The sequence below is a fragment of the Macrosteles quadrilineatus genome, unplaced genomic scaffold, assembly GCF_028750875.1.
Source record: "Macrosteles quadrilineatus isolate MER2022 unplaced genomic scaffold, UCM_ALF_1.0 Scaffold_7__1_contigs__length_78375512, whole genome shotgun sequence".
NCBI classification, from domain to species: Eukaryota; Metazoa; Arthropoda; class Insecta; order Hemiptera; family Cicadellidae; genus Macrosteles; species Macrosteles quadrilineatus.
The window spans coordinates 60,806,833-60,951,011 of record NW_026542600.1 but is presented as its reverse complement, the minus strand read 5'-3'; the positions used below and the strand labels follow the sequence as shown (position 1 = coordinate 60,951,011).

The window sequence follows — 144,179 nt, the reverse complement described above, 5'->3', positions numbered from 1 at the left end:
TCTTTTTACAGATTTCCTTGAATGACGAACTACTATAACTATAACTGTAATAGATACAACTTCCGAATCGGAGAGGTGTGGAGGGGTAGCGAGCAGTGGGGAGACTGCTGTTGCGGTGTTGCCGCGTTGTTAGTCGCAGTGAGCGGGAACTGCCACTTCCTCACAGAATATGCGCGCCAGCACCAGCTTACAACGCACGCAACGTTACACTGTGTGCTGTGCTGTAATTTCGTGTTATCTGTTGATAGTTAGAGAACATCTGCTGATAGGGGAGTGTTGTAAACAGAACAGCGTAGAAGTACAGAAAATTTTGTTCCAAAATAAATGATTCCCCATGTTTGGAACACTCTTTGATATTTACTGACTTCTGAAACAACATTTCTGTTGTAAACCCAAAATATACTGTGAAATACACATGTGATGACTATTCCAACATCAAAACTTTTTTTAGCTTAGGGGACTTCTAAACTCTCGCGGACAGTATACTGTACTCGAAGTAGTCACTGTCATAACACTGGAAGAACTGCACATGTGCGTGCGGGCGTGGAGATGCAGTGCGATATGGCAACAGCGCCTGTTGCTATGGAAACCGCGTCAGGCTCTCCTTGCTCTTATTGGTCAGGTAGTCAACCTGGCAGTTCTCCCTCTTACTCGAACGTCAGATCGCCCCACTACGCCGATACGGAAGTTGTATCTATTCAAGTATAACTGCTTTAGCTTTAAAACAATACGTTTTAGAATGTAGTCTATATGAATATTTTATTACATGCCATCTGTTTGTGCAAGTATACATTAGGTTTTAGTTGTATAGATTTATGCCAATCTGTTTTAGTTTAATTTAATATTGTGATAATGCCTATGTTTCAAGATACAAGATACAAGAACTTAATCGTCAGTAAAATACATAATGTTTTACATTTATTTTTTTTTTTTTTTGGAGAGGAGGGTAAATGCTCTTACGCACACAGGTAGCCAGCCTGTAGTGTGAGACTCCTGAATTTATCAGACCACACACTAAAAAACCCCCTCTTCTCTGTTGGACACAGACCTGGAATTGTTTGTCACATTACTTCAAGTCACATTATGTGACATAAGCCTTCAGGGCTCGCACCGTATCTGGCATTTAAGATTCTTTATGACTATGACCTACACCGCATCCCAGTCAAGGTTGAGCTTCTTGGCTCTTGGCGCGTAGGATACCCTGGATGTAATGTGACACACAGTTCTTGCTTCGGTCGGGCCCCTTGCAGTTCCGAGAGGAATGGCCTAAACCGAGACACTTCCCACATAGCACCGAATATTTATTTGATATCAAATAGCTATCAAATTTTTGACATTTGAATATCAAATTGATATTCACGAACATTCGTTTGATATCAAATAAACGTTCAATTTAGGTTCAAACGTCACTCAATTTTACATCAAATAAATATTCAAATTGAATATAAAATAAATATCAAATTTGACATTCATAAATTTATTGGTAAAATATAATAAAGAGAATATGATTGAATTTACATTCACATTTTAAATATGATGGTGATAAATATTGATATAACATTTTTGACATTTGAATATTAAATTAATATTCGCCAACATTCATTTGATATCAAATAAATGGTCAATTTAGGTTCAACCTCACTTAATTTGACATTAAATAAATACTAAATTGAATATCAAATAAATGTCTCATACATTTATTGGTAAAATATGTTTAGAAGAATTAGGTTGCATTTTTTTCACATTTCAAATTTCATGGCGATCAAAATAATATCAGTTCAGACTTCTTTACTGTTCTTACCTTGATTTGACTTATTATTCTGAAGTTATAGGTAGTTTGTTAAAGTTCTTGGGTGACCCAAAAATGTAAATATATATATATATTTCTTATTTGACAAAACATTAACAAAAGTATCACAAAACATATTTGTTTAAAACAAAATTGCATTCAAGGAAAACATTTTAAAGAAAAAAGTTTGTTTGTATGATAAAATAAGTTTAATTAAAAATTGTTTAAACACAAAATATAAAAAAGATATGTACAATTTACAAACAAAATAATTCTGGTCTTCTTCATCTCCCAAATGGCCTTCTTGGGTTTTCTATTGTTCCTGTAAAAGAGGTTCAACAGAGTTATTTTCTAAGACAGCTATAGATAAAATATAATATGTTAGACAAGGGGTCTCCAACCCTTTTTCCTCGGTGAGCACTTTTTTGTCTAAAAACGCCACCGATTTAGCGACTAACGTTAATTGTTCGCTACTCTATCGAATCACAACATCATCTACTATCGATGCGATTGTAGTTGTCGTTTGTCACAAGGTAAAGGCTTTTTGTGATACGGACGAAATGAGAGCATTCTATTATAAAATTAAAATGTCGTAACCTAACCAAATTAACCAAACTTGCTGATTGTGAAAAAATTGAATTAAGGTTTACTACGGACAAAATGAGAGCATTCTATTATAAAATTAAACTGTCATAAGCTAACCTAACTTGCTGATAATATAAAAAAATATACAAGATAAAAATTGAATGAAGATTAGATTTAACAAGGTTAGGTTTGCAGCCATGGAGAAGGTAAAAAGTTTTTTTGAGCATACGTCAATAGTATAGGATAAAGTAAATAAGTTTGCCAAATTTTATCAAAATCTATCCATAAACAAATAAACTACATAGTTTCCTTTTTTAATAATCTAAAATATAGTTCTGTTCATAAAATAAAATTATAAATGCCTCTAATTCTAACGAAAGATGTGCAATTAAGAAGTAATCACATTCTAAGCTAAATCTTTGACAAAATGTTCAATGATTTTTTAGTGAGAATAGGCTATAAAATTTGACACTTAAAATGTCAGCTAGTTTAAGATTTCAATTTGTAGTTCTGCCAATTAGGATCAATTAAAAATATATATATTTAAATTAATCTGCCGCTACTTGACTACTACTAATATTCCCCTAGGCCTATTGAGAAAAAATTAGCAAGTGAGAGACATTTACTATGTTCCTATTTAAATACGTTAACCTGCCAACTTGGAGACAGGGTATTGTACACAAATTTTGTTGAATGGGGAAGAGACAGTTAATTGCTCTTAATTATGGTATGAGCCGCGAGGTAAATAAATATCCCATGGCTGAGCCTGCATTCATTGACAAAGTTCTCTTTTTACACCTCAAGGAAATCACGGTCAACAATGAAGGGTGTTGCTGGGATTGCAAAAGACAATCACGGTACCGTCGAGACTGCAGTATAATATGCTCGTGAGTCTTGGCGAGATCACGGGAGATGATCACGATATAGCTGAGACCACCTGACCACACGTGTTTACGCAATCGTGGGAGAATATAATTGGTGTTTGCTATAAAAATAATAATTTTCAAAAACGTATGCTGGCTTTCTGCTGGCTGGAATAAAACTGCACAAGGGCCGGATGTAGCCCACAGGCTGTAGGTTGGAGACCCCTTCGTTAGGCATTTTTAAGACCTATTTTTTTACTATACCTGTACTTTATAATTAAATTTGTCGATAAGGCATTGAGTTCTTAACAATAAAGAAAAAAGAGATGGATAAAACCGCAGATTAAGTTTTGCTCATTTGCATAGCCTGTCACTGAAAATTCACAATTTGAAAAGAAAACATCACAGTAGTTAGATGTCGGCCTAATCTGTTAATTATAATAAAATTTAAGTTCTATATTAGGTAATTAGATAAGCAATCTTTTCTTTAACCTAAATTATAAATAACACAATAAATTTACCTTGCATCAATCATTCCTAAACTTTGCTGGGCGAAGCCAATTCTTGATTATAGTTTTAGCAACAACATATATTTCCATTACACCACGATCCTAGTGTTCTTGCGTACCGGTTCTGCCTCTGTATAAAAGAGATTAGTATTAGCACTAGAATTTGTATATATTTTAATTTTCCTGATCAACACCCAGGATAGCCTACAACTAGGTACACATATTAAATTGTTAGTGAAATCTATTTTATATTTTGATGGCATTTGCTTCTTTTGAGTAGCCTTGTTAAAGCTAAATCTAAATCTGAAAATTGAAAATTTTGACCTAGGTAGTGGTAAAAGTAATCCTCAGTCACTTAAACAGACAAATATTGGGGTGAGCACTGACTGAAATGAGTGCAACGGTCGGATGTAGTTTGGTGTGTGTATAGGCCTATGTGTGCGTTTAAAAAAATTCAACTAATACAGTTTTCTTTTACACAAGTTAGCACTGCAGGAATATTTATATAGGCTAGTGTAAATCAAAGACTTCCTATATAAGTGGGTCACAAAAAAGAGAAACTCTCTTAACTGTGTGATGAACCTTAGGCTACGTTATTACCCAATAGGTACCTATCATGAATTAGGTTGTGTTTTGGTGGTAGAGCCTAACTTATCTACAGTTCCTAAGAGAACCTGCGATATATTATCGGACGGTATATATATCTGATTTGATATTAATATTGCAAAACCAATTCACCAAATCTGCAAATCATAACTCAATTTGATGTTTACATAGTGAAAAAACATAGGGAACGATGTATTGAAACGGATAATTATTGATATATAATGTTATTCATCCGATAATATATCGCAGGTTCTCTGCGGAACTGTACCCGTTATGGCAAAAAAGACATACACAGTCATGGCGAATCAAACAGAAAAATTGAAATAAAAACACCTAAGATTGAAACTTTATTTTAACTTATTTTAACTTTGAGAAAACCTAATTGAAATATATGTATGTCTACCTATTATTAATGTCTGATTGTAAATAAAAAAAAAACTTACGCAAGATAGCTGGCTTCAGATGCAGATTGCAAAAGAAAAATTTATTCCTCCTTCCCAGCCTACAGGCTGCTAGACAGCCACTTTGTCACTCGGGAGAATTGGTACCGTAGGCAAATTATTCACTGCTACCAAATAATAACTTCCACCAAAGCTGCAGAGTTATCAACTGAAACAATGGAGAGAAAACTACTTTTAGTTAAATTCATGCATACCTTTCTCTGGCCTAAATATGTATCAAGATTAGTTAGGCCTAATCATTGGTTGGTAAAGGAAGCAGACAACAACTAAAATACAAAAGACTAAGGACAATACAGGGGTAGACTTTCGTATCTGTTGTCAAAAACAACCGAATGAAAATATCGATCGTTATAGCCTATGTTCATTCAGTTGTTTTTGACAACAGATACGGAAGTGTACCCCAATTCAGTTTAAAAGGAACATGGATTTCAAATAGGCTAGGCTATTTCTTTTATAATACCGGTAAATTGTAACCTGGTTGAGGTAGAATATGTTAGGCCTAGGCTAGCCTAAATTAAGTTAACTTATTCTTGATGGTGAATTTACATAAACTTAAGTTAGTGACTGACGTAAAATATAACCCACATAACTTAGTTTTCAAAATTAGCCTAACAAGGTATTACAACACAGTATGGTATTCCATTTGCCTTGTAAACCAGTAAGTTAGTCCTACTTACTAGCCTATATATTGAACACTATTTTCATCCGGAAGTTGCCCTTTGAAGCTAAATAAACTACTGGTTCAGTAAGAACTAAGCAAGCCGCCTAACTTAGTAGCATACGCCTAGGCCTAATTAGTATGCAGAAAAATACTTCCTCTAAAACAGATTGCCTATTTTGAGGTTTCAGATTTATCTATTTATACTTAAGTTAAGGCATTAGGAATGATAAGTTGGCCAATTTAATTTGTACAGTAGCTTAACTTAGGTCTAGGTAAGGCCAAGGCCTAAAATACGTCTATGTTACTAGGTATAGTGACTTACTTACATACTCCAAGGATCAAAACGTGAAAAGATGTTCGGTGTAGGTTATGCCAATACCCAGTCACAAAAATAACAACTCTAAACTAACAGTGACACACACCACACACTAAACAAAATATCAGCACACTTAAGTTAACTGATTTGAGGTTATGTCTTGTTCTTGAATCTTGATACTCTTGTTGCTTCCATAGTTTATTTTCACTACTTGTGTAGCCTACTCTACAGTTGTCATAGGTACATTTTACATAAATCGTGTACTTTCCCTCAAAATGGGCAATTTGTTGGTTAATAAATAAATAAATCCACACCGTGAGTAAACTGGCCACCACTGGTCGCGCGACGGATTTTGTAATTTGTTTTGTTTGTATTGTAATGTTTTGTTTTGTTTGCTGAGTTAGGTTAGAATTAAGTTGGTGTTTTGTCTTCAGTCTTCCTCTCTTCCTTTCATACGAATGGGCCAAGTCAAGCTCAAACTAGATACTTAACATATTTTTAGAGTTATATTACACTTAAAAAAAATTAAATTTACGTTTGGTTTAATTTACTAGTAAAAATAAAATGATAAGGCCAATCGTTAAGAGTTTGACTTTTTTATTAATAAACAAAACTTTTAAAAAAGCTGTGTTTCCTATTCACTCTTCTTGAAATGTGTAGTAAGCCTAGATTCAGAAAAATATCAGATGTTCCAACAACTCCCCCCCCCCCCGCGAAAAGTCAAAATCCATCATCAATTAATTAAAAATTACAGTGTTCAGTGTTCCTTCCTATTATTAATTATTTTGAGATAATTGACCTCCGACCTCCATGTTACAAACTGGGGCCCATTTCATAATAAAGTACAAACTAATATTATTAGTAAATCAGCTGATTGCCCAATGCAAATCTAATGGAAATAACAAGTTACAAGTTGTAACTTGTAACTTGTAGTTTATTATGAAATGGGCCCCTGTAGGCTGGGGACTAATTCTTTACTCTACAAAATTTAAAAAGTTAAATCTAAAATTTTTTAAAACTAGTATATTTGGAAATTTTCAAAGAGAAAATCAAATTTTTAACATTAAGAATATTTAGATAATATTCTAAATTTGATGTTATTTGACTTTGATATTTTGAAGATACAATAAATATTCAAAGTTTGACATTGTTTGACTTTGACATTTTGAACATTAAATGAATATCAAATAAATATCAAATTTTTGATTTGACATAGTTTGATATATTGAACGTTTATTTGATATCAAATAAATATTCTGTGCTATGTGGGTTAAAACACCTCTTCACTTCCACCCTCCGTCTGAGCCTGCAGTTGACCCAGTCGACTCTCAGATGCTGGAGTCCCAACACCTTACTGGCATGTGCGTCAGCCATTTCGGCGACCGCCATCCGCTGCTGACTCCTATTCGGTTTTGTGAGCCAGACCTTAAGAATAGCCATTTGCACGGCAAGTTCGGGGACAGCTTTCTTCAGGGCACAAACAATCAATGTCTCGAGCCTCGACTACTGTCTTAGGCTCAAGTGCACAGACGGTGCCTTGGCCTTCAACAGCTGCCTTCAGATTGGCAGTAAAAGCGGCTTTGTCCCTTTGTCTTTCGATTTAACCCAGTTCAAGGAGAACGTCCCCGTCCCGGGTTTGTCTAATACTGTACAACCGTATCGGTCTGCTTCGGCTTAGCTATGGCCTTAATTACACCCTGGCAAAAGATCTCCCCCCTGAGGGTTTTACCAGGATTATCCGAAAAATATCTGGGCACAGCAGACGAGAGGTCCCTCTGAGTAACTTTGGCCTTTACCGTAGTCTTTTTGGTCTGGACACCTTCTTCTCTTTTTGGAGGACTCTCCAATGTGGGAGGCCTCCTGCGTTTCTTAGAAGGAAGTGCTCTTTCATCGGGCAGGGTCACTACCTTCTCGGCAATCTTTTCCATGGCCGCCTTGCTCACCAGCCGGCAGGCAAAAACGAAGCCAAGGTTATCCTCTAGTTTGGCCATGCCGTTTTGTGACCACTTGATTTACAGGTTTCTGGGTCCAGAAGGTGTCCAGCATAGCCTTAATCGTCTCTTCCATTTCTCAGAGCCGGGTTTCGATGCTACTCTCTGCGTCAGGATATTACTGACAATGTGTTACATTAGTGTCACCTAACTCGCAATTACTCCTAAACCTAAACATAATTTAACTTCTTCATATAAATGATCAACAGCAAATAAACAATTTAATTTCATTTAATTTATATCTTGAAATAAATATACTCTTTAAAATATGACTAGTACTATCATAAAGAAATCATCTAAAATGTGTTCAAGAGAAATGTATTGGTTTTTGGGAACCTAAAAATGGTTGTAAAGGCAAAACATGATGAAAAATTAAACATTAGAGCCAACCATAGTTTCTTAGAATTTAATTGTGAAAAAGATTTTTTGTCAAGGATATTAAAATATTTGGTTAGGTAAAATTCTAAAATTAAATAAACTATGTCTAGCCAAAATAAAATAAATTAAATTTTAATATTATACATAAAAGCAACTAAAAATATAATGATAAATATTTGTATAGAACACTTACAAAAATAATTGTGTTATAACGTATGCATATGTTTGGATACTGTTAAAATGTGCTGATCAAACAACAAATCCCATCAAATTTTTGTTGTTGTTGGCAAATGAGGTTCTACATAAGTTTTTATTAAATAGGTAATTTGTTATTGCAGCTTACTTGCCCTTCACCATAGTTGTGGCAACAGTGGTCACACTCTTGGTTATTCTCCTCTTAAAAGGATTCAAGTTGTGCTTCAAATGTTGTTGTCGGTGTTTCTACCGAGCTAGAAACTGTGCACGTGCAGAGCCAAATGATGATGAAGCCTCAATTCCCCTTCAAGAATTGTACAACCCACTTCTCAACTTAATTTCAAGACATGAGATCTTAGCACCTCGACCCGTCATCAACCAACAGGAGCAGGCCGACTTTCATAGTTTACGTCAACCCAGAAGCTTTAATCGTCCTTTTTATGTTGTCCCCATTCACGGCATATCGTCACAATGTCCAGAAGAGCTGTTTGAATAATTGATGGAGTTTTTCCCTCTTCCACAAAATATTGTAATGGTGGGTGAGGGCAGAAATATTTTTGTCAACTACCTTATAAATAGATTTGAGTTAGTATTAACTGTCTAGTACATTATGTGATTGTTATAAAATGTTGTCAACTAACAAATTTAATCTGAACCAACACTCTGATAGAAAGCTGTGTCACTTTTAGAGCGGTGATTTGTAATTTTAATCCATTGTTTCAGAAATTTTATTCATTTATCAATAATGACTTTTTGTATTACGTTCTACTAAGATTGTTCAGGAATAAGATAAATGTATACTCACTCATATAACAGATCTGCGATTCTCATCAATGACTGAAACTACTGAATCTTTAATTCCTGAGAGTAAGCCATCGCCATCAGGTCCCATCATTTGGTCATTGGTTTTGTTTAAAATTACTGTACAAAATTCAAATATTCATAAATGTTAAGTCTTTAATATATTTTTTTGATATGTGAATGCTAAATGATGATATTCTTGATCAATGAATAACAAAATCCATTATTGCTATTAAAAACCGACCATCTCTCAAGTGAGTGATAGAATATTGCATTAGATGATGAATCAACACAATCTGTCCTTTTTTAATATACCTTGTAAAAACAGGTAAAATTTGTATAATAGAGATTTGCCTCTTTGAGATGTAATATGAGAATTCAAAAATGGTTAATTGTACTGATCCTACCTTTATATGTGATGTTCTGGCTTTTCTTCGTGTACAGCTATGTTTATGTTCTGTGAAAGTAAAGCAAATTAATAAGTATGAGTTGTTGAGTATTGTTTCAAACACCTGTAAAGTCAAAATCATATTTATCCTTTGGGAGGTTTAAATTATTGTTTGAGAAATGATTCATATTTCAAAATATGGCTGTTGGACAGTGTTTATAAAAAAACTGTTGAAAACACTATACCGATGATAAAGCTTTATGTGAATTTAAACATTGTATTTTTTCAAATGATACCAATTAATGAGACGGATGCATTGTTGTAGAGAGATATTGGAATAACTGATATTTAATATAAGGGGTTAAACTGAAAGCCTTTAGAAGGTGTCAAAAGTAGTTAGAACAAAGTCGATGCAGACATGTAGGAAATATAACAGTCAGGTAAAACACGAGAGACCGAACCAAAATAGCCTGATAAACTAAAGTATCAACATTGATATCCATATTGGCTCTGAAAGTAAAAGTAAGAAGTTGGTTAATTTTTTTAAGATGTTGTGATTGTTATCTGAAATTTCCATTATGCTATGGCTACAGCTTAATGGTATGGAATTGTTAGAAACTTTAGTAAAATAAAAGAAAAATAAAGAGTATCATAGCCACAATCATATAAAAGGCCATTCTAAGTTTAGTTCATTGAAACCTAAACTATTTAAGTAGGCCTACTACTATTTTATATATAGGTTTTTATAGATGATTTTAATTCATCAAGTTACACAAATTTGTCCAATGTTAACCAAAGTATATATTTAATCAAAATCAAAATATAACTAAGATAGTCAGATCTAATTATACATCGGTGACTTCATGTTCTTAGTGAGGATAAATTTTGGGGTTCCTCTTTGGGAATAGGAAGGAGAATTTTATCTGATATTTTTAAAAATATCTGAAACCACTACACATTTTATTGATTTATTTGTTTGGAATCATAAAGTAGTTTGATACTTATTTCTTTGTTATTTGATAAATAAAAGTATGTGATTTTAAAAAAGTTTTAATTTTTTTTCATTAATTTGTGTATTTAATGGCATTTTGTGTGTTTTGAAAGGGGATGGTCCGAAACTGGTCTTGTTACTATCTAACCTCGACACTTTATTTAGATATGATTCATAGTCCAATGCAGTAAATGTAGGCATAACATTAGGATTTGTTTGTTGGTTCCAATTCCAACGGAAGAGAGCGTAAGGCCCGGTTCACACGAGCCGACGAGCGACTTATCTAGCTGTGATTAGGCAAGCCTGACTGAGTAGTGGACTACAGAGGATACACTGGTTCACACGAGCAACATGTCCACGGACTAGATGAAAATATCAATATCAAAACCACTTGGATCCATCACTGGTGCACAATGAGAACAAAGGGAAGAATGCGAGCTGCAGCGCAACTATCCGATCGCTTGTGTGAATGCTCCCATAAGGCTACGTGTCCTGCTACGCCGCTTGAGCGGGTGACTGGGTAGCTGCCATGAGTGACTGGGAAGCGGGACCCGACTATGTTTTGGGACACCAAGCTCAAACGCGGCTAGCTAGTCGTCACCCTACGCTCATGTGAACGGCTCCATTTGATCCTGTGGTCCGCTACCCAAACCCAGTGGGGCTTACCTAGTCACAGCCTAGTCGGCTAGATAAGTCGCTTGTGAGAACCGGGCCTAAGCCATGCCACAAGCTGCATAGAATTCACCCAAGAGAAGATAATAGCATATGAGTTTGTAAAGAAAGACAGAGCAGGACTAATTGACTAATTTGCTTTATAAGTTTTTACACCTAAAGTGATCACCATTTCTATTTCTAGCCCACTGGCAATAAGGGTCAGGGGATTTGTAATGATTCTTACTGCCTTTCCTAATATTGATCTTGTAGTCAATCTGGCAATGAGATGGGCAGTGTTGAGGTTTGGAAGGGTATGTTAGTTGTTTTTTCAGTTTCTCTAGGGCAAGACAGCAAGTTAGTTTTCAAACTTAGCTGTGGCTGTGAGAAGTTCTCTAAAAAAAGACTCAAGTTTTTCTACAACAGTGAGTTGAGGTTTTCTATAGATGATTCAGAAATTGATCAGCTTATAGTAGTCATTGTCAACTCCTTATACACAGGTCTACCTACACTCCATCCTATATTCTATTTTTCAATTTAAAATGCATGTTGGAAGATTGGTTTATCAGTAAAAAGGGTTAACCATAGAAAATGAGGAATTATTAATGATATATTTTCACTGTGTAGACAAAATTAATTTTACCTACAACCACTTTTTAAGCTAGTAATTTCTATCAGTTCTGTGTTATAGAATTTGAAAGATTCACTTAAAAGCATTGTTTACTTAACAGCATTGTTTTTTTACTTGAAAATACAAGTAACAGACCAATGACGTTCAAGGATTGAAAGAAAACAAGATTGTAATACTTTGAAAGTCAACTTATCAGCGGTTAAGACTAAATAGTGTAGCTATGTCATTGTTTATTATGCATTTTATTTCAAAATTGGGACGCAAACCATGCATGTATATATGTTAACTGGCAATAAAGGAATATTTGATTTGATTTGATTTAATTGATTAAACATAATGAATTGCATCACAATCAGTGGCTATGACTGAGAGGTTATAAACGAAAACATAATAAACCTCTCTTGAAATTGGAAGTTATGAGAAGTGATTTTTAGTCAAACGAGTGTACCATACGCAACTCGTAGCGGATTTAAAGACACTCGCCAAGGCTCGTACAGTACCTTAAATTTTTACTGGTGTCTTTAAAACTATCCGTACGTGATTGTTGCATAAACTACTACAATACCACTGTCCAGCTTAGCATAACCCTTTGATGCACAGGAAAATTTTTTTATTTCAATTTTTACTGAATTGATGTTTTTTGGTAACCTTAACCGTGTCAGAGCTCAGGAAAAATAATTTAAAAAATTTAATTTTGTTTTTATAATTTTTATTAATAAAAAACGAGGTGGTATTCTATATATACCACTGTGTATCAGTGCGTAGTCTAATGTGCATATAAAATATTAAAAACCTTCCTTGAAACGTAAAACCTACCAATATGTTACAGATAAGAAACAATTATTTACCTGTTCATGTATTGTAATAAAAAGATTACTTATCTAATCTATGTGAAAAATAGTGAATTAGCTCAAAATATTAGTACTCGTAAATACATTTGTATGACAATACTGAATACATTTGAAGGTCTGTTATAAAATAACAAGTTTCCAGAGAATCATTGTACAACATCGTATTCTCCAATCTTAAGATTCAAGATTCATCTTTATCTTAGTTCAGTTGTGAAACTCATAAAAACCATTTTTTGTCTGTCTAGCATAAGCACACTTTGCGCTCGTTACATTCCCAGTGTGAGCGAATCTTTTTCTCTTTTGTTCTGCATAAGTTGCATCTCGTCCATGTTGATATTATGGGCATGTGAACGTTCTCCTTGAGCCTCTTTTCTACTGGCATTTTAAATTTATGTTTGATCAAATTTAATTTAGCCTTTCCTTTGCCTTTTCGTAGATTTTGAGTGTAAGCCATTCGTGACGGAGATGCGGAATTGCTTCACCTGGGTTATGATTCCAAACGCAATAGGTGATTTATAATGATAAAAATAAATTATGTATTTTCATCAATGAAGATGAGTATATTTGCTGAAGAGAGACTACTGTCATCTGGTCAATTATCTGATAAACCTATTTAATCTTAGCAACCGTCATTTAGAATTTCTGTTAGTAAGATGTCTTCAGTCATGTCTTTTGGATATCTGAGAATAAAAAAATAAATATTTAAAATATAGTAAGTAAAATTTATATGATTGAGTTACCTAAAAAAATAACAAAAGTTTTTACAAAATATGCTTGAAATTATATTTTAGCTTAGTAAGGCAACAACAAAATATGTCTAGTGTTAGTAGCATAGTGGTATTGTAGGTATACCACCTATATTTGGCAAAATAAACTTTCAGTTTGAACAAAAACAGTGTTTTTGACGCAATATAACAATTACATAGTGTCTAATTCAACATAAAAACATATATCTTACTTTGTTATATGTAATAGAAGGGTATACGAGACAGTCAAAACCTCTGCATAACAGCCTGTAGCCTGTAGCATGCAACGACGCTTTGAAACTTCAACTTTAATACTAAATTAATCTAGAAGCTACTAGTTCCTCCAAAATACGCTAGGTTACAGCACTGACTAGGCCCCTGGTATGGTATTTCCACAATACCAGTATGCATCAATGCAGTAAAAATTATTTTACAAGTGGTATCCTGATAATACCACTGTGAATCAAAGGGATAAGGAACTTCCTAGTCAGCTTACATAAGTTTCACGAAGTCCTCAAAAGAATTTTACATGTGGAACATGTATCCACATGTAATGTATTTGTTATATGTGGACTTGTATTAAGGAAGGGATCAAAATTCCTTCTGAGACAACATTGTTTGGTTGATAACAAAATATGGAGCACAAGTGGTGAGGACACAAACTGCTAAAGGCTGGGAGTTTTGAGTATTCAATGTAATGTAAAAATAAAATAATGTTGTTTTCAGACCAGTTTCAGACCAAGTTGATTATTATCATCAGACTAATAGGCCTACAGGCTGTTTCCTAAATGAATATGAGGATTATAAGCTGTATTATTGGCTTTTCATTACTTTCACAAAAGAATGATGTGATACATTAAATAAACTATTAATTAAAATAGTTTTGTTTATAAGCCCACAAGTGTAGATGAAGTGGAGGACTTAGCGCTGGTCATATTTGAACTAGAGCTCACTTGGCTGTGACAGGATGAGCTCGATAAAAACCTGGATTTTTGAACAACCCTCATAATTTCTTCTAAAAAGAAACCTAGGAACGAATGTTGCTGGAAAGGCCTGTCTACTGCAAGTGTACAGTATACTAGTTACTACAGTAACAGGGTACACATAATTATATTTCTATAAATTATTACTAATTAGTTTAAGTTTATAATTAAACTCCATGAGTTTATAAAGTAATCACAATTTCTAGCCCATTAGATTGGATTTCTAGCCATATGATCCATTGTATACTAGCAAGCTATTTTAGTCTATTTGTCTATATGACACTTACCTTTCCTGGGGTAATGGTTTCATCATGGTATGCTCGACCAAGGTAGAAGTCATCTCCCGAGGGTGTTTGGCCAATCACCACAGCATGGGAGGTGTCTCCGTTAGAAGAAAGTTTCCAAGCAATGTCGTCGCTCACCAACACCTGATAAAAATACGTTGTTATTAACACTAATCATTAACATTTTCTCTGCTTTTGAGCTTTTTCATTCCATAAGTATTACTGCTCATATGATGATTGCCTTAGGTTTTTATGTTTTGTATAGAATGTCAAATTTATTACGAGGGCGGTTTTATAACCCATGTAGCACAGATGGTTGGGCCAACGTTGGCCAACTGTGGGACAGTTGGTCGATGGTTGGTTGGAGCTTCCACAACCAACCAACCGTTGTCCAACTGTATATCTCGTAGTTGGGCCAACCAATATTTACAACTGTGGACCAACATTGGTTCATTGTTTGTTAATGAAATACATTAATATGCATTGCTGGGTATCATACATCAAGCCAACCGTTGTCCAACCGTTTTTCACTCCGTTGGACCAACAAAAGATACTTTTGTTGGACCAACAATGGTCCATAGTTGAGTTTACACGACTTTCATTCTCTGGGTCTAGCTTTCACAACATAATTATAATAAAATATCTGGTTTTACAATACCTTTATCAGTTCCAAAAGTTTCCAAAAGTTTTTGGAACTGATAAAGGTATTGTAAAACCAGATATTTTATATATTACAGTTCCGGCGCTACAACAATGAATTTTAATAATTTTAATAATGCAAATATTTTTTAAATTAATATTCTTTAACTTATTTGCAACAATTTAAGGGGAAAGAGTAATTAATCATATAACAGGCAATTATAATAGCATTAACAATCTAACGGTAATTAATTAATCATTCAAATACCAGTATCCTCTCTAACTCCAAAAAAAAAAACTACTTATGATGCCTTAACAGATTAACAGAATCATATTATACTGTGTAGTATCAAAAATGTTTGAAGTATTGCGACCATTGCAACTGTCGGCTACTCTTTCACCACTTGAATGAAAACTCTCTTTATCAGCAATCACAGATAGCTCAGTGGTAAAGTAAGAGGCTCATAAGTCGAAGGACCCGGGTTCGAGACCCGTCTGGGCCAAAAAAATTTTGTTCTAGTTTTTTTTTTCAAAATTTGTTTTTATGAACTATTTAATCAATTTACTCAACTAATAATTATGCTTTTCGTACTAAATCTTTATTATTTTGTGTGAAATAAAACGGTTGGACAATGGTTGGCTGGAAAACAGTTTAAAGAGGTGACATTTCTACCGTTGGCCAACTGTGTGGCTCCACAATTTACCAACGTTGGCCCAACCATCTGTGCTACATGGGAAGTAAGGGCTAGTTTTGCATATAAATCTGTAGTTCCCTTGTGCGCCACAACAAGGTTCATCACCCTTTACTGGCAACTGGCATCATTTGTGAAGAGGATGACACAAATTTCAGCTCTGTAGCTGTCATGTACGCTTCGCAGTGTGTTTTTAAAATTTGTTAAACAATCAAATCTCCTGCCACGTCCATGTCGTCCAAGGCAGGGGATGTTTTAGTTGTCTGTATGATAAGTTTTTTGATTACAAGAAACATATCCAATATGAGATTCATTGCCAGATGACTGGAGATTATGACCCTGATGCAAAATATATGGCAGGTGTAGAAATAGGCTAGGGATTTTAAAGTCGGCTGTAAAAAAGCTAGTTTCGGAAAGAATTTTGCTTTTGGTGGGTTCCCCAGACTTCTCATTGAAGACTACTAAGAAAAAAAGAATTTCACAGCCATTTTTACACTCCATGACCAATTTACCTCATTCATTGCATTAGGAACATCAACTTCAGTCATTTGGCAATGAGCGTCAGCATCGTATTTGTTTCTTATAATCAAAAAAGTATCACTGAACTTACTTCGAAAGATTTGATTGCTTAACAAATTTTAAAAACACACAGCCAAGCGTGCATAAGCTTTTACAAATCTTACATAGGTACTCAACATATTGGAATAAAATTTTGGAATAACATATTAAAATATAAATTGGTCTGACTCATATATTTATAACAGAAGACATTATGTTTAGTATTTATCAGAAACATAGTCAAATGTTAAACACAACTCAAGAATAATAAACATCAAACAAGAATGAGTTTCTCTATTGCCTATTCTGGATCATTGTAATTCTTATGGTCTCTACAAGGGATACCTTCTATATCATTAAAATTTTCAATTGTACCAACTGCAGGCTACTTATGTAAACTGACGATTCAAATCTAATACATACGACAAAAATATCTGGATATAGCGTGATTATTTTTAATGATAATTTTAAATGCTTAAAAACCAACATCATTTTCACTTCAACCTTTTTCAGAAGCTTCTGAAGAAAGAAAACCTAGAAATGTCCAAATCAATAGAGCAAACTCAAAATGGACCAATAAAAGTCATAGCATTCTTAGATTTTATAGTTGATCGTCTAAATTGAGGTCTGGGGGTGTTCAAAATATAGCAAGCAAAGATCCTATATGTTCATAATTTTTTAACAAAACAGAAATAAGTTATGAAATTGAAATAGCCACAAATGCAGGACCAGGTAGGCCTATTTACTATGGGTCTAGAGAAAATGGAATTGTGCCTTTGTGCTCTCTCTGAGTCTCTGAAACTGGAGTCTTCTGCCCGCAATCATCGAATCATAACAATCCATGATCCCAGCCCTATCGAGATCATCGTAGTAAAATTGAAGGCATCTCCAAGACTTCCACAACCGAGAAGAACCATCATCTTTGTCTCCCGTGATTGCAGCAATATCAGTCTTGACATTCCTGTGCGGTTCAAAAAAGTCATTATTGCCTCTAGTGATCATGGTGAGGACGTTGTGTTATCGCAACAAACAGGTGTTAACTATGAACAGCCAAAACTGTGTTACAAAGAGAAAAGAATTTACAAATTTAACAAAAAACTTGTTAGGGATGCTTATAAAAATTGTACATCACCTACATCCCCACACACACATGTTATTACATGTTGTACTAGACATGTTTTTGTCTAGTACATTTCCTATCTCCTAAAGTGTGTGCATAATAACAAACCAAAACATTTTGAAAATATTAAATGTGTTAGGTACTGATCCAAAAACTTTCAAAATCATATCCAATGTTATGCTACTTTAGCGATCAATAGCTTATATACCATAAAAGGGTCTGTCAGATGTCATTTTTGTTTGTAGAGGTTTTAGAGCTAAACAAAGTATATAGAGTCTTTAAACTTTGATTTAAGATCTCTGACCATAAAATAAATCACTTATTTGAGTCAGGGGTCTGTTGAACTTTGTAGCTTAAATGTTGATTTATTAACTAACTTTATCAGTTGTGATAACATGAAACATGAGAGAAAATAAAGCTCCCGAAGGCCGTGATCAAGTCAGGCAAAAATTTAAGTTGTATTGGGAGAGTTTATAGAAATTTCAGTTATAATGGTGATGAACACACTAGGGCTGTATACTACCCTTTTCCCATCAGCCTCTGACTATACCGTGTAATGAGACCTGGTTTTAACGTTTTGGTGGGTGATGAACACACTAGGTCTGTATACTACCCTGTCCTCTTCAGCATCTGACTACTATGTGATGGGACCTGCTTGTGACGTTTTAGTGGGTGATGAACACACTAGGTCTGTATACTACCCTGACCCCTTCAGCTTCTGACTATACCGTGTGATATGTTCTTATTGTAACGTTTAAGTTGGTGATGAACACACTAGGGCTTTTATACTATCATGTCCCCTTACAACCTACAACTACTGTGTGGGACCTGATGGTGGTTTTCCAGAGGGTGATGAACCCTTTTGGTCGTGGTTGTTTGTGTACATCAAATAAATTACGACCAAATAAGTAAAAGAAAAGTAGTTTAATAAGAGAGTTAAATTTTGTGTACAATCCTGTAGAAAAACCAAAACCAGACTAAATCATAATGCGTTGCTATACCAACGTCATCAGCTGATGCTACACCAGCCCCCCACGGAGAAAAGGAATCTATACATCATTCTGAAAAGTAACCCGTGGTCGGATTTGTCTTCCAGAACGAATTGTATAAGACTTCGTAGATGGAGTTTGACAAGATGGTGGTAGTTTTGAGGTTTCCTCTGCTTGTCCTGTCGGCACCAAACGTTTCGTGTGCTCAGGAATAGGATTTTCATCTGCAACAATATAGGCTGGCTTGACCCTGTCCAAAGATACCTTAGTTTCTTGGCCTCTTACAATGATGGTAATTGTCTTTTCGTCACGACATATGACCTTGTAAGGACCAGAATTTGGAGCCTGTAAAGATATTCTTAAGCTGTCTTGTCGGAGGAATACAAAGTCACAAGTGCTTAGGTTCTTGATCACAAACGACCCTGGTTTAATGTGGTGTGATGCAAGTGTAGGTCTTAGTCGATTCATATGCTTACGCAGCCCTGATACCAATCCTTGTGGCTCGTTGCTCTCGTGGGAAGGTACTACGAAAAACTCTCCCGGAAGACGCAGTGGTTCTCCGTACACCAGTTCAGCCGATGAAGCAGTGATGTCCTCCTTGAAAGCAGATCTTGTTTGTGTACATCAAATAAATTACGACCAAATAAGTAAATGAAAAGTAGTTTAATAAGAGAGTTAAATTTTGTGTACAATCCTGTAGAAAAACCAAAACCAGACTAAATCATAATGTGTTGCTATGACAACGTCATCAGCTGACGCTACACCCTCTAGGGTTGTAATACTACCCTGACTACTGTGTAATGGGACCATATTTTGTCATTTTAGATAGTCATGGGCTTTTCCTGTCCCCTTCAGCATCTGACTACTGTGTGATGGGACTATTATAATTATTGTTATGTTTTAGTGATTGATGAACCCACATGGGCTGTTATACAACTGTGTCCCCTTCAGCATCTGACTACTGTGTGATAGAACCTGATTTTAAGGTTCTAGTGGGTGATAAGCCAACTTTGTCCCCTTGGCCTCCTACTACTGTGTGATGGGACTTTATTGTAAAGGATTATGGGGTGATGAGCACTCTAGGGTTGTTATACTACCCAGTCCACTTCAACCTCCGCCTCCTTCGTGGTGGAACCTGATTAGCCTCTGACTACTATGTGATGGGACCTTATCGTAACGTTTTTGTGGATGATGAACCCTTTAGGGTCGGTATACCATCCTGATTCCATCAGTCTCCAACTACGATGTGATGGGACCTTATTGTAACGTTTTTGTGGATGATGAACTCTTTAGGGTTGTAATACTATGATGAATCCAGACTCCAACTACGATGTGATGGGACCTTATTGTAACGTTTTTGTGGATGATGAACCCTTTAGGGTTGTAATACTATGATGAATCCTTTAGACTCCAACTACTATGTGATGGGACCTTATTGTAACGTTTTTGTGGATGATGAACTCTTTAGGGTTGCAATACTATGATGAATCCTTTAGACTCCAACTACTATGTGATGGGACCTTATTGTAACGTTTTTGTGGATGATGAACCCTTTAGGGTCGGTATACCATCCTGATTCCATCAGTCTCCAACTACGATGTGATGGGACCTTATTGTAACGTTTTTGTGGATGATGAACCCTTTAGGGTTGTAATACTATGATGAATCCTTTAGACTCCAACTACTATGTGATGGGACCTTATTGTAATGTTTTAGTGGGTGATGAACGCTCTAGGGTTGTTATACTACCCGGTCCCCTTCAGCCTCCGCCTCCTTCGTGGTAGAACTTCATCGTGATGTTTTAGTGTGTGATTACAGAGGAGTTTGTGAGTTGTGCTGCCATTGGGCTTGTTTTAAAACATTTGTCAGTCTTAGCTCCGAGCACTGTGCATAGCTTTGGACTAATATAATAAGTACCAACTTGACTGTGGCTAACACACCCACCAACAGCTACCTTCCCCAGACAAACCAAACCCTGCCAGGAGTGGGAAACGCTAGGGCCCGATTACTGGAGCGCCTTCAATTCCTTTAACGTTACAGAAATAACATATATGTTTCGCTTGTTGCTTCTCAAATTTTGAAGGATTTAGAGATATTGTTAGTTTCCCTATGATAATAACTTAGTTGAACCTGGATGTATTACAATATTTTTACGTTAATTTTTTACTGTTGTCATAGTTTGAAGTATAACAGTTCAAGCATTTTTTTATTTATTTTATTTTTATTTTTAGCGAATTTCCCATATAGGGAATAATCTATTAACGTAGTACTCATTGTAAGACCTGGTACAAGGACAGATTTACTTTTTCGTTTTGAGGTCCCTAGAGGATAAAATATTTATTTATATAAATTTATATATTTATATTTAGGCCTAATATATTTATTTATTTATTTATTTATATATGTGTGTCCGTTACCACGATAACTCGAGCAAAAATGATCAAATTTTGATAAAATGTATTGCAATCATGTAAACTTATGTTTATTCTTTATTTTTGACCCACACAACGTAAACTTTCACAGTTTTTTTCAAATGATGTTGTAGATCTTTAAAAACAAATAATTTAGTATATTGAAGTGTTGTTGCATGATTCGCTACAGAGAAATTTTCAAAAAAAAAATTAAAATTCCTATGTTATTCTTAAGAAGTTGATTGTTGTATTTTGATGCCCCCCATAGCAGGAAACCCAAGTACTCGTTCGTCCTATTTTTATTTAAATAGGTAAATAGATCTGGCATGTTAAAGGAAATATTTTAGTGAAAATCCAATCAGACTATTGGCAAATCGCTATTTCTGCAGATTTGCTATGACGGAGGTATTTTTTTAGCTTATTAACATTGTAAACTTGTTTCATTCTATTTAATTAAACATACTCAAACAGAAACAATCGGCAAAAACTGTTAAGTCCATTTAACCATTCTATTGGTGGCCAAAAACAAAAACCTTCTATGCCGTAACGTAGAGAAGCCTGGCGGTAAACGCCTCAGTTGTGGGTAAGGGCTGCGGGATCGATCCCCGCTAACGACCCTGGCTCCTTCTGGTAGTCAACAACTGAACCTGCAACAATCAATACACCCCCGCGATTGCAGTGGTGAATACAACTGGATTATGTGGTCTTACTTAATTCATTTGGATTCACGTTAGTCGTAAGTAAAATTTGGTTTTTTGCAATTCTTATTTAAATTGGAACACTTTAAAATGTTGTAATAACCGTGGTTTGACGAATGATTAAGTTGTAACAACAAGAAACTGAAATAACCAAGGAAACCTTGCATGAGAGTTGATGCAATGTTAAGTGCGTGGGAGTAAAATTATATATTTTTTATTTGCAGCTATCGTAAAACTAATTTGATCTTTGATGATATTGGTTTAATCCTTTTGTTTGTTTTGATAAACGAATTTTAATTGTAAATCAATATATTTTTGACTGGCTTAATTTGAGGTTCAACATAATTGATGAGTTTGAGTCGATTATCAATTAGCTGTAAATCAGTGATGATCAAATAACAATTTCAGAAGCAGTTCGATCGATAAGTCTTGATCATTTTGTGATGTTGATCATTTGTTTTTACTGCTTTTGAATGCGTCATCTTATATGTCATTTAATCTACAGAGCTCTAATAATACTTTCGCCGGGTGTAAAAGTTTAAGTATATTACAATGACTTTTCAAAGGGAACAAACTTAAGTTTTGACAAGTCGCCGACCTCTTTTTTTTACAATTTATGCAGTTTCCCTTATTTAACACGTGCAAGTGAAATACTAAGTAACTCTATGAAACAATAATACAATAGCCTCATTTGTTTATGATCAATGTATATCCACTTAGGTCTACCTAATTATTAGAATGTCAAATCATTGAGGAAGTTTGGAAAATAATCAGTGAAGTACGTTTTAAAATCCGGAAACATTATTAAACCTTAATCAATGGTTTATATGTCTTACAAACCATTTATATCAAACATAGACTTATAAACTAAGTATCCTTAACATTTCATCGATAGAACCATACCAAATTTCATGCTAAATTCTCTACAAAACTGGCGATAGGATCGTTGACGTGAGAGAGCCTCCTGGGACAGAAATGTCTGCAGTGTTCATGTTTATGGTTATCAAATACAAATAGCACATACTGACTAGACAAACGTAACCAACTAGCTTCTTGTAGGCCAAGCATAAAACCTGGTTATGGTTCTAGAATGCTTATTTTTTCATTCGGGTGCAATTTTTCTAAGCTTTCCCATTCAACAGCCTCGGGTTGAAAATGACTTTGATTCCAACACGCATATCTCAATAGTGCCTTGCTCAATAATATCTAGCCTACTTAAAAATAAGTACATGAACAATGAAATCTTACTCGGATAAGGGAAGGCTAGTATTTATAATACTCTATTCTGATTGGAAGAACAATTCTAAATGTCGGTAGCATGTTGTCCCAAGTACTAAATAAAATATGTTTAACTAATTGTAACTTCTCAAATTCAGGCTCACAATAAGGTCAAACACATTTTAATAATGTGGTATGAGAAAAATATACCAAATAGGATTAATGTGTGTAGTAAACCAGGTACAACGTAAAAAAAATATAATGTCAAACTATAAAACATTATATTTTCTATATTTAAGCCTAAAAAATAACATATAAATTTCAAATACCGAAGTAAATTAAATTTATGTTCAATTTGGGGTTGACTTGTTATAATTCTAAACATTTTAACTCGATCAACCAATTGAGTGGTCAGTCATGACAAGCAAGTGATTGATTGACTATGCATTACGTTGCTCAGACAAAAAAAAACATACAAATAAAAAAAAAAAACTAATATTAGACTTCGGTCAATTTATGCAGTCAGCTGCCACAATCTAGTTTGTAACGGTTGGGTTATATCATTGACAGAATAGACTTCTCATGTGATATAAAAATTTGAAGCCAAGAAAATAGACGAAGTTCAGGACCATCTCACCAGAGTGTACTAGTGTATTGGGTTGAATATTAATTAAAACCAACGTAGTATCATAGCAAACAGCTGATTGATTTATCACTTAACACAGAATATTGTCATTAGTTAATAGACCATCTCAACAGATTGCACCACGTTTATTTGGTTTCAAATTTTTACATTACATGAGAAGTCTATTTTGTGTATACTCAATGGTTATATAAGTATAAGGTCGCATTTTCAGCCTTTTGCCAGATTTTTAAAGATGATCCGCTTTGTTTTTAACTAGATAAAGCTCAACCCCACACAATCTGCATTGCGTGTAGGCCTATACTGGGAAGCTCTTCGATTAATCATTAGATCCCCATTACACCCCCTTTTGCTTTAGTTATCGTATGCATCATACTGTATAGTAAAAAATATGTACAGTATAATGAAAATGTTATTTAAAACATTCAATGTTATTTTCAAAAAATGTGTTCTTCATATTTTCTTACATCTGCAACTGTAATACCTCTACAGTTTCCCAACTATCTTTCACGTTCAGAAATTTACGATATGTGTGTCTTAAGTAATTTACTGTATTTGTTACTAAAGTGATTTGCTTTTCGCTGTTCAAAGTATTTATATAAAGAAAAAATATATTTGAACCCTCCAACAATGATGTTTTTAAACACTAAGTTTCTTTTCACCACACTATGATGTTTTGAGCTGTTTTACATATGTTAATTGGTGGCTGAAAGTTACGTTTTGCTGGCCATGCCAGCTGTCATCGTCATTTGGGGACCGAGCAGGTGTTTATATCCCTAGGGCCGCAAAATCAGCTACCCGCTTACTTTCTTAAAACATTAATGCATATTAAATACACAGGCAGTAACCATAGAACTGTTTTATTATCACTGGTTGCCTAGCAACTATTTATTATTATTTTTGCTGATGCCTCAAATTATTTCTTCACATAACCTTAAAGTTGTAGTTGTGTTGACTATCAGTATGCTTTATTATTGTGGTGAATAGTGGGAATAGGTTATAGTGTGGTGAAAAATAGCGTTCGTACCACGGACCGAAATGGTTTTGCAGCTCTCGATCGATTTAAAAACTATCTGGAGCCAGCAAAACCTCATTTTCGGCCCGGGTACGAAATATACTATTATGACTCAATTTTTATACGTGTTTTGGTATGTTTCAGAGTGCGGGTAAACAACAATGAGAAGGCCTCGAGAATATGGATAAAAAAGGTAAATTCACATTTGCCATAAGTTGTCATCATAAATCTCAGACTTATGTTAAATTAAACATTATTTTGAAAGTCGAAAGGGTTCAAGGTTATGTTTTCTTACGTTTATTTTTTATAATTGATCGTTCCTTCAAAAAACAATTCACCTAATGTCAGGGTAGTTAAGTTGATTTGTCTGTTTATGACCTTATATTGGTAACGTAAATTCATTTTAAATCTGTTTTTAATGTTTAGTAAAAACCAAGCTATAGACTATTATTATGAATTTTATCAAATCTATAAATTATCTATGCTAGTTGATTAATACCATACACCATATAAGACCCCAGTCAAATTCTTTTGGAGGCTAACCCTTGTTTAGCAGGCCACTCTTGCATTAAGACCCTTGGTTTTTGCTGATAACTTTAAGTGTTGGTTATTATTTCAAGCATTATTATGACACAATCCTTAAATATTAGTTTTGACTATCAATACAACTAGACATTCCATACCCATGTTAAATTTGTAGCCAGCTTTTTTATCAAAATCGTCGTAGTTGATGTGAGCCACATACAGATGGCGCTGATCTAACTTACTAAATCCTGCAGAATACAAAATCTTTTTAACCAAGTCAAACAGGGAATGACTAATGATGAGTACCAACTGTTATGACCCACCAACCTGGTCAGCAACAAAAAAGGTATAAAATATAATTTTCGACTCTAGCGCATTCTGTGACTGGCTCACACAACTACATTCTTTTTTTAATAAAAAATAGTTGATATTGTATGAATGTAATTTAACAAATCAAATTATTTGTACACAACGTGAGATTATTTGTTTGAGATGTATTTCTTGTGATGGTAAGTTGATGTTGTACAAGCAATATCTTTGGACATTTACATCACTATTAACGAAAAGAACACAATTGTTAGAACATTTCAGGATCCTGTGCATGACCTCGTCCTCAGTCGAGAAAATGCCTAAAAGATTAGTACACAAACTAAGCAAAAGTTGAAACATAACAAAAAAACTACACTGATAAATGTGTTGGTTGTGTTCGCTTACCCTCTATTACCAATTATTAATATCCTTCAGGGGTTTAGGTAATTGTTTTTACTTCTATATCTTTAAATATTATCAATTCTGGGGTGTGCTATCCCCCCCTTTGATCACGAACGTTCACCAGATGAAAAGTATTTTTATCATAGGAAAAAACCTAGAAAAAATTGTAGTCCATAGATGAATGAATGAAGTGCTAAAATACTGTACATTTTTCTAATATTTATAAAAGAGGGTTCCGTGAGTAAAACGTATTAATATAAATATTGTTGTATTTTAGGGACGCCAATGGTGGATGTCCTCAATAACAGGAAGCAGAGTAATAGAGGTGAGTGAAAAAATAATTATACAAAAGTGAGTTAAAACTTTCTACAGAGGAGTCAGACCTCAGTGAACGATGACTCACGAATCGACCCCAAGACCCTGGTTTTGACCGTCGCCAAGCAACTAAGGGGAGGGAAGGAGGAGAGGGGATGCGTGTCTAGCGATCAAAATACAACAGTAACAGTAATACACTTATGCGTGTTAAGGGCAGGGCACGCGGCAAGAGCTCGCCGTTTTATGCTTCAAACTAGGAACGTCACCGTTATGGAGGCATAAATTAAACTATTTACAACAGAGTCAATATTTCTAATCAGTAGTCAGGAGAGCTCTGTTTAGCAAAATGTTCCCTGTTAGATATGTAAAAATATAGAATTAATTATTTTGACTACGACATGAGCCCTCCCAACCTTTTAACTGTACTGTCTAAACACTTAGTTCTCCTCTCAGCAGAACTATGTATTTATTTATACAATATCCTTGGACTACTATTTAATATCTGGATCAACAATTTCTTCCTACTTTTGATAGCATATTTTGAGTGTATTGTGAAATAAAAAAAAACAATCATTTCCTATTTGATTGATATATACTTTTGAAATATTTTATGGCTACATTTGATTTTATAACGGTACAGCGAAAGTTTGGTCATACATCGTATTTACAATTTCATCCCTTCATATGAAGTGCAAAGCCTTTATAGTGGACAGTCAAACATTTGTATGAAGTAAGTATCTTATTTTACAAAAAAAAGATTATTTTATCTAAGCTATAGAGGGTGGTCTCAGACACTATTTAGAATCATTTTAAAATAAAATGGTAAAGGACATATTTTTTTGTTTTGTCTTTCTGCTCTGTTCAGGATTTCCTGGCTTTATGTCGGACTGACATAAAACCCTTTTCTGTGTCATTGTTCCAGTAGCTACGGATCTCTCGAAATTTCCCAATGAAAATGCTAAATATGTTAATATTATTCTTTTCGATTCTGAATTATTCATTATTATTATACCTTCTTACGTATGAGTTTTCTGAAAAAGGACATATCATAATGCAATAATCTGTAAACAAAAAATGAAATTAAAAAAAAATATTTTGGTAATTTTTGATAGGGAATCCCCTTATACATAATAATATACATATAATTGTACTAAATTACCTTTCTGTAGTTTTTCACAACTCGTTCCATAAAGGCTCATACTTCTTAAGGGATATTCAGTCCATAAGAGCATAATTGATTAATTGTGTGCATTTTTAAAGATTGTTCGCAATTTGTCAGCACACGGCAGCATCAGCGGTGCTTACTACTGCCGGGTTGCACGGAGATCGTGTTTATATGCTCAAATATTAATTAAAACATGAAATTATGAAGTTGAACATCACCTAAGGCACCCGCTTTTGTGCCCAAAGGGTTGACAACGACAACAATGGTTCGGCATAACAACGCCATATTAATAGTAGTTGTTGTAGTACACTGGAGTCACCCAGACGCAGCTACAGTAGGCATCATTAATTGCTCATTGCCTCAAACCCTGTAAACAGGTAATATTGAGGATTACCAACAACACCGGATTTATTGTGTAATGAGGGAATGTCCGTCCCAATTACCAGGTTTCCGGATGTAAATTACTGCAGAGGGTCGATGCAAGGGATGTTTGGGGTTGATTTAAACTAGATTTTAAATGGGGGTTTGTGTCACCCTCACCCCTACTTGTTGAAGCTCAAGGGACGACAAAAAGGGTTTAATTGGTGCAATGCGACGCATGTTTTCATGTTTGGCTCCGACGAGAATGTTGAGCACGGTACTTAAAATCTATGTTTTAGCCCCCGAGCACTTGAACAATAGTATAAGACTAAATTACTAAGGAAAACTGCACCATATTACTAAAATAACAATATCGTTAGCTTCATGTACTTGTGAAGTCGCTTGGAAACCCCGTCATGTAGGATAACACAATACACACATGCACGAATAAAAATAAGCAGAGATTACTGAATTCGAATCATTACAATTTAATGTCCCTAAGATGGGGGTTGTATCTTAAATACATAAAATAAAACAAATAACAATCGACCCTTGATACGTAGAATTTATGTAACGGAGTTGATAGATACGAATATGATATACTGAAATTCCTCCTCTGTGACCGAGGTTACATGAGCCGAGTACAAAGTTAATATTGTACCGAGTTACGAAAACTCACTAAACGTTACTTTAGTTTATGCTTTTCACTGTTCTTATAGCTTTAGAACAGTTATTGAAAACCGTTTGACACAGTTTGTTTTACGTTTTCGTAGCTAGCCACGCACAACAATTAACCTGATCGAGTTAACTGATCTTAATCAATTAATCAATTATTAATTATTAATCAATTAATCGAGCGGCCAGCGACACTCTGCAAGTAGAAATCTTGCGTGTAAAGTAGTCCTCGCACTCCATCAGAGTAATCAGTAAACATATCTGTAGTCAAGGAATCTCATAAGCATACAATCGAAACTATCAAATCGCTACAAGCATATCCAGCAAAAAATTAATAAGTTAAAAAATTAAGTTACTGAGGAAATTTCATGCCAATTGAACAGTTTTTAGTAAAAACATTTTTTCCAGTGTTATAGGGGTCTTCATAATAGTTTTTCATTAGTAATTTTAGGCGTTTTTGCCCAACGTTTAAAACGTATGCAAAGGCTAATTTTACTGTGGGTATGCTGAAATATTATGTTTGTGTCATGATGTTTTCTAAGTACAATACAGTTACGCATAATTGTTTTTTTTTTTTTTTTTTTTTTACAGCTGGTAAGTAAAATAAATAAATATTGATATAAATCTTTGAAATATATCTTTATATAAATATCTTTATTGATTTGACCTCAAAGAGTACATCAAACAATGTCAGCTTTCAAAGATAATTACTTGCAAATAATAATTTCTATGTATCCTTTAGTTTTTAAAATATACAAATATTTGAAAGCTTCAATTGCAATTCCATCCGAATTGTACATAATTGGCATTCTAATTGGTACGGTGAGGACAAGTTCATTTGCAGTAAATTTCAATTGGTTCTGTGTTTAGTCTCAGGAGCTATAGTTTTAATAAATCACACAGTTATATTATATCACATATAAGCTCGTCTGTTGAAGAATTTCAATAACCTTTTTTCGAGCTACACGGTGGATAAATGAAATACTTGATGCGTATGACATATATTTTCTTCTTGCTAAAGATGTGTTTCTTCCCGCTATAGTAATTAGTTTAAAGATTATACAGTGGCTGAGTCGGTCCGAAACTAAGTTGTATAATTGAATCAAACATGAATAAAAGACCTTTTTTGTTTCCTATTTGTATTTCCAATAGAGGCCAGGTACACTTTGCTTCAATGACAAATTCACATATTATCCACAATTTAAAAGTAATTCACTATTTTTTCCATTGATATATGTTGGCTACAGCAGTGATGTCAGGAAAATTGTTTCGAAGTCATTTGTAATGAGTTCTGTTTCAATACATAGCAATAGAAATATATATATATATATCAGGAGAAGAAAACTCAGAAACATTGAACTAATGAATCCGTTACACCCTATTTATTTCGTTGACTAGTTTAAACGATTTTTGAAAACGGTTCGGTCTTTAAAAGTAAGCATTTGAAGTTATTTTGAGTTAGTTTGGCCTGCTTCCAACCCCCACCTCGAACTTGAAACTTCTCAGAAATGCCGCTCAGACGGTTGACTACAAAAGTCTGGACTTCGATAATGAATCACTACTTGTTTTGTTTAGGTCCCGGGCTTGGTAGTCTCATTGTTTTTTGTATTTATAGGGTTTCGATAAGGTGTTTTTATGGCGTATCATTGGTTTCAGTAATGATCTCTTTTGCCTGTATACTGCTTGTGTCAGCTGATAACTAACACCATGTTTTTATTTAATGCTTAATTTTGCTTAGCTAAGAATGCTAGAACATTTCTATAGTTCAGCCAAAATTTCTGTGCGCTAGGACGGGTCACTACTAGCCGAACTATAAAAACATACGGGTACCGGTTATTGGCAGTGCTGGGGGTAGGGGTGAGAGAGTAGCAAGACTACCCACATCACAAGAAGTAAGAAGTTTTGTATTTTCACAAAAGTACCCCCGCCAACCCCGTCGCCTGGACCCAACCAGATCTGGTCACGCGCACAGAAACTTTGGTCGAACTGTTGGTTGTTGGTTGAGTTTTGTTACAAATACAGGGTGTCCCGTAACTCTCTGGACACTTGTATATATAGCGTTATTCCTTAGGTCAAGACAAACACATTTCACCATAGGAACATGGGTCTGTGGTGTCTAGTTTACCGACTGTCGGTATTTATAGATAAAAGAAATACATAATATTATAAATAGATGATAGTCAACGTGGATGAATTCAACTGTGTGTGTTTCTTTAAAAAGTAGGTATGAAGAGGAGGTACAACACAGTAAATTGAAATAGTTATGCCACCTATACGATAGTTTTCCCTACATTGTTATTAGAGTAGGTCTACAGTATGTACAAGAAATCACTGCAAAACCGTGCACTCACATTACCCGAAATAAATTTATTGATACAGTATTTTAATTTTACTTCTTAACATAGTCCCCCATTTTAAACCAAGGTTAGTAGAGAAGTTTTAATTGGCGTTTCAGGGTATCTGACGAATTCCAGGGGTCGGTTAAGAGGGTGTATTGTACTGTATGGGGCTTTTTCTTTTTCTTGTTACGACTGTCTGACGGTCCTGGCAGACTAGTGTTTATTTGTGCCTCGCACTCCAGAACGTTTCGTTGGCTCAGTTCCACCTTCTTCACGCCCGGATCCTCACTGTGGGAGGTTCCGTCCTCAAGACTTATGTCTCAATCGTGATAAAAATACTCATCTTGACATCTATTGATTTAGATTTCACAGGAAGTCATTTACACATTATGAGCTTCTCGGTTGATTTGGAAGGTTAGATGCTGTGTGTATCTTTCTTTGTTCAGAGTATCTTCGAAAACATTTCATATGTGACGTCATGATACAGTTGAAACCGACTTTTGCTTGCGTCATTGACAGGTAATAGAACTAAGAAATTATGAATATTGAAGGAATATTCGCTTAGCTTAACAAGCAAAGCAAATTTGAGGAAAAATATTAAATTTGCATTTCTAATTTCTTCAATAATTGTGCTCTACCTCCAATAACCAAACTTTTGTCCTGCCAAAGTGAAATTTGATAATTTTTTTAAGTAAACAGTCGAAAAATAGATATACAAAGTATTTTAACAACATTTTCAATTCTATAAATAAACAATTTCACTACTTAAGTTAAATATGGTACGAACAGTATCATCTTAATGCAGTCGACTCAAGATAATAAATATTTAGATAGGTATGACAAATTGGGGTCATTTATTTTTACAAATTTCACACTCGACTCGTCAAATACGTAGTCCGTTTCTGATTATATTTATTATATTTTGTTTTAACATGTGCATCAATTATTACACAAATTGAATATACAAACTAAACCAAGGCTTTTAGATTGTTTGTTATTTGATATATTTCAGTATAAAATTAAACAATTTTAAAGCATTAATTGTGGTACTTTTGAATTTAAAAAATATTTTTAGGTTATGTTTATAACATTAACACGAGGAAGATTTATAGAGAACTTCTTTTAGTTAGCATACTGCTTAATTAATCTGGATCTATGGAACGACTTCACAAAGGCAACAGTTGAATTAAATATATTTTCATCATGACAACCATTAAGTGTCCGATATGATACTCTTAAGAGATAAATTGTTATTAAATACATTATTGTTGACAAGTGGAATAATCAATATACACGGATAACATACAATGCAAACATAGCTACAGTATAATAATTAACTCCAACATAGCAAATTGAGTATTTCATCTTAACCAACAGAATGAGAATAAGCTATTTTCATTATTTTCTAAAAACTAACATTTTATGAGTTACATTAAGTTTTAAAATATAAGGTACACGTGTATGAAATTTAATGACAATAGGTCGGAAATGATTAAAGAATAGTCTGGTCTAGAAGAATTTATCTATAAAACAAATTACAACGACTGCAGCGCAATGACAAGATTCAACACAAACCGCACTGGCTATACTGCAGCCAAACAACTGCAGTGTTCGGTTAAGTAAAACTGAGAAAACTACAGTAAGATCGATAGCGAAGTTTTGTAACTTGCAACGCTAACTAACTTTAAACCCGTGCAAACGAGGGTTGACTTTTGTATAGAAGTAGACATACCGTAGGACTAGTCGTACCCAATCTTTCTCCCAGGAAGACAGTCGAGTAGAACACTCACAGTCTAAAATTCAATTTTCTCCCTTACATTGTGGTCTTTGACAGTAGATGTGATATAAGAGATGTATTAGTCCTTTCAGTTTAACAAGTTGCCTTATTCGTCATGAATCATTAATTCAAGCGAGTGCACAGATGTAGCACTGAGTCGGTGGTTCGACTCAAAAATGTTAATTTTAATTCCAAAACATGTCACGACATCAACTTTGGGATGTCTATTTCTATCCATTGTCAAAACATTTGACTCAAAAGTTTTAGTAATGACATAGATGGCATAAGGTATCTACATAATCACATATTTTATCTTGGATTATTCCTTGTGTCTGATTTAGTGTGTTTCCTCTACAATACATTAGCCACTTTGGATACTACAAATAGACATAATCCTAATTCCTGAAGATTGTTTTGGTATGTTACGTACCTGACAGAAATATGCACACGAACCACTGACTCCTTTAAAATATTATACGATGTGGATGACTAACGGATGTCAAAAAACTAATCTAGACCAACCCGTTCCCCTACGTTCAACCTCCCCTTGTCGGTTTTCATATATAGGACACAAATGTTTTCTGTTTGTCTCTGGAAAAGGCATTTTGTATAGATATGCAATAAGGTGGAGGTTAATAAAGTTGGTGGTCAAATTGTGATTTGTGTATATGCTATGTCTAGCTGACACTGAGGTCCAAAGTGGCCTCTATCACCCACACTGATATCACTTATCACTTGAACTGATAGTGATGTATCACCCTGGTGGTGTTGGGAGGGGAGGGGGGGATCTCTGAGATGTGTGGAGACTCACGCTCCCAGACCAGAGACGAGAGTAACGAGTCTATTTATAAACTAATAAAGAGCAGACCAGCATCAGTAGGAGTCTGGGTTTGAGAGTGCTGCCCGCTTCGTGGGACGCCATTTTGAATCGTTAACTGTTTGTGCGCGTTGAGTTGTGCGTTGTTTTGTATTGTATTGTTGCAGTTATTGTTGTTGTTGTGGCCGGTAAGGATTGATTAGGTATCGTTATTGTGGAGGTAAAACGCTTTAACTTCATCTGCTATGTTAGTCGGTCTACAAGGTTCTTTGTGTTGTGGCCTCTAAAAACTATAAATAAATTGTTTTCTTTGTATACTTCTAAAGAATAATTTGACATATTTTACGTAATTTTCCAACCACATTTGGTTTACTAAACCTTTAGATTGCTATTTTACCGGGTAGCTAGGAATAAATATATTTGAGTTTCATATTGAGGTTTAATGACAAGTTTTTGGAACTTTTCCAAGAAAAACTTTCCTTCAATTGCCATGCTTTAAACTCCTACTAATCGGTGTATTGTGGAAAGCTTTATTGTTCAAACAAATTTTATTTTCGCCCGGAAAACTCTGTTACAGCGTCAAATTCCATAAACTAAAACAAAACTTATATAATAAAAAATAAAATTACATTCTTTTTATACGTGCATGAGAAAGTCGATATTGTTACCGACAATAGTAAAGCTTGTAAACTATAATTTAAATATTTCTCACTTTGAAACATCAGGTAAAAGAACGGCAAGTCTTGGTTCCTGTTGTCTGTAATGATTCATTTAGTATATCCTCTACGTTTCTATTATCTTTTATTTTGTTGTTACCCCGATTATCCTTATCATTTCCGGATTTATCACATGATAACATTAGCTGTACACTCGGTGTGTGATCAGGGATCGGTCTGATAGGGTTGGGGAGGAGTATTTACAGATAACCAGCAGTAGTACCAACTGAAAACTGACTGATTTGTTATCAACAACAGCAGTGGTACCAGTGGTCAAGCGACGCGTATAGTGTGCAGATGGTTGAGAGTCCTACGACCGGACCAAACATGTTGTTAGTGTTGATGTGTGTGATGATGAAGATACTAGAGTACTCGTCAGGTACGTTGGTCGACGTCCAACCACCTCCCCAGCAAATAATGGGTGCAAAGAAGACCAGGAAGCGGAGAAAACGTACAAGAAAGAGAGGTAGGTTGATTTGCTGAGTTTGTCCGTAGTCAGAGTTCCACAAGTTGTTTCTTAACTCGCTAAGTTTGCAATCTGAACTGGATGAGTTGATTTGTATTACCGCGAGTCCTAGGGTAGTTCGCAAGAGAATGTATTCGACGTTCTAGTGTATTAGAGGGGAGAGTCAAATAATATGCTAAATCGGTAAACATAAACAAACCATTATAATATACAGTTTTATAACCTCAATCCCTAGGTCACCACATGGTGAGCCTGTACCATGAGTATAGGAACATGAAACAAATACATATACGATTTGACTGATTTTATACTTTGCTAATTACTCTATTAAGTAAGAACGAAGTTAAAGTTAAACTAAAGAATTATTTTATAGAAAATCCATAGCCACTACCCATCACATTGATTATTACAGTAGCCTAGTTAGTTAGTATACTTACATTAGTTAGTCACAATGAACAAAAAATGTTAGTATCACATGAGGGAACACGACAACATAAACTGGGGGGACTATAGGCTAATATTATAGGACTTGGTATTTATTTATTTTAATTTTATCAACATTTTCATGTATAATGTAGTCATTAACCAAGCATGAGTTGAGGAATGAAGATTTGAGCTACATAACCTCACTTTTTACTTCCATCTATTTTGATCTGGACTGGACTGGAATGGATTATTGGTATTGCTTTTTTTCCCAAAGTGAGGAGACAGGATAGGGGAAATATTGTTAGTTTTTATTCATAAAGTCTTTTGGTATTGTAAAATGAATATTTTATGAGTATGAGTATTATTGTGTTTGGTTGTCTCATGTATATGTAAACTTACACATGATATGGAATGGTGAAACTGGGTGACAGAGGCATTGACGGCCCCGAGTTTTAACACGGGGCTACCAGCCCGGCCCAGGATTAACTATTTCCATAATACTATCATGATGCACACACACACGCATATATAATAAAACATACAAACTCATAGTCAAATATAATAATTAAAAAAAAACATAAAAAGAAAAAAAATGTTTTTGTTCAAATTATGGTTGTTTATTAAATATTATTTAATTCGAAAATAAAATAAATGGATTTATACGATGTATTTGTAAAAGATAGTATAATAAGGCAATAGATATAAGTTTTCCTCTCAAATAGCTTGCAGCTAGAGAGGTATACAAGGCGCTGCAGTGTACAACAAATTTTCGCATGCGAGAAAATAAACAAATTGAAATTGAAATATAGGCATAAATTTATATAATAATTTATATAGTATCAGTTACCTACCACACTTAAGAGAATCTATAATTATCCTTGTAAATTGCCCTGTGTCAATATCCAAACATTGAATCGAACTCAGATTCTTTATAAACATAGTTTCTCCGTAAATCCATCATATAACTTTACCTGGCTACCATGTGTAATGTTTTGTAAGCCAAAAACGAAGAACCCACCACTCCAGAATATACATCAAATCAACTTCAAAATTTTTATTGTACTGATTTTTTGGATGTTCGGGATAAACAATAGCTCGTCAAAGGCCAGGAGTAAACATAGGAAGTTAAAGTATGCAGTAAAAGTATGTGAGAAACTAAACAGTGATATGCTATCAACGCGAAGATCTCAACACAAATGTCTGTGAAATCAAACTCTTTCATTTGAATGTTCGTAGTGGTCTTGTTTAATGTCATATCCGAAATTATAATACAAATGATGATATCTATGTTTTTTTCTTCCTTACATGCCAATTATCAAATCAAATAGGACGATTAAGGTTATGACCTTTTCTCACTCTATAAACGTATTGTTTATATAGGTTCTTGTTAACAGCTAATTAATATATTTGTGTTACCTTCTGTAGATCACCAACTCGAAATGGTAATATTTTCGATCATATATGTTTCATTGAATTAGAACTGCTGTGATGTAAATATTAACCATTCTAGATTTTCTGGGAAAAGTTTGAAATAAACAAAGCTAGGTAAGACAATATAAAAAGCAATGAACGTATATTGTTTAGTTTATGATGATCGCTACTTCAAATGTACGGATGGCTTAACCTAACCTAAATTCTAATCACTGGAAAAACTTATAAAAATGATTATTAGTAGTACTATTATTAAAATTAGTAACCTATTATTCTTCGTACTATTCTGCCACATTCAAATTATGATCGTTCATTACATATATAAACATTACAATGTTGGAAAAATCCTTGCCCAAGAAGAATTTATCTTCATAGTATTGTATACTAGATGTGGTTCTCAACGTAATTTTATTTATGAATAATCTATCAACCATTAAAATTGCTATGTTATAGCATCACTGGAACTGAATTAACACTAAAATTGGTATAACAAATAATCAGGTAATTAATTTTGTAAATGATAGTTTCAGATTATTCAATTCTGATCTCCTAGTTGTACACGAACGAAATTTTGTATGGTATTGACAACGTTATTACGGCCAAAATATAACTATATGAAGTAATAATGGCGCAAGTAAACTTATTGTTCTGCTCTGACATTGAATGAAGGCTCGGTTTAGTGAATAGTCTCGATGGAAAGCTACTATTAGACCATCGTATGACAATATCCACTGTGCAGTTTGTACGACTGCATTTCCGATGTTTGTACCAACGAAACATGTGCCCATTCTACTCAGTATGCCTACCTACAGAGTTTTCTCTACAATAGTACAGTATTCGCATTTGCATCATCATAAATATAAAAGCTGTTTAGTAATTCGATAATTTTTTTTATGACGAACACTGTCTTATAAAGGTGTTACAAGAGTACTATCAACGCTTTTTCAGAGCTATTATCTGTCTAAAGACGATAAAGGACATTGTAAAGGAAGATCTTTCTTAATTATCTTGGTTAATAAACAATGCCTCTTTTTAGCGAATTCCCCATATAGAGAATAAGCTATTATTCAATAATGTTGTATTCAACATTATTATTCATGGGACAGTATTGTTGTGCCGTTTTAATTATAACTATGAAAAAATAAGTACAATGATAACGTTTCAAGAAATAAATATATTCAATTGATTATTCATGGTTATTAATGTAGGTAGTTTTTCTGGTCGATTTGTACAAATCACAATGAGATTCTCAAATTGTATTGGTGAGAAAAGTTTCCTCGCAATTTAATAGTAATAATAATTAAAAATTACCTTCCTCCAATCATGAATGAATATACCTACCATTTGTTTAAGAAAACAATCGTTGACGTGACGTTATATAAGTAGGATAAGGTACATAAGTCATAAGCATTTTATTGCATATAACATTCTTCATTACAAAGGCAATGGTGAACAAATTCATGGTCAATCAATAAGTTATAAAAACTAAAACTAAAAAGTTACAACAAAATACAACAAGGACAGTAAAATTGAGAGAAAGTTAACAAAAAAGTTAGAAAAAAGACAAATTTAAATGAAGATCTTGAAGCAATATCAGAGAAAAAAAAACAATTAAAAACATTCTGTGTCATGTTTTACATAAACTAATGGTCAATTAATGTCACGGTCATTTAGGAAATCTGCCAGGAAGTATGATTTCTCCACAAATAATGATTTAGTGCAAATTTTAAATTTTTGTGGTGTATAGGATTTTATTTTTGAGGGGATCTTATAATATAGACAAATCCCCATATAGATGGGTTTTTTTATAAGAGTATTACATAGCGATCAGTGATCAGTAATTTCTTGATTAACAGTTTATTAATGTTAAAAAGGATGCAGATTCAGAACATGAGTATAAGATCACATGCTTAAATGAGAATAAAAAACGTAAATATGATAAACAATTCACAATAAGAACCAAGATGAGATAGCCAGCAACAACAAGGATTAGTACCACATAGATCGAGCTTTTAGGAAACATTAACTAAATAAGTGAGAAAGTCACGGCAGCCCAAGGAATTATTTGGTAGATTGTGGTCTGACCTTTGACTGTCTTATAGATAGGACTGCTTGCTGTTTGAAACAATATAAAACAACGGTTTGTTGTTAAATGTTATCTCTTACCAAACATACTTTCCAACCTCAATCGGTCCTTACTTCCACATAAAAGCTTACATACAACAAGAATGGATTGAAAATTGAACTAAATTAACACGTTTTAGTACCCTGAATATATCCTCTTGATGACCGAGAGAATCCATTCGTCGCTGTGAGTCCACTTACCCAATCTGACTACTACTTTATTTATTTGTATTCTAAAAGGGTTGTGACCAAAGGAAATCACACTTAGTGACCAACGCTATATGAATAACATTTCGCTCTATTGACATATCAATTCGCCTATATATTGTGGCTTTTATTTAATTTTAAAACCTTAAAATAAAGTAAACAAAATTACCTTATTGTATGAAGATATAGCTATTAACAAGCAGTTTATGAAGGACAACATATTGGGTGTAGGAGCTTTTTAGTTACCAAACAAACCAACAGATGTGAAATCAAATATAACATATTAATAATATTTTAAGCTGATTGGAATAATAAAATAGCCCACCGCTGCAAACCTACAGATTAAGTGAATTTAAATTTTTAATAAAATATTTCATTATATTTCCATAAAGAAGACATATGTATTTCCCATTTAAATAACATTAGATTTAACAGGTTCTTAGGTTTGCTGCTATAGGGAAGGAAAAAGGTTTTAGTCTAAATGTTAATAGTATAAGATGAAATAAATAAATCTCCCAAATTTAATCGACGAATATCCATAAACAAGCAAGCTACGACAGTTTTCTTTTGCATCTTATAAGAAGCATGGGTCTATCCCGCCCTACACCTTCAAGCTAAATTTCATCAAATTCGGACCAAAGTTATCGTGTTTTTGGACACACACATATTTAATACTGGGTATACCTATATATTGGCTAACCAAAATATTTATACTCATTTTAAATAAACAAATATAAATCTATCGATAATATACTGTATTAATATGCAATAATATGCATAAATTAATGATAAGATTAAAGTAAGAAATATATTGTTGGCTTAAAGGTTTCTCTTTGGTATCCTCAATAATTTTCATCCATACGTAAATAATGTAAGCTAAAAATAAGAAGTAAAACATATTTCGTCTTTAACTATACATATTCAAATTTGAACGAATAGTGTTTTTGGCCTCTGGGGAAATCAAAATGAAAGGAAACGGTCCCGGGTCAAGGTCGTCCCGTACCACCTACGGTAATAGCTATTTCTCTGTTAGGAAATGTACTAAAAATATGCGAAAATACCCAACAATCATTTTTTTTTATACAAAGCTTCCCCCCTCTCCACAACAAAAATTCTTCCCATCGTTAGATCAGACTTGCGCGTGAAGTCATATGGATATTGATTTACATGTTGTATTACAACTAGTTTTTTGCTTACTATAACTTATTTAAATGTACAAATGAACTAATATTGCAAAACAGTGGCCCGCTGATCACAGGCTGCATTTGTGGAAACAATTCATAACTGCAGAGAGGCCATCATTTGACCTTTGATAAGCTGGTTTGATAATAACTCATTAGTTTCACTCATACGTCATATCATTCCTCCCTTTTTACATTTAAGGTTATGTTTCAAGCATTCGTTAAAACATGTACAGTAATCCAAATGCATGATCCATTTTCAATCAAATGTCAAATTTTTGATAATCAGATCTCTGAAGGCTTAATCAAATTTTATCCTAGTTCATATGTGTTTTGAATGATGAAGCAAACATGGCATACATGTTTACCTAATATCACCAGGTTCCCCCAAAAAGATAAAAGTTCAATTAGCCGCTCACACAGTACTGTTCTGCCGACATTCTATTTTCTTTTTTAGTTGACAATACTTTGATCATTTTCGTCATACACAAGATTTTATAGTTTACGATAATCTTTTTTTTCAGTTTGGTTCAGTCAAAACCCCGATGTTTATGAATAATGCAGAAATTCTATAGAATGCGAATAGGTTTGTCAGGCAAGCTAAATTAAAGATATTTGTTATTTACTTAACACTGTTGATATATTTTGTGTATAGTTAGGTTAGGTTTGTTACATTTTGTTGATTTTAGATTAGATTGGCTAATGTAATAAGGTAATCAAATATGTAAAAGAAATCCCTTTAGAATAATGAATTATTATGTACATGGTTAGGTTCGGTTAGTTTATTTTAGAAAAGTGCCAATAAGGATACAAAAGTCTAAAAAGTTCTACGACAGTGTATTTAAAAATTGCGGAGCTAACGGGCATTCTATAGGGTAACTAGGTAAAGTGTGTAGTAAGCTATATTATATACTTTGCCTGGTTCATGTCAAAGTATAGAATGCCTAGTAATTCTATAGAACACCTGATTATATACTTTTCCTGTAACATATACAACATGAATCAGTAATTGATGTCAGCACAATCTGTCGGTGGTTCAATTCATCTACGTAAATTTTGTACAATTTGGAATTAACGATGAAGAGGACAATATCCTAACAGCCTCATACTATATAGTTATAGTAGGACCTCAAAACATCACGAAACTAATTAGCTTCTATTGTCTATGGTCAAATGTTTAATGTGTAATCTTGGAAATGGAATATTTATTGTAACTTAAACAGAGATAAGTATCAAACCGATCTCCATTTGTCTTGTGAATTGATAAAGCTATTACTGTATATCAATCATTACAGTATTTTGTATTATAATATTTAAACCAGTAAACCCCGACAAATTGTTATCTTTTAATTATTCAACTTGATATAATCTATAGCGTATCGTATGTTTGTTGCATTTGTTTCGATTGCTTCTTTTCAAAATAAAAGAGAACAGTTTCGAGAACAGATAAAATCTATCTCGTAAAGGCTAATATCTAAGAGTAAATCTAATTTGAATAGTTTGTCATATTTAACGTAATTACAATCACCCATTGTAGAGAAGGAATGGATTTGCAAATATCCGCATTATTTAAATGTCGTTAGCATTAAGGTAGCCCTTGAACCTTGCCCTTAGCTCACTAGGGGATGGTTGACATTAAGGCGTGTTGCTAACGTAAATGCCAGATTGTGAACTATTTTAAATACGTCACCGTTGTGGTAGCAAATTTTCTACTCAATATGTTTCAACTAAAGAACAATAGACTAGTTACTACAACAGACACAACAACGATAGACTCTAATAAACTATATTCTACCCTGTTTGTGATTACGTTCAAGCGCGGGACTTCAGTCCCTGAGGTCCCGGGTTCGATCCCCGCCAAGCCACCAATGGATTTGATCTAAGTGATAATGCCGCAACCCCTAGGTCTGGCCTGAAGTAATGTGAAAAACAATCCCAGGCTCTCTTGCCTAGCGTCCTAGGACAAACAAATATTATACACATTACATGACGTTATCGAAATAATTCAAAACTAATTGAAATACTAAATAGCAGGGTATAATATTAATTAATACTACTTAGTCACTACTTTTATGATTTCATGCGATCGATTTTAAAATACTGTAGTTTGTTCTATTGACTTTGCACTATGTACCCCTTGTATATTTTGGTCTCGAAAATTCAGTTCTATGATCCATCTTTAAATAAAAAAAACAATAGACGATCACCTAAACATTAGTGTGTTTTACTTCCCTCCTACGATTGATTTTGTAAAATTAAGTCATGTCTAGCCTTAACTGGACAAACAGACCTTGTCTATATAAAATAAATAACAAAGTTAACATTTTTAAAATACCATGTTGGAAAGAAATGCTGTAGGGATATCAATCGATTTGTTGCTATGTTAGCCAAAATGTACATTATTAACAACTATTAACAAAATAATAACAACGAATAAGCATTATACAGACCTTAACAATTAGTTGACTACATAAGTTCCTAAATACGAAATATAACGGTTTTGTGTTCAGTTTTTGTTGGACGAGACTGTATTTTTAATTAATGACGTCATAAGCAATTGAGCCAATCAAAACGGCAGCGCTGAGTCACCGAGAGATATGTTGGCTTGGCTGTTGGAAAAGAAACGGACTAACTGTTTAAAAACAATCAAACAGCTTGATCATAAGGACAAACAGCAAAGGATTTTTCGATACGATTTTACAGAAATGTGACAAAACAACTTTCCAAAATCAAGTAAAGTTAGAAGTATGATAATGTTACAGTAGTGCAAAGCCAGTAACAGCAATAACTTTTCATGGTAAAATGGTTTTCATAAAGTAAAATTTGTTGTTAGTCCTAAGCAATTTGCTTATTGTCCTAATACCTCAAGATCGTATTATGTGTTAAGGTGTGTTATAGGTTTGTTAACAAGACATCATAAAAATAACTCTCGTGGTGGTAAACAAAGTCTTCTGCTTGTATTAAAGATGCGTATACAAATTATGCATTTATTCAGTTACGTATAGCCAATACTTATTTGACCAGGAGCACATACCAATGCTTGAGATTTTTTTACGTAACTGAATAAATTCATACTTTTATATGCATCTTCAATACAAGCAGAAGACTTTGTTTACCACCACAAGAGTAATTTTTATGATTTCTTGTCAACAAACCTATAACACACCTTACACATAATACGATCTTGAGGTATAAGGACAATAAGCAAATCACTTTGGACTAACAACAAATTTTTCTTTATGAAAACCATTTTACCATGAAAAGTTATTGTTTCGATATTTGAATATGTTAAGAAATTAAAATTAACTTGTAGTAACATGTAGCCTTGAAACTACTCTTAACTGAACGTCTACAACAAGGAAAATATACCAGCGAGAAAATTAAATAATTAATATAACACTTGTTACATGTATGTACATTTTTATCAAAATCTCCATTTTTTAACAGGACAGAATAATTTTGTAATGGACCAGATACATATGGAACATATACTTTCATAACTTTTCACCGTGCAAAAGTGAACTAACTACTAACCATATTTTTAACATTTTTCATAAAACCTAAAGAAATACAAGTCTGGGCTTCTCGGGGTTCTTTGTAGTGCTACCACTGCTTATTCACCGGTTTCGAAACTATTTAGGTTTTCACCAGGAAAAATAAGCTCCAATTTATAAAAAAAAGATCGACACAGTTCTTTTAAGGAATGTAAATAAAAATGACCAAGCCACCGGATACAGATCACCAATAAGAAATTGTTAATTATTTCTCATCACAAATTTGAAGCTCATTTAAGCACTATCACTATTTCACTAGTCTCTGAAACTATTGTATTTTGTAAAAGTTTAATTTTTACCTATGAATCGTATCCGTTATCACTAGGCACGAAATTTTACGGTAAGAATCAATATACATTTTCTGTTAATGTATCAATTTGTTGTACCAGTTCACCAGGAGTTTATACAATGGCCCTAAAATGTCTAACATATAACTTAGATAGATATGTTTTCGCAAGCGCGTTTTTTCACAATATTTGTTTGCTTACAAGGGTCCCGAATATGTGTCAGTAATGTTTCCTTACTTTCAAACTTGTTTATACTTAGACTAACATCTTTCAATAATTTCCCAAGCATAAGCCTTGGATCTGAATGAACACACAGACATGTAGATGTGTTGCATACAGCTATAGTACGGCGCCTAAAATATGCCCGAGCTTTCAGAACAGCCCTTCCACATATGGTTAACCACTTGCTTATCTTTTATCACTCGGGGCTACAATCTCTCAACAGATGACATCCTAGGTCAGGAGAGGGGGCAAAAATCGATACAATTCCCCACTTACTGCGCTCCGCACTTGGAAACCAAACCTATTGTTCGGAGGCTTAAGGCTCAGTGCTACGATAATCCTAACCCCAACACTTGAACATTTGTAATCTATTCCAAAAGCCAGAGAACATTGCAAATTTTAATAGTCGTCGGGGGTTTTCGTTTTATATGAGTCGATTGTTTTGTTCATGATAGGAACTCTTGTGATCTATTTTGTTTATCTAGCTTTTGAATCGAAATTGTAATGGTTGTATACATTTCAAAACTCAACGATCTTTCTGAAGCTCAGTTCGTGATATGCTTTGTTTGACTAGTCCTTTAACATTAAGGACCTATTAATTACACTTACATTATAATGAGTCTGGCGTTCTCTGACGTGCCTTTCCCATTGAAAGCAAGAGTCGATGAATACTTTTAACACAAAGAAAATGTTTTATGTACCAAATTAATTTCGAAGATAATAATCTTCAAGCTGAATGATTAATTACATTTTTAGCCTGCTCTAGATTTGCTATCACCTTTTCGCTATATAATATTGTCGCTAAGAAAATGAAAAATCTATTTAAGTGATAAAATATCTGTATATTTGACTAAACAAATTAAAATCCTCCATAGTTAAAGTTGTAACTATTTTTAGGGAAAAATAACGTAGTTAAGGTGAGCTACTGACAGAAGAAAATCACTCACATCACATTGAAGGCGTTTACTAGTAGTATACAATGTCGCAAACCCGAACTCAAACGAAAAACCGAGTCAAATATGACAGATATACTAAGATGCTTTGAATTAGTAGATTTTACTGCAATAATCGGGGGGGGGGGGGGGCAGCTAGAAGTCTGAATATTTATTTATTTCCAACGGACATATCCATTTTACAACCATACAAATCAAATCAGTACAATTTAGGATGGCTTATACCGTACATATAACAAACAAAACAGAAAACAGTTTGAAAGGATGAAATAGTTCATTGTAAAAGAACCCTTAAACGTGAGCATAGGTCGATATGTACATCAAAATAAAAGTCTCAATTAGTAGAATACAATGCTGAAAATTTGAGCTCAAAAGAACAACTGAGTAAAATATGTCAGCCGTTCAAAGATTTAAAATGGCAAAATCAACATATCAACGGCTGTCATTTGTGAACTGGTTGTCCGTTTGAATTCAAATCTACAATATTGTATTCTGCATATCCTTTAATCTAGGATTCTACTAGTAAAGGCCTTTAATTTGATGTGCATATCAACATATAAGATTTTCTTCTGATTCCTAGCTGGCCACCCCTTGAGGAGGTAGCGCATCACTGAATAATGTGTTAAAATAGTTTAATGTCCAGTAACTGTGAACCAAGTTTTGAAGCAATATCTTTATTACATTTTAAAATATTCTACCGTCGCGGGAATTTTTTCCACCCTGTATATAGTCAAAATTCCAAAAAGAATTACTCATCTGAATTTAAGACAGCAAATTTGCATGGTATTGAATCTCATTTGCCCATTATGAATTTTGAAATGATAATTTAGTCTATAATTTATTAGCACAGCCATATTCTCAAACCTTATAACCTATGCTTTGCATCCATCTTGCTTTATTCTTTATAAACCTCAACCGTTTAATTCAGTTACTTCTACTTAGCAACAATCGTGTATAATTTATTACCACTCAATTCATTTCGTAAAAATCAAAAAGATTTTGTAATCTAAGAGTGCATTCGGTAATTGGCTGACATGAAAGCAAGTATGTGTCACATTCATTATTGGATAACCCAGGTAGTGTTGATAATGTTAATAGTCAGCTGTTCAACAATCGACCACACCTAGAACGCTCGGCTAGTGTCGCCACACATCGGCTAACATCGGAACTGAAACAGCTGACTCCGGTAGACTATACGTATACGACCAGTCGTATAGTCGTACTGTGTTCTGTGCTATGCGCGATGTGTTTTGTTTGATACAGCACGTTTTAGCCGGGCTTTGCAATGTGACGTTTTGTTTTTCGTAGGTGACTAAGGCAGTGACGTTTTCAAACTTCTCTAACACTAATGCGGAATAAAATGGTTTACGCAGGTTAGTCAATAGTGTCATAATCCTAATTATTTGTGATTTGTTATTGTTTTGTATTGCAGCATTATAATGAATGTGTATTAAGTTGATCATGAAATCGCTGCCTACACATACGCACTTCCGTATATAACAATTAATATACTTTACTGCGTCGTTTGTATTTGGTAAAAAAGAATGGTCAATAAAACCATTAGACAATCATCATTTTGCTAACTAATTCTATTAGGTATGACCAAACGAACATTGGCTAGGATATTCTATATGGAAAACTATCAGATGTACGATTTTAATCGATAAAACTTATTTTCCATTTGATGAAGAATTGTAATATTTATTTTATAGTCTGCAGTAACAAGTAATAGCCTAACAAAATAAATATCTGCTAATGCATACAATTTTTTACCTGTACAGTGTCCATATTTTCTTTTATTTTAGCTTTAATACGTGTATTAATCAAAATATCAATATTTAAAAAATATGTCAACCTTAATTTTGTTACGCATTATTTTTGATTACAGAATGCCGAATATAATGTTGCTTCTTCGAGCATAAATCAATTAGTTCTACATACTAAAAATACTGATGGAACATCTAAATCCCTTATTATCCGAATTATATATACAATGAGAACATTATTTTTGAACATTTTCAAATAGTTTCTTAGTTGTGAAGATTTGCTTCTACTTAAAAGTTTGATATTATTGATTCCTCAACTGTAAAGTATAAATCTTCATATTATATAACTAATATACAGTTGTACCAAGAAATTTGTTCAAGTACCAGGATATCTACAATAGTAAATAATAAGCTGACTACATTATCTACTGTAAATAAGAGCGGGATTTACTATGACTGCTGTACAGATAAATCATATGACAGGCGATTTAACATTGAAAAACAAAATGCCTAGTTAATAAACAATAAAAAAATCTATAATTTAACTATAGGGATTTATGTTATGTAGTTATGTTGTATAGTTCTGATTCTTCGGAGCAACATAGGCTACTTTTTCCCTCATTACATTTTACATTTTTTTTTATACCTACGGTATATCTTTCCAGTGTTATTGCAAGTTCAGACATTCTTCACCAACATGTGCAGTGCCAATCAAGAAATTGGTTTGTACAGCTAATGCAAAAAAGTAATTTATTCAATACATTGAATGAAAATTCAAATATACTAGTTCAGTCAATATATTGAATTAGAACAGAATATTTTATGCACTAAAGTGAATTGAATTAGAGACACACATTGGATTAATTCAATAAAGATATATAAAACACTAGTTACTGTGCAATACACTGAACATAAACCTATGAACGTTTATTTAAAATGCATCAACGTTAATTAGGCTAATTTAATTGTAAACTCATTTCTATAATACACTTCAATATTGTTAAGTAACAATAGAGTTAACAAATACAATAACGTTAGTAGAAATACCTTTTGATGAGTTACTCATCTTTTGTTCATCAGTTACCAATTATGTAAACATTATGTATTTTTTTCAAGGTAAATTAACGAAAGCTAAATATTCTACGGAAACATATTATTTGCTTAAATAAATCAAGTGTATTACATCTAATCAGCCGTTTGGTCAATTACATAATAATTAATAAAATGCTGATGATTCTATATCGTCCTACAATAAATTATAGTAATTTAATTAAGGCGATGGGAAATCTTCAATATCTCAATGATACTATCAATATATATTCAATATATACCTCAACCAATACATCTAATATATCTAATACACAACAATATATCTAAACACAATGTATCTAATATTGTTACGTGTAAGTATAATATAGTAATATTGTAATAATATTATTATATTATATTATTTTATTTTATTTATTATATTATATTATATTATTTTATTTATTATATTATATTATTATATTATAATAATAATATTGTTACGTGTGTTAAGTATAATTAGGTTACAAACGCATTATAAATTACAAATTATGATGATTACTGTGTGATATGGCAGGACTTTCTATCCTATCTAATATTTCTCACGTCGAAGGACGCCCTTGTTAAACAATTTAACTGCATTAAATTTTAAAAACTTATCCAATAGTTTTGTTTCCAAACTGAATTATGTACATAGGATAACCCTAAATTAATGTCGTCAGAGAATCGATTTATCAAACTCGATTGGTCCTTTTTTGTATGTCAATAAGTAAAACATCAGTAATAAATTCAAAGAAAAAGTCAAAACCACAAACGTTTTCGACGTTTCAAGGCAAAAGAAACGACAAATGTTCAAGACATGACGTACGTTGCTGTATGTTGGTGAAATTCTTCGTGCTTTCTTACAGTGATTTTAATATTAAGATATTACATAATAATATTAAGATAATAATATATACTCTTTATTCTGTGGTCTATATTATAATCTCATTCGAGGAATACTGTATAGAAGTTGCATTCTTAAACTTGACAAACTTGTTTGACTTAATCACCTGCTAAGAATTTAGTAATTGCCATTGTGTTTTACGGTATTTTATTGAGTGGAAACAATAAATTACAATGCCTCTATACATGTTTGTACGTATGACAATTTTGTTCCTGAAATATTCCCAACAGCCAATATAATTTGTAGCTAAGCACAAACGTGACATGTTCAACATTAATTCTAAAAAAAATATTTGGACTTTCGCCACAGGTACAATATACATAGAATGTAAATAATTACTATATATTGCACTCTCAGCGTGTTGAAAGTGGTAAAAAATTACAGTAATAAAATCCACACAGTAATTATACAACACGTTTGTTTACGTATGCTCACTGGGTATTTAACTGTTTGTAAATCATTTTTATTAAAAATGTATTTTTGTATGTACCTTGATAAACACGACTTTGTCACGATTAATATATTAAGTTGATAGAAAAACCCCAACAAATCTAAATTATTATCACCCAGTTGTTTGCAATATTACTTTAGTATTTATAATATGATTCTCATAAATACTTCAAAACTAAATTTTCCTTGTAAATTTATTTTCTAGCTTTGACGTATATAATTTTACTCAGTACAATGTACTTGGAGATTTATTGTTCAAAGAAAGCAAGCTATCGATTTCCTAAGATTTATTTCCCTCGGTCGAATCCAGCTTCTGATATAAAACCCATCAATTACAGTTACAAATCTAATGGAACGTTGTGTTTATTGACATAGCTACTCGCTTTTAGCCGAATCTTTGCTACTCCAAAGCCTTCACTTGGGGCTGTTTGTGGAATAGTCAGAGCAAGAGATCCCTACCAAGTTTTCCTGAACATTGATTTTATTTCAGAAAATTAAAAATTAGAGTTAACATTATACGTACCAAATACTTTAAAATTCATCTCATAACAGCCTGTGTAGCATATTGTAATTTAATATTTCCATTCTACGGTTTAATTACCAGTTTTCCAACGATTTATAACAGAAAATAAATGCTTTTATTTTGATTTTGAGAACCACTATTGTGAACTATCTCAATACTTTACCATCTGCCAAAAATTGCTCAATTTATACAACTTAATCATAATGTTGCTGGTTGTAATTAATCTTAAGCTTCCGGATAGCCAATTACAGGCCTACATCGAAATTATTAATGCACTTATTTCTAAATCCATCCTTGTTGTATGAATTAATCCTGGCTCTATGTGTAGCTAAATAAGATGATTTTTATTCCAACGTATATAAACGGCTCTATATAGGGTACCAATTAATGCAATAATGGTCTTAACCAAAGTTTGGTATAGGCTACTAACAACAATATCTTCTTCGTTTTAACTTTTTAGTGAAGAGCTGAAGTAGCACTATAAATTTCTTAGCTATACTGGTAACTTACTTTCTTATAAGCAAGTCTTAACTTATAAGAAATATTAATTCATTAAAAAAATCATTCTTCATTTGTTAAATGAGTTTACGAATACTATTATAACATTATTATACAAGGTGGCCTGTAAATAACAGCCATACTCCAGAGAATGGTTCTATTTGTAAAACATAAAGAGAAAGTCAACTACGCATTTCCCCCCAAAATCCCATAACTATATATCCGCCATTTTGTATTTTTTACATAAACTTTTTATCTTGTTACAACCGATTTTATGAAACTTGGCATATTTGTTAAGGTAGAAGAGGCCGAAGTTAGAAAAAAATAAAATGGTGTAAATGCTGATTTTGTAAGATTAAATTCGAAGAGCACTTTTATTTAGCATGTCAAATTTACCATCAAACGACAACAAGTGCAAGATCTAATAAAAATATATGGAATATTAAATACTTGTTTCCATCTTTTTAGTAGTATTAACCTAGCTCAAAATAAATAAATAACATTTTTTACCCTTCTACATTAAATGGAAGTTGCGAAATGAGTATTTCTAAAGCACTCTAAAAACTACTCTCTCAAGACCACAAAGTTACCTAAGGCATTCGTTGTTCTTTTGTTCTTCTGCACTCATTTCAACTCCTTTATACTCTGGAGTTGAGTTATTTCTTCCAAGTTGTAACCCCATAGAAAGTGCCTCTTTTTGTGATACACGACAAACTGGCTGTATTATATCCCCTCCGGGTACAATAGTTATTTATTTGTAACCTTTATTTTTTTTTCATCCTAAGGTATACATTTCTCCCATGTGTTTTAATAAATCATCCAAATAAACCGTAATTTCTGAATGTCCAGGTTTCACTGATAGGTTGAATTACGTAAAAAAATGTTCAGCGTGTAATTCAGTTACATCTATTCAACTACAGCCATAATAATCCTGAGCTACTTCACACTTCATTTTTACGGATGAAATAGAACAAATGTTCAAAGTTAAATGTGTTCGGTATATTTTGTTTAGTTTTCCTAATGTTAAGAATCCTTACATGTAACAGGGTTCACTTCAGAACTTTAAAGTAGGCCTACTGGTTTTAAAACACAAGACAACTAGGTTGAATAACTTTAAACTGAAGCATATTGTATAGATTTTATAAAAACAAGCATCTGTTTATACTTATTTAATAGTACGACTGTTTAAGACGACTTTATTTCGAGAAAACAATATAAACTATCGAATTATCAACAAACTCACTAACAAATTGACCAATAATTGATAATCATTATATTTTTTATATCAATTTATCAACTCGAACCATGAACTATTTCAATGGACATATTTGAAGACTGCACGATATTGTGTTATATTTCAACTACTATATGTGCCTACAAAACAGGTGAGTTAGTGTGAGTGTAACATAACATAAGTTTTACTTAATGGATTTGTTTGCTCCGATAATATTGTTGTCCACTAAATATGTTTCCTGTTATTGATGTCATTTAAATGCTTGGGTCTCAGAATAACTAAAAATCCTTGGATAGTAATAACAGTAAACATGGATTCGAAATATTGAAGTCAAGGTCTGTCCGTATACTGTAACTCTAGTCGTGGGTTTTTAACGTTAAAAATGTAATTATAAAGATGATTATTTTTGATAATATGGGCCAAAGTAAAAAAAATACACATTGACACTACAAATTGAGAGTTGTAATAGCACCCTTCGAACTTTTTCACTTTCTTTTTAGTTAAGGCAGTCACCTATGGGCTGATTTTAGACCTTCGAAAAGTTTTCATGTGAAAAAATGTAGTTCATAACATATTGAGCATCTGAGGAATCTGGATAAATCAGTTTTTTAAGTCTAACTTATCAACAGCTCTATTCATTTATGTTTATTTGGTTTTGCGTTACAGAGAACAATAATCATTTAATAATTTAGTCTTATGTGTGCGACAGCAGAGTACTAAAGTTGATAAAGTTGAACTGAGAAACCCCATATACTAGACTGCATAAAACTCACAACATATTGTATTACCAACAGATAGGCCTACTTGCTTTTAATAAGGTACCAACCACTATTTTTAGTCTTTAAATTTTTAAATTGGGAAGTGCTAAGAGACCTAAACAATAAGCATTCTACAGTATTGAAAAAAAAAATACAAACTATTAAAAGAATGTCGTGTATAAATATGAGGAAATTTAAAGTACATGTTACATATTGCATTTATAATTGTACTATTATTGTATTTGGTGGAGATTATTACATTAATACGTCCGACGTTCAACAGCTAGTAAAATCTTGAACATTTTAAAATTGTAATCCCATAGTTGCTTTGGTACATCGACCCTGAGCCGAAGACGTGTTGTTGTGAGATGCAGCAGATTCCTTACGGAGACCCCATTGAACACATGTTGTGACGTCAGAGCCATGTGTTGATTACGTCATCATTCCGGAGATGATAGTTAGCAACTTCAGATATTGTACCGTGTAACTCCTACGAGCACACGAAGCACCCAACCAGAAACATATGAGACTAGATTAGGTGACTTCATAACTCCAAACATAACATCCATTGCACAATTAATTGACAGTTTCAAGCATTGCATTCGGATATTGGTATAGACATCCCATCTACAAGGACCGGTTAAGCCAATTTAAAAAAATACAAAAACAACGTAGCCCGCTAAAACTAACTACTTTTGTCACAAAGTATACTACAGTCTAAAATTATATTTTATTATATTTATTATATAATATTTTTTGATGTGGAGGAACTGAACAACAATGTTAACTCTACAACTGTGCAATATGAAATATTTAAATTAAATTAACAGTAGTTTACGCAACGATCGCGTTAAGTTAGTCTTTACAACACGAGTAGAATATAAAAACTTCTACGAGTGCCGTAGAGACTATTTACGTGAGTTGCCTACACTACGATATCTACGACAGTTTTTTTAATTACTAACAATCCCTACTCATAACTTCTTAAGGGAGGTTATGTTTTCGTTTATAACCTCAATGCCACTGACAGTGATGTATCGAATCATTGTACAAAACACTAATTGCACCACTCATCAACAATTAAAATTGGTCTAAACAGCTGATTAGTTGACGTTCGAAGCATACAATTTTACTTATACTCTCTCAATCCTTGAACCTCATTGGTCCGTTACCCGTGTTGTTAAGTAAAACTATGCTGTTATGTAAGTAAACAATGCTGTTATGTGACACTTTTCAATTCTAAGAACTAAACTGAAACGGCTACTTTAAAAAACTGTCGTAGGTAAACATTCTAAACGATACTGGAGTTGGATTCCACCCAGCATCTGAGTTTGTGTATTTTCAATTGGGATTTTCTGTATTTTCTCACCACTATTAAATGTTAAAAGTTACTCGTTTCGCCGTGTGGTGTTGGCCACTATGACCTATAACCTGACCAAGGGCAAGGGCCGTGTAGGGTTTCAAGGGTATCCCGTTTCATGGTTTATGCTCGTGCAAGCTCTTTAAACATTGTGGTCAGCTATGCACTAGGCCCAGTAGAGTCGTTAACCCCAACTTGGTGAAACGGCCTCCAAAAGTCTTGTTATGAATTCTCCTTCATCGTAAATTACCTTCGTGTTAACCTGTAGATTTTTAATTGGAAGTTCGTCAGTTATGTTTGTTGGTTTTAACAGATGGTAAATCTGGTATATGAAGGTAAATGAAATGAAATGAAATGAAAATCCTTCTTTATTCTTTATGTAAATAATACATATCAGATACAGCATCAAACAAATACGCAACATTGTATACATTCATACGACAAAGATGGTTTATAGGTTAAGGTAGGTTCGCCGGAATTGTACCCCCCACCGATCGTTGACGTCATTTTGACGTCACGCCTAAGGGGGTACAATTCCACCCCGTTTACTTAGATTTTAACTGAATCTAATCTATTTAATGTGGGCAAGTGATCAGTGAACCGGGTCGTTACATTGGAAATTAAAAAAGAGCAGGAGATGTACGGCCCGGAATTATACCCCCCTGGAATTGTACCCCCCCCTGTAAGTTACATCTTCAAACGTCTTTCAATAAATTTCATTGGTAATATTAAAATGAAATAGTAGCGAATGCGTTCAAAAGTTACTTATGTTGGATTTTTAATCCTGTACAGAAAATAGTGATTGTACTAATAGTACAGGTAAAATAATACAAAAACACTCCATATAAACAACAAAATCGGTACATTCATGAAATTTCACCTGTGAGTTAAATAACCATATGAGAAATGAAGATCCGATGAGTCCCCAAAATTTTGGGCGTCCTAAGGCCCTTTTTGGGGCCCTTTTTGTTCCGAAGGGCCCTTGTTCCTGAATAATTTTGTTTTTACGTTTAAGGTCGAGTGAGGTGTGGTTTTCGATGGTTTTAGTTATTTTAAATCGATTGGGACTAGTTTTAAGTGTACTAAACCACTCTATACAGGGTGTTTCGAAATATTATTCCTTTTTACGATATTTAAACATTTATTCATAAAGTGATAAGATTAGTTACCTCCATGTTCTATATAAAAGGGGATTATTGAAAATAACGGTAATTCTTTACTATATAAGAGGGAAGGATCACAAGGAGTAAGAGAAAATATTAAATACCCCCGTCACAGCAAACCTGCAGACTAAGCAAATTTTCATTTGCCCGATTTTTAATTAAATCTAAAATATCATTGAGTTTAATGAATACTTAGGTTTGCTGCTACAAGGAGGCTAGTAAAGTGTGTTTATAGTAAAATATTAATAGCCTAGTATAAAACAAATAAGTTTGACAAGTTTTTATTAAGACATATCTATAAACAAACAAACAAAATCATTTTACACTATTCTCCTTATGAATAACATGGAATTTAAAATTTACAATTTTTGAATTTTATTCGTAACTAATACAATTACAAAACACGTTAATATACTAAATTATTTGTTTTCTTTAAGCTCTTTAAAATGCTCTAGAGAAAAATTGGGAAACTTTGTCTTTTGAGGGTCAAAGATTACAAATTTTTACCACAAAAAACCCTGTTCCATGGACCGATTATGCCGGTTTCGTTTAAATTTAATCAAAATTACTCGAATTATCATGTTTACAGACACGTATATAACATGGAAATATTATATTATATATATTTATATAAACACATAAATAATACTTTGAGTGGATGGTGCTTTAGGCTTCTCGGGGCATCGAAATGAAAACGTAAACCGGTTTCGGGTCTATGCTTTACCATAAGACCTTCGGTAATAGCTTATCTCCTATATGGGATGTTCGCTAAAAAGGGATGGATTAAGCTCATCCATAGCATCCATAGGGATGGATATAGCTCATGCATAGGTTATTAAGCAAAAATTTCAACTTTTAAGTTGGTGTGAATAATCTTTCAACGTGTTTTTATGCAAATCTATTAAGACCAATTTCAAATTGATATGTATTTTTCTTAGGTAGTTATTTAAGTTATTTTTTTACATTTAGTAAAAATTAAAACAATTGTATTTGTTTACCTTACATTACATATTAAAATGAAGTACTTAAACTAAAGCTATTTTTTTTCAATTTCCGTAGTATCTCTTTTTACAATTTCATCATCACAATAATAATTATTGTCAGACGACTCATTAACAATTTTATTACTCTTAGCAACTTGTCCATCTTTACTGATTTTGTCCAAGTTGGTGTTCAAGCAGGATTCCCCTTTACAAACCTAAAACCTTGCATATTACAGCACAGGCAACACCAATCTTAAAGCACGAACAATGTAGTGCAAAAACACCTTTCATACATACTGACGTTTGCAACTTGCATCAATATTTGTAAAATATTGTATTAATATCTATATATAAAGGCAAAAGTACCCATGAAATTTTGAGAAAACTACAAGTCACACCCCCATAAACCATATACTTAAAATGTTCGTCATGACGAGAAACCTTGCGCAAAATTATCCATTTTTTCATAAATTGCCCTTTAAGGTCTTAGTTGCTTTCCAAAGGGAACTTTTCATATACTTAATGTTAAAAATACCTCAGCTGTTCTTATTTGTATGTTATTCTTTCAATTAGTTATTACCTTATTAAAATCTGGTGTGATTATTTGTTTGTAATGCTGTATTCTGTTTTGTTTATTTCATCTTAACTTAACCAATCAATAGTTTTTTATAATACTTTGAAGTCAAACGGGTTGAAGCCCGTGGGTGACAGCTAGTTTTACTATAAACACACTTTATTAGCCTCCTTGTAGCAGCAAACCTAGGTAATCGTTAAACGCAATGCTATTTTATATTTAAATGAAAATCAAGTGAGTAAAACGGAAATTCGCTAGGTCTGCAGGTTTGCTGTGACGGGGGTATTTAATATTTTCTCTTACTCCTTGTGATCCTTTCCCCTTACGTAGTAAAGAATTACAATTATTTTCAATAATCCCCTTTTATATAGAGCATGGAGGTAACTAATTTTATTACCTTATGAATAAATGTTTAAATATCGTAAAAAGTAATAATATTTTGAAACACCCTGTATGGAGTGGTTTAATACACTTAAAACTACTCCCAATCGATTTAAAATAACTAAGACCATCGAAAACCACACCTCACTCGACCTTAAACGTAAAAACAAAATTATTCAGGAACAAGGGCCCTTCGGATCAAGAAGGGCCCAAAAAAGGGCCTTAGGACGCCCAAAATTTTGGGGACTCATCGGATCTTCATTCCTCATATTATAAGTAACTCACAGGTGAAATTTCATGAATGTACAAATTTTGTTGTTTATAAAACCCTATTTTACCTGTACTATAAGGGAATATAATTGCGAAGAGATTGTCCAAACATTTGGCTTCACCACTTTACTTCGCCACGGACCATATGGATATTTTATTCATTTTCATTAAACCATGAACAACCTGATTACCTATCGATAGTTTGAGTTGGTTATTTCACACTAAGGAATGGCAAGACAACGGATATAGGCCTATCGATAGTTTTAGTTGGTTATTTCACACTAAGGAATGGCAAGACAACGGATATAGGCCTATCGATAGTTTGAGTTGGTTATTTCACTCACTAAGGAATGGTAAGACAACGAATATAGGCCTATCGATAGTTTGAGTTGGTTATTTCACACTAAGGAATGGTAAGACAACGGATATAGGCCTATCGATAGTTTGAGTTGGTTATTTCACTCACTAAGGAATGGTAAGACAACGCCGCGCCGGATCCACGAGTCGATCAGCTTGAGGTATGTTGAAGCATTGAGTATACACTGTACACGTAATATAGTCCTACTCAATGGTTGCAGTCAGCATTGCGATCCAGTATTGCAATCGTATATGCTTACTCATTGTCTGCATTTCCCAATCTGATCACGTTTCATTTAAGGAGAAAGAACTTACAGCAAGACTATTTAATAAGGTTCTAAATCCATCATTCGTTGTTGTAAATATGCTATATTTTGCAATTAGCTTAGAAAATATTGTACATAATTATATTTAGATATTTTACTATTTTTTAAGCATCTTAAAATCACTACGCTGCAGGAGTCGACTAGTTCAAGCCTGGCAACCTCCCTATTTATGAAGGTGCTTTAGTTATTTTTGTAAAAAATCTAAAGTTTACCTGCAGTGCCTATTTAAGGTGCATCGATCACTGTTAAAACCATCGCTAAAAGGTTTGCATTAGTTTCGTTAACACATCTATAAAAATCTTCATTTATTATTAAAGCTCAAGTTATTTATGATGTAGATAATTAATTATTCAATTATATTGGGAAAAGGATTTCATAATGCAGTTTATTATCATGTACATTACTCTATTACAATCTTACCTTCCCCAATAAATGCCTCCCTATACTATACGACCTATCTCAATTTAAACAGTTCTGAAGTAGAAATACGCCTTTACATAATAGAGGTGTTCTAATTTGATAAAATCTCTAAAGTTTAATTATATTTTCCTTTTTCAAATCCACTATTTTAGCATATAACTATATTTTCACTATTATCATGTCAGTTTTGTAAGGTCTTACTCATACTACTCTTTATTATGATATTTAACACAGTCTTTGAAGACTGCTTGAAAAGATTTAATAAACCACTTTACTTGTTCTCAGTCTCTACAAAACTTTTCCGTATCGACCATCTCAACATAAAATCATTGTTGACACAATGTTTGCGACAAGAAATGCAGAATATTGGATCAAGCTTTCCATGTTATGCAACGTGCCTGTCACTGTGGCTTCTTCGTACTTTTTTAAATTCTCTTGTACAGTTCTTTAATTTAGTTTATTAATTTTTACACACTACATGTAAACCTTCCTAAAACCATTTATCAATTAAATATATATTTTCCACACGAAAGCCGATGATATTTCAGGTTTGCCTTTCCAACAATTGTATTTTTTTTTTTAATCGTGTCCTCTAAGTTATATCAAACGATCGACGCTCAATCGAGCGATTCGAATATTAATTTTAATTTTTGGGGAGCTGTATAAACCAGTGTTAGTATTTTGATTAGTTGTATTTCAGTACACTGCACTAATTATCCTCCGCGTTATATATATATATATATATATATTCCTCATCACCAGAGAGAGAGCGGTTATGAAACTGCTTTCAAGCCTTTTGGGCCCTTTGTATTGTAAGATTTCAGCAATTGTCAAAATTGGTGTTTCCTATAGGAATATGTTAGTTTTTATCAAACCATTCAAATGTTTTTTTTTCTCTGTGATGGAAAAAAATATCAGGGTTCTAAACAAAATAAATGACCAGAGGGCAAAATTATGGGGCCTATATCTAAGTTCTTTATACCATTGAGCATAAATGGTTGTACTTAACTATGGATGGACATCCCTTTTTACACACACACAGATAATTTTACAGAAAATTACGGACATTACATTATTAAAATTCTGATAACAATATAAATGCGTATTTTTACAGTTAAAACCATTTGTTAATCTAGTGAGACCATTACATGAATTATCTACGATTAACCTGTTTCCCACTTATACAAATGTAAAACTAATGCTGTTCTAAATACGGAATTCATTCAATTTAAAAAATCCAAATAGCTGGTGAGAGAACATAAATTAATGTGTAGGGATATTGGCGCTTAGTGTAATATTGAGGGATTGAAGTTAATGCACAGGTTACTGTACTTTTACAGTAACTGACCGTATAAGTATTAGTTAAAGTACATCCAGGGATGTACCGGTATGTGTTTTTAAGTGAGCGTAAAAAATAATAGCGCTTTACATATGAAGTTCAAGGGTGTATGAAGTAGTTGACGCCAGTAAAGTTGAAGTAACCCAAAAGGCCTAAAGTTAACTTGCTAAACCGTTCTTAAGATAAGGGGATTCGCCACTGAAAAGGGTGCATTTTTTTATTTAATGAGGAAAGTCGTTAAACTATTTTTTTTCTAGTAGGGTATAGTTTAAAAAAAAATGGAAAAATTTTGGTTTACTTCTAAATATAAATTATAGGCGGTAAAAAAATAAAATAGAAGTTTTTCGATCAATTTGTAAGGGGTTTTAAAAATCGATATTCTGAAGAGAGTTCTTTATGGATTTTGATAAATTTGGTGTTTTTTTAAAGACAGTTATCTAACCTTAAAATTTAGGTAGATTCATAATAATATCTCAGATACTTTTTTTGCTGTGACACATTAAATATAATTTTTCTTCAGAAAAAAGAATTAGTTTGAAAAAAACGTTATTGTTCAGTACCTAATTAACTTAGATACCTAATTCTACCAAAATATTTTCCTAATACTGTCTAGAATAAGTAGTAAAAATTTCAACAATGTACCTTTAGTGGCTCTCAAGATATATCAAATTTTGTATTGAAAAACGTGAAATTTCAATGTTGCGGATAACCGCGTTTGAATAAGAAGGTGTCCTATGATCTTGTAGCTATCGTAAAGAGCAAAACCCCTTGGTTATAACATATAATAACATTCATACATGGATTATATCATACTTTTTGGATGTAATAGGGTCCAATGTACAAAGAAATGTAAAAAAATATTTTTACAATTTTTCATGATTTTTACCTATTTTCAGTGGCGAATCCCCGATAGCCTCTGACATCATAATATGCGAGTTACGTGATTCGGAAGAAGTAAGACCAAGAGATGCAACCAGTTTCACTTAAAGACATCGAGATGTGACTTGTTTGACGAATATACCAAACTTGGCATTCGTGCTTTCCTTACCGTCATGACGGTTTGAAGAGGGGAGAGAGAAAGGTCCGGAAGAATTAATTCGAGTCGTGTCTCAAAGTGTCAATGGCTCGAACCTGGCCGGAAGTATTGACCAACTAAACCGGAACTTGAAACCGCCGGAATGTAACTAGAGAAGTCAAAGCCCAGTGTAGCACTAACTAATTAATTGGTAGCTGCACTTAAGGTGTTTCCTTCAAAATGTTTGTAGATCGTTTAGAAGTACTTTATAATTTTTTTTATTCAATTATTCATATAGTATCTGGAGTGTTGATAAATATTTGTTCCTGTTCCTTGGTTAACTTGCTTCAGCATTGAGCTTTGGCGTTTGTTATCGATATCGAAGCACATTCACACTGGATGCATTTGTGTGATAATTTTGGAAAAAATAGTCGTTACATCATTCGCAGGAGCGATGATTAGGAACCTGCCAAAATACCGGCTTAGTTTGTGAAAATGTGTTCAAAATAACTTCGTAGTGTGTGTTTGGGGTGTGTTGCTAGCGTAGTGTCTCGGACTTCGGAGCGAGAGAAACGGGTTTGATCCCCGACATATCTACAAACATTTTACTTGGACCGCTTACCTTTAAAATAGTTTGTGATTTCTCACCACTGGGTTAGAAACTAATGTTGTGAGATTAAGTGCTTATCCTGTACAGCGGAAATCTTGACACCCTCAAAAGCCTCAAAGTAGCCCACATAGTAGCTGTACACGCAGTTATTGTGGTGCAGAGTGCAGCGTGGAGCGTGATGCCCACACACCATTGTGTGGAAATGTCCACTCTGTTGTCACAATCCACACACTGCCTCTTGACGGAAACTGTCGTCACTGAATGTGACAAGATACGCAAGGCTTCAATCTCAACACTGAAAACCACAAGAAGTTCCTTTAAAACTCTCACTAGCTTGCGGGTTAAGAAGTAGAAAATATTATTTTTTCTGACTTCTAAAACTCAAGCACTACGAATAAAACTATTTGATCGGTATAACAATGGACAAATGAACTTCTACGGTGTCAAAAATAGACTTATGGGAGGAACAATTAGTTACATTTCAAAAGGCTACCTAGTACGACCATCGATATATAACAAACATTGTGTTTATATATCGATGAGTACGACTCGGTTGTAGAGAAAATCCATGTACCATTGTCTATAATGTTCATTGTCAATGGTTATACGCAAATTGTACCGTTATTTTGTTATCGTTTGGCATGAGCATGATAAAGAAATAAAATTTATAAAATACATTGTGGTTTAATAATAGTTTTAGAAAACTAAGAGCCATTCCAAAGGTTCCTGTTAGCGCGTTGTTGGCGAGGAAGGTGTTTCAATTCTTCGATTAATGACATTTCCAAGCTAAATTGTAATCACCATAGTAGGCTCTATAATTATATTTTACATATCATAGGTCTATGTTGGTCTATACATGACATTTTACTTTGAGACATAGGAAAATCCCTACTTTTAACGCCCAACGTAGATGATGCTGCAGGAACAATCAATAGTGTTACCAGGGTGACGTTCTTCCCCCCCTCTCTCTCACTCTCTCTCTCTCTCTCCCACTCACACCCTCTCCAAGTATGTTTGTACTCATCCCAACTGTGGCCTGAGACGAATTTTATTGCCTGTGGTCATGGAAGACTTATCACACTTTCCTATGCTAAGCCTACAACCATAAAGTATCTAGTTATAAATATTGAAAAATAACTCTAAACGAGACATATGTCACATTGATTATTTGCATAAAACTGCAATGGCAGTGGTTTAAAGTGCAATGTGGTATGAACAAATAATCGACCTAAACAATGTTTGGAATTGCAAACTCTTCACTAGTTACTATGAAGGTGGCCCTTAAAAAGTCTTCAGGAAATCACGATAAGTAAACCCTACTAGAGTTTAAACTTAGTTGCGTGTTATGGGACGTATAAATGTAATCCGTGTTGCTTTAAAACGTCCGTCATCATAGTTTATTCATGAATTTGCATATGCGAATTAATTTGAAACGACTGGCCCTGAACTTGGAGAGTCCGCCCATCATCCAGAAGCCACACCCGTCAAGCCAGAGGTCCTTAGTGGAGGCAGACGTCAGACGTGGGAGTACGTCCGTCCTGGAACCTCTAGGTCCACCAAGGACAACGGGAATCTGGCATAGGTGAAGTAGGAACGGAAGCTCCAGATACTGTAGAGGTGCTGCATTGACATCAGGAAATGTCAGGATACCGGAGACAGGCAAGGATTGTACTAAAAGTCGTGTTTACTCCGTCGAAGATTTAACTTGCAAATATCAGTCGCCAGCAAAAATTGAAACCTGGGTTTTCATCTGAGCGACTCACGGTGATCGTAGTTTGAGAGCATGAACAGTCACAACAGATTTTCTTATAAATTTATGATATCCAATTTTGCTTTCAGAATAACTGTTACTTAAAATTTAATTTAGAAAACAGAATAGAACTGGAACGTGGTGTACTTTTCTCCTTTTACAAGGAACTAAAACAAATACATTCTGTGCATCAAAGTTACTTTTACAAATTTTTATTTTAAAAACTTATTAGAACTTGTGAGTCATTGGTGCGTCAATAATAAAATCAACTTTGTTTCCTTGACATGCATGTGAAGCTCATTTTCTTAACAACCCCATTTCGTTTGCCTTTACATAGGTTCCAATCAGAGTTGAACATTTTAAATCAGGACGAGGAAGTTTTGTTTCAATTCATATAAGACGTGCTCTGGTATTGGTGGTCGATAGTGTTATTTCTGAGTGACAGTCAAGTTTGATAACACTAACACATAACAGATGAGCTATAGATTGTTTGGTCGCCATCGCCATGCCTTCAGTATAGTCTGTGTCAGACAACGGACACTTATGTTTGTGTTTATTCCGCCATGTTTGTTTATCACGGTGCTGCCAACTGAAGAACGTGAAATGCTGGCTTTGCTCAACTCATATGTTGCTATAACAGTTCGCTATGAAAGAGAGAAAACATTTCGTTTGATCCAGATTACAGATTGATCGTTTATAGCTGAAAGGTAGGTTTTACTAATCTAAATGAAATATTGTCTTGAGGCCTTTTATGTGGTTTATCTTTTGGGTGTGTTTGAGTTTTCTGTTCTTCTGTTATCCCATCTTAAACGATACGGGTACGATGTATAACCCCCCCCCCCAATTAAACCACAGTTCAGATCAGTTTCATCCAGATCGATAGAGGAATATTGTGAAATACCACAATGGAAATTTAGTAACACATGGCAATTATGAAACCACCCCAAGCTAGCACAGATCAACACGAAAATGTAAAACATATTTTGACTTAGGACAAATGACACGAATCAAGAAGATTGTTATGTTTATGCGCACTTCAATATTTTGACAGTTATTAAGTAACGTTTACACTAGAACTATAATGGAGATCAGTTCATGGGTAATGATACCTACTACACATTCACACAAGCGAGAATTATTAATCAAACAGAGCGAAATGGCATGGTGATAAGGGAATGCAGGTTAGTGATAAGGTGCAGTGAGTGGTGTCTGAGAAAGAAGTGTGCGCCGGGCTCATTGTGTTAGTGTGAGTAGCTTATGACTAAATATGCCAATGATTCATATCAGCTGGTTAGTTGAACTTGATGCGGCATCCGTGGTAGGTCGAAGTAAGTTTATTACTGCTTTTTATCTGAATTATTTGAATGTTGGTGCATTATACATGAGTGTAAACAAATTATTCTTTTTTATCTTCAGATTTAAGAAACTTGTGATTCCTTATCAGGTGTGAAACATTTGGATACACGAAACTCTTGTTAGACAAAACCAAGACGACATTATCTTGTGTGAGTTTTTGTTTGTTTGTTTTCATGGTTGCTATCCCATTCCGTTTTTTATTTAAATGATTTGTTGTAATGCGTTAAAACCTTTCCATGTTTTATTTCCCTGAGAATTTTCTTCTTTTTGCGGTTTTAAAATGATAATAGGCAGACAATAATTAATTAGTCGTCGATTATAAGTTGAATTAGGTTAAAACAAACCTAGGTACATGATTTAGATACCAAACACGCATTGGAAATCTCGTGGTAAATTTTCAATAGAAAATCCCAACTTTAACCACTACTATGCCAGACGTTGTAGAGCTAGATGGATGTTTATTTAACTAAAAAAAAGTATCATTATTATACTTTAATGTCAGTATTGACCTATAAAAGTAACATTAAACCTATTTCAATACCAGAGCGTATTCATGGTGTTACAATTTACTTTATTACGCGTATCGGTTTTTGTTCATATTGAGGACAATCAGCTGTTTAGCAGTTTTTTAAATATACCAACTGAAAGACCGACCAATTTTTTTATATTTTTATAGTAGATGACGTAGCATTTACAAGTTGTTTGGTAATAAATATAACTGTACAACGGATATCATCGTAACATGTTTAACATCATTAAAACATTTTCTGTTATTGAATTGTCCAAAATGCGTTTGTTATTGGTTATTTCGTTACGTTTATACTCACAATAGTAAAATTTATAATGTGTTTAAGGGAACGTACTTTAATACTGTGGTATGAACAAATACATTAGAAATTCATAAACATATCCAAGATTGTTCAGTAAACATAGAGAATCGCGTGAGACGACAGAGTATAATAGGGGGGCGAACGCCTCGGGTAAAATGGATTGTTGGTTGTTCTATTGTAGCAGAGATTACTTTCTGGAAGCTCATTACGAGGATAATCTGTCTTCTGTTACACCCTTGAGCTTGAGCTTGAGCTTCCGTTACTTGGCCTTCCTGCTTGCCTACATCCCACATCCGATCGACCACAGTCTGATCTGTTTATTTTAGATACATTATTCACAAGTTATTCTACTTTTATAGGGTATCGATAGAAGTAAACATCCCATTCCCATGTTAAAGTTGTAGCCGGGTTTAGAATATACAGGGCGTAGAGGAATTAAACCTCAAGTCAATGTATGATTTCTAACTATCTTTAGTATCAATACTAAGAGAGAAAATAGATTTTTGGCAATAGCTGACTTGTGATCGGCTCATTTAACTTTTCTATAATTGAAACACTAGCTAAAGCTGGTCCATGTTGATGGGATATCTACAGGGCGAATCACGTAAAGTGTTTACCATTGACTTCGGACAAACCGTTGATCATATTATGATGAAATGAAAATCTCTCCTACTAAACCCACCCGAACGTGTAACATACAAATATTTTTAATATTTTTTGAATATAGGATTACCAAAACCAGTGGCTCACTAGTGCGAATCTTAATATACTGTCAAATAAAAACGTAATGTCTTATTATACATTTCAACACTTTTTTATTCAAACATTTGGTTAAACAAGATTTTAAATACCTATAATCGTCATAGAAGCTTAATTTTAGATTTTAAAAGCAACTAATTCTGCATAGTAGGTTTCTGTATTACTTCGGACACTTCCAAGTTTTACGTCTATACTATGTCTTAGAAGACTTAATTACCACAGGACCTAGAAGTGTTAGTAACTGATTCTAAACTCCATTTGAAAAAATATAAAATGTACTTCATAACTCAATATAACTATACATTTGTCTTAAATAAAAAAATAAAAAAAAACTATGTGGAAATAGTAGCTTTTAAATTTATTTCCCCAATGTAAGAAGAAGAAGAAATCATGCTCTATAAATATACAGTATGTACATATCTGATTTCCAATTTTCATTTGTCCACCTGTCCAATACTATACTCTTATTAAGCCCTAGACGAGTGATCCTCAAGAAACAATAACATTTAAAACATATCTTAATTCCCAAGCTCCTAATAAAATACCGGTACTGTACATATTTTGAAATAAAATGAAAGCATGCGTATTGTACAGGGTGGCGGAGATGGATCGGGTGGTTTTAAAATACTTGTCAAACTGTCAATTTTAAAGGTATTGGATTGAAATAAAGTGCAAAACGTGTAGTTACAATGGAAGTTTACTGACAAAATATTAGTTAAGTTAGTTTTTTAAAATTACATCCATCAAATGCCTTCGTTCTCGAGTGACGCATTCTTGGAGTCGGTCCTTGAGGTTCCTCATTGCTCGCTCAAGCACATCACCAGGAATTGATGTGATTTCGTTGTGAATTGCAGCCTTCAACTCCTGAATGGTCCGGGGTTTGTTCATGTAGACCCTTGCTTCAGGAGTCAAGATCAATTCCTGGTGATGTGCTTAAGCGAGCAATGCGGAACCTCGAAGACCTACTCCAAGAATGCGTCGCTCGAGAACGAAGGCATTTGATGGATGTAATTTTTAAAAACTAACTTAACTAATTTTTTGTCAATAAACTTCCATTGTAACTACACGTTTTGCACTTTATTTCAATCCAATACCTTAAAAATTGACAGTTTGACAAGTGTTTTAAAACCACCCAATTCATCTGCGCCACCCTGTATTACAGATTTTAAGGGAAATTGTAAATTTAACATTAATTTGTTATTTGAAATGCCTCACACTCTTGGCACTCCGAATGTTGTTCCACATTTGACAATGTTGTTCCACATTTGACAATGTTGTTCCATATTTGACAGGAACTCGATGAGTCACTCGTCGGAGTCACGCATGTTGTTTCCAGAGTAATTCCAGGTTTGCGAAATGCGCGAGGTTTAGATGAGTGGAAATGTACTGAGGTGCCGAGGTATTTCAAACACAATTCTTCTTGAATCGATTTAAGGCATTGTTTACATCTAAATGTCCTTTAATTACACTTTTAGACTGCATAAGATAGCTTATTTAATATGTCTTTTTGGAGGATTTAGGAAAATTAAGAATATAACTTCGAAACTGTTGTCGATTGGCTCATTGATGTATCCTCAAATACATAAGCACAAATTATTGTAGCATTTTAGTGGTCTGGAAGAATGTTTTTTTAAATACCTAGACTTGATGACCAAAGTGTCTTATCGGTCAATGGCCCCTTCGTATAACGTTTTTGTAGACCTTAAATTAAATTAGCGAAACGTTTTCCAAAGTTCGTACAGCACAAGTTAAACGGATAATTATAATATTACTTCCACAGGTCAGGACTCGTTTGAGTGTTTCGATTTTGCTGAGTTTGTTGCAGGTTGCAAGACTTAAAGTAATTGTCAGCAATCTTTCTTGCCCTATCCCATACTGTTTTTCTCTGATCTTAGCATGCTATTGCTTGAGTGGAATTAGCTTAGTGTCAATATAATGCCACAGATAATTTAATGAAAATAGCCATCATCGTGTTTTTCCCCTTTAAATATAAATATCTCGAGGTTCCACACCCTTTCTCTATCAATATAACAACTCTCGCCATCCATTTAGTCGGAGATGGATCCCATATTGTTAAGGACCGTCCTTCGTCAACTCGAAGGGCGCCAGCCACCCAAGTAGCACGAGTCGACCATAACGACCGAGGAAACAGTTATCTCGTGGTTAACTGTCTGGAAACCGATCATTTCCTTCCACCCGTCTAATCTAAACATCACCGAGCACTGTGTGTTATAGCCCTCAGGTAACACAATATTCAATAACATCTGTGGAAGTGATAGCACGATACAGTTTGTTTCTCTTTCTTCACATTCAAGGACGATAGGCTCTAGTTTGGAAATAACTCATTACTTAGAGCTAGGCATAGAGGGCCAAGTCATTAGCTAAAGGTCATTGGTGGTTGGTGGGATTTGAACCCGGGACCTCAGGGACAGAAGCCCAGCCCCACGAGATCAGCCATTCCAACGCTATGCAGTAGACCTGCATCTGTTAATTAAGCAAATAAAATACCATCAAGTAACAATTCCTCTTTATAATACATTATTTATTATTATACATACATTTATTTAAATCTGTTTTATTTGTTCGTTAGACATTTCCGTTCCAACAAGTCAAAGAATTGCAATATACGAAGAACACCAATACAATTTTACCCTATGCACCGTATGGACATTGAGTATTTAAAATTGGGGAGTTTTATATTAAAATTATATTATTAACTTATTACAGGTTACAGGTTATTACAGGTTATTTAAAATTAAAATGTATAGGTTTTGAATTTTCTAAAATGAAAAAAAATCATAAACCAATCAGTTTTCGAAATCAGATAAACGGAGTAATGCATAAATAGAAATTCACCATCAGAAAAAGGGTTCTAATATCATCTTATCTTCCTAGAAAGACGTCCCACACTCTAACTACTTGATGCTAGCATTGATAAAAAAACATAGCCCCACTCCCTTATTTAATTATTTATTTATTCCAACGGGAAACCCATTACATTGATACATTACAAAAATAACAATAATGAATAAGCACAGAATATAATACATTAAGCCTTAAAAACATTTCTCGACCTGATGGAACAGCTGAAGCCAAATTATTGTTAGTTCTGTCCGGTGCACTGTAGAGGTCATCTTTTGTTTACAATCTGTTTCTTGTCATTTCAGTCATTTAACACTTCGTTTAACCAAATAAAAACATAAACAATAACTCGCCCTGTAGTTATATAACCAAACAGCAAAGCACAAATCATGTAACTAACCCTAAACTAATAGAAACAAAATGTTGTCAACACTATAGCGATCAGTGTCACCGGACATCTAGACACGAAAAACGAGGAACAATGGGATGAGAAGTATACTGTACTTGTGTTGGTTAGTCTATAGTCTATGATGCTAGTAATTGAAAATTTTAAAAATAATTAACAGACAAATTTTCAGTGCTAAAACTGGGCCCTTACCAACCACGAGTAACCATAGACTTTATCTCACGTGATTTTTATTACAAGATTTACGGCCAATGAATTTAATTTTAAAAATCCATTCAATGTGTTCAACATAATTCAAATATCCCAAGATCATTGTCCACGCAAGCACGTATAATTCAACTCCATCACGGAAGTCTGTAAATATTGTTAAAATACCTAGGTATGTTAAAATAATTAATCTTTTGACGTTGTTAATCCAATACTTATTTTGGTCTCAAGCAAAGGAGGGAGGTAATGAGTTAATCATACAGAATTTTCTCGTGAGTAGAACCTAAACCATAGTCTAACTCGTGTTTATCTTGTCAAAAATGTGTATACTGTATAAATAAATACACTAACACAAAGGAGTATGTTTAGTCTATGCCTAATCATTTTAAACACCTACACCGTAATTTATACGTCATATACCGGATTCTATGGTCATATGTTGGGATATGATTTAAGATCAATCCGGTCGCATCGGATTGGGATTGTGTGAATCATGAAGGAAGGTAAACGTAGTAGTTTTATTTGATTTTGATAACTGAGGAGGAGCCGAACGAAGGATGCGATGAGTGTGTCTGTCTGGTCACTCTCACAAGCGACTCTAGTCACAGTGCTCTAGTTGAGGTAGTCCGGGGTAATCCTCTCAGCAGAGGGAGTGACGAGTGACGATTGACTCGATCGAATCTCGAATCGTCGAATGGGACCGAGGGTCGAGGGAGATCCAGGATCCAGTCCTGATCCAGATGAGTTGAGACTTGAGTTGTTGAAGTTGAGTTTAGTTGACTTCCCAATCCCACCAGACGACAGAACGTTGACTTTGACTATGACTGGAATGGGGGCAGTGTTGCCACTTTTAGGGTAATTACCCTTTTTTAGGGTAATTTACTGGTCTTAGGGTAAAGTTTAGGGTAATGGTAGATTTAGGGTAATTTTAGGGTAAAACTAAAAGTTAGAATAACAATGGAAATTTTACTACAAAAATGAAAAAAACTTCAAAATTTGGCAAAAAAACGTTCATTACATACTATGGCCAAACCATCATATTCGATTCAACCGGTTTAAATCGATTGCTATTATGAATTTTTCATAATAAGTTATCCTAATCGATCTTATCAATAGTTGGGAATTATCTGTTTTAGAATGTATTCGATTCTATAACACGTTATAGGCCTAATCAAATATGAAATATTATTCATTAGGTACTGGGTTTGATATTTAATTATGTGATTGAATTGAATTAAACTGGATTATTTTACAAATTGTGTCAAGAAATTACTACTATGTACCGGTATAGATTAAAGCTTTGGTGGTACCGTACTGTATTTTAAAGATATGATTGTCCAAAAACAGTAGTAATGGGTCGATACAGTAAAAAAATACGATAGTTCTGATTCGATATTAGCGAATTTCCCATATAGGGAATAAGCTATTACCGTAGTACTCATGGTAAGACCTGGACGCGGGACCGATTTTTTTTTTCGTTTTGAGGTTCCTAGAGACCAAAAACACCATCCGTTCAAATTCAAATATATATATATATTTATATATTTATATATTTATATATATATATATATATGTGTCCGTTAGCACGATAACTCGAGCAAAAATGATCCGATTTTGATGAAATTCGGTACAAACGTGTAAACCTACGTTTATTCGAACGAGTTCGCGATCCAGCATGATCGGACCATGGGAACGGGGGTTTACGGGGGGTTTTATGGGGTAAAAATAGGTTTTTCGCATTTTTGACCCAAAAAACATAACATTTAGCAATTTCTTTCCAAACCATTTTGTAGAGCTTAAAAAAACAAATAATTTAGTATATTGAAGCGTTATTATGCGCCTAATGGTTACGGAGAAAATTCAAAAAAATTGTAAATTTAAAATTCCCATGTTATTCTTATGGAGAATAAGTAAACTGTTGTAGTTTGCTTGTTTATGAACATATTTTGATCAAATTTGAAAAATGTTTTTATTTCTTACTAACTATTAACATAAAAAAAAAAACAGTTTTACCTCCCTGATGCAGCAAACCTAAGTACTTGTTAAACTAATTCTATTTAAATCGGGAATAAATGTTATATTTTTAAGTAGACATTTCAGTGTAAATCAAATGGAAATTCGCTTAGTCTGCAGGTTTGCTGCGGCGGGGGTATTTTTTGTTATAAGATAGTCGATAGAGCTGATCAATATCAACATTTTGTTCTTCTTTTGGGTGGTTTTTTAGAATTAAGTATAATTTTACGTAAATTGATTGATATTGGAACTTAATTTAGTATAATTAACCACCTTATGTAAGATTTATATGATTTTAACAATGTTTTATAGCATTAAACGCAAATATTAACATTTAGGGTAATTTTTAGGGTAACTCAAAGTAGATTTAGGGTAATCTAGGGTAATTTTAGCCCGCCTTTAGGGTAAAATCACAACAACGTGGTGGCAACACTGAATGGGGGGGAAATGGCAACGAGAACGAACTACGACTACGAACTGATTTACTGATTATATCAGCACACGATTCACTAATCGAACGATTTATCTACATTTAGACTATTTCTATTATATGCATCAGTATAATAACTATGAAATAAGTTGGGAATTAATGTACACTTGCAAGTTCAATTTTATATTATGAGCGCGATGGTGATACAGATAAAATATGATGAATATGGTAAGCATTGAAAGTGACACCGTTTAACGAAAACTGAATACTGTAGATAGTCTTATAAATGATTAATTTATTTTGTCTCGTTTTTGTTTTCTTTCCTCGTTGCGTTATGTTTTGCAGTTTATAAGTTAGGTTAGGCATAGGCTAACTTTTTAGATTTGTGACCCTTAACTTATTTGGAAACTAAGTTACTTAACCTTGATCCAATGATAATTCAAGCAGTTGGACCAGACAAGAGCTGGAAATAATACAAATTACAATTTGGCTTTCGACGTAAGCCTGGCCTTATGCCTTAGTCTATATCAAATTTTTGGCAAGGGTTTCATAACCAAGCCTATAAGTTAGACCCCAAACTACTAGGCATTGTGATGGCTACCAAAAATGGGCCTACCATGAACCTTGCAGAGTCAACATTTTATATATGCATAAGCCTATAAAAGGCTACAGCATAATTTCAGAATTCCATTAGCCTTTTCCGAATAAGCATTGTTTGATTCTTGCAGGTGTGGCGGGACAGCCGCGAGGGATGACAACGGAAGAGAAGCTGGCCTCCCTGCACAGCCCTGAGTCCGACTGCAACTCTAATACATTGGACTCAACAGCTAGTTACCTCAGCAACACCTCATCTCAAGATGTTGACTTTATTCAGGACAACTCTGACTACCAGTGGTTTCTTGATTATGGGTAAGTTAGGTCTATGTCTCAATCTTCTAGAGTAGGCTTCCTAGTCTCTTTTCCTAATAATTTAAAGCCCTAAATTATAGGCCTATCTTAAAATATGCCTACTTTACTTGTTGGTCTACCGTGAGTTAACGTTTTTAGTTAGGCCTACACAGGCTATAGGCTATTATTCTTAGCAATCAAACTAACTTAGCCCATAAGCTTATCCTGATAACTTTTCAAGTAAGATAGTCATGCATTGTAGGCACATTATAATGCCTAAGTTAGTAACCATCTAAAAGAATGTATTATTAAAATGTTCCTGATTTTTAAAGAACTTAAATGGAATTTTCTTCTCGTAAAGTGGAGGGCTATGCCGTTGGGGGGAAAAGGTAAACAAATTTGTGAGTGATTAGCTTCAACAGACAACTTTTAACCTCTGAGCCAATAAGAGCTATCCCCGACAGCTTCATAAGTTTAAATAAATTTAGCCTACGCCTGTACTGTTTATTAGTTGTATGACAATGTAAGAAGGTACCGTAAGTTAGAACTTAAACTAACTTATCCAATCGTTTAAAGAAAGGATTTTCTAAAACCTAAAACTTCAGTAGGTCTAACAAGAATCATTGTTAAAGAATGAAGATACTGTGGATGAAGGAATATCCTGAACATCTTATGTGGTTATCTTCATCCAAATTTTTCAAATTATAACACACCCCAATAAGTTGTTTACAAACCTCAAAGATCCAAGCCCCTGATAAATAATTGTAGTCTGCCAATCAATTCCTCCTCAGGAAGATGACTCCCTCTTACCAGAATTTAGTATGATATAGCCTAGTCCAATAATATAATGGGGGCCTATAGTTTATCCCGTCAAGCCTAGATCAGTTGGTTGACCTAGTATATATTTCACCCGTTAGGTTGACAAAAACAGAGCCATACTGTCACACTCACACAAATAAATAAAAGATACGTTACAAACTTAATACTCTTCATAGGCCTATCACCTGACACTTACGGTCCCAGTGTAGGTAATAGACTACAATGTCAGAGGCTCCTTCTTCATTCTTGGATTCTTGTCCATGTTATCAGTAGGACAAAGGTCAGGTGGCCAGTTACTTTTAAGTTTATGAGCACATTGAAAATAGAGTGTGACTGGAACCGCATTTCTTCGTTGGAAATGTGTCCACTGGCAATGTTGTTGTGGTACAGTATGAGTTAGTTTGTAAATTTTGAATTCCTCCAATGTGTTGTAATTTATTACCTTTACTGCATAGGCCTACATGTAGCACCTCTAGACCGTTAGAAATCACACAGATATAATCTTTTAGGTCGTATAAATGCTGGGCAAACACTGAATTTTGTTTATATTGATCGTGGTTTGGGCCTGTGTTTGTTGTAACAAGATGTAACCTACGATCTGGTATCCCTACATACCCCCTACCCTCTACATACTTTTTTTTAAGAGGTTGATGGCGTCTTTTAACCTTGCATTTAACCGTCCACATAGACTATTTGCCCTTGCATGGAACATATCCAGCAAAGGAAGGTGAGCCGGTACAGTACAAAAGTGAAATGTACCGTACTGATGAAATGTTGCGGCAGTGACCATCAGGATCCGAACCCAGGACATTAAATATAACAAAGAATAAACAACAAGGAAAAAATAACAAGAAAAAAAACTATGAAGGGAACTAAAATAAAGTGATTTGTTCTTAAGTAGAGATGAAGATAGCAAATAATTTATCACAGGGAATACCTATAATGAGGTATAGCCTAAAACAAACCTCCATTGATAATTTTATTTCAAATACTTAAACAGGGTACTTATGCAATCGCTAAGATTAAGACATAGGCCTAACCTCAATCTCTACGGACGGAGCTGACAGTTTACTTTAGTTTTTTGAAAAATGTCAGATTGAGTTGAGATTCAGAATATTCAGATTAGCTGAGAAAAGGACCCAGAATTTAGAGTGACAGGTTAGCTCGAAGCTCGCATACTACTTTGCACTGTGATTAGTTCAGAATTATGTCATCTGTATTTCGTGGGGTGTTGCCGCTCTCATTTCACGCCTATTGCTTGATAATATATTCTTTCTCATTGTTGTAATTTAAAAGTGGGATTTAAAGGGATTGTTAAACTCTATGTACCATTGAGTTAAAAGCTGTATTTTTTTGTGAGTGTGGATGATTTGTGGGTTGTATGAATGATCTGGACTGAAAAGCTCATTTTGACTAAACAAAATGGTACAACCCCCAATGCTGTAAAAATTACAGTTAAAAAGGTTTTGTCATTTTTGTGGTTTCAACCCACTGCTTACCCATTATACGGGTTTGACAAGCTAATGGGAGAAAGTAGCTGTCAATTTGCTGATATTGTTACTTGATACAAGGGCTACAACTTAAAGGGGCTCCCAACAACCATACCTCACCATTATCACATTGCAAATCACATGGATGCTCACTGACCAGCTCCAGTCCTGTGAAGCTGCCTAACAACTTTGTCCCTGTCAAGTTGGCATGAAATAATATTGTTAATGTAACCTAATTATATTCCAGTTGAGTACATGTAGACAGCCTGTTGATTTGAACCTCTCCCACCAGAGGTGAAGTGCTAAGATTGTCGGAGCCCAGTCGCTGTTCTCGCCAAATGGCAAGATGCCAGTTTGACTTGCCTGCAACTGGCATTTTGTTTTGGCCGTTCGTTTTGTCAATGATATCCTAGTTATAAGTTAAAGGAAGTGATACAGATTTGATTTAATTTACAAGATAACAGTGAATTCAGTGCATCATGCAGCTAAGTTACATAGCGGACCAGATCTCTACAGGGCTGTTGCTGTTATAATTGGTTTGTGAACGAATGTAATGGAGGATGTATTTGAAATGGAATGTGGAAGTTTCATTCTGTCATGATTGGTATGATTGTCTACATGCAATCCTAGTGCCGTGTCAAACAACTCAGTGTTTGGTAAAATGGAAGGTCATAGTTTCACTTATTGGAACCTTGAAGAAGCGATACTGTTAAGTGATTATGTGGAATATTGTGGTTACTTTTGTCAGGGAATCAGGAATTTCAGGTACTTATATAGTTTTCTCTATTTAACAACATATGACATTTTAGTTTTTTTTTTCAAGGGACAGTCTACATCCTAGTTTTGTTGCAGTAGATACTGATAGATGTAATTACAATTTAAAATGATGATTAAACATGAATAGCCTATGATTATTTTAAGTTTGAACATGTTCACTGCTGACAACTCCAATCCGAGTCATGCCATACTAGCACAGGGTGTGTACGACACCGGTCAGAGTCACGGTACAGCGTTATAAGGATTGGTCTACTGTGAGCTCCATAGTTATCGGGGATCAACTAATCTTTGTCAGCATGTTGTTGCCGGTTCCATTATTTATTTCAGTTGCATCCGTTTTAGGTTCTTGCCACTAGCGGATGGCTTCGGCTGGAGAGTCTCTCTTATGCACCGTTTGGTGTTTATGTCTGGCTCTCGTCACATTTTAGGGATCGCCTTGTTGACGCTTTTCAGCAGTGAACGTGTTAAGTGCAAAACCTTCACTAGTTTTCACCAGCCTACTATATGGCATTTGCCATCACTCCTAAAGGCCATACGCTGTACGAGGGTGGTTTTTTAAGTAAGGGCTGTTCACCATTTGGAGCTCTATAGTTGACATGTGTGCTTCGCTGAGTTTTTTATTTATATTTTAAACTATTGAATCTCTCGTTGCATACAAGATAAGGTCAGTAATACGTTTTTTCCCACAAGAAACATATTGGATGAAGGCTATGGCCCTAATGCAATGAGTGAAGGTAAAGTACGGAAATGGGTTATGGAGTGTAAAAATAGCAGTGAAAACCTTTTTGTTTTGTGGTCTTCTGTGAGAAGTCTGGGTACCCACCAAAAACGCAATTACTTTTGAAATGAACATTTCCACAGCACTTTTTAATTTCCCTAGCCTATTTCTGCTCTTTCCCCGCTATCATTGTTTAGGTTCATAAACTTCAGCCATCTGATGACGAATGTCAGCATCGGATATGTTTCTTGTGGTGAAAAATGTATAGACCTTATCTCGCACGCGACAGGAGATTCAATAACTTAAGTTTTTCTAAAACACACAGCAAAGCGTACGTCAGCTACAGAGCTGTGAATGGTGTCATTCTGTTCACAAATAATATCAGTAAGCGGCGAGGAACCTCATTGCAGCGTAAAAGCAAACTACGGATCCATACGATATTTATTATTAGTTTTATTTTTGTTCTTAAAGGCTGTTTATATTATTACCTGTGATTAAAATTCACGTAGTTTGTTTAAGATTGAATACAAATGCTGCTGAGTGCTGACTGATAGATTTTGGGACTTTGGAAGGAATATGATTTGTTATCTATAGTTAGCTGCAGTCGAGCCTTGTGAGGCTTTAGCAGCTTGTTGGAAACAGTTGTAAAACTTATCTAAATGCACTCAACTAGAATATAATTAGGTTACATTAACAATATTATTTCATGCCTAATTGATAGGGACAAAGTTGTTAGGCTTCACAGGACTGGGGCTGGCCAGTGAGCATCCATGGGATTTGCGATGTGATAATGGTGAGGTCTGGTAGTTGGGAGTCCCTTTAAGTTGTAGCCCTTGAATCAAGTAACAATAAAAAGCAAATTGACAGATACTTTCTCCCATTAGCTTGTCAAACCCGTATAATGGGTAAACGGTGGGTTGAAACCACAAAAATTACAAAACCTTTTTAACTGTAATTTTTACAGCATTGGGGGTTGTACCATTTTGATTAGAGTCAATAGGACCTTCCCAGTCCAGATCATTCATACAACCTCATATCATCCACACTCATAAAAAATTGCAGTTGCTTTCAACTCAATGGTGCATAGACTTGAATTATTAGCCTAATGATAAATGACACCTTGGGATACTTCATTATCATCCAACTTCCTGGATATTATTATAGGTTTCTCAGAAATGAGACCTTTCTCATGATTCAACCACTTAGGATTTGAAAGAGGGCGCTATAACCACTTGGTTTCCCAGATTCTCACTTACCAATACTCTATAGCCTACAGTAAGTGATACCTTTTGTATACCAACTCTTGTTTCATCCTGAAAAAATCCAAGCTTTTTGAATGTGCAAAAAGAAATCTGTCGCTTGCAACTGAAGCTTTCTATCCAAGTAATCAGCTGATCAGCAAAGCTACTAACGTGCATTCTAAGCTCACTCAGAATTCATTTTAATCTTTAAGCTAGGACTTCATATTCAATTAAAAAATACTTTACTGATGGTATACTGTACTTTTTGGAGCTTTATGGAAATATTTGAACTACAGTATTTCATCAATCTACCATAGATGCCTAAACGTTGGCTAGGTTGTGTTGGGGTTGTGTCCAACAGTCTGTGTAGTTGCAAATACCAGCTGATACACAGCTTGCGTGGTTGGAGATTGCTTGATGGGTCTAATAGTTGACATCCTCTGTTCTGAAAGCCCTAGTGAATCATTTATGTCAGTTGAGGTTCAGTATTCGTTGGATCCACATTGTTTTATTCTTCAATATCTGCCATCCTACTTTTTTAAGATAACATTTTTCATCAAATTGTGGTTTATGGTTGTAGAAGCTTTTTTATTTAGAGAATTTTGTTTGTCTAGTTCTAATTCTCTCTATGGGTAGGCCTATGTACTTAATACATTTTAATTTTTTAATTTTGGTTCCTATTTTCAATTGTTATGTTTTGTAATGGTTTAATTTCTTTTTCAAAGACCTGCTCAATACAAATTTTAATATTATCAGCCCTCATTATTATACCCACGTGTTTTCGCTTTAAATTTAATCTTGACAGTCAATATTTCTGATCATTAAGCTAAAAGAAATCATTTTGGTGTCCCTCAAATTGTAAGTGCTGCTTGATCTAATGGTACTGTATTCACAAAGTAATGAGAACGTTGTTTGTGCAGATATCGAGAGACACAGCATCGTAGTATCCTCTCTCTGTCAGCCAGCTATGAGGAAGGTTGCTACGATGACCTTGCTCGTGACCTTGACACCCAGCTGGCTCAGGTGGACATGGAGGACTTTAGAGCTGAAGACATACTAACCACTTTACCTGCAATGTGTTGCCAGGACCTCCAGGTATGTAGGCCTACCTCACATTCACAAACTTCTATCTATCTTGATGCATCTTTTCAAAAGCCCTAGAATAAATTCTTACTTTGTGGACTAATCTAAAGTTTGTAAATACAGTAGAACGTCAGTAATTCAGACGTCTAAAATCCCGACCGTCAATGATTCGGATTTTGTCACTAGCAAGAAATAAAATTCTGGACCACATAATTGAAAACAACGGGTAGTCCAACATGATATAAAAATTTATGAAAGGCTTTTAAAAACATTGTAATACCGTATAAATAGGCATTGATGTCATAACTTGGATTTCCAAGTCAATAAAATTCAATACTGTATTGCGCAATCGGGGTATTTTCAATTCATTAACATTAATTTTTTAGTTCTGTTTAAAAATCACAGCTTCCTTAAACTCAACAAAAAACGTGATAATCACTGTACAGCAATAAATCACGTAAAGGGCAAAACAGAATGTCTAGTACAGTACGCTACTGCTAGAGATCGGCTCAGAACAGAGAAATGTCCAATAATAATATGTTAATCAACTATAACTGATGTTCCCGTGGTTTCTTTACCGGATTTTTGCGTAAAATACCATTTCTGCATCCTCACTTATGCCATGTATTCATAGTTTTCAGTTTAATTGTAGATATGCTTGTATTTTTAAATTACTTTTGCTGTCATTATTTTTAGTGAGATTGCTGTCACATGGTTTGTGGTTGGTTAGATGATATTTTATTATTTTATTTTATTTTTTAATTTTATTTATCTTAGCTGTATGTTCCTTTATTGCACATAGTTGTCTTTGTACATGCTGTCTTTCTTTAATTTAATACTTAGCATACCTGTGGCGGCTTTACCCATAATGGTGTTAAAGTCAGTTCTTCCAGTTTTAAGTAAAATTATGTCCTTCATAAAAACCTTGTTTGACAAATTGTGTTCCTGATGCCTTTAAAAACATTTTTGAATGCTGCTTTTATTATTATTTTTCCTGTGAAATAGTGCCGTTATAAACCCGACACAAAGTTAAAGTTTCTTTGTTAGCCCAACCTTCAAAGGTCTAAAGAGTTGCAGGGCTACGTTATTTATGGCGTTTTCACTGTACACACATAATTACTTTTCTCAATTCTCTCGTTTTCACTGATCAGAATGTACACACATAATTACTTTTCTCAACTCTCTAGTAACACACAATCTTCCAACTTTATAAATTTATTTTTTTACACATCTTGCATAAGTTTTTTTACAGAAAATATAAACATTTTTTTTTAAATAACTCCAACAGCTATTACTTTTAATTATCTACCAAAAATATGAACTGGGATCATATCCGCAACATACTCTCCGTTAGTGAAAATTTTACTACAGTATTTTAAATGATCAAATATTCATCTCAATGATGGCAACATGTTTTAAACTAATATCAAGAACCTCTGATTATCGTTCTTGCGTACTTATCATAAATGAATATATAGTGATTTAAAAAGGCAGTTGCCATCCCTACAATAGATATAGCTTGATAAGGAAGCTTCCTTTGACATTAAGTTAGGCCTACTCCACAGATTCAATAATATGCTGTTATTTAGATGCATTGAAATAAAACATAGATTTTGAAATCTTGATTTTAAAATTTTATTTAACGATTACAAAAAGTCTTACTCAAAAAAACCAGCAATTTTCAAACGACAAAATAATACAACCAACGTTATTTTATCTAATACAATAAATATTTATGTCACATGTTTCAATAAATTACATTTTAAATATTAACTGCCGTCTCCTTAAATAGAAGTGTAAACATTTAAATGTACCCCATTCATGTGCTCTAATGTAAACAAATTTTTTCTCCATAATTATTACTTGGAAACTTATAAGGCCACTGGGGCAGACCCCAGATAGAATTTCTTAAGGCTTCTCCAAGGACTAGCCTCCGCTAGCGGCCATCTTGGATAATTGAAAACAGCTGCTGAAGAGTTATTTATCGTCCAAAATATTTTTTCAAACACTTAAGTGATTATCATTTAAATTTAAATATCTACTGTGATATTGGAAATGTTCTTTGTAGTTTTGAATTGTTCTCCAAGGGAGTCCATGGAAGCTAACGGCCATCTTGGATTTGCCCGCCATAAGAGCAATGTTAATTTCGTTAATTTCAAACAGCCGCTGAAGAGCTATTTACCATCTCAAAATATTTTATCAAACGCCAGAGGGATTGTAATTTAAATATATAGTATACTGTGGGATTAGAAATTTTATTTGTAGTTTTAAATTGTTTTACAAGATAGAACGTTTAGGCTCCAAGGACTCTCAAGTGGAACCTCCATGCAAATCCATAAGTTCTTAGGTTTTCTAGTTTTTGGGATTTTAAGATAAAATCAAATATATTAATTTTCATTTGGTACAATAAAGCTATTAGCTAAGGATCTAGCTAAGGATAGCTCAGATCGCATTTTACAAATTGTCATGAAACAAAAGTAGATGTAAATAAAAAACAAAACTTAAATTGCATGATATAGAACATTTGCCTGTTGAACATACATTAGTTTATACAAATTAAATTACGCACATGAGAAGAAAAGTTATGGGAAGAGGTAAAAAGAAGTGATTTACATGACATCTAATCCTACTTAATTGCTGTTTTTACTGTCATCACTGCATACATTTTGAAAACCAAACAGTCACTTAATTTATAACTTTATTTTTTCCATCCCTGCCCAATTTTATTTGTTTCTATGTAGCGTTACTTGCATCAATTTTCAACCTTACGTTCTATGTAGAACTTATAAAGATAGTCTGCTTCAAAATTGTTCTCTATTGTATTAAAACCATTTGCCTTATAATAATCTTTGGGCTTTAGATTCAAACGAAGGTTGCTGTTCTACATATATCTATTATAGTTTTTTGCAATGTTTTCTCTGTAGTCATTTATTGCATGTACAGTAAGTTAGATTAGCCTGCGATGATATTCCGTTGTGTATGTTGGCAGTCCGATCGCAGAGGGGAGATGTTTGCTAGTGTTTCTGGCTCTATGATGGTCAAATTTGATTTTGAATCCTCCCTTAGCCCCCAATTAAGTTCCCAGGTTAGTTGTAGCCTACTGCATGCTAGCCAGTGCATGCTTGTGGTATGCTTTCTTATTTTTATTTCTTTTGTTTTGTTATTTTTTACCTGACACAATAGTTACTTAACCCATTAATATCACTTGTATGCTTCGTATTAAACATCTGTTTTATTATAAACCGTAAAGTATGGTACAGTTGGAAAATAAATTTGCAAGTTGTTACTGTAATGAATGTATTTACATTCACTGCATGCATTAACACGCTCGCCACTGATCGTTCAATTCCAGGTAGGCCTAACCCAATGTTTTCAGTAGACTATGCACAAAATATCTAGTTATGTTAAAGAGGTCTACTAGTTTAAGATTTATCAGTTCAAAACATCATTCTCTTTAAACTAGTTGGGCCAAAAACTTCTAATTCTAGACATCGCTCTTTCTTCAGTTGCAACTATCTGTCTTTAGGGCTATTCTGACCATTGCAATCCTAATTTTAGATATCCCTGCTGTCATCTGACGTTTTATTTTGTTTAAAGATTACAATGGAAAGTATAACTAGTGGTCTCATAGTTTTAGAACTACATATTGCACATTGAATATATTGTTTCCAGCAAGACACTGCTTTTACAGTTAGGAACAAAAAATCGCTGAGATCAGGGCGGAAATGGGCCTGAAGCCAGGGGCGCAAGAGGTTTTAGTTTTGTTAGGAGTGTGAGCAAGAGAAAAGACTTGAAATTGTGCGCCAATAGAATCCTCTCCACTCATGACTCATCACTGCAATTGTCTGCAGTTTGCCATACTTGATAGTTTCTTTGTTAATCTTTCTTTTTGTCAGTTTGTTTTGTTCAATCGTATTTGCGTGAGACTTGTGTTATTTGTTGGCTTGTGAATAAATGTATTGACGTGTTTGGCTAACTATTTTAATGGCAGCCCATTTAGCCCATTTTCTTTGTTACAAGTATGGAATTCCAGTTATTTAGGCCTTTGTTTGAATGGACAGAAAATAATCAATGGGTCTGCTATAAGAAACGAGACCTGATGATATGAAATAATAGATTGTTATAATAAGAACTGTACATGAGTTGGAGCTGGAGATCTATTACTTAACTGAAAACCTCGTAATGCTAAAATTACATGATCAGATAATATTACCTTCTTTCACAACATCTCTCTCAGATTCACTGTAATGGTGCTCTTACATTAATATTGATTGATTATATTGTTTGAGAGGTCTTTGACAGCCCCATCTACAACTCAAAACTTGAGTACTTGGTGTACTTGAGTCAAAAATGTGTTTAAAATTAAAATTATGTTTAAAATTAAATTAAAATTAAAATTATGTTTAAACATGTATGATTGCTCTGTATTTGACATTCAGTCTTTAACAGTTCTAACTGAATTGTAACCTAAAGGATTAGTGCAACACACAGGAGCATTTAATTTTAGATAAAACAATAGTAGCATAATGTAGACCTATATGTCAAACCTACTACGTAATTCAAATCAAAAGACAGAGGGGGGGGGGGGGGTGGTGCCCTTTAGCTGCACCATTTCCTTTTCTAGTGATTTTGGCTCTGCAAACTCAATTATATTTGTACCACACTGTATCAAGTTCTACATCCATTTTTGTACTATGTTTAATTGAAGTATGACAGTGATTAAAACTTGGCTTTAACCTCAGCTTGCATGGGTGTATAAGTTTGATTTGTTTAGTTAAAAAAATTTTTCTTGGGTATGTGCATGAGTTAGATTTGTATTATTGATTTGTTCAGATTTACCATCTCCCCATAAAATTATTAAAAAAAAAACTTGTTCAATTTTGCTACCTTAAAGATTGACAAATTATACTTTTTTTGTAACTATAACCTCAAATAAATGCATATAAAAGTATCAAGTTTAAATATTTCAATAGTCTGTTTTCAAGTGTCGTTTTAGTTGTGTTCTATTGTGCTAAAAATATAAGATCAAAAAACTTTTAAAATTATTTTACAAGGAACCTTTCTTAGTGAATATTGTTTGCAGTACCGGTAACAACTTTTTATTGTATATAATTTTGGCCAATAATTCCTAAGAAATCAACAATTAGTACACTTCTTTTAATACCTTATTTTTGTCCTATGGCATCTGCCACGGGACAAAGTGAACAAGATAAAACAGTACGAATGTATATGGTACAAGAATGTAAATGCAAATTAATTGACGATAGGATAAATTATGTTCAGTTGATTGACAACATTCGGCAACAGACGCTGTCATATGTGAGTCAAACTGGCGCCTTTACTTTACCATTAGCTTGACATAGTTTTAGTTACTAATACCAATTCTAAACCATTTAATAAATTTATGTAACGTTAGTTTGTTTGTTAGTATTCTTTCATCAAATTTTAAATACACCTTAAAAATAATTATATCGAGTTTAAGGCCTGGTTTGTTGTAGTCTTTGATAGTCTTGATTATAGACTGTTTCATGATACATTTGTGTTTATTCCCTGTATAAATTAATGGATTGTGCATTGATTTTTACTATGATAAATTAATTACATAACACCAGCCTCCTCATTTTGCTTCAATATGGAAATGTCAGAAATTTTTTTAACAACATTGAAAATAGCACTTGGTTGTATATGTTTTTCTAAAGTCTAATGTCTAAAGTCTTTTGTCTTTAGTTTTTGAAGCAAATAAATAAAAGATTGCTGGTTGGTGAAATTGTTTATCCATATGGGCTACATCTCTGCTGTGATTTGTAAACTTCAATTAAAGTTTAAGTATCTGATTGAAGTAACTTGAGCAGGTGGAGTTATCTATAATAGCCTACAGACATCAAAACAATTTGTTAGTGTACATAATTTATAGCCAAGTTTGGCAGACTTGAAATTATTAGTATACAATCATCCCAACTTACTATGACAATGTTTGTTGCTAATCCAAATGTTATGAACAAAATGAAAATACTAAAGCAAATTAACTGACCCTGTGTAAGTTGAACCTTTATTGAAATCTAGAAAAATATGTTTTGGCTCTGAAAATGTTCTCTCATCCCTCAAATTTAATGATTTTTAACAATTCCTTTACCACATTTTAGTTAAATTAGGTAAAATCAATGTTCAGACAATGATTTTTATTTTTAAACTCTACAATGTAATCATTCTAAGCAATGAACCACTGTATCCAGTTCAAAGATAGGTTGACACAGGCCATAAAACTTGTAACAGATCTTGCACAAGTTTTGTCTGATGATGGAAACACACATGATTTTACATGACACTCCTCGTGCAAGCTCTCACGCAAATCAGTATCACAGGTTGTTGCGATAGATAGTCTAAATCCAGTTATGTCACAATTTCAACCTGCACAAGGAGCTCTTTACAAATCCATTTTCAGTTCATTTTTCACCATACCACTGAGCAGAAGGGTTAAAACTGCTTGATGTGCTTGATGTAATAAATCATTGGTTCCATTCGGAAGAACTGGAAGAAAGAAGAAATTTGGCCCTAACCACTTTAGCTTTTAGTTGGGAAAGAAAGATTCTCAACAGTTTTGGAGTGTCATATGGATATCTGCTGTATAGCTAGTAAATTTAATTTACTGACATTTTTTGAGATAAAATCTAAAAACAAGATACCTAGAAAATAGAATCTCCAGCAGCAAGTCAGCAGTCATGGTTACTTACGCTTTTTGAGCGCTTAAATTTCTTCAACCTAAAGAATTGTACTGACGTAAATGATGAAGTTTTCTTTATACCTCAGAAATATTGTTTTTCAGTTTGTTGCTTATACCACAGAGCACAGTATTTTTTATTTCTTAATGTGATTGCCTTAAAGTCACATTCCTTAAAATCTGATTTTCTTTTTACTAAGTACAGTACTAAAAGGACTAAAGTATCTATAGTATAGACTCTCTGGAGTGTAATGTTATAAGTTGTGTGATGTGTTGTATAGGAGGAGGAGGAGGAGGAGGGCACACAATGTGAGTCCATGTGCAAGTCTGGTCCTCTCTTCTCTCCAGTCAGAGAGAGAGTCCTCTACCTCAATGCCCCAACTATAGTGTAGACTCTCTAGAGTGTAATGTTATAAGTTGTGTGATGTGTTGTATAGGAGGAGGAGGAGGAGGAGGGCGCACAATGTGAGTCCATGTGCAAGTCTGGTCCTCTCTTCTCACCAGTCAGAGAGAGTCCTCTACCTCAATGCCCCAACTATAGTGTAGACTCTCTAGAGTGTAATGTTATAAGTTGTGTGATGTGTTGTATAGGAGGAGGAGGAGGAGGAGGGCGCACAATGTGAGTCCATGTGCAAGTCTGGTCCTCTCTTCTCACCAGTCAGAGAGAGTCCTCTACCTCAGTGCCCCAACTATAGTGTAGACTCTCTGGACTGTCAGGAACAGGACATTCTGCTAACTTGCCAGGCCAACAAGGACAACTACACCATAGCCTTTGAAGGCAGTACTGTCATGGGGGAAGATTCAGATTGCCATGATACAGGTGATTCTATATTCTCTATGTTTCTAAAGTTGTATTCCTTGATAGAGAAATTGTGAATCTGTGATTGAAGTACCATATTAAGTGAGTCACTTTTATACAAACAAAATGATTTTTATGATCAATTTCACTTATTGTTATAACCAAAACATTTTTTTAAATTTCTTATTTCCTTACATGTTACCAGATATTCGGTTATGTAAGATCTATTGTAATATTTCAGGGGAAAGTGTGACTGGCAGTGGCAGTGGTAGTGGCAGTGGGTCGGGAACATGGTCCAGTGCAGAGACCAGACGTCCAGCCATGGCCAACTCAGATGCACCTCGCACTACCTGGTGTAAGATGGTCACTCGGCGCAACCTTCACAACAACTGTATGCGTCACTCCTCTGCCAGTCTACCCAACTTGACTAGATCCAGACCAAACCTAGGTTAGTTAACTAGCATGTAAAAATATTGTACACTTCAATTAAGAGCAGAATTTATAAACAAAAGTATAAAAGATAAACTTGCAATAGCCAATAGCCCATCGCAGCAACAACCCTTGGCAGTAAACATGCGACTTATGGAATTGTTAAGTCTTTTGCTGAACTTTCGACGTCAACCAATTTATAGTAAAATGATATTAAAAAATCAAAACTTTAAACATAAAACCGAAATTTTGTTTCCTTTCTGGTCAAATTACATGAAAATATAGTAAATAATAATAACATGTTTATTTTGCAATCAAAACAGAAATAAATTTGACTCCTAACCATGACATGAACGCCATTCTTTTTCAGTCAAAAGAGATTGACAAAAGTAGTTTCACGTAATTTATTTACGATACCTAAAATCCTAAAATATACCACTGTTTATACAAAATTTTACTGCTAAATCAATCTACGGTAGTTTTTTAACGTTACCCCTTATCATGTTGTGAAATTTGTCTTATCGACTGCTCCGAAAATTTAAATTCCCTCGGCAAACTCTGGTCAACTGACCACGTCAAATGGACAATTCCCGTTGCCTAGCTAATTTTCCATTAGTTTTAAATCTTTATCATGGTTTTGGTTAACATGGTCTTTGATTGTAACTAGAGGTTTGCGGATAGTGAAATTTCATTTCGGATCGGATTCGGATCGGATAGTTGAGGCTCGGTTCGGATATTGGGAGGTTCGGATTCGGATAGTTCGGCGCGGTTAATAATAAGCTGCATATGTATTTTTAACCTATAAAACAATGTAAAGCTGTGTAAATAAACTTAAATGACGATTTTGAATTATAGAATTTCAAACTAGCCAAGTCCACAGTTTTCTCTCTCTTGAAAGTCACAATTCACAACACAACATTTATTTTCAAAAGTTGGTTGCTTGAATTAAGTACACTAGCAGCCGAAATCTTCACACAACACCTTAGCTCAGCAGGACTGATGTCAAACGTTTGGGCTTGTTTACTTGAGGTTATGTTTTATGTTGTTTCCTGGTTCTCACAAGACAAGGAGTTTGATCTCAAGTTTATTTTCACATTGTATTTCCTTGAACGGATTATTGGCCTTAAGTGGCATTTTGCGGGTTTGCCAAGTTTAGAAAACATCACTAATGCACTAAGCTGGGCTCTAGCTCACGATTTGATGTTGGGCAATTAGGCTCTATAACTCGGTAAAAGGTGTGTATCCCTGAATTTATAAATTTCATTCTACACTTATTCACTGCCAAACATAATTCAGTAGAACCTTGATGAACCGAGAATTACACTAGCCTACATAACTTCATTACCCCAAATAAAATACCAAGAGAATTTTTATAATTGTATTTGAATCGTATAATCTTAGTTTGTTAAAAATGGATTGTATGTTCAACAATTGCAGTCCATTATTATTATGCAGTATGGTCCCAATATTATTGTTTTTGATTTTGAAACATCGCAGTTCATTTGACAAAATTATAGTTGAAGCAGCCCAATGTCAAGTCACCCTTGGGCAATAGTTTGTTTACAAGCTTTCTCCAGACCACTGGGGAGGGTCGGGTCTGATAAGCCATCTATTGTTCACCCCCAAGAAGGTTCGACTCTCATTAGTGCCGCTCGGCTGCACTCAGTGGGGAACCCAATACCACAAATCAATCTTTTAAATGAATAAAAATATTTGGTAATAATTGTTTTATTAATATTCATTCACCTTGAAAATTCAATAAATTTGGTGTAAAATTTGACAAAAATCGGCCATTTTGACCGATTATTAATACAGTACTAAATACCAATAAAGTACATTCATTGGTAATTAAATAATAGGTAAAAATTAACTGCTTTTTGTCAAGTTTTACCCCCTGCTGTGCGCTATGCCACAAAAGATGATAACGACATGGGTGATTAGTAACCATGGCAACTTGTTGAATGCGTGATGAAGGGAAACCCAAGAAATAGAAGAACAAAGAGAAAGAATAATGACGTTGTTATCTTTATACCCTTTTTAAAATTTCTGTTATTGTTATCTTTATGTAAGATTTTATGATTTTGTTTTATAGGTTTATAAAATAATTCTTTTTAACTACGGAAATATCAATTTATAATTTATCAACGTGCTTCTCTTCTGAAACAGCAATACCGGATGCATAATAAAGGTCAATGACCTAAAATATCACGATTGTGCAATATTGTATTTTGATGTTGAAATTAAAATCACGACAAAAGTTTGTATATATCCATGGTACCTATTGTTTAATCATTTAATATGTACACAATCAATGCTAAATAATCGTGGTTAGTTCTAACTTTATTTTTTATTATTCAAAGTTTCTACACAATAAGACAATCCAAGGCAATGAATACCCAAAAAACAATGTATCTTGTCCTGTGATTGGAATACCACTCGCCGGCCAGTCCTTTAGGTTTAGGGAAGTAGTGCAAGTCTATATATAGCTTCAAGGTCTGACCCACCCCTTCCCCCTCCGGTCCTACTTGACTCACTATCCGCGCTCCTTTCGAGGTCATTGCCCAACCCCTCCCACCCTTCTATTGTGTTGCCTTTCTATTGTTTCTATTCTGACTTTTTTTCGGGAAACATTAAATCTATTGTTTACGTAACATCACAGTAGTAGGCTAGATTTTTCTACTTTGAAACAGTACTGTAAAAAAAAACTATTACGCAGCGCCCCTAGTATCAGGAGCGAGACAAGCACGAGTTGACTTTCATTTGACCATGGTAGTTCATTTCTGCTTTATGTCTGTTCGTTCCAGATGAATCTAAACTAGTTATCGGTATTGCATCATACGGCTTCTTTGCCGTTTGCTGTTAGGTCGTTGGAAACGTATTGCTGTAATTTTGTCCTGGGAAACTAATGATGGTTATGGAGATTTAGTTTCCTGTCCAAAACGTCAAAATATATTGTCTATCCGAAAAAGTCGGATATATAACGGATAGTGTCGGATATTGAATTTGGGCGCTCGGTTCGGATACGGATATCCGAACCGAACCGAATCCGGCCCGATTTTTCGGATATCTGCACACCTCTAGTTGTAACGTAATGTAGTAAGTCTACAGTATACAAGTTTAAGGTAGGCCTACTGTATTTTATTTTTGTAGAAGGAGTTTTTTTATAATAACCCATTTTAACCTAAACATTTCCCGAAATTCATAATTATTTTTATTTTTGGTCGGTTTTGAAATAAACAAGGTGTGTTTTTTCTACATTCAACTTTAAACCAGTTGCTTTGAATTAGGATGATTAGTTCAATTTACATGACTAGTAAATCATTTTTCGGCAGGTTGTGTGAAGCTGTATGATGTTCAACACTCGTCATCAGTGTCTGGCTCAGACAGCAGTTTATCATCAGAGAAACAACATTCAAGACTGAGTCTAGTCCGATTGTTCATCAAACAACGAGGATGTGCTATGGCACACTCGGACTATGCAACTACACAGACTACTCATGAACAACTTTGTGATAACAGGTACAGTAGATATATAATTTCCATTTTATATTTTATGCTAATAACAGTATTAGTTCCATTTATGATAGTGATGACCTTCACCTATACAAATATGTTCAAATGGAAAATTTGTTGTTTTCTGTATCTACTGTTATCCTTTCCACTTAAATTATCCCTACAATTTTTGCCTTAGGGAGAAAAAGAGCTAATGTAGCCCCGTAACGCTTGTAAACAACGTTACACATAACATGACTCTTGGCGTTTTTGCTGCATCATGACAAAAAAAAAACAAACTATTTAAATGAGATATTTCAGCTTATGTATTATTTGATTCCAGGGTTAATGCCAACTTAGTGACGTCAGATCGCAATCAGAATCAAGTGGAGTGGGTGAGCTTTGCAGACAGTCTGATAGACGAGGTCCCTGAGTCTGAGAGTGTAGAGAGACTCAGTGATGGCTCCGTGTCAGTATGTAGTTGTGACGCTAGTCTCAACACATCTAGACATCAAGGCAGTGGAAACAACAACAATAGTCTGGACAGGGACTACATCAGGTATGTGACATGCACAATAATCATGAGCATAGTTTTGGTTTCAAATCCAAATCCTGGTCTTGTCACTATTTTATGTTAACCTATCGTTAGATAGCATCATCAATCGAATGTGTTGCTAGCCTAGTTGTTAGCGTCTTGGACTTTGGTGCGGGACGTTATGGGTAATGGGTTTGGACCGCTTTCCCTTAAGATGTGTTTAATCTAACATTGACTTCAATTAAAATGCCACTGGAGTAGACGTCATCTGGGTCCAGAATTTACCCCCTTGGAATCGAAACCGCAACCTTCAGGTTTTAAGGCAAGCTCTACGGCCGTTTGGCTGCCCAGACAATTAAAATTTATATTCATCAATATATTTACATTTTAAAAATCAAACTTTTAGATTATGAGTAATTTTAATTTTACAGCCATTTAGATTTAAACTCCTACTACTACTACACAGTGCAATAACTACACAGTACAATAAGACTAAGACCTCAAAACCTAAAGTTAAAGCCAAATTTTGACTCAAAATTGTTTACTACTACAGTCCCCATAATACACCATTTTGAGAGTCGAGTTTTGGGGCTCAAAGTTGGAAAACTTGTAGTTTTTTCTGAAATACTAGCTGTTTTGCTTGTCCTTGGCCTGGACAAATTTTAAATTTTAACAAACCTGTGAAATATGGCTGTTTATTTTAGGGATTATCTTTACATTATGAAAATAAAACAACCAATTGAATGGATTACTTGTCCAAGCACTTAGAAAATAGTCAAGACACCTCTTTCAACAATTTGTTTTTTCCCAACCAAAGTCATCTGAAAAGCTCTGTTGTATTTCCTTGATTTGTATAAACAAAATTTCACTTCAGGGTGTTCACCAACGATGAGGCTATTAGAGGATTTGGACCATTTTAAGGGGGTTAAGGCACCTTTCCGCTTCAATATTCTTTGCTTTACCATTTTAAGCTATTTTGTAATCACAAACATAGACCATTGGACCAAATCAAAACAAACCAAACTTTCTACTGCATAGGACTGAATCCTCTCCTAATTGTCTTGAGGATTATTGAGGAAAAAAAAATTTTTAGGCCTTTGGAAGCTTATTTTCATGAAAAAGTAGCACCCTGTGAGAAGGGGCAACAGGGGTCCAGCGAGGTTGTCATTCTTTCAAGGGCTCATCACCAACATTTATACAAACCAATAAAATCTCAATTTGCCTTAATAAAATACAAAAACGTTACCCTGAATACATAAAATAGTTTCCATAGTAATAAATGGCATATATTTTTAAGGCTATACAAATCTTTTAAAAATGTCCACTTATAACCTTTTTTAACCCCGCAACGGTTCACTTTAGCAAGATTGTGAAGAGGGCCATTCTTTTTTTGTTTGCTGATTGGCATAGTTTTAAATATATTTCATAAAAACTAAAATAACTACCAATTTTTAAATTTGAACTCTCCCTTCTCCCCAAGCCAGACGCACAAATGGTGTAACTTTTCACTGTAACACTTGGGGATTATGGGGACTGTATTGAACCATTCGGAGTCAAAAGTTTTGTACTTGATGTTGAAGTTTGGTTGTTTTTTGTCAATTGCACTGTACTAGCCTATACCAGCAAAATGTTAGTTAGGACCAGCTGTAGCCATTTCTTTCCAAAACTGAGCATAGGCTATCTAAATAAACCACTCACGGAGCATCAAAGACCATTATCTCCCTTGGGTTTTGATATGGCTACTATTATGATAGTTAATATCACATAAAATATGCTAGAGTTAACAATTATTTGTCCTTTCAGTTGGACAAACCTCAGTAATTGACATCAGTGTATGTTAGCAGCACAATTTAACTATGTTAATTTCCATTCTAAGACTAGCCATGGGAATTCCTTTCTACCAATACTGAACGGACAACAACGGTCTGCAGACATTCAGTACTCAACGTTGTGTGTTTGGTTGCAGATCACCAGTAAGTGTGTCCCAGTTGCGCCGTGGCACACAGACCCACTCCGAGTGCAGCACCAGCAGTGATCCTACGGAGGCTACCAAGATATCAGCTCATGTACGCAATTCTGCCACTCAGTGTCCACTCCATTGTGTGGATGCTAGCATGCAGACGTCAGCCACTTTAGCCGCCCACAACAAACAGCCTTCCAAGGTACACATGATACTTCAGTTGGATTTTTAAAGTCTCCTTAAACCCACATAAATTTATAAATACCCCCGCCGCAGCAAACCTGCCGACTAAGCGAATTTCCATTTGTCTGAATTGATTTTCAGTTAAATATATTTTAATAACATTAGGTTTAATGAGTACCTAGGTTTGCTGCTACAAGGAAACTAATAAAGTGTGTTTTTGAGTAAAATATTGATAGCTTAGTAGAAAATAAATAAATTTGCCAAGTTTGATCAAAATATATCCATAAACAAGCAAACTACAACATTTGACTATATTCTCCATAAGAATAACATGGGAATTTTAAATTTACAATTTTTTAAATTTTCTCCGTTACTAATAATCGAACAAAAATACTTTTATATACTAAATTATTTGTTTTTTTAAGCTCTACAAAATGGTTTGGAAAGAAATTGCTAAATTTTATGTTTTTTGGGTCAAAAATGGGAAAAACCTATTTTTACCCCATAAAACCCCCCGTAAAGCCCCGTTCCCATGGTCCGATCGTGCTGGTTCGCGAATTCATTCAAGTTTATCCCGCTTTACACCTTTAAACCAAATTTAATCAAAATCGGACAAAAATTACTCAAGTTATCGCGTTCACGGACGTATATATATATATATATATAAGTCTATATATATATACATATATAAAAATTTGAACGAATGGTGTTTTTGGCCTCTGGGGACATCAAAATGAAAAAGTAAATCGGTCCCGGGTCTAGGTCTTACCGTGCCACCTACGGTAATAGCTACTTCCCTATAGGGAAATTTGCTAAAATGCATCCCTAATCTTTATTACTTATTGCAAATGTTATTTTTTAACAAGGAGTAATTAAATTGATTGAACCAAGTGATGATTTTATTGTGATTTGTGTTAGGATTTTACGTTAAAGATTTCAGCTTATTACTGAGATTAGAGGTACCTAGCTGGAAGTTTTATGTCAACTAATTTCATTTAATTTGAACTGTAATGTGTACCATGAGTCAAAAGCCTTTATCTGCTGACAACAGTGTGTCTTTGTAATATGTTCACATTTCATTATTTCGCACTGTTACACAAGTGTTGTATCTATAAGTCTAGACTTGTTCATTATTTTGAATCATATTTTAATATATTACAGCTGATGTTATGTTTACATTCTGAGATTGAGAAATTAATAAAAATAATACTTAATTTTCAGTTTCATATAATCATTAATGAGTTGTAATTATTTAATTGCATACTTGACAATGAGTAATTGCGAACTCAAGCTTGTAAGTAATACAATCTTTATTTTCACCTCTGAGTCGCCATTGTTAAGTACGTAATGAACTTACAACTCAATAATAATCGTATGAAACTGAAAATTAAGTATTGGTTTTTATTCATTTCATTTCTCAATCTCAGAATATAAACATAACATCAGCTATAATATATTGAAAACAGGATTCAAAATAATCAGTGTTGAATAATTTACTTATACTAGACACATACCTAAAAACTGCTTGGTAAAACCCCCAAAAATACCCCAAAACCCCGATCTTTGTAAAACAGGTGTTGTAGACATTCTTTTTTTACAGTTGGTTCTCGATAATCATAAACTTACAATATCAGGAAGGTGCCCGAAAATGTTGGATTACCAAAATTAGTCAACTTATTATACCTTATTTTGTATATTTTTCTTTTTCTACTTGGGGTATAGATCAATCATTTTAGGTATTGTTTCACGGAAAAGCAATGTTTATTGAACAGAAAAACACAATTTTATTTGGTTTATTACACCTAGTGTACAGCCTCATAACAGAGACCTGAATAAGGTTAAGTATATAACCTATATAAGTATATAACCTATATTCTTAATTTAATGAGAATAGCTGTAGTTGAAACAGTCATTACACTCTCAAGTTTAACTTACACATCATCAAGTAGAGCACAATGTACATGTACAGACTAATCTAGCAATAATAAAAAAAAAAAAAAAAAAAAAACCCCGTCGCAGCAAACCTGCATACTAAGCGAATTTCCATTTACCCGGCTTGATTTCTACTAAAATATTCCCTAAAAAATTTTCAGATTTATTTCCTATAACATTAATTTTAGTGAGTAGTTAGGTTTGCTGCTACGGGGAAGATGTTGAGGTGTGTTTTTTCAATTGAAATATTGATAGCTTAGTATGAAATAAACCAAATTGCCAAATTTGATTAAAATATATCCATAAACAAGCAAACTAGAACAGTTTATTTATTCTCCATAAGAATAACATGGGAATTTTAAATTTACAATTTTCTTAATTTTCTCCGTAGTCAATGAACATTCAAAAACACTTCAATATACTAAATTATTTGTTTTTTAAGCTCTTCAAAATGGTCTAGAGAGAAATTTAGAAATTTAAAGTTTTTAGGGTCAAAAATGAGAAAAACCCATTTTTACCCCATAAAACCCCCCATAAACCCCTGATCCCATGGTCCGATTATGCTGGTTCGCGAACTCGTTCGAATAAATGTAGGTTTACACGTTTGTACCAAATTTCATCAAAATCGGATCAATTTTGCTCGAGTTATCGCGCTAACGGACACATATATAAATATATATATATATAAATATATATATATATATATATATGAATTTGAACGGATGGTGTTTTTGGCCTCTGGGGACCTCAAAACGAAAAAGTAAATCGGTCCCGGGTCTAGGTCTTACCATGAGACCTACGGTAATAGCTTATTCCCTATATGGGAAATTCGCTAAAAACACTCCTGTGAAAGACAAAATAAAATCCAATACTGTACAAAAATTGGCCGATTTTAGTGTAGCAAAGGAACAGATTACCAAATGTGTTAGCTTTCCCACTCTAATTCCATCACTTAACTGTTCATAATGTATATTGAACATGCTTTATGTTTGCAGTCTGGTGAGAAAGGCAAGCAAGCAGTGTATGTCATGTACCCCAATTACACCTTGCCAGACTTGGGCTTCCTGAGGGATGAGAGGCTGGATCTGGACCAGATATTCTTAACTCCTGTCAAGTTCTCTCCCGGCTGGACACCTCTGCAGTCCCCGACTGTGGCCCCAACAAACCCTCCTCATGTTGAGCATAAAAGGCCTCGGCCTCATTCTTGTGCCGATATTGACCATCTCAGAAAGAAAGGTAGGCCTACTTTTTAAATGAAGGAAGTATGTACAATTTCAGAGATAATCTTTGTCATGATGTTAGCTACTGGAATGGACTGTTGGAATGGACACTTTAAGCTTGGGTTGGAGTACAGCAATCCTAATAGATTTTATGTCTTATATTTTTATGGCTCTCACAGCTCTAACAAAAAAAAAATTCCCTGTTTTATTTTTTTATAATTATCTTGTTTCACTGATGTGCAATATTGGGGAAGCTATTGCCTGAATCTTTTGGTTGAGACAATATTACTAACTTCAGCAAGAATCGTTATTGATTCCAGGCAGTCAATTTGCTATAGAGATTTGTTCTTATAACATTGGTTAGGAATTGATTGGAGATAGTCACGCTATTGACATTAATGGAGGCATTGTGCTTATATTGCCATGCAGGTTGCGTCAACTGTCCTCGTAAACCTCATGAAGGAACTAAATACATTTCACTTTTACAATAAAACCTCACTAACTTGACAATTTGTGGACCCAGAGGTTGTCTTCAAGTAATCCAGAACATTTAAATTTTAAATGTGTTTGAATAAATGAATACATAACAGACTAATTTGTATACAGGGTGTCCCGGAACTCTCTACCAATATTTTAGGGCATTGCTCCTGGGTAAGAAACATAACTAAATATCATATTTAAACTGTCCGGAAGTCCTTAGTTACTTACACAGCCGCCATTTTGTTTTTTTCAATTATTAATTTTTTCCTAAAGAACGGTTTAACATGCGAAATGGAAACTTTGCACAAACATTTATGACAACTAGACAAAGCTACCAAAAAATTATCACGATTATTCAAGTTCATTAAACAAAATGGCGGTCATTTAAAATTTTTGTAAAATCAATGGTTTTTGAGCTATTTAAGAAAGAAAATTTTAAATGGCTGCCATTTTGTTTTATGAATTTGAAAAATCGTCATATTTTTTTTGTAGCTTTGTCTAGTTGTCATAAATGTTTGTGCAAAGTTTCAATTTTGTATGTTTAACCATTCTTTAGAAAAAAAATAATAACTGGAAAAAACAAAATGGCGGCTGTGTGAGTAACTAAGGACTTCCGGACAATTTAAATATGATTTTTAGGTACGTTTCTTACCCAGGATCAATATTGGTAGAGAGTTCCGGGACACCCTTACTTGTATGAGTATTTTTACTTATTGAGTAAACAATAATCTTATAAAAAATCTTCAGCCGTCCTTCAAATGTCGAATCCATTAGTAAGACAAAGCCATCTAGACATGCGCTTTGTCAACTGTTTTAACTGTCGAGTTACACAGACTGTTGAGTTAGGTACGGGGTGTCGGGTTAGTGAGGTTTTACTGTATATTGAAATCGAATCTGTAATTATTAGTGTTGGTATTTGACCTACTGATTCAGATTTTGACTTTGTTATTATGACGGGTACTAATGTTTTTGGGACGGCTAGTGCGTTTTGGGTACTGCAGAGCGAATGTTGTATGGAGTTAGCTATGATACAAAGTGGTAACCGTACTTAGCCTACATAGTAATAAGTGACCAGTTGAGCCATTGTATAGACAAGATGATTACATCTAGTATGATGTGTTTCAGGATTCAGTCATGTCAGAGATTGGGAGAGCCTAGCCGTATTGCTGCCTCCTGAGTATTGTGCTCTGCTCAGTGATATCCCTGAGCTGAGGGAGTACAAGGACCTGTGCACCACCACCAAGCCTCTCTTCTGTGTCTCTCCCCCTCTCTCCAAGCCCACTCAGTTCACCCCCTTCATCCCAGATAGTGAGTACATTCCAACCATCAATCATTAACTTTAGGAGACTGGCGTAGACATCCCGAGCCTCTCACAGATTGTGCTACTTTAAAAATTCTATTCTCTTTTACTTTAAATACTTTATCGTTTATCTTACTAATATTATAAATGAGAAAGTTTAGATGTATGGATGTATGGATGTATGGATGTATGTTTGTGACAAGTGAACGCGAAAAATACTGGTCGGATTGGGCTGAAATTTGGCATGATGATAGCTCACATTCCCGATTAACATATAGGCATATTCTTATTTCAAAAATACTTTCGGGCTCCGCCCCAGTGGCTCTGGAGTTTCCCATGTTAACCTTATGAGAAATGGAATTATTGAATCTTATCAGCTGTTTCAATTAAACAAGTTGGTCCTGTTCTATGATGTTCAATAGCATTAAAGTTACAAGGATTACCAACAGGGTTCAGCACTATTATTTCTTTTACATTTATGACAACAGCTAATTTGCAACCAAAAGGTGAGTGAGCGTAGCGAACGAACTTCAACCTGAAGGCAAGTGAGCGCAGCGAACGAGCTCCAACCTAAAGGTGAGTGAGCGTAGCAAACGAGCTCCAACCTAAAGGTGAGTGAGCGTAGCGAACAAACTTCAACCAGGACCTGATTGAGCCATGCGAACGAGATAATCTTGAAAATTAAGAAGTTAAACGGGGCAAAGCCCGCGGGTTACAGCTAGTGTTAACATAAAATAGGCTGTAGTTAACAGTAAGTTGTCTTTTCAGTTTAGCTTAGAGTAAAAGTCTGTATATACAACAAAGATCAGTAATTGATCACACACACCCCAGACACTCTCGGTAGCTCAATTTAACTACATCTGCAACTTTGACATGAGGATGGGATATATTCTACCCTCTAGTTTAATGTTTGAGTTTGTTCCATATCTTCGATTAAATGACGTTACGATTAAGCATTTCCCTAATCTTACCTTCTTATGTTTGCCCTGTGTGGCTTTCCAAGTAAATATAGGACCGCAGCCTTCCTTGGCAACTAATAGGTGATGGGAGATCCATCTCTTTGTACTCCCAATTTTCTCCCAGGCCAAGTTTCCTATTTTTTGCTTGGTCCCCAAAATCTTTTGTCTTTCCTTTCATTCTCCATCCTTCTCCCCTTCCTTCCTTCGTCCTCTTTATCCCCAACACCAACTCCTTATCCCTCCCATTTTTGACCAGCATTTACTAGGGCACCCTGGGTACAGAGGAGCTGATTTGTGCCACTGCCAATAGGACTCTTTGGTGCATTATCATGGGCCTAGACAGAAAGTGTCGCATTTGTGCAGAAGTCAGGCTCTGCACTGCCACAGGCGATTCAACAATCATTAATCATCTTCGGGTCCCACAAATAGTATGGGATTTTGGGGACTCCAACATAGTAGAGGAGTTTTTTAGTGAGTAGTCTGATCAATTCAGAAGTCTTGCACTACGGGCTGGCCAACACGTTCACATTCGTCTATATAAGGAACACTCATTTTGACAGGTCGCAATAACTCGTCATCATCAAGCGTAGGCACGCAGCCTTCGTCTGGTTACCGAGGTTCATCAACTCTGCTGAGTGACTCCAGTGCCAACCCTAGTCCAGGCCCTCACTCCGCCAACAACCCCCTCTTTGTCTACAGATATGACAGTGCCACTTCTGATTCTGGCCATTCAGGTTCGATAAGAATTATTTAACTTCAATGGCATGTTACTAATAATTTGATTATTGTAGGATATTTTTTGTATGAATGTTACCAAACTCTTGGTAAAAAACATGTTTGTTGTCTGTTAAGTTAAAGTAGGATTTGTGTTATGTCAAATGTGCATTTTCAATATCACCTGTTTTTGCACCTCCATTAATACTCCTGTTTAATCTGTCACTGTAAATGGTTTTTTCCATCATATAAACTACACTTGGAGGTTTTTTATAGGACAAATCTTCTCTATTTTTGTTAAGTTTATAAAAAATTAGAAATGGACAAGTCTCGAATTTTTGAAAAATTTAAGAGATAAAAAAAATCTTTTTAGTTTAGGAGAGATTGACTTTGATCCAAGAGTTTTGCAAGACGAGATTATTAAAAAAAAATTGAACGTCTTTCTAAAGGAAACACATCAACACGCTCTTGTATTGCTGGTATTGCAGAGACTTTCTCAAGGTGTTTTTTAACTGTGTACATCTAAAAAGTCGGTAATATCGGTTTATCTGTTAATTTTTTATTCGTTTTGACCCTGGTCCTATCTATACCGGATATAATAGGTTTACTGTTTATGATATCACTATTACTGAGATCAGAAGTAACACCGTACAAGCTACTACAATTTTCTTAGTCTCTTATAGACTCTTTTTTGTTGTGATACGTTTAGTTGTGGTGTGCATGTTACAGTTTTACATTGAAGATGTCTTATTTTGTTCCTATTTTTCCTTATTAAAGACTTTCATAACTATTTAAGTTCCTGAAAGCTTTTGTTATTTTGCACACTCTTTTTGTGTCAACCTTTGTTTTGTAATAAATAATTAGTTTTTATACTTTAATTGTTGTTTTAATAGTGCTTTATTGTTATTTATTAATCATTGTGAAACTACGCAAACAAATGATTCCTGATAGTAATGCGATCTATAATCTCGCCTCGATCTCGTCTCGAACTTAAAATCCAGTCTCGTCCATCGCTATAAAAAATAGATAATACCTAGTGATAATAAAGATAACTTCATAATACATTAATAAAATAAAGCAATGGTTCAATTAAAGATAATGTTCTTATGAATAAGTTGAATCTGATACAAGACATAACCTACTGCACTGGAAGGGTTTTTACCTCTTTCTACCTTGCATTTACCCCTCCACTTGGGTTTTGGGTTTTAAGTGCAAATCAGTGGATGAAACACTTGAACTCAAGACACTGACTATTATTCTTTTCAAATCTGTCCTCACAATTGATAATTGAACACGTAATTTTCTAAACTAGTTGAGGTAATCTTAAATGGGACATAGTTAAGAACATTTAATTCATTGCAGGACCTCCTCTACCAAAACGATCAATTTCATTGCCAGAGGAGAAGAATGTCCCTGCACCCCCAAGACCTCCTTTACCTCGTGGTATTCTGCGAAACTCACTTGAGAATACTAAACTTCACAAAAATCAAGCCAACAAGAAAAGGTATGTAATTTAGAATAGTAATAACATGTAACAAGTTAGGTTATCTTTTACACTACTCTTTCAAAGTTAATATTTCTTGTCTTGGTCAAATATGTTTCAGTGTCTATACTGGACTGTAGAAACGGAAATAAAAGTTTAGTCCGTTTTTATAAACAAAATTACTTTAGAAATATTAAATTGCTTAATTTGTTGCTATTGTAAACCATACTAGGAAGTAACTTAAATCATTTGAGTGTTTAAACACACCAATCTCTGTGGAGGATATTTTTAAACTCATCCCTTTACAGAGATACATTTGGTTGATCTAGGTGCTTGGTTTCATCATTTCAAGTGTCTTATTTAACATCCCCTCCCTTTTGCCTTTTGCTACTGCTTTGTAGTTTCTTTTTAACTCTTTCTCAATAATCAGTATAGGTCAATGCCATTGTGTTTTATTAATAGTTTTCTTGTTTCGTTTGTTTTTGTGATGAACTAAACTCCTCTCTATTCTCATAACTAACTAATACCAGTCACATTTTAACAATTTTAAGCATGGATTATAATTATTGATTTTACTAATATTGTAAATATTAAAAGGTTTCTACATCCTTATTCAGTAAACTGTTTTATACCATAATCCTGAACATACAGTGGTTTAACACATTTTAAATCTTTAGTGTTAGATGTAATTGTATGTGAATAAGTTAACCAAACCTTTACCAATGCTAGGCATATTTGCTTGGTCTCTGTGCTAGACTTAAAATAACCACTTTTTGTTGTTCATATTAATTGTAGCTTGTAGTGTTGCTATTTATATATTTTTGCTAAATAACGGACGTTTTAATCCAATTACTTTACTTTTTCATTGAATTTATATTTTAATTAGGCATTGACAGGACGAGATTTTTATATCCTTCCCGATTTTTGGGACAGATTTTTTCCACCTAAAGAGGTTGGTTTTCTTCTTGAGTAAACATTCTTGCAGATAGAAACAATGAGAAATAAAATCAATTTGCAGTCTTTGTGGCACTGTTCTATAGAAAAAATAATGCGCATACACAAGTAACAATACTGAATATTTCATATATGGTTAGGGATGTCTCAATTCTCGATACCACTGATACTTTGCTGTTGGTAAAATGGGGTAGAATAAGGCTAAGCTAATCAGGTTTGCCTCCTTTAACTACTAAAATAATTATATTTTAGCTATTTGTTATTTAATCTGTTTGAATTTGGTATCGTTTGATAGGGAATTAAAAAGGTTAAAAAAAGGGGAGCTTGAAATGTTTTCATATAATCAGCCATATTTTAGTAACTTAAGTTTAAAAAATTAAAATGGCCGCCATTTTGAAATTTTTTGTTGAATCAAGATAACTTTTTTTCTAAGATGGGCCCCTTCTATCTTAACATATGTACCGAGTTGCATAAAGATCAATTAAAAAATTCAAATATAAAAATGTTTAGGTAAAAAATACAAAATGGTGGAGGATATCTGGTTAACAAAGCAATTTTGGAAAAAATGTTATCTTTGATTTTCTCTTTATTTTGACCCAAGGAATCGCTACATAAAGTATGTCCCCCCTTTTTGAACACCCTGTATATTTTAAATAGATTCAAAGTTATTATTGCTTTTATTGTGAAATTTGAAATTATTCTCCTTTAGTCTAAACTAAAACAAACAATTATTAAGAGGGTTCCACTCGCTGGCTGTTTACATGTAAACATAGTCCTACAAAAAAGAACCTCCTGATATTATTAAAGTGTTAATCGAGTTGAAATAAACTGTAAAATATTTACAAAGATCCAAACTATGCATCGGCTGAACTGAAACTTCATAATTGATTCTTTTGGGTATTTACAAAATCATTTTTAAAATGTGAAAATTAGTCTTTTTTACATGCAATTTTAACTTCTAAATAATATTTAAACACTATTTTTGCTCCACCCACTGCAAGCTCTGATATGTTAAAAGCAAAACAAGCATACACTCATTGGAAACAAGTTAGTTTTAGAATGTTGAGAGCTTGTACCATAGAGGCATGTTCAGGAACATTAGCATGTTTAGCCGCCATCTTGAATTGACCAGGTAGAAACCCCTTAACTGTAGGTCATGTGAGTAGAGATTAACTTGGATTTAAAAAATATTAATCTACTTTGTGCATTAAACTCAGTCACCTTGTTTAATATTAACTATTTCACTAAAAACCTAGGACTAACCCCTACAAGCAGAACTGTTACTGTTATTGCAAGAACAACACTACTAACATTTATTGTATTTTACAGACATAGCATGTTTGATATGGAGACAGCCAATGTAGATGATCCTGAATTGGCCGATGTGGACAAAAAAGCAAAGGCTAAGGTAAAGTTTATTTTCCTAGTTGTCGCTTACTTTCAAATTAGAAGTTAGGTGATTGTTTAATTTAAAAAACTATCAATGAAAAATAAATAAATGTAATAAAAATAAATATAATATAAATAACTTTAGTATAATTTAATATACTAAAGCTTAAAATGAAATATATTTGATCCGCTTTAAGAAAGACTGAAAGTAATAGACCTGCAAAAAAGGATTGTTGTAGCTTTTTTATGATAATTTATCTTTTTCTAGCAATCGAGTGGTAGTCAGTTGTCAGGGTCGGATGAGGGGCTTGGCGGAGAGATGTGGCGACCCCCGACTCCCCCCACCACTCATGCACTTCGCCTACAACAACTCCTGGAGATGAGCGGGGACCAGTGGGACCCCCGAGATATGGATGTTCTTCGCCAGCAGGTAGCTCCTAAAGTTTATTTTAACCAACAATCATTCATAAACTAATGGATTCCAAAAAATGTTGAATGTTTTTTGGTGATGGTGAGCTTTTGTACAAAGCTCAAATATTTTTGAAGACATTATTAAGAGGCAGGAAATCGTATTATTTTGATAGCTTACTGCCTAAAAATACCAACAAAAATTTATTTTGATTAGCCTTTGAGACAATATTGTGTGGGATGCAATTCTATTTTCAATTAATGTGCAACACTGTGAAACATTTAAGTGCACATAAAATAATTAGGCTAACAACTTGGCAACACAATAGTAGTAGTTCCCAGTTTTATGACCTAGAAGAATATTTTGAAGATTAATATGACTTATAACATACATAATTAATTGTTCAGTTTTTAAGCTAGACCATACCATCACCAGCTAGCCCATGTGCTTAGAGAAGCGTGACTGCTGGGAGAAAGTTTTTAACACACTCCCACGTGGTGCTAGACCATATTCAGGGTATCAACCAAATGGCATATCTGGGAAAACCGGGAATTGTTCTTACTTATCCTTCTGATACAACTACAGTGAAAAATTATGAATACAGTTAGACAAATCAGGAAAATGTATTTGATAACAACACCGGTAAAGGTAACAATTAAGTGTCATTAAATATATGGTAATAGTCCATGATTTTTTCATCCAGAATGTAATAGACAACCTGATGCATACAGAGTAGTGTGATGGCTAGGAGAGAACGTGTTAGCACACTCACTTCCACATGGTGCTCGACCATACATACAGAGGAGTGTGAGGTCTGGGAGAGAACATTTTAAAAATGTAATATATTAATATTTCATGTAAACTCCAAGTTGCATACATTTTTCTCTTTAAAGGTGAGCCGATTTCTGAGCCAGGGTCGAAAGAGTGTGAGTTTTGCTGATAGTGGGGAAGACCCGTCTATGACTCCACCTAACTCACCTCAAGTCTCCGTCGCCCATAAACCAACTTATCAGGTAATATTATAAGCTTCATTATAAAGCCTCACACGGGAGCAATACTTTATTGCTGAAGCGACGCGATACAATTTCTAGAATTTTATCTGCAGTACTTGGGTGATAATATCGCAGCGGAAATGGGTGTTTTCACACCAGAGCGGGAAAAGAGACCCGCGGGAAAGCCAGTACACCTCAGGAGAGCGTAGGGTGTAGTGGTTGTGCGACTCTCTAGTTGTTCTTGTAAAATGTTCTTGTAGCTGCAATTAATTTTCTTCTAGTTTGAACAATACCAACATTTCCTTTAATGATTAGATGAGAGAAAATATTAATTAAAAATTAAAAATTAAATATGTAAAGGGTTTTTGAAATTCTATTGATCAAATTTTGTATCATTCATCAGGTTCATCAGGTACCTACGATGGAGACCCCAATAAAATATAGTAAAAAAATGTCATGAATACTTATTTATTAATGTTCACACAAAATTTGATCATCTCAAAGTCTTCTCCCTTGACCATATCATTTTTTCTGACTACAAATCATCGTCCAAATTTACTATCCTAGCCAATTTCATCTTATATTTGTACTAAGAAATTATAATGTCCTAATCTTTAAACTTCTTTCTTAGATCAAGACAGGCGCTGGTCTCAACGAGACAACTATCACTGAAGATCTGGAAGTCAGCTTTAGCCATGAAAGACTTCGACATTCAGCCAAATCTGGTATGTTTCAAGGCTATTTCGTTTTATCTTAGGCACAATAAAGAGACAATCCATCAAATAGTGATTTGATAGTGATGCATTTGAAGCAAAGCTTAAAAAAAATTATTTACTCATCAACATTTTGTATTGGAGTTTAAAACCATTCAAAATAATTATTCATTCCTAATTTGTACCTCAATTGCATAATTTTACTGCTCAAATCATTTGCTCTCACATCTCCTATTCTCATGGTACTGGATATTCTAAAACTCATACTTCTCATTTTGGACCAAATTAATGATGTGTCGGTTACGTTTTTTTACAGTTCGGTTCCGGTTTGGTTCATGGTTGAAAACGGTTCTCAGTTCCTAGTTCCTGTAAAAACGTTTGGAAGAAATTTACATACGGCAAAATTTATTTGAAACACACTTTATTTAAAATTAGAAAAAATGCTTCTGTTGGTAGCAGTCTACCACCTCTTGATATTGAGTTTTACTTTTGCCTAGCCTAAAATATTCGTGAGCTCGAAGAAGCCATGATGCAATACCAATATTCCATTTGCCGTTTAGTCATTATCGGCTGTTTTGCTTTACAATTCTATTTATTTGGAACAAACAGACAAAAGCAGAAAAGAACCTTAGCTTCGCTATGACGGTTATGAATTCTATAATCTGACAATTGCTGATTGGCTGCAAACTCATTTTCCATACATTGATAGCTACATACACAGACTGTCTCTGCTGAGATCACATATATTTTTGCACTCCTCAAACCATACCCTTTACAAAATTATCTTAACTGTTTTTTACACAGTTTTTAACAGAAACATGAAAGTCTGTTGTGGTATTGATGTGAATATCTGGTTGCAGAGCTAGTAGACGTTGTGACGACAGCAGCAGCCAAGTTAGTAGCCCAGTCCAACGGCCCCAACGAGCTAATCTCTAGTGTAGCCCTCAGTTGCCTCTGCCCAGCTCTCTACTCCTTGCTGAGCGACGGTCTCAAGTCTAGTCTGGACACACCATTTGGAGACATCAACAACTCCGTATGGCAAGTCGTCGAAGCCTCTGCTCAACAAGGTTTGTACATTTAACGATCCAAACAAGGTTTTACACAAAACTTATTTATAGTAAACACTTTATCTGGAACTTAAGGGGAGTCGCTACTGAAAATGCCACACTGATAAGAATCCCCTTATTGTAAGTTTTGTAGAAACGCTGATCAAGTATAGTGTCAAAAGAACTGTTACCATAAGTATCAGGCCGTGTTATTTTAATGTGGTTTGTCTTTACTATGCAGTATGCCCATCCTCACCTAGAACTCTGCCAAAGCTGCCAAATGCAACAAAAAACTGTGTAAGAACAAAACACTATTAGATTAATGTCTGATTATTGAATGACAAATAATCAAGCTTTTATTTAACCGCATATTATATTCTAGCAAAAGTGAACAACTCCCAAACTACCTTTGTATGATTAAGTCTCAAACTAGTATGTTGATTTGAGACTGATAGACTTAGTTAGTTGCCCAATTTTATTTTATTACTATACCATATTTTTTTAATCTATTACAAATTTACCAGTTAAAATACTATTTTGAAGCTCACAACAGAAATGTCTTAAAGACAAACCTAAGTGGAATGGGCTTCTATATTTTACTTTATACAATTTTGAAGTACAAAGTATATGAGTATTTTACATTCATACTATTTTTAGAGTTCTACATTTGAGTTGAAAAATCATACGATAAAAATTTATTTGGAAGTTAAAGTGCTTGAGTATATGGACCAATAGTAACATATGATAGTTTGTAATATCGTGACTGAGTTGTTCTGAAAGCTGGTGTACCAGAGAAACACTTTAATAAAGACACTTTTATTTATTTATGTAAACAGCGGAGTAATTCCTTGATAGTCATTTACTCGACCACACTTATAGCATTTACCCTATCATAATAAGTGTTGATATAGTTCTCAGTTCTGAATATTTATAAAGATGTTTGCTTATAAACACCATAATATGTTTCAGGTCCCATGACCAAGGCTCTGAATGAACTAGTTCTCAAGTTGAACAGTGAAGATGTTCTGACTGAAGGGGTAGTCAAATTCAATGCTTTCATATTCGGTCTTTTAAAGTAAGTCATCAATACTGCTATGTGTCTCTGTCAACTTGGCTGTAAATTTGCATCACTATACAAGTTGCTTTGTTTCGTTTTAGCAAGACAGTTTTTAACCCCTCTCAGAGGCGAAGATATCTCTAATGTGTTGTGATCATTGTTCTTAATCTTTGAGTTAAGATGAAGAGAAATATCTACAGTTTCAAATTAAATTATTATTATTGATCCAGTATTAACAACACACATAATTGTGAACTTAATTTGTTGGGTAACTTAAATCAAAACTATAACCTACATGCTAAGTTTGCTTGTGCATATCTATAAATATTTAACAATATTACCAAAATGTTCAAACCAAATTGTTATTGCACCTTTAACCATCAATCCAAGTAGAAATGTATGCAAATTAAAGTGATTTACTGTTGGCTACAGTGTACAAGGTCTAGACGTGTGGCTGAGCTATCTAAGGACCAGGGAGAGTGTATTGCGGCGCCACTACTCAGCAGATGCCCTCATGTTGTGTGCCTGTCGAGGACAGACCAATGCCAGAGCACTCAGTGACAAACTGCTGGCCTCTCTGAGACCTCTTGGACAACTTAACTTCAAACTGGACCTTCTCTACGAGACCCGACTGTTGCATCAGAGCTTGCTTCAGCTAAGTGTAAGCCATCCTTACAAAATAAATTAAATAACATTAGGATCAAAGATGTAATTACATAATCTAATGTTAACATAAATAAATTATTATTATTGATGGTAGGATCCATATATCAAACTACCGGATCCACCAGATTTGAGCTAAAACCAACGCCTGATCAGATCCACAAAAATGGGATCTTGGGCTGGATCCGGTTTTGATGGATCCACATTTTTTTAAATTTTACTAACACATAAAGTTCTTTATAAAGTACAATTCATACATAAAAACAGGTGTTTCGTCATAGTGGTGTATTTTATAATAAAATTAATAGTTAAAATAATTAAAATCAACTCCATGTAGAAGACTATCTGTGTCTCCATATCTACGTCCATATACAAGGCTATCTGTGCCCATGAAAAAGACTAAAAATGTACAGAGATACCATTTTGGTGGTCGTGCAAACTTAGCAGGAAGTTTCATTGTCATAACTTTGAAAATTTTAGAGTCCATCTAAAATGAGGGGTATTGCTTAGCCATATAATTTATAGACGTCAACATATTCCGTTACATTTCCTAGCCATGTAAGCTATATTATTCTACATCTTATTACATCAACCTTAAAACATTACCAATTTAATTTAAAACAGTATGGTTTAAATTGGATTTCTGTAAATATTACTTTTTTTAAACCCGTTCTTATGACAGTACATATCTGAATCCGGATCCGGTATTGACATTTTATTGGATCCGCGCATCACTAATTATTATACATAATCTTGTTTGGATATAAACAATAACATCCACAAAACAATTTTCAAAATACAAACATGTATGTTGCAAAACACAAAAGCTCTAGTACACGCTTGTCTTCCCCACAACAAAATGGCCACGAATATTATTCCAGTAAAACATGTAGACGATGTTACAGAGACTCCCTTCCTCACCAAGCCACAGCGGAAGCAGTGCGAGCAGTAAAGGATCCTGGGCTCTCCACAGATTGATGGAGTCTCCACCTCCCCAGATGTCGGAGAATGTGCGACCTCGCTCTTGTGTGGACTGTGTGACAGGAGCTGATGTAGCCGGAACTCAGCACAAGCGATGGAGTGTAAACATCGGTGGCAAGCTTGGACAAGCTTACGACAGACTTGGAGACGACACTGAGGAAGAATACACTGACAGGTGAGTAATCACAAAGTGGTGTGAAATCATATTTCAGTCTTATGTGGATTGCTGGTAAATAATTCCTAATAAGTCTCAGTCGGGACCAAACGAGTAAGTTCAAATTTGATACCACTAGCCGGAGGAAATTACTCTTCTGGTAGTAGCAAATTTCAAAGAAAATCCCTGTCAAGTTTAAATCACATCCTGTTATTAGATTTCCATGGGAAACTCCTATTGTTATCGATTGCCAGGTAACGGACATGGTCACGGTTTTCAAACTCATGACAGGCTTGCCATCACCTCTCCTGTAATCCAGATTTTGAGGCATCCCAACAACTTAGACATTAAGCAGTTAGAAACAAATAACTTTTGTTAATCTGGTTTGTCTCACTCAATGTATGTCAATGTGTATTAGTATTTAGTGATTTAACAATACTTAATCACTATGGGGCCGGTTTTAGCCTGGAGACAGGAGGCAGAGGAAATGTAGGCAACGGAGAGGAAGCAGGTACAGGCGAAGGCAGTGGCAAATTCCGTAGACTGCAGATGAAGTGGGAAATGCTCTCTGGTAGAGAGAACACTAGTCAAGAAAGTCTTGACAAATCCTCATCACTTAACACTCCACCTTCCCCTGTGAAGTCCAGGTACATAGAATTGATCGTGGTAGGGCCTTTTAAAAACCTTGAATATGTGAGATAACAACGAGGAAAGTCAATTCATAAACATAATAAAACAAGTACAAAGTTTTAATTGAACATTTGAAACAACAGTTCAAAAGCAATACCATTTTGGCTGTAGAATTGTGGTTTTCCACACAGCTCAAGACTGCGGAAGTTGTTACCCTGAAGATGGCTAAAGGTAAAACTAGAGATGAGTCGGTTCCAAAAGACGGTTCTCAGTTCCAACGGTTCTTGGGGAAATAACCGGACCGAAAACCGTCGAAAAGTTGTCGGTTCTTCAGTCTGACGGTTCCATCAACTACTTTACATATTTTTTAGTTCTTAAAAAGATTAGTTGTTTATTGTTATCTACATGTAATATATATCTACATTCAGCTAATAAAATAGACTGACATCGCATATTTGCATCGGTGTTCCAATGTTATTAAAAAGCTTATATCTTCGTAATGGTCTATTTGAATCCCTGAATTCTCTGCAGTGGTCTACAGCAATGTCTGTCGCACTTGTACGTCACTTGGTCTGTGGAAATGATAATTAGTGACGTCATATGGTAGTTGGCTAAACTGTTTTTTTTTACTTAGCTGCATCTTTGGCCCGTGGTCTGTATGTACTGTTAACCAAGTGACACCCGGTTTATGTGTAATATTAAACTGTATACCTCTGTCGGTGGCAATGGCCGCAGCGTCGCATATATATGGCGATCAATAGCGAACGTGTTAAAGAAAAAACACTACTAGCTAGCCAAGTAGCCGGATGCAGAACTATTGAATAGTTTTTTGTAAAATTGCATTCATACAATGGCTGTAAACTATTATAGATATCGCGAGTTGGGTTTCATTTTACTTTGGTAGTTATTTACTCCTTTGTCTGTAACAGTTATATAAACAGCTGATAAAGACTAAAAAAGATATCGGTATTGCATCACACAGCTTCTTCTTTGAGCTCATGAATATTTTAGGCTAGGCAAAAGTAAAACTCACTTTTAAGAAGTGGAAGTAATGCTACCAACAGAAGCATTTGTAATTTTTAAATAAACTCACATTTTTAAATTTTTTTAAATTTTATCTTATTTTACTGGAACACTGGAAGAGGAACTGAGAACCGTTTTCGGCCAAGAACTGTTAAAAAATAGAACCGACACATCACTAGTCAAAACGTTAGTGAAAAGTGTTAGGCCTGGTTCACACGAACGACATACCTAGCAGACTAGGCTTGGACTAGGTAAGCACGACTGGGTAGCGGACCACAGGATCACACCGGTTCACACGAGCGACATGTCCACGGACTAGTTGAAAATATCGATATTAAAACCACTCGGTTCCATCACTGGTGCACAATGAGAACAAAGGTAAGAATGTGAGCTGCAGCTCGACTACCCGATCGCTCTTGTGAACGCTCCCATAAGGCTACATGTATTGCTACGCAGTTCGACTGGGCGACTGGGTAGTTGCCGCGACGGACTGGGAAGCGGGGTCCGACTAGGTTTTGGGACATCAAGCTCGAACACGACTAGCTAGTCGGCGTCCTAGGCTGGTGTGAACGGCTCCATTTGATCATGTGGTCCGCTACCCAGTCGTGCTTACCTAGTCTGCTAGGTTTGTCGTTCGTGTGAACCGGGCCTTAGTGGTCCTACAAATGTACAGTACAAATGTACTAGAATTCATTATCCATTGGCAATTGTTTTGTCACCAGCATTTCAATTCAACACATTTATGAAGCCTGTAACAAGTTTCATTAGACATAGACATGGACCTGTTTTATTTACACAGTTCTTTGTAAAGTACAATGCATACATAAGAACAGGTGTTTCACTTTGAACTTTTTTACAATTTAAGTGAGAATTAGGTACATAACCTTAAATCACAAAATAAAAAAAATAAAACAAAAGTTTTTTTTCAAGACAATTATTATGTAGATGAGGTGTGCTTTATAAAAACAGTAATATATCATATGAATAAATTTGTATTTCAATTGTATAAACTGGCTTCTTACTAAACAATGATGTATTTGACAGTACCTCCAGTGTATCGAGTGCCCCCAAATCTCGTATTCCACGGCCCGTGACATCGCCTGTACGACCCACCAGCCAAGGCCTAGGTCTGGTGAGTCAGCCTGGCACAGTCAGACCACCAATCAAGAAAGCCCTCACTGGTGCCAGTCAACTCAGGAGGCCTTCATCCATCTCAAACCGGTAAGTCATCCTAGTTGTCTGTCCAAAACCACAAGTAATAGCTGTAGCACAATAAGACAGAATGGATTGAGTAGTTATACTGTATAATTTTAGTAGTATAATTACTGTCGCTTTAATTCACGGCATATTTCTATCCTCAGGAATTGGTTGTGGGATAAATTTACAATATCATACCTACTATTATCTTCTTTGTTTTCTTTACTTTTTTAATTAGTTTCTTTTCCACTTTTACATATGATTCGGCTTTTCTGTTTGACTGATGATTGTAAGGTGACAAGGTTACTACTTCAAACTTCCAGTCTTTAGGAAACTCCTAAGGTGTTACTTAGTAGTTGTAAGCCACTGTCTGAGACTACCACATCAGGTATTCGATATCTAGTAAACAGTTCTTTGCAAAAATTAATTAGTCCTGCAGTTTTAAGTGAGTAGACCTTTCTTAGTTCAAAAAATTACGAATAGTAGTCAGTTCAACTCCTACTTTTAAGAAGCCGATTGTTTCTGCTCCAAGACGATTGTAAAGAATGCTACTAAGACTTCAGTGATACAAGTTCAATGTTATTTACAGACCTGGAAAATCCATCATAGCAGACTTGTTAACTAAAATTAAATTCAACATGTACAACACACATACCCCTGTTAGTGTATCACTTCTTTCTCAAGATAAGTGCTTTTCAGGGCAAAAGTACTGGAAGGGCCAGTGAAAGCTCGTACATCTAGGGTAGATGCTCCAGCCAAGACAGGGCCAGTGGCCAGGCCGAGTTCTCTGCCCTACAGGGTTCAGCGAGCTCCATCTGTAGACAGTCATCGACGAGCTGCGAGCTCATCTACGATCAGACAACACCAGACATCTCAACCACACAGGTTAGTCTTTTTCATATCTTGAATAATGACTAGAATGCTAGCTAGACTAGACAGCATGCAATCTAGAACCATTTCTACACCACAGTCACTTTAGTAATTTTGTACAGTCCGCTCGACAACCAATTGCCTTTGAATTAATACAATACTATTAGCATATAGTGGTGTAACACTTAGAAGGGGGACACGCTTGAGTTTTGTTGAAGCCAGAGCCTGACTGTGCAGTGCCGCTGTACCGAGGAGGGGGAGGCATGATGTTTAGAGACATACATAATACAATATTTTAAGGCTAACGGAACACACCAACCAATTAAGAACCCTAAAATGTTGTATTAGAGATTTGTTTACTGAAATAATAGTAAAGTATTTCAAAATAAGACTACATCATGCAAAGAAAATAATTTCAAATCACAATGTTAGAAACTTACTGAAAGGAAGAATATATTCATGAACGAATAGTAAATTCAAAGATAACCGGTTAATATGTTTTTATTACACATAATGGCTGAAGGATGACATGTTTTTATTTTTTATACTACTACTATTAATTATTGTTTTTTTTTATTGATTATACTATTCATAATCCCAAACTCAAATCATGAGTATATGTGTATTAAAACATTTGTTTGCGTAAAAAGAAATCAAATAAGTTTTAACAATAAAAATAATGACCAACACACAGATCTGAAAGTTTTTACTTTTTTTACTCAAATGTTTTTTTATTGTTAACATCAAGCTCTCAAATATAGCTCAACATTGACAGTTACATTGCTAATTTAATGGACAAGAAAATGTTTTACTTTTATGTTCGTAATTTAATTGGAACGGCTGTGAATGTAAAACAGTATCTGTGTTTGTGACAGGTTCGTCGTCACATTGAGTCATAGGTTACCCTCAGACAGTGGACATCTAGCGTACAATGAGGGAGAGAGACTTCGCTTGGTGTTGGAAGTGGACGAGACATGGCTGCTCTGTTGCCGTGGTGACACCAAGGGCTTGGTTCCTAGAACGGGAGTCATCCCTGTTTCCCAGAGGATATAGGCATAGGGTGCCCAAGCTTCATATCAGTATTACCCTAAGTTTTACTAATTTAGGAAACATTTTACTTAGTACAAATTAATTTTATACTTGAATTTCTCTGTGTGAGGTTTTGTTTTAATTGTTACTGAAGAGACATGATTGCCAAAAATACAAACCAAATAATTGGTTGCCATATTTAGCCTTAAAGAACTAAACCAATGGTCTTAATTATAAATGGTTTGATATTGAATGTATATAGAATACATTTTAAACTTACTTATACTGGTGAAAATCAGTTTGAAAAGTTCTAGTTATAAATGCAAATCGTTGAGTTTATTGTTGTTCTAATTATTTCCTGTAAGTTACCAAATAGAAATGCAAGTTCCATCGAACAATGGTTTTATGAAAAAAATAATAAAAATCAATAAATCTTTAAAATTGAAAAAGTGCAAAATTTCAACATGCATACAAATAATAATTATATTTATAATCATTTTTGTCTTTTGCATAGAGATTGCATAACATTTGTTATTAGTAAAACAAAGTTTCTTCATTGAGGCTTCAAATAATGTGTTATATGAAACTAAATTAACCCTCGACAATTTAATTCACAAAATCTTAGTGTTGAGCCCTAAAGATGTAAAAAATTCATGGACAAGTAAAGTAAGTAACAACAACTAACAATATTTTGTAGTTTAAATCAATTTGTTAAGTAAGATGTAAATTTAAATATGACCTTATATGTATTTTTTTTTTTGAGCATTTTCTGTTACATTTTTTAAGCACAAGTGAAGCTTGGGCCCCGATTTACAAGTCCTGTACTTAAACTAACCAAAGAGTGTGTTTAACGAGTTGTACTCGGGTTTTGTACTGGTCATCCTTTCTAACTAGTCATTTTGGCTTTTGGCTTTTGTTACCGCCATTCTAGTGATAGTACAGCTAATAATTTTGTCTGTAAATATGTATTTTCTCTAGTATTAGATCTTTCACTTGATGCTCTGGGTTTATTTCAAAGTACAGCATGTTTGGTTTCGGGTAGGTGTCGGATTTACCTTGCTGGTCTGCATGTCGCTTCCACCATTTTTACGTGTTATCAGAACTAAACTTCTTATAGAAATGCATATTTTTGTAAAGACTTTAATAGCTTAGCCAGAAGCGGATGAAATAAACTTAGTTCTGAATGTGGAATGTTGCTTTTTGATACTTGCTAAAATCTAACCCATCTGCCAGGCTGAGGAAACCACCAGCGTCAGACATTCTAATGTTAATACTGTAAAATAAACTGAAGGCTTTTAAGGTGGATTAAATGAATTTTTACAATGAAAATTTTTGAAACGTGTACCGAGTGTAACATTTCAGAGCGTTTGCTCATTACTTTAAACAGTTTAAACACTTGTTTGGACTACCAAAATGTTAAGTAAATTTAATCAAATGTGTTGTACCATTATAATTGATTATAACTATTTTTCTCTGGTTGAAATACACCTAAAATTCCTTCTTCTCAAATGATACTATTTATTAACAAAATCAAAAATCTTCTCACCTTAACATTTTAGCAATCGTTCATATTTCTTACTTGAATTACTATTAATTTTGTTTATTATAGCCTACATTATGTATTTTAGATAGGTATATAAGTTCCATTTCATGAGCCTCTAGTATAAAAAACCAAGCATTACTTAAATAGAAAATTATTTTTGAAAGTAAATTCAAAACAACTCAAATTAAATGTTATGATTTCCAAGGTTCTAATCATATATTTTTCGAAGAATTGCCCTCAAAAAGAAGGAAAATTAAAGAAATTTGACTAAAAAATAATAAAACTTTCTCAAAAGCACTGTACTCCAAGATGGTCAGACAAAGCAGAACCGTTTGAGCAAGAATTGTCCTTGTATAGGTGATCAGTAGGCACCTCTTACGACTGATTGGCTCACAACTTTAATGTTCTTGGACATTCTAAACAACCAGAAAATACTACCCCCAACATGTTCCTTGCAAATCTTGTACAAACCAAATCAAAATTAGTAACGATCATTGCTTCTGGTTGAATTAATCTATTAACTTAAAAAATGAACATACCTACGAAACCTCACAGTTATAATTTTACTTTCTTAGACATATTTTATTATAATTACATTTTACTTTTGTTATTTGTCTTAAAATGGTACATTGAGAATAAAGTAAATTACAAATTAATCATTGGCATCGTTATATGGGAATATTTTTCAGTTTAGGGGAGAGTTTCTAAATGTAGATTCTTGATTCCCACTCATTGCAAGTCTAAGACAATATAGCGATTAAGTTGTCATACATAACCCATTTGTTCTAGAAACATTCACTTTGTAATATAATTTTTCCTTATGAATTTTTTTTCTCGTTACCATGTTGCCACTCTAAAAAAATACGGTAACCTTGAACCAAAATAAAATTATGTACAAGGTAATACTGTTTGGAATCCATAATACCATAATTGAGTGTTGACAATACTGATCTGTAGTGAAGGTTCTCCGCCTGGCAGTAACCTCTCACAGGACACTATGACCTGTTGTAGCGTCCCCGTGTTCTATACCTACTGAGTGCTGAGCATGCATGGGCCAGGTATTCCCGACAATACTCATGTTTGATGCTTGCTCCCCCCCTGCCTCAATTAGTTTTGTGCTTGGTTACCTCTTCATATGTGAATGTCCGCTTTCACCAACCCTCGCCTGTAAAAGCGGTTACCTCTCATAACTGAAGTAACTATCTAAATTAGGTTCTTAGGTTACGTTTATTAGCTTTACGATATTATTGTGATATATTTATTTTTATGATAAGTGGCTTTTCTATGTCGTCATGTAAGAAACTGATGTCGCTTATTTTAGTGAGTAGGCGAGTCGGAAGCGACTATTCCATCGATGTTTATAATCTGAAAACGTATTTGTGATATCGCCTTTTTGAATTAGGATTTGGTTTTTTTGTAAAAGTTAGTTGTGGTTTTTTTACTCGAGTATAATAAGTTTTATCAATCAAACTGGCAACATCGCAAAACTGGGACTGTCTTAAGGGCGTCCTGATGTCTCTGACATTTTTAATATAATTATAAGTACGACATCATTGAGATCGTACACAATATAGTTTAAACATGATGTAGAAAATAGTTTTAGGTAAGCTAACAACTATCATTCCCTCCCCTTAAAGGCCTATAGATGAATATATTCAGTGTAAGAAATAAAACATTCTCACAGTAAATATTTTTCCCTGTCAAAAATTGTGTAGGGCCAAATTGTTGCAATTTAGATTCATGTTACATTATGCTCAACGAAGTTTATTCTTGTAAAAGGTTAAACTAAATTGTTTTGATAATTTTTGTTAATAATGATACTTTTGTGTTAGAATTTAAAAACATCAATGCCTTAACGACCTGTGACCGTATGATTTTTCTTACAAACTAGAACGTTACAGTGCCATACTCTTTGTATGGCATTGGAAATCCTTATTTATACACATTAATACATTAAGTCCATGTGTACCTTATGAGTAATTGCCATGTTCTATTTCTAACACTATTATATTCTTACTCCACTAATCCCTCTAGTGTAGTATGGTCATTTACATGTTTCTGATTTTTCACTATTAATTCACTTTAAGATAAAGTAATGCCAGCAATGCAAATGAAACTTATCCAGGATCATTACTTTAGGGTCTGAACGAACGAGCGAATTTTTGACTTGATTCGAGCGAGTGTGTTGTGGTATTTTTGGTAGCCTTTTCTGTAATGTCTTAAGACATTATTGCGATTTCCATTTACATAATTAGGATTCACAACATTTATGATAGCACTATCAATATTTCTTTTACTTAAATCCATTATGGACTAACATTTTTGTACCTTTCAAGAAACTCGTGATTAATAATTTTGTGATTATAGTTCACAATAATATTAAGAGTCTAAATTTTTTTCATCAATTCTATCTTTTCATTGTTATTTTTAGCAGCCATATTCAGACATATTATATATGTCACATCCTAACAATTTAGGCTTAAAAGAATAATTTTACTTTGTTTGTACCTTGAACTAAGATTATGTTTTCTCTTTTGAATTTGTTCTCTGATTTTCCCCTAGATATAAGACTTAACCTTTGTATTGAATAATGCCCACACTAAGCGTTTTGTCTCTATTTTGATGTTTTGCCACAAGTACGATAAAATACAAAAAAAATTAAACTATATTTTTGTTTAAAATTAAATATTAATTGGAATATGAAAGAATCTTTTGATAATGAAGGACAGGATGACTGAGCGTGAATCAGTATTAGGTAAATATTATTGTATATAACATAGGTACTGATGAAATGTATATACTTTGAAAACAAGACCAATTATTTTTTATCCAATTAATTTCAATACTTAACCGATGATATTTTCTACATAACCAAAAATCTATCATGTATATGGGATGTATATATTGTAATGTAATACAACTATTTGTTGCTTTTCACCATAATATTGTCCATAATTGTCCAATGCACTTTGTCTAGTGCCATACGCTATTATGTGTCAATACAATAAACCAGTCAGCTAACTGAAATATTGTGGTTTTTTGTATTTCTCCTCCTTCTTATCCTCCTCCTCTGATATTTATCTAGACTATCTTTTTTTTAAAAAAAAGCATAAAGTGCAGTTCTGTTGAGGTAGACTCTAAACATAATAACTTGTGGCTATGTAAAGTTCATAATAACACACAAGATGCCAAAAAATTGCCAAAATTAAACCTCTTTTCAAGAAGGGAGATGAATCAACTGTGTCAAATTATAGACAGTTGTCATTACTATCAATTATCTCTAAGATTTATGAAAGCAATGTATAATGGATTAATAACTTTTTAAAATAAATAATATACCGGTAATTCAATTGACAAAGAGCAACATGATTTTAGAAAAGGGCGTCTACAATAATGCGTCAGTTGAGCTCATAGAATCTGTAATCAATTCAATTGAAGAAAACAGTATGTTGAGCTAGTTCACAATAATCAAAATAAATGCTCAATTTCGGGCCTCCTTTTTTTTAATTTAATATATAAATGGATTACCTAAAGTCGTTTAAACTGGTAATAAGGAAAACAAAGTTTGCGTATATGCAGACGATGTTAATTTGAAAATTAGTTCCAAATAAGAATAAGCTACTGTATTAGCAAAAATCTAAGTGATATAAATAATTTTTTTAGTGATCATCAACCACTGCTCAATATTTCAAAACTGATTTAATGCCAATTAGCGCCATCAACTAGAAAAATAATATTTTTTTTGAATGGGTAGCCTCCGGATTATCGAGATACAATTAAAGTGGTTTAAATACCTGTAATGTCGACAATCCCAAGTGGTTGTGAAACTACTAGTTTCGGCTCATAACGGAGCCATCTTCAGGTTTTCCAAGGACATTATCACTTCTTCCGAAGGTCGTCAAAGTTCACAAATAATTTACATACATTAAAAACATTTAAAAACACGTAACACGCATGCCTAGGCCTAGCTTTAACGACGTGACCGGCGGGAGTTTACGTCTAAGACTCCACATGGCATATCGCTCGCTTGGTTCAGCAGCTACCTCTCTGATAGGCTACAAACTGTCGCACTTGGTGAAGTGTCAAGCGATGTTTTGCCAATGGAGTATGGTGTGGTCCAGGGTTCGACCCTAGGTCCTGTTTTATTCCTCATTTATATGAATAATATTTCTAAAATTCAAACAAATGGGAAATTAACATTATTTGCTGATGATACTCTATTTGTAACCGGAGCATCCTGGGAGGAGGTTAAAAATAAGGCAGAATCAGACCTCTGTTTGCTAAAAAATGGCTTGACCAAAATGTATTGTCTCTCAATATATATCTAAAACAAAATGTATGCCAATTTCATTCAATTCAATTCAATTCAATTACGCAAGGTAACCGAATACAAACTTGATAACCTAACTATTCATGTCTGTGGAAGCCATTCCAATAACTCTTGTTCTTGTAGCAAAATTGAAAAAGTTGATTCATACAAATATCTTGGTATCGTTTTTGATTCAAAGATGAATTGGTCGGAACATGTTGAATATCTAAAAAAACAAATTACGTAAATATATTTATGCATTTAGGCAACTTAGTGATATTCTCGAAGAGCAAGAATTAATTTAAAATAGCATACTATATGCATAATAATATTTAATCATTGTTGTCTTTTGGAATTATTGCTTTTGGTGGTGCTTACAAAACTATCTTGCAACCTGTTTTTGTAGTGCAGAAAACGATACTTAAAGTTGCTTTTAAAAAAACACTTTAGATATTCAACTGACGATCTTAGAATCGGGAGTTTTGACAGTCAGGTAGTTATTTTTAAAATTTATTTTAGTTCACATGTACAAAAACTTTGATGATATTTTTGTAAAAATTACTCATCCCCACAATACGCACTTTTCTCGAAATGTTGGTATAAATGTTCCACAAACTTTAAAAACATTTTCACATACGAATTGCTTTCACTTAACCCAAATCATTTATCGTAAAATGTGTAACAGATATCAAAATGTCAACATTCTAAATTCACCCTCTCTTTCTCTATTTAAGAAGCATGTTGTAGGGCTTGTAGGACTGAGTTCAGAGGATACCGAGGCCATTATCGCGTTAGGCCGACCTGACCGTTGACCCTACACTCCACTACACAATCACTTTCACACCATCTTCACTGACTGACTAATAGGCTACACCACACTCCACCTCTCCTCTTCAATTTTCACCAGAGTTTGATAAATTACCTCAGTTTGTACGAAGAGTTTTTATCGTCAATTCAATTCCATAACACTAAAAAATCAGTTTCAAGCAAGACAAATATAAAAATTTTAAATTAACTTATACTATCTTTTTTGTTTTCCTATACATTTTTTACCTCCCATTTAAATTAACCGTTTCGCAACTCAATTTTTATTTTGTTATCTAGTTAGTAATGTTTGCTGTATTATATTTAAGTAAAGAAAAAAATACAATGTATTCATATGTATCTAATTAATGGGAAATAAAATATTATTTAATTTCATTTCATTTCATGAAAAAAATAATAATGATTCATGTAGTTTGGACACAATAACTAATATAATAAACAACCCAACAACCAACCATATTCAGTAACCTTACGCCGTGACCACGACCACACCAGCTTTAGTGCTCCAGCACGGCGACGGCGCATTGTGGGGTTTTTTTGTCCTTCAGGAAAGGCCTATAGTGCGGCCATGTCTCTGGAGTTTTGGTCCTCCAGGGAACATCTAGTGAGAGTTATAAGCCAATCATCGGCCTCAGGTAAGAGGCACGACTCTCGGCTTTTCAAACAATGGGTAAAAGAAAAGATACAACTGCGGATTGCGGAGAAGGAAGCAAATTAGGGTAGTCATATACCAGCTTGTACAAAATCACAGCGAGAGCTGGACATTCAACTTAAGAGACACCTAGCGGCAGTTAAACGAACTGTTACGAACGTGAATGTTAGTGACACCTGGTAGATAGCGCCCCAGCGCCAGTTCGATTTCGAGTTCAGAGTTCGGATCGGAGTTCACAATCCCTTGTCTGTGTCCTGTGGTCGTGCCGGTCGTGGTCCAAGCAAGCAGTGTTTCCATTTGAGGGATAAAAATCCCTTTCTAGGGATATTTAGGGCCTTCGAGGGATTGAAAAGGGATTGAGGGATAACTAGGGATAATCAGCGAAATTGAAGGATTTTTTAGATTTTCTAGGGATTTCAGGCCTTTGACATTATAAAATTGAAATATTGATAAAATAATACATTATGGCTGTATTTCAACAACGTTAAGGACCTATTTTGGCTAATTTTGCAAGGTATTGATAACACATTGATCATACTACTTTTTCCCTAGGTTTTGGTAACAAATCGATTGTAGCATAGATAAAAGATACTCCTCAAGGAGTATGTTTTATCTATGGTTGTAGGTAGTGGTAGTGACGTAGTGTTTCAAAGTCGGAACACGAACACACAAGGGGAAGAGTAACAGCCAACACTGCAAGAAACAAGCAAAGGGCTGGAGTCGGCCGGTGGAATGGAATGGCGGATCTAGATTACTGTAATTTGTTACTTTCTTAGTAGCCCTGTGCCCTGTGTCAATGTCGAATGTTTGTTTTCGTTTTGATTTTGTTTGCCGGTGATTTCTGTGGTGTTTTTTGGTTAGTAAGTAACTTGGTGTAGGTGTAACCTTTTCACCAAGGCATGGTGGCCATGTTTGAAAAAGACAATTAAGTTTGAAATTTGGACACTTGAGTAATATTTTTGAAACAATTGTAAATACTTATAAATAAAAATTATTAGTTTATAACATTTTAAAAATAACTATTTGTTTCATTTTTTTAGTTAATTAATCTTGTTTTGTACAACATAGACAGTTTTAAATCATGGCTACCTTTAATTCCAGGCTGGAGGCCGCGGCCTTCGAAGTGGCAACGTTGTTATATTGCTTTGGTTTTCGATTCTATAATATTATGTTTTATTTCCATGTTAACTTATAGGGCGTCTTGCGCTAAACAATACTACGGTACTTGCAGCGTTGCCAATTCTACTGGGCCGCGGCCTGCCTGGAGTTAAAGATGGCTGTGGTTTTAATGGTACAAAAATGTTTTTTATATAGTATTACTTTATAAATAATATGGGATATTGAAGAATACTATCACCAGTTACCATATTTTAGGTGGCTATGCATGATATCCATTGGTATTGCTGCAAAAATAAAGTTATCTAGATTTGATAAAGAGGGATAATTGGAGGGATTATTAGAACACGGACTAGGGATAACTAGGGATTTTTTGACGTTGGCTCAGGGATATTTTTTTCTTGCGGATGGAAACACTGCAAGCAAGCCAAGCCAAGCACATTGACATCGACACTCACGTTCCAGGAATTCTATTTAATTTCTTCTGTAAAGTTTGTTTAAATACGACAACGGACAAGTAGAATAAGAAAGGTTTAACAACTAACTTCTACTTGCCACTTCAGAAGTGTAGTGGTAGCCTAGTATACCTAAGTCAGAAGCAAGGTAAGAGACCAGGAAAACGGTATAGCCTAGGCCTAGTTGTATCACTGTATCTACCTAACATAAAGGCCTTAGCAGGAATGTCAAATGGAAATGTAGGCTAATTGGCTGCACTTTAATTTACGTCCTACACTCGTTCGAATGAATATATCGATTATTTAGTTCGATATATGAAGTTTGGTTTAACCGAATGATAATTGATATATTGATATTTTTCATTCGAATGAGTGTAGGACGTAGGGTACAGTTTCTTTACTGGGCTATGCTAATATCGATTGAAACTATCGAATTTAAAATATTGATTAATAATCGATATTTTTAAATATATCTATTATAAAATTAAACTATCATAACCTAACCTAACCAACCAAACTTGCTGATGGTATAAAAATCGCATGAAGGTTTACTACGGTAATCGAATCGATAGTTTCAAGCGATATTAGCATAGCCCAGTTAAGAAACTGTACCCAGGACGGAAACTAACTTAAAGTGCAGCCGGCTAATTCGTGAGATTCGATTAAATTCAAATTCAATTTCTCATGACAAGATCGATTGCATGTAATTACCTCAAGATCAATAAAAATGTCGTCTTATGATGTACTTAGCCTAGCCTCCTACCACCCTCCTACATACAAAAAATGCCAGGCATAGGGAAAGGAAATTTGTGTCTAGGTAAGTTAGTCAGCAGTGGGTATTTTGCTGTTCACAAATCAAACTAGTGGAAATTGGCTCTTGCCGTTGATATGAAATAAATAACTTAAGTTAATTATGCGTACTTGTACGGTACATGAATTAACAAAACAACCTTAGACTACCGGTACCTAACTTAGGCCTAGGCCTATATAGGCTAACTCACATTCACAGATGATACGCATCCAGTAAGTTAACCGGACGTGAATTAGGCATCCGGCAGTTAAGAACTGTCATAACCTAACCTAACCAACCAAACTTGCTGATAAGTTAGTGAAAAAATTGAATGAAGGTTTAGGTACGGTACTTAAATTCTGTTCATAAAATTATAAATGACAAAAATTCTAACAAACGATATAAGTTACCTAACTTACAGTTAAGAAGAAATGGTATTTAAAGCAAAATCTTTGACACCGACGGGATTCTTGTATACCTGCCGAGCACTATCCACTACACCACGAACACTGATGGCTGTAAATCTTATCGCTGTGGTAATGGCGTTCCGGGATCCCACAATGACGTGACTGCTGGACACTTAATCCACGTCCGGTTACTAGACGCGTATCCTCTGTGTATCACGTTTCTCTAGTCTATTTAAGCCTAATTGATTTTAGTTCTTGTTAAATGAACTTAACAAAATGTAGTCCCTCGACTTCTTAAAACGTATTCCATTATTATTTGCTTTGTGCCTAACCTAGGTTAATACCTTGGTAATTAAGTTATTGAAGTTACTAATAACTTAAGTTAGGCACCTCCAAAGGAATTTTTAATTTTGATAGCCTATCTTTATAGCTTTTTACCTCCTGGGGCCCATTTCATAATAAAGTACAAACTAATATTATTAGTAAATCAGCTGATCGCCCAATGCAAATCTTATGGAAATTACAAGTTACAAGTTGTAACTTGTAGTTTATTATGAAATGGGCCCCTGAATCCAAATATAGGCCTAAGTACCTAACTTACCATTTTTTTTTCACAGTGAAAGGCTATTAACTAAGGATATCGCTGGTTAGCCTTCCATCGGGCGCATCACGGAAGGGCTTACCTCCGGCCCCGGGTCACTATATTTATGGTTATAAAAACCATAGTTTGCGTTTGGCAGGGCTGTCGCCTGACTAACAAATGATTCATTTTTCAATTAGGCCTACACAATAGGGGTTTTATTTTACATACTAAGTTTATTGCATTTTTTCTAATAGCTTCGACAAAATAAATTGTCCTTGTATGAAATGATTTTTTACATAAGACCATAGGTTATTAAAGGCTATTAGGAAGGATATCGCTGGTTAGCCTTCCATCGGGCGCATCACGGAAGGGCTTACCTCCGGCCCCGGGTCACTATATTTTTGGTTATAAAAACCATAGTTTGCGTTTGGCAGGGCTGTCGCCTGACTAACAAATGATTCATTTTTCAATTAGGCCTACACCATAGGGGTTTTATTTCACATACTCAGTTTATTGCATTTTTTTTTTACAGCTTCGACAAAATAAATTGTCTTTGTATGAAATGATTTTTTACATAAGACTGTAGGTTTTTCTATGTCATACACTAAGTTATTGCAATTTGTTTTGTTTATACAAAAACTTAGTGCCGTACTGTATATGTAGGCTATAAAAAGTATGTTTTTATTGTCCACAGAACTTAACTTATGTATTTTTATTTTTTATTATAACATTTTCTATGTTCCCTACAACTTAGGTAATAGTTTTATAATGGGGGGAGGAAGTGTTTGGCAATGTTGTGTGAGTAGGCTGGTAATGTTGTTGAACAATAACTTGTGCTGAACTACAGAAGGCTGTTGCTTTAAATAGGCCAGTGCACTTACTTGATCAGGGTGTCAGTTTTGGTGGGTAGTGTTTGTGTGGTGCACCAGCACAGGAAGACAGGGTTCTGCTGGGGGAGCTGGAGCCCAAGGCCTTTTAGCCTTGGGTGCAGGTAAGACAATGTTAAGGGTTTTCATATACTATTGAATAAGCCTAAGTTAGTACAAAAATGCTGTGATTGTTTGCAGGATGTCACTAGGCCCCGGTTCCGCGGCTAAGGCCAGTGGAATGGAAGTGGTTGTGGCAGGTGCAGATCCTGATTTTATCACCTTTCTTTTTGATCCTGAAGAGCAGTACAACTGCTATTTCGTAGTGGGAAATCCTGAAGTTGGAGACACGGTAAACTAATAATACAGTTAAAAAACATCTGATTATAGGTTGCAGCCTACAAGTAGCTCTTGCAGAAAATATTTTAAAATTAGTTAATGATATAAAATGAGAAATACTTTATTCTATCGAAAACACAAATATTTGTTACACAGAATTGAACAAACAGAGATGGATTATTCTCCACATAGGTGGGGAATGAGCAGTCAAACATCTTATTTGATAGAAAATTTAATTAATAATTAAAATTATAAAATGCACACACAACACACTTCAGCTCAGTTGCACCAGGACATCAGGCGGATGCTGGCTCCACAGTTACATTAGTTAAGCCGTCACAGGCACGCACACAAACAACATAGCCTGACAGTCATACATCGTTGTATTTGACTGTGACGGTGTTAGAAGGAATACATGGATACAAAATAGCTGTTGTGTTGATATGCCTGCGTCTGTCTTCCACTAACCATTTGTTTACGAGCTTTTTATATTTTAGCAGACTGCACGGCTCCGGATTTTTAAGCTGAGTGGGTGATTTTGAAAAAATAACAGTTGCAGTGTACTGAGGATATGTTTTATTAATACCTACTTTTAGTGAACTTATGTAACTATCCCAGTGTTCAAAGCAAATTTTGTAAGAAGATGGTTGTGAGAAGTTTGTTTAAAGAGGGAATTTTAATTTTTGAAAATGTATATAGGGTGTCCATTAAAACGTTTCAGGACTTTGGGAAATGAATCCTCATACTAAAAGGAAGAAAAAAGTTAATGTGAAGGTAAAATGTCCAAAAGTGCTTATTATCCGCTATTTTGTTTTTTTTATACAAAAATATTTTTATCTGTGAAGTTTTTCATTCAATGATTATGAAATTTGATAAACATGTTAACATACACAAGACCAATTATAGAAAAAATATTAAAGTTGTTCCAATTGTAAATTTCAAAATGGCGGCCGTTTGAATTTTTATAACTTAAATAACTCAAAAACGGCTAATCCTATGAAAAAATGTCAAGAATACTTTTTTTATCATTTGTAATTACATATCGAACGACAAACAACTGAAATAGAACTTTTTTTAATCGGAACAAATTTATTATTTTTTTCTATAATAGGTATTGTTTATTTTAACATGGTTGTTAAATTTCATAATCATCAAATGAAAAACTTCACAGATAATTTTTTTTTTTACAAAATGGCGGATAACTGGGTAAATATGCATTTTTGACATACCTTCACATTAACTTTTTTCTTTTAGTATGAGGATTCTTTTGCCAAAGTCCTGAAATGTTTTTCAATGGACAACTTGTATAATTAATGGTCTTATATAAAGCTGTGAAAGATTAAACACTTTGAACTCGTCAAAGACATATTCTAAGGGGTAGTGGTGAGGTTTCCGTAGAGCAATTTTTGTAATGGCTTTATTGAATAATTTCGATAGAGGCCAGAATACTTTTATAGCCACCATCCCACGCTAGGTTCCCAAATTGTAGAATAGACTGTATGTATGCATGGTAAATGTTTTTTAGAAGATCAAGAGGTAAAATTTTGGATATGTTAGGTAAAACAAAAATGAATACGTAAATTTGATTTATATAATGAAACATAATGACACCAAGCTCATTGATCAAATTCAGTAAAAGTTCATTAATGTGGGCTACAGTTCCATGTAGTCTATATTGAGGAAGAAATGCAGTGCTATTTCAGAACTGTTACGACAGTTTACTTAATCTCATTACCAAGTGATAGCTGGTCTTAGTCAGTAACAAAGCTACAAAAGTCATCACACTTCATTCTACACTCATCCTTCACTCACACTTTGGGTTAAAAAAGACACATAGGTGGTGTCCCCATCTTTAAAGCAGTAGCTGTGAGTTACCAACTGAAAAGTGACATGAATGCTTCGAATTCATTCAGAGACTTCATCCATCAAAAACTTTGTTAGCACGGTTATTCAGAATCAACACATCCTAAAACAGTAAACACCCACATAAAATATGTAGACAATAGTCACTCTGACAATGTCAGTTCTTTTATCTTTGCAAGAATTTAAGTTATTTTTACTATCATCGCTGTTCTCTCCATTTCTGGAAAAAACTTTCTCTTTAGGCTATACTATTTTTCTAGATGCCAAGATATTAAATAATTTTTTCACTGCTTTTTCCGCAAAAAAGTTAGACTACAGGCTTGATTTATTTCAGAGGAAATTTTATTGTAGTTTTTATAGTCTATTTAAGACTCCTGCGCTCACTCACAGAAGTTTATTTTCTTATCTTGGGTGTGAATCACTTGATAAGTAAAAAAAGTGTGAATCACTTGATAAGTAAAAAAAAAAAAACTGATGGTTTTCATTTGTAAAAAAGTGCTACCTATTGATAAAAGCTACCATAAAAAATGTACTTTGAGAACTTTTAATCTTAATAGAGTTCATATAAGAAAACTTCACAATACAGGAGTTTACAAAAAGTGTAAAGCATGAAAATAAGAATTATGTTTTAGTAAGAAAAATTTCAGCATATTTAGGGTTGCAATGCAATTTGTAGTTCTGATAGGATTAATTTCATCTATTCATTTCCTTCTAACTCGGCAGGTCTGTATTTTAGTAACTCGGTCACTACATGTTTCCAACCAATTTCCCCGATTGAGAGGCAAGTAAGAGACATGTTGGCCTACTATACTGATTATTTACTGTAGTCATTCGATATATAGACCAGGAATTGTACGAGTATTTTGTTGAACGAGAAATGACAGTGAATTGAACTTTAATTTGGTATGGGCCGAGAGTTCATTCAATATCCTATTGCCGACCCTCCATTCATTGGCTGCATTCAATTGGTTCTCTTCCAACTTAACAAAATTGTATTTACTGGTGACGAGTGTTACCGCAACTGCGAGAGACGATCACGGTATCCCTGAGGCTGCAAGATATAGCAACGAGTGGTACCACAGAAACAATCACAGTATAGCTGAGACATGGTATCGGGTCAGGAACAATCTGCTTGCGCAGTGGCAGCGATAGCGGGCCCGCAGTGTGGGGAGGCCCGTTAGCTAGGGGGGCCCGTGAGCCTTGACCGGGATTTTTGGTAAATTTTACCGGCACACGGGCCCACGATAGCCCCCAGCGGGTGATACCATAGAGGATCCTCTATGCTGATTCAACTAAATAAACTTGACAGTTTTGTTACGACCAAATCGGCAAATTAACCTAGGTGGCTAGGGCTAGGGCACTAGCTAATAAATAATGCCATTCATTCATTGATGCTAAAGAAGGATTTTCATATAATTTCATGTCTTACTATTAGGAGGCTGCTCTTTAGATTGGTTTACTTCACACTTAAGATGTGTTTACATCGAGTCAGGTAAAAAATGCTACTTACCTAAGGGCCTCAGGCCAAATCAGATCGATTCAAAATCGGGTTGCTTTGGAAACGGTAGATTAAATCTACCGATAAAAAACAACTTAAACGTTTTCATATTCCACCTTTCTAAAGAAACTTGGCTAGATGTATTCAGTTCAGACGACATGAATCTAAAATACAATTTATTCATCGACAAAGTAAAATACTATTTCGACATATCCTTCCCAAAATTGACAAAGAAGATCATAAATAAAAAAATTAGGAAAACTACCCTTAGCCCTCAAGCGTTGAATATTAGGAGTGAGCTATGCAGTCTTTACCACAGAACAAAGGATCAGAGTCAACTCATTTCATGCGTGAATATTACAGAAGGCTAAAATGTTGCTATCGTTCTGTTATAACAGAAGAAAAATCTAATGAGATATTACGCAAAATCCAGTCAGCTGATAATAAATCAAAAGTGATTTGGCAAATTATTAACAGCAGAAGGCCAATAAAGAATAATAAATTTGATGATATGTGTATTTGAGACATTGATGGAGAACTGACCCACGACCCCTTAAACATTGCCAACAAATTCAATGACTACTTTGTGAAGCACAATGATAAATCAGTAAAAACATTTAGAAAACCCGTAGCTGTACAGCCAAAGGAATCTTTTTTTCTTCCACCCTACATCTGAGAAAGAAATAAAAGAATTAATAGCAACCCTGAAAAACAAAAACTCAGATGGAGTCGATGAAATATCAGTTAGAATGTTAAAGAATATCACTGACTTACTGGCAGAACCCATCAGCCACCTGATAAATTTTTCCTTTTCTTCTGGTTGTTTTCCTGACTCCCTAAAGCTTGCAATAGTCAGACCAGTATTTAAAAAAGGTAAATCTAAAGATCTCAACAACTATCGGCCAATATCCATTTTGACAGCTAGGCCTATGTCTAAAGTTTTTGAAAAAGTAGTATTATTGCACCTAACAAAATTTCTAGAAAAACATGAAATAATTAGTGAATCCCAACATAGCTTTGTAAAAAATAAATCTACCACCAGTGCGATGTTTGCTCTCATTGATGACATCGTTAGTGTACTTGATGAGGGGAACTGTTCTGCAGGCCTGTTCTTTGATCTGAGCAAGGCTTTCGACTCAGTAAATCATGACCTCCTACTTAAGAAAATGAAAAGTATTGGAATCAGAGGCTTGGCTCTAGAGTGGTTCTGCTCGTATTTGAAGGGAAGGAGGCAATGCGTAAGGGTGTCGTCCGTTGATGAACATGGATTACGACAATATAACTCACCCGAACATTGAGAGGTGTGCCCCAGGGTTCCATTCTTGACTCTACTCTGTTTCTGTTGTTTGTAAACGATCTCCACACTGGAATCGAATAGGCCAGGGCTTTCCTTTATGCCGACGATACGTCTCTCACACTGTACGGCCCCGCTGTGGAATCCATAGAACAATTAACATTTGCAGAGGCCAACAGTTTAGCTTTTGGTAAACTATGATAATGTTTCTTCCCTGACTTATGACTACGGGAAGTATTTACGATTTTGCCGCGATCATGGAAGACGATAATGACGCCTCGGGAGATGCCTCGTCAAGTTTATTGCAAAATTGCAAGTTTATGCGGTAATGCATGGGAAAATGTTTTTAAAGATCATTGGGAGAGGGGGGCCCGGCGAACAAACTTGCGGGGGGAGGGCCCGCGGGTTCTTATCACCGCCACTGTGCTTGCAGGCTGGGTAGGTTGGTGACTCTTGGTGTAGATAGACCCACAAACACCACATCCTACAAAATCCTTCATAAATATACTGTTATCATATGTTGTAACTTTCTTTTTATAACGGTACACACCGTATCCCACTGACTAGCTGCCATGTTAGTCAAAAAGACTGCCTAAGACTTAAAAAAATTGTGAACTGTATGCTATGTCGAACTTTAACCTTTCTTCGTCAATTCAAAACTTTAAGCTGGGCAACACAAAATTTTGTTATTTAAAAAATGTTTTTAGATTATTGAACAATTAAATATTTAAATCAGTTACCCAGCTGAAATATTTGTTGCAGCTAACCGGCAGCCTGAGAGAATTTCTATTGACCTGATTTAACTACACTTGAATTTTTGCTTAAACATGCCAGATTTATTGTAAGTTTAAAAATAACATCATGTGTAACAAATAGGCCTACTTATGTTTGCTCTTTGCTACTTAACAAAACAAGCAGGGGATAAATAGCCAATATTTATTTGGCGATTATTTATTTTCCCACAAAACTATTTATTCTTCATCATCAGTTAGTTATTGTTTGATTGCAGGAGAGGATTGGTGTCGTGAAAAAGATGCTTCTGGCCCACTCTGTGGTTTTCAGAGCAGAATTGCAAAACTCAAAGATAGCAGAAAAAAATGATGTTAAACTGCCTGATGTCTTCCCCCAAACTTTTAAAAACCTACTAAGGTAAGTTAAATTTCCCGGCCAATCAGAAAAGCGTTTGAATAGTTGTGACATTTTGTGCAAATTTAAAATTATTTTGTAATATTTTCTTTCAGGTTTGTTTACGGCTACGATAACACTCAAAACTTGAGCTTTGATGAAGCAGACAACTTGCTGTACGTTGCAGACAAATATATGATGTCCAAGTTAAAAAATAGACTTGGAATCCGCCTGATGTCTTTGTTGAACCTAACCAACATCTGCAGCCTGATGAATAACCCCGCTTGTTACACCGTTCTCGAGCTAAACTCAATGATTAATGAGGTAAGTTTGTACAAATTTGTATAGCTCCAGGATTGTGTTATATGACATGGTTATATATACTTCATCATACATGATCCCTACCTCTCATGAATTGTCTGATGAGCAGTGGCAGATCCAAGGGGGGGGGGGGACGAAGGGGGTGACCGCACCCCTCAGGCATATATAAACATTTTTATAATGCATGTATTGTCAAAATTTTGCCGAAATTGGCGATGATAATAATGATGTTCGGTTATTGCAGGGGTTTTCGATTTTGCCGCAATCGTGGAAGATGATGACGATGTTAGTTACCGCAGGGGTTATTCAGGGTTTTGTCATAACCGCCGGAGACAATAACGGTGTATATACAACCGCAAGAAATGAACACCATTTTACCTCGATCAGCGAAGACGTTGATGACGTTTCCGTGACTGTTAGAGCAGGAGATGATTAGAATTTAGCCACGAACGTGGAAGGGAACGATAATGTCTATTCAACCGCTGATGTTCATGATTTTACCGGGATTGCGGAAGACAATGATGGTGTTCTGTTACCGAAAGAGTTATTCAGGGTTTTGCTGTGACTGCGAATTATAATATGACGTTGTGGGGGGGGGGGATTTACCTCTAATCTCACCCACCCCTCTATCTATAGCTGAATCCGCCACTGCTGACAAGGTGCGTCTTAGTCATAAAGTTTATTGGTAAGTTCTGATCGTAAAATTTCATTTTCAAGCCAAACACAATTTGTCCTACCTACCTAGTAAACTATATTTAAATAATTAGAAAAAATTAATGATGTAATTTGAAAGTTTCCTATAGGGAAGTAGTTATTACCGTAGGGGGCACAGAAAGACCTAGGCCATTAGCAACCTAATTAACTCATTAACCCTAGGAGTGGCCAATGTTAGAAGTGGGGAATGGCCAACCCATTTTGGCGATTTTGCAGACCTTTTTTTGAAAATTCGTAAAAATTCAACCGTACAAGTAAACCTAGCCAACCTCATATTCATTTTGTTCGGAAAGAACAGGAGAATCTAGAAATAGTAATATCATAATGATTTAGACAGTGTATTTTATCGGTAAAGTGAAAAAAATAAAAAAAATGAATTTTTTTTTTAATTTCAAAAGCGGCCTCGGAATTTTTTTTCTACAGATTTTTTTATGGGAAATTCATTATATACATTTTGTAGACCAGTGGTCCCCAAATGGCGGACCGCGGTCCGGACCCGGACCGCCGCCTAATTTTTTACGGACCGTTAGTTCGAATTCACAAAGTGTGTTTTTATGTGTTTTTATCTTTTAGTGAATTTAAACTTTATTTGAACCTAAAGAAATATTGCTACTAACCATTAAAGATTAAAATATTTTATACGAGAAAACTATTTTTATCAAAACATAGTTAATTCACAGTTAATTCGCCGCGCTCCGAGAAACCGTAACCGTTGCTATGCACCGGCTTTTTCTTTACGCTTCCTCCCCTCCATCGCTCGCCCACCCAGTGGCCACGTCACGTCGTCGTCGCCAGGCCGCCCGCACTGGCTGTAGTCAGCACTGTCGATGTCCCGTCGTCTGCTTGTTTACTAATGTGGTATTTAGTTCTCTCTTACAAGTATGTAAGCAGTGAAAAATATCCTGAATTAAAAAACTTGGCCATCAAACTTTGTACAATGTTTGGATCAACGTACACATGTAAGTCTGCATTTTCAAGGATGAACTTTATTAAAAATAAATCCAGATCTCGCCTCAGTAACAGCCACCTCAAAAATCAGCTGCACAGGATTCATTCCAAACTTTAGAGAAGTGGCCCAGAATAAAAAAAAATCATTTCTCTCACTGAGTTTGAGTATTATATGTGAGTAATCTTTATGTATAATTCCTAAGTGAAATTAAATTTAATGACACAATTTATAATTTGTGATTTTTTTCCAAACCTTAACAATAGGCTATTTTCTGATAAATTCAAACTTTTATATGGTATTTTGGCAAAAAAATATGTTACAAATAACATGCGCAAATAGGCTTAAATCACGCCATTTTAACTGAAATTTTGAAATTTTTTTCCCCGGACCCCCCTTTTGGCTGGGGGGTATACCATACCCCCCAGGCCCCCCGGAAACTTGTCCAGACCGTGACAGTTCTATACAAACTTGGAATGGACCTCCATAAATTTGGTGACCACTGTTGTAGACAATCTAATTCCCTACATAGAAATATATAACATGTTAGGAAAATATTTTTTTTGTATAAGTTTTTGGGGCGAAATATAATGACAAACGGAGAACCGAAAAAATTGAAAACCGTACAGTGTTAGTTTATGTTGTAAAAAGTTCTATAATATATGTGTATACTAATAATGATATATAGGCCTACATGTTTGTAAAGCTAATGAAGTTAGGAATCAAAAAAAGTCATAAAGTTTATGGTAAAAATAATTTTTTACCTATAAACATACGTATATAAAATAATGTTTTTATATTTTAGCGATTTCTCGAGAAAAAAATTCACAGTACTTAGTATACAACTTTTGTACCAAATTTTTTTACTTCAAACCAACATAATAATCTTATAGTGTATTCAATTACCTACATAAAAATGTATAACATGTTAGAAATATTTTTTTGTAGGTACGTAATAGGGACATAATAATATAAAAACCGCAAAACCGCAAATAAGTGTAAACTATAGCCTACAGTGTTTGCTTGTGTTGTGAAACATTATGTAGGCTGATGATATGTAGCCTACATATTTGTAAAGCTAATGAAGTAAGGAATCCAAAAAAGTCATAAGTATGATGGTAAAAAGTTATTTTCACCTATGATTATGTATGAATTTGAGAACGTTTTGAATTTTTTGCGCATTTCGAGAAAATGGAGTGTACAGTATTTAGTAGCCTAGGCCTATATAATTATTTTACCAAATTTTTTATGTATCAATATAAACATGTTGTAGTGTATTCATTTACCTTTATAAAAACGTATAACACCTTGGGTAAATCATTATATAGCACCTCTGAATGTCAGAATCGTCATTTTTGGACATGATGCTAACAAAATACAGTAGTAGGCCTAATTAGTATAGGCTATAACTTTTTTACAAAATTTTTTACCCCCAAACCATTATAAACATGTTGTAGTGTATTCATTTACCTTTATAAAAATGTATAACACCTTGGGTATATCATTATTTAGGTACAACAATCTCTGAATGTCAGAACAGGGCCGATTTACCGAATAGGCACGGTAGGCACGTGCCTAGGGCGCGAGGCAATTGGCTTTTTTGGGGGCGCCAGAAATTTGGAAATTTAAAAAAAATTCGTGGTAGTATTTGCATGATATCGCGGTAAACTTCTGATAACCACTCGCGGCCGTGTAGGCATCGTAATCGTCTCCCGCGTTTGCAGCAAGATTCTTACTATTTTCTGCAGTCAGGTCGTTTGGACATAAAATTATCGTCTTCCATGATCGAGGCAATATAAGAACGTATCCCGCAGTCGTGAGGAGATTATTATCATCTACCGCAAATGAGGCAAAATTCTGATATTTTCCCGCGGTCGTGAGGACATTATCTTCGTCTTCCGTGATCGCGGCAATATTCTGATCATCCCTCGTGGCCGTGTAGAAATAGTTATTATATCTCCCGCGGTCCTGTAGATATCGTACGTATCCTGCAGTCATGAATCCATGGTAATCGTCTCCAGCGATTGCGGCAAAATTTTAATCATGTCCTGCAGTTTTGTGGAGATCATCATCGTCTTCCACGATCACGGCAAAGTTCTTGAGGTTTCCCGCGGTCGTGTGGACATCAATCGTCTTCCGTGATTGTGGTAATATTCTGATCATCCGTTGCGGTTCATCTGTAGATAGTAGACACCATCATCGTCTTCTGCGATCGCGGAAAATTCTGATCATCCCTCGCGGCCGTGTGTAGACATTTATTATTGTCTCCCGCGGTCACGGAAACGTCACTGTTGTCATGCGCGATCACGGAAACGTCACTGTTGTCATGAGCGATCACGGTAAATTGAAAACTCCAGGTAGGAATACAAAATTCACGGTTCAAAGATCTCCCGCATGATTCCCGGATTTCCCGGTCGATATACACCCTATTATATACAGGGTGGCTGAAAAGTAACTTGCACCCCCACTTAACTTTTCAACCATTTGAGATATTTGAAATCGGTTTGCGGCAACCTTCTTAGATATGACGGGCTACAATAATTATGAATTTTGAAAATTTTGCCCTTAGGGGTAGCGGGGGTAGGGGATAGCTAAAAATTTTCAAATAGCAAGTATAGTCGAGTTTGGTATCATTTTGTAGGTCTTGATGAAACATAACAATTAACATAAAGAAAATAGAAATCAGACCATTAATAACAAAATGGCAGCTAAAAATGATTGAGACAATGGTTATTCAAAGTAATTTTGCGCTGTCATTCCGTCACCACAGGACGGTTGGCCACTGCTAGGGTTAAGGGTGTAGCATAGAGCACAAGGGCCTAGATTATTTAGGATTTTTTGAGAGGATAGCAGGCTTACCTGAATGGAAAAGAGTCCAAACTGGCACAGGAAACACAAAACAAAACTTTACACTATATACACAAAACATTAGAATATTTCACTGTCACTGTCACACTGGACCATTTTGGACATCTAGAAAACTATCTCTTCCTTAGTTGAAAATGCTGTCAGTGACAGTGAAATATTCTAATGTTTTGTGTATATAGTGTAAAGTTTTGTTTTGTGTTTCCTGTGCCAGTTTGGACTCTTTCCCATTCAGGTAAGCCTGCTATCCTCTCAAAAAATCCTAATTAACTCATTAAACCATTAAACTCAAATTAAATTTACTCATTAAATCAAATGTTATTTAAACGGGGAAGAAACATGTCTTGTTTATGGAAATATTGTAGTAGCCTATATATGATAAATTAAAAAAAATCAGGCAATGATAATAGGCTTGGCGTAGGTCAGGCTTGATGAGGCAATCAGATAAATTGAAATTCACTTAGTCAGAAGGTTTGCCTCTGCAGGGCTATTTTTCCTTTATAACACTACCTTATTAAAAAAAAGTTTGCATTCAATTTCCATTTGATTTTTTTTTAATATTCACTATGTAGTTATAACATTTATTTTACCAGTAATAACTTCCTAATGTTGTGCTATAACCCCTAATCTTAAAATCTATTCAACCTCTGTGCTATCCACAATTTTATACTGAGGTAGTCTCGTCCCAACAACCTCGGTTAGTCGGAAGTGAACTGTGTTTTTCATGAAGTAAGTAAAGGTTAAGAAGGTACATAGTACAATACTGAATTTGCTATTTTCCTTTAGCAAGGTTGAATTGAAATGATTGTTCTTGTATTCAGATACTCCAGACAGAAACAGACAAAGTTTTGGCTAGTCCTCTGTTTCCTGACTTGTCTCCTCTCGGATTTCTAACAATTCTGCAACAGGAGATGTGCAACGTACCTGAAATTGACCTCTGGACCTCTGCCATTGAATGGGCTAGGCATAGAGGTAATCAGTGTTCTCACACACAATTTGATGTGTTTCTAAATATTTTTGTAGTAGTTAAATAACAATTCCTGATTTAATTTGTTTTAAATTGATAATTGTCAAGGTTTTCATTCAATTTTATGTCCACTCTGCCACAAACAGGGTAAGCTTTCATGAGTTGCAAATGACCTGACTGAGGCGGCTGAAAAACAATACAAGTAAACCAAATACCCTACAGTTGTGACAAGTCTGTCTCACAGATTGTAAACTATGTCAGACAACACTCCTGAGCTGTAAATGAAGGTTTTGTTATTTTAATCGTATTAAATTATAAAATACACAAATTCAAAATGCATAATATACCACCGTCGCAGCAAACCTGCAGGCTAAATGAATTTCCATTTGCCTGTTTAGATTCTTACTAAAATATTTCCTTAAACATTTCTGATTTATTCCCCACGATTTATTTCATCCTATACTATTAACATTTGATCAAAAATACGTTTTTCTTCCCCGTTGCAGCAAACTTAAGTACTCTAAAGTCAAATCTAATGTTATTGAAATAGGTAAAATGACTTGTTTGTGGACAATTTTAGTAAAAATCCAATCATACAGATTGAAATTTGCTTTGTCTGAATGTTTGCTGTATCAGGGGTATTTTTGTAGATTTAGCAATTGTTAACATAATTTTTTCCTACAGTCACCCGACAAAAATGGCTTCCTTGTACTGTTTATAGTACAGAAAGCTGCTAATTGCTGCATATTTATACTTTGCTGTACGGTTTATACTTTGTCGTACGGTTTATACTTTGCCGCACATCAGGATTCCAACGAAACAACACAAAACAGCGTGGTTCTATTATGCATGTAATCCGTGTACGCTTGGAAATAGGTTGGCAACACTTAAAGATAATAATACTATGAGCAGCTGATTGACTATTATAACTACGATTTAACCTGTTATTTCGTGTTTATAGTTTCGGTATTTCTAAACTTTCTGGACTTTTCTTTTAAACGTTTTTAAAACATTCCTACGATCTTAATAAACAAGAAAATACCTTTATAGCATTTTTTTAGGCGCGGAAACCACTTCAAATTACAAAAACATACGGAACTATATTCTCAAAACGCGGAGCACATTTCTTGTCGAGGAAAAATTGCGGAGTGATACGGACCGCGGGTACTACTTTCTCTAGGGCACCATTTGTGTTGCCAGCTGAACCTAAAAACGTGTTGTATAGTGTTTGAAAGACTAATTATTTATATGCTTTATAGTGACTGTAGGAAAAATATAATGTGTAACACGAGTGAAAAAGGCCTTTGCTGCACTCGAGATCATTCCGCACGAGCCGCAGGCGAGTGCGTAAACATTGCTCTCGTGTGCAGCAAAGTGCCACTTTCACCACTAGTTACACAAATAACTATATTAGAGTAGCTTTTACTCTTTTCATCAAAAAATAAATTTCAGTTTCAGCAGAGTCGAAAAATGGAGAAGTCTTGAGGGATGAGTTGAATGACCATCTTAAACACATTCGAATCTGTACATTGTCTGACAAAGATTTGATGGCTCAAGTGGTACCTTCAGGAGTCCTGACATATGATGAACTCAAGTTGATCGGTGACACTCGCAGAACTGAGAAAGTACAGCCTGACTTGACAACAATCTGCAACAAGATTGAAAAGAGGCAAGAACCGTTGTCAGAATTGATGGAACAAAGATTGGGCCTAGAAGGTTCCAGCGTAGATAGAGTTTATGGTTCCATTTCTAATTCAAAAATAAATATCATAACTAAAGGAGTTGCAATTAAGTTGTGTGCAATAAAGCTTAAGAGCGCCAGTAGTCAACACCAATGCAATTGCTCAATAACAATACAAAAGGGGACAGAACTCCCTACTGAGATGAGATACCAAGGACCAATCTTTGGAGGAGCTTCCAACTGTACCATTTCGTTTAATGCCATGAAGAACGTGCGTTTGTCTCCAAATTCAACCTATTCAGTGAGCCTCTCATTTCATTGCGGGTATAATCATACTCATTACTATGTGTCAAGTACAGCCAGTGGGATACATTTTGACACTTCAATTCAAGCCCATTCTGGATACCATATTACCTCCATAGACACAATACGTTACAAAACAGTAGGACAGAACACTCTGAGGAGGACATAACTAGATACTACTGAAGAAATGTGATCAGGACTAATTTGAAGGAACTATTTGAGTTCCTTGTGAGCCTCTTACTTTTTATGAAATGACATTTTTGTTTAAGTGACATGCTTCTTGCAACAGAACATAACTCTTTTTATTTGTTTACCTTGGTAAATATTAGCCTGTTTATCCTGTTATTATGTTTTGGTTGTTTCTTGATAAAAATATATGAGTGAATTTTAAGACTTAATTTAGCAATTAATAAATTATCTCATATTAATTATCTCTTTCTGTCTGTTGCACACAAATATTGTTGAAATATTTATGTACCTCTGTTACTATAAATTCTATTTCATGGCACTGTAAAATATTCTAAAAATTGCATTTTGTGCTCTGTAGTGGATAAGTAAATTAGGAACTATTAAAACACAGCTTCCAACTGATGTAAATGTTAAATACATTTTGTTAATTCATCTAGTAAAACTAACTTGTAAATTATTGCAAGCACTTGTCAATAAACATTACTATAAATTAACCTCTTGCCTATTCATAATAATATCCCTTTTATTTATTTTTTATGTTCCTATGGCATTTGATGATATTCTAGTATCAAAGAAACTAATTATTCATTTGTTAACTAAGTATTCATGTTGAAGCAACTTAAGGCACATTTTATGGCCCACAAAACCAGGCTAAAACCATAAAATGTATTAAATAGTTATTTTCCTGCAGTCTCCTGATTAAGTGGTCTTCCATGCAGGGATTATAGTACAGAAAGTTTCTAATTGCTGTATTAACTTACTTTTGCCACACTGTTTTTTTTTTTTTTTTTTTTTTTTTTCACTCCAGTATTCCAACCAAACAACACAAAGCAGTGTGCTTTTATTAGGCACGTAATATAAATAAATAAATAAATCTTTATTGTCACATAACGTTTACTAAATATAGCAATGCTATAAAACAGGTGACATTGTCAATACAGTACCTATACAAATACCTTAAAACTAGGGAGTTATAAAATAAAAAAATAAACTAACGCTATCAAAATAAAAATAATTGTTGTAATACATAAATTTAAACATTGCATTTAAAATACGAAATAATTACACATCTTGATCACATAAAAACTCATCTATACTATAATATGTTTTCCTTAAAAGAAAATTAGGAAGGCTGCTCTTGAAATGCTTAGACTGTATTCTGTTTTTGAGCTCTTGAGACAACTTATTAAACAATTTTTTGCCCATGTATGTCGGAGTTTTTTCTACTAATGAAAGACAGTGCCACGGATATTGAAAATTATATTTAAACCTAGTATCGTACTTATGCTTGACATTTTCACTACATAATTTTTCTAAATTTCCCTCCACCATCAAAAGTGTTTTAAAAATAGTTAAACTCGGGACAGTCATTATCCCTAATTCTTTAAAAATAGGTTTACATGATGTTCTCCAAGGTGCAAATATCATTATTCTTAAAAACCTTTTCTGTATCTTAAAAATTAAATCGATGTTTGATGCAAAGCCCCAGAATTCAATTCCATACTGAAGAATTGAATAGAAGTATGCATAATATAACATCAAACGAGTTTTTAAGTCAATTGTGTTTCTTAAACATATCATTTGATAACATGCCGAATTCAGTCTACTAATCAAATTTTCAATGCTTTTGTTCCAATTTAAATTTGAGTCTACGTACAATCCGAGAAATTTTGCATCATCTTGCACACATACATTTTGGTCACTAAACTCTCTTGCCTGAGCAGTACAAAACTTTACCAATTGGGTTTTATCTTGATTCATTTTTAAACCGTTAATATTGAACCACCGTTCCAATTCCGATAGGGCTTGTTTAACTTTGAGAGATAGTTCTGAATCATTTTTAGATTTGACAACTGCAGTTGTATCGTCTGCATATAAAACAAGGTTGTTTGACACATTTTTAGGCAAGTCATTTATATATAAAATAAAGAGTAAAGGTCCGAGAATTGACCCTTGGGGGAACACCAACTGTAATTTTTTCCCATTCTGATATTGATTTTTCATTATTTTTAAAAATTACTGTTCTTTGAAATCGATTTGTCAAGAATGAAGTCAACCATAAAACAGATTCTTTTGAAAAGTTATAAATTTTTAGCTTTTTTAAAAGTATATCATGGTTGACACAGTCAAATGCCTTGGATAGGTCACAAAACAGTCCCATTGTGCTCTGTGACCCATCCAAAGCCCATGAAACCTCACTAATAAAATCTGATAAAGCTTTCATTGTGCTTAAGCGCTTTCTAAATCCAAATTGTTCATTTAGCCAAAATATTGTTATTCTCGAGAAAGTTTGAGATTTGTTTGGATGTTAATTTTTCAAACACTTTTGAAAATGATGGTAAAAGGGAAACTGGTCGATAATTGTCCGGATTTTGTCTCTCGCCCTTCTTGAAGAGAGGTTTGAGCTCTGCATATTTTAAATGGTCTGGAAAAGTTTTTTTTTGAAAAGACTGATTAATAATTATAGATAAAGGTTCAGCTATGAAATTAGAGACAGTTTTCATCAGATCGATAGGAATACCGTCCCAGCCCGCAGATTTTTTACTTTTGAGGGATTTTATATTATTAATAACTTCTTCTGTACTTACAAAACTGAATTCAAATTGGTTAGGTTGATTTACTGCCAATGAATGCCTTGTCATTTTTAGTGCATCCTCTTCATGCGGTATTAGTCCAATTTCTTTTGTGATATTTTTAAATTTTTTATTAAAGAATTCAGAAATTTCCTTGCAATTTTTTTAGATGATTGTCATTAACCTTAATATCAGGAAAGTTTAAGTCACTTTTTTTACAACCGAGTTCAGATTTAATGATAAACCGAGCAGCCTTACTCTTGTTACATGATTCTTTTATAAATTTAGCATTATACAATTTTTTAGCTTCATTGCATACCTTGTTGAAAGTTAACTTATACCTTTTAACATAATTAATGAAATTATCATCATTTGCTTTCTTTACTAGTCTGCTTGGTTCCCTTTTTCTAATACTAGATATTTTAATACCGGTTGTTATCCAAGACTTTTTTTTATTATGCGGTTTGGTATGATAAAACTTCATAGGAAATGCCTCTTCAAATAAATTTTGAAACGTGCCAAAGAAATTTAAACAGTTATTTTCAAAAGAATTATTTATAGATACATTCCACAAAGTTTCTTTCACATTATATATAAATTTTGCTGTATTTTCTTCTGAGAAAATTCTTTTTTTACATTTGTTACCATTTATTGTATTTTTATCAGTTTTACTAAATATATTTAAAAATAATGCTCTGTGATCAGAGATTCCTAATTCTAAATTCATTGTTGTTGATACAGACAGATGATGATTAATTTTTGGTGATAAAATATTATCAATACAGGATTTTGTGGACTTGGTAATTCTTGTTGGAGAGGAAAAATTTATTTTTATTTTATTTAATTTATTTAGAAGAACCACCTGACAATGACTGCTTGGTTTTAGGAGTGGTAGTCCACTTCTCAACTGATTTTTCCAGTGCTCTCAAGAAGTCCCTATGCGAGAGTCCATTCCTCAGGATTCTGGTAGACCTTTGAAAATATGAAACAACGATGATAGTGGCCTGAGTCGCACGTTGAAATTCGACAAGGTTTTGTATGAAATGGTCTGGTTGGATTAGGTCTCTTACGCAACCCATCGGTGAACACACAAGAGTCTTAAGTCCACTTGATTTGAATTGTTCCGTCAGCTGTTTAAATGCATTGTCATACTCCAGCCTCGATGGTTTTCCCCAATACACTTCCTTTGTCACCAGACTGAAGATTGTTGCTCCATTATCACATTGTTTAGTCAATCTGTCAGAAATGTAGTCATTTGACTGAGGTCTTCCAAATTTATTTCTGAAGGTAACAGCAACTCCAGCAGACATATGTTTGGGTTCTGCAAAATCCCCAGAAATGGTGTGGGCAAAACCCACTGACCGGTCATCTCTCATTTTGTCTATCATGATTCTCATGTTTGTTTCAACAATATTAATTTTCTTGTTGTCAAAATTCAGAGTAGACTTCTCTTCTGCTGCTTCGTTGGCTCTAACTACTTTTTTAAACTTTTCAGCCAGCTTGATTTTACCCCTGTTGCTGAAGTGCAGTCCATGAGATGTAAATGTCGGGGTAAAAGATGAAGGGGCAGTAGGGAAACATTTGAGTGCAAGGCCACAATGTCCTCCAAATCTTTATTAATTTTTCCAATTTTAACGTCCAGTTCTGGTTTGTCATGTCTCCATGGCAGGGAAGCAATCATTAAATTTGTATGATTAGATATCTCACTGACATTTTTCACTTTATTTAGAAGCTCAGAGTTATGGAATTCCACGTCATTAGTGCCTCCAATGACCAGAAGATAATCCTCCTTTCCAAAGCCACTGATACTCTCTCGCACATTCAACCACATTACTGAACGTAGCGTTTGGTTTCACAAAAGAGCAAACATTAATTGAAATTAGTTCTTTGTTCAATGAGGTGGCCTAAGTTTCTTCCGTGGCTGTCTGCCAAAATGATGAGTTTTGACTTATTCGTTCGTGCTTTATTTTCACTGCTTTTTTGTTGTTGACAATTTGTTTTATCTTTTGGCCTACAAAAATTGCTTGATTGATTAGTGTCAGTATTTTCTTCATTACTGAGAAACTCGGGTTTAAGGTCATTCAGCTCCCCAACTAATGCCA

General features: G+C 34.4%; 3 protein-coding genes and 1 long non-coding RNA gene across 4 annotated transcripts; 2 read left to right on the top strand and 2 right to left on the bottom strand.

Moving 5' to 3' along the window:
• Nucleotides 1-3,814: 3,814 nt before the first annotated feature.
• LOC128998565 (uncharacterized) lies at nt 3,815-5,995 on the bottom strand. The gene is made up of 3 exons (XR_008491219.1): nt 5,801-5,995; nt 4,796-4,961; nt 3,815-3,876 (listed from the first exon to the last, which is right to left on the bottom strand). It is a non-coding gene; the product is annotated as an uncharacterized LOC128998565 (long non-coding RNA).
• A 12,743-nt stretch (nt 5,996-18,738) lies between these two features.
• LOC128999040 (uncharacterized) lies at nt 18,739-28,157 on the bottom strand. The gene is made up of 4 exons (XM_054425397.1): nt 28,130-28,157; nt 27,235-27,245; nt 26,303-26,377; nt 18,739-19,275 (listed from the first exon to the last, which is right to left on the bottom strand). Exons 1-4 carry the CDS (start codon nt 28,155-28,157, stop codon nt 18,739-18,741), a joined length of 651 nt encoding a protein of 216 aa, XP_054281372.1.
• A 5,268-nt stretch (nt 28,158-33,425) lies between these two features.
• Nucleotides 33,426-118,423, top strand: LOC128997831 (uncharacterized). Its single transcript, XM_054423580.1, has 26 exons — nt 33,426-33,535; nt 34,261-34,529; nt 72,255-72,435; nt 78,380-78,554; nt 81,532-81,627; nt 85,864-86,080; nt 86,301-86,507; nt 89,821-90,007; nt 90,324-90,539; nt 92,482-92,677; nt 95,586-95,826; nt 97,416-97,598; nt 99,110-99,283; nt 100,626-100,767; nt 103,030-103,108; nt 103,358-103,519; nt 104,392-104,511; nt 105,122-105,215; nt 106,064-106,270; nt 107,219-107,324; nt 107,739-107,967; nt 108,875-109,125; nt 109,569-109,751; nt 111,802-111,978; nt 112,654-112,839; nt 113,700-118,423. Exons 2-26 carry the CDS (start codon nt 34,361-34,363, stop codon nt 113,875-113,877), a joined length of 4,356 nt encoding a protein of 1,451 aa, XP_054279555.1. The 5' UTR covers nt 33,426-33,535; nt 34,261-34,360; the 3' UTR covers nt 113,878-118,423.
• Nucleotides 118,424-122,727: 4,304 nt separating this feature from the next.
• LOC128998393 (BTB/POZ domain-containing protein 3-like) lies at nt 122,728-139,897 on the top strand. Its single transcript, XM_054424507.1, has 6 exons — nt 122,728-122,901; nt 125,601-125,751; nt 131,403-131,542; nt 131,635-131,842; nt 137,186-137,336; nt 138,784-139,897. The coding sequence occupies exons 2-6, from the start codon at nt 125,602-125,604 to the stop codon at nt 139,482-139,484; spliced, it is 1,350 nt and encodes a 449-aa protein (XP_054280482.1). The 5' UTR covers nt 122,728-122,901; nt 125,601; the 3' UTR covers nt 139,485-139,897.
• The last annotated feature ends 4,282 nt before the right edge of the window (nt 139,898-144,179 follow it).

Coding starts and splice junctions, on each gene's coding strand:
- LOC128999040 (XM_054425397.1), bottom strand. CDS start 28,157: ATGACGGGGTTTCCAAGCGACTTCACAA. Junction 19,276..26,302: donor CAGGGTCTTGGGGTCGATTC/GTGAGTCATCGT, acceptor TCTGCTTTCAAG/GAGGACATCACTGCTTCATC.
- LOC128997831 (XM_054423580.1), top strand. CDS start 34,361: ATGGTTGAGAGTCCTACGACCGGACCAAACATGTTGTTAGTGTTGATG. Junction 107,968..108,874: donor AGAGCTTGCTTCAGCTAAGT/GTAAGCCATCCT, acceptor ACGATGTTACAG/AGACTCCCTTCCTCACCAAG. Junction 112,840..113,699: donor CAGACATCTCAACCACACAG/GTTAGTCTTTTT, acceptor TGTTTGTGACAG/GTTCGTCGTCACATTGAGTC.
- LOC128998393 (XM_054424507.1), top strand. CDS start 125,602: ATGTCACTAGGCCCCGGTTCCGCGGCTAAGGCCAGTGGAATGGAAGTG. Junction 131,543..131,634: donor ACTTTTAAAAACCTACTAAG/GTAAGTTAAATT, acceptor ATTTTCTTTCAG/GTTTGTTTACGGCTACGATA. Junction 131,843..137,185: donor TAAACTCAATGATTAATGAG/GTAAGTTTGTAC, acceptor TCTTGTATTCAG/ATACTCCAGACAGAAACAGA.